This window comes from Amblyomma maculatum, chromosome 1, assembly GCF_055883805.1.
Source record: "Amblyomma maculatum isolate TAMU_Amacu chromosome 1, ASM5588380v1, whole genome shotgun sequence".
NCBI lineage: Eukaryota > Metazoa > Arthropoda > Arachnida > Ixodida > Ixodidae > Amblyomma > Amblyomma maculatum.
Window position 1 is genome coordinate 475971231 of NC_139344.1, and position 139189 is coordinate 476110419.

Here is a 139189-nt window from a genome sequence, read left to right on the forward strand (position 1 = left end):
TTGCTCCTCTACCTGAACTAGCGCCAGGCGACCAGCAGTTCGCGATTTGTGCAATGTCCCAAGCAAGTCAACATCATTTCTTGCTTCAGCAGACTCGTGTGCTCCCCAGTTTCCATGGCAGTACTGGGGAAGATGTCGACTACTGGATCGACCAGTTCGAGCGAGTGGCGCAATTCAATCAGTGGAGCCCTGCTCAGAAGCTGCGCTTTGTCTATTTCGCACTTGAGGACTGTGCTAAAACGTGGTATGAGACCATGTTCGCCGAAGACGTGACCCGTCTTCACCGGCGGGCTGATCCCGACATGTCGGAATCAGCGAAGTTGCGCCGCCTGATGCAGGGCGTAAAGGAACCCCTCTTCGCTGGTCTGGTTTGCAGTCCAAATCAAACCATCACGGACTTCATCAATGAAGCTACCCTCATTGAGCGAACCCTGCAGCAACGATACCGGTGCACGGAGTCTGCCTGTGGTCAGCCCTCGAGCAGTGTGGCCACATTGTACGGGTGCACTGAGCATCACTCTCTGCGAGAGCTGATCCGCGAGGTAGTTCGCGAGGACCTCCTTAAGTTTAATCTTGGATCGCCTAATTCGACTGTCGCTGCTGTCACCGAAGCCGTGCGTGAAGAAATCCGTCAAATATTTTCACCACCTGAGTCGCTGTCGGAGCCACGTTCTATGAACTACGCAGCGGCTCTTCATTGGCCTGCAGTGCCTCCTTCACAAGAGCTTATTTTCGAATCACAGCCGCCGCCCGCTCTGCAGCAACCGTTCTACCAACCATCCTACCAGCCGCCATCCCAGCAGAGCCCCGTTATGCAGCCGCCTGCGACTCAGCCACTATTCTACCAGCCTTCCTACCAGCCGCCATCCCTGCAGAGCCCTGTCATTCAGCCACAGGTTCGGAAGGCAGACGTCTGGCGCACTCATCGCCAACGGCCCCTGCGCTACCACTGCGGAGAACCCGGCCCCTTCTACCGCCGTTGCCCATACCGGGAACTCGGTCTTCGGGGTTTTTCTAGTGATTCCCCGCGTCCCCGGGTCGGCGAACTCCCTCCAGAAATCGAAGGATACCTAGCAACCAATGCAACTTCTTCGAGCTACCGTACACAGTCGTCTTCTCTAGCACGCTACTCGTCACCCAGCCGCCGTGGGTTTACTGATGCACCGAGGCGGTGGTCGCCAAGCCCACGCCGGGGAAAATGAAGGCGGCGACCTCAGGGGGGGGGGGGCAAGTTGCTGATGAACGGAATTCATGTAACGAAGACCCCCCTCCCCCGTGACGACTTAGCCCGATGCTGTGACTGCGATGCCGCCGCCGCCGCATGAACCCGAAACTCCTAGTAAGGCGGAAACCTGGGCGAGTTGGAACGCATTTGAAATCATATTTTCTAGCGCTTCTTTAACACACAAGGGACATTAGACGAAGGAGGAAAACATAAGAACAGGAGCATCCGTCCTGTTCTTATGTGTTCCTTCTTCGTCTAAGGTCCCTTGTGTGTTAAAGAAGCGCTAGAAAATATGATTCCGAAACTCCTAATCACCCTCAAGCCAATCACGTTGTTAGCGCCGACCTTCCCATTCTCGTCGACGGACACCAAGTGACCGCTTTGTTAGACACCGGAGCTGACTTCTCGATAATAAGCAAGAATTTCGCAGATTGGTTCTCCGAGGTGAAAACTGATAGACTGGGGCCGCAAATTCTTACTGCTGGCGGGCACCTTACGACACCGATCGGACGGTGCATTGCCCGAGTAACCATCGCCGATTCAGCCTTTGTAGCCGTTTTGGTTATCCTGCCGCACTGCTGCAAAGACCTCATACTCGGCATGTACTTTTTACGTGAGCATGGGGCCATTACTAGTGTTCCTCGCCATACCGTCACGTTTTTGACGCCTGCAACGATGACCGGTGACTCCGAACGACGCCACGCACCTTTACGCATCGTTGACGCGGATGTATCCATGCCGCGACGTTCGTCTGCTCTCGTCACAGTCAGGTGCGACGACCAGTCCTGTGCTGCCGGCGTTGCCGAACAGAACACAGAACTTCTGTTATATCGTGAAGACTGTGTTGCACGCGGTATAGTTCGTCCGACTAATGGTCTAGCGCACGCGCTGATTACGACCTTCGGAACGAACGCCAACGCATCGCTAAAGGCACCACGGTAGTCAACTTTGAAGGTATCGCAGAAGCAGCTCATGACTGCTTTGTTCTTGAGACCAAAACGTCTGCCAGCCAAACACCCAACTTCGACCTTGATGTGAATTCCGCTCTATTGGCGGCTGAGAAGGACAGACTCGTCGGGCTACTCTTTTAGTTTCAAGACTGTTTCGTCCTCCTCCGTGGTTACGCAGACACCCCTGACCAAGCACCGCATAATAACCGACGACCGCACCCGACCACTCCGACAGAATCCCTACCGAGTGTCACAGCGGGAACGCGAAGTCATTGCTCAACAGGTAGACGAGATGTTAAATGACGGTGTCATACAGCCATCGTGGAGTCCCTGGGCTTCACCTATTGTCCTCGTTAAGAACAAAGACAGAAGTTTAAGGTTCTGTGTGGACTAGCGTAAGCTCAATCAGGTCACAAAAAAAGACATCTACCCGCTACCACGCATTGATGACTCCTTGGACCGGCTGAGCCACGCGCGCTACTTTTCATCGCTTGATCTTAAGAGCGGCTACCGGCAGACCGAATTCGATGAACGTGATTACGAGAAGACAGCATTTGCCACGCCCGATGTACTTTATGAATTCAAAGTCCTACCTTTCGGATTGTGCTCCGCTCCAGCGACATTTCAGAGAATGATGGACGCAGTTCTATCTGGTCTTAGATGGCAGATGTGTTCTAGTCTACCTGGGCGACGTTGTTTTGTTTTCGCCAACGTTTGAGGAACACCTCCAACGTCTCTCCGCTGTGCTGCGGACTATCAGATCTGCCTGCCGCACGTTAAAACCGACGACTTTGGCTATGAAGAGCTCCTGTTCTTGGGTAAAGTTGTCAGCCATCAAGTAGTTCGTCCCGATCCCGCTAAAACATCAGCCGTCACCAAATTCCCTACTCCATGTATCAAGAAGACAGTTCGCCGTTTCTTGGGCCTCTGCGCCTACTACCGCAGGTTTATTGAAAACTTTTCGCGCATTGCCGCTCCGTTGACACGTCTTACCCGGGATGATTTCACCTTAACCTGGACGGACGATTAACAAAAGGAATTCGACGAGTTACGGCAGCGCTTGCAGACGACACCTGTGCTTGCCCATTTCGATTAGAGTGCCGAGACTCTTGTCCACACAGATGTCAGCAAGGTGGGTCTAGGCGCTGTACTCGCTCTGTGGCAAGACTGTGCCGAGCGAGGTATCGCATACGCCAGCCGGTCTTTGTCCCGTGGCGAATAGAACTATTCCACCACCGAAAAAGAATGTCTGGCTGTTGTATGGGCGGTGATGAAATCTCGACACCATCTTTATGGCCGGCATTTTCGGGTAGTGAGCGACCATCACTCTCTGTGCTGGTTACCGAACTTGCAAGATCCCTCCGGACGCCTTGCATGATGTAATCTACGGCTACAGTAGTTCTACCCATCGTGTATAAGTCTGGACGTCCGCACAACGACGCCGACTGCTTGTCCCGTTCACCTGTCGAGGCTGCGCGGGAAGACGAAGAACCAGACTTCCCCCTTATCGCAGCCGTCGACGCGCTCACTGTTTCGTAGCAGCAACGTGACGACCCGGCTTTGGCACCACTGATCGATTTTCTGGAGAAGTTCCCCGTCTCTTCGCCAGAACGCATTCGTCATTTTGCATGCGAAACAATGCTTTTTACAAGATCAATTTCGCTCCGACGGGAAGAGATTATCTCCTCGTCGTACCAGAGTCTCTTCGCGAAGAAGTCTTGCAGGCATGTCATGATGAGCCCAACTTTGGTCCGAATTAAGACGAGTTATTACTGGCGAAACCTTGCGGCCACAGTACGACATTACGTGCGAACATGCCATGAATGCTAGTGACGGAAAACACCGCCTGTGAAACCGGCAGGTTTACTGCATCCTATTCAAGTGCCACGATGCCCATTTGAACAAGTTGGCATAGACCTATTGGGTCCTTTTCCAAATTTTGATTCGGGCCACAGGTGGATAATTGTCGCTACAGATTACCTCACCTTTTACGCTGAAACGAAGGCCCTCCAGCGCGGTACGGCAATCGAAGCAGCGAAATTTTTCATCGAACGCATCGTCCTGAGACACGGCGCCCCGACAGTTATAATAACGGACCGAGGCACTGCTTTCACTGCCAAGCTACTGGAATCTGTCATGCAGCTGAGCGGCACTACCCATCGCAGGTCAACCGCCTACCATTCACAAACTAATGGCTTAACAGAACGTCTGAACCAAACTCTCGCCGACATGATGTCCATGTACGTGGATGTTGAACATCGGTCCTGGGATGACGTCCTGCCGTCCATCACGATTGCGTATACGACGGTGCCGCAGGAAACAACACAAATGACGCCGTTCTTCCTATTGTATGGCCGCGAAGTTTCGACAACGCTGGAAGCCATGTTACCGCATGACGGACGTGACCTCAAAGTTGGCGCCGAGGAATTTACGCAACGCGCAGAAATGCGACAGCTGGCGAGGGCACGCATCCGGAAGCAGCAAGGTCGAGACGCCCAGCGTTACGATCACCGCCACCGTGTAGTGACTTTCCAACCGGGCGGCAGAGTGTGGCAATGGACTCCGATTGGACCTCGTTGACTATCCGAGAAACTTCTGAAGCAGTACTTTGGCCCATACAAAGTGCTTCGTAAGCTAAGTGACGTCAGGTACGAAGTGCTTCCAGACTACTTTTCTACTACTTGTCGCCAGCAGAAACCGCAGGTTGTTCACGTCGTGCGCATGAAGCCGAATTTTTGGCGAGAAACTTAGCGCACCGCCTACCGCATGTTTCTTACTTCTTAATTTTTTTTTCTCTCTGCTTTTAACGTCATCAAGTTGATGTTCATTTTTTTATAGAGGGGGGTAAGGCAGCGTTTGCAACAGCAGCCGCTAGGCGGCTGCTCATCGCGAGTCTCGTGCACGGACTTGAAAAGTGGCCTCGTGGCGTTCGATTAGAAGAGGCTGAAGTTTGCTGCTGTCTCTCGGTGCTCTGGATCTGCTCTCCTGTGCCTGTTACATCAGCCCCTCATTAAAAACCAACCTTCTGGTTTCGGGCCTAAACGGCTACGTGACAATATGTTTTTTTCCTGCGAAACTTGCTTGCATTTCGAACAGTTTAGCTCAGCACGCTGAACAAAGTAGCATGTGAAGGCACCAAGGCACGCCGTTGCGCCAACATGGCGTGTTCGCCGGCCGGTGCGGCCAGGCCTGACGCGGTTCGCCGAATGGCCAGTTTTGCCTAGTGTCGCGTTTAACAGGGCAACCGCAAGGTGAGAAATGTTTCATTACTGTCACACTGCGCAGCATTTCAGGCGGTTTAGCTCAGCCCGGCGGTCTTCGCTTCACAAAGTCCCGTATGAAGGGCAAGCCAACATGATGTGCTCGCCGGCCGCGGGGAGGCCAGGCCACATCTCCCCCGCCTGGCGCGGTTTTGCGTGGTGTCGCGTTGCATGTAACGGACAACGTTAAATTGAGAAATGTTTTATTGCGCTGCTAGTTTCAATGCTTCAGCTGCTCAGCGCTTTTGAGCAACATTGTTAGTTTAGTAGCTGTTATTTCACTCACTGTAGAAATGCATTTTCAGGTAGGTTCGGGTAGCCTGCATTTCCTAACCCGGACATTGCAAGAGTAACTTCTGTAGCAATTTTACGAATGACAGCTTTCCTGTTCTGGAGCATAACCGCTGCTCACCAAGCTTTAGTACGCACACACATGCACAGATGTCTGCGCGGTGCAGTGGCCTTACAGTTCATTGCAACCTTCTGCATCATGTTCATTCATTTTCCAACAGAGCTGCATGAACCCATGGGCTACAGCTGAAGCACGGTAGATGTGACGAGTGAACGGTGTGGCATTGCCCCAAGCATCAGTACCCCTCTCTGCCCTGAACAATATAAGTTACTCTTGCTCAGGTAGCCGCGACTGTGATTGTGCACTTCATTTATAATGCTTGTTTTGTTACATATCATTTGCATAATTCAGAAATCAATGTCATGCTATTTTTTGTCTCTACCTCAGTGCTGTTTCTCGCCTTTTGTATTTTTTTCTGTACTTTGTACATCACCTACTGAGTGCCAAGTTTTATCCATTTCTCCGTCTACATCTGTTGCATCTCTTATATGTTTGATATCAGCCCATAAATGTTCATTTCACAAAGCACTAGGCATCTTTTCTGCAATACTGATTTGAAAAAGCTGTGGCGCATGTATATTGACGGCCAGTTTAGAGCACTGGGAATTTATTTCACGTTGTTATGCATGCTGAAAATAAATTGAAGCACTATAGCAGACCACGTAAAACCAAAATAATGCGCCAAAAAGGCAGGGCGCAGCGCATGCTAGCATTCAAGTCGCGCCCCTTTCATCAAGACCGGAAGTAGTTCCCGTTGACCGCTTGGTGCGCTACAGTCTAATGGGCCGCTGGGCCCTACGAGAGTTTTCCGCTATTTACCAATCTTTCTCTATGCTGCACGCACCAACCACCTTACCGATCATACGTGAATGACCGTCCGCTTTAAAATTAAAGCTCGGTACGACGCTTGCCACGGAAAGTTCATTCTTCCTAAGTAGAGTAAATATGTTGTTTATGTACCACTATCAGGCAGACATGACCGTGCGGTTTGTTCCATGACGCTGATGCCGAGCCTCGTCGAAGATTGCAATATAGTGAATGAAACCCGAAAGGTTTCACGTATAGTAAGCGTCTGCAGGAGCACACGGTGACCCATCTACGCGTGGCACAATGAAAGCGGCGCGATGCGCTTCATCGCGATAAGCTCTTATTTCCCAATGGCCACGAATCAGAGGGGCTTATCAGCCAAACAGTTTTGTTTGTTTTGTTGACTGCACACCGAGGTTCTATAGTCTATACTCGGGGACAACTTTCTGTGGCAATGTGGTGGAAGCTTCGAAGCCGAAACGCACCAGATCACTCCCCACAATCATATAGTGCCTCCAGAAATTTCGCAGTGGATGCTCTGGAATGGTAAACCATTACGAAACTATTAAGCTTATTATTGTATCAGGCTTAAACTACAGTACTAGCCAGTACAGCGGGAGTTTAATAAACAGCGTTCATGTCGATGGCTGCGCGGCCTGTCGACAATCTTGTAAAGCGCAAGGGCGTAGGCGGAGCCGGGTGGGAGGCGTCGGCCTCTTTTCTCCGCCCATTTCTGCGCACGTTCGTATCGCTCGTCTGCTTTTGAGAGCTTACGTCGTGCACGTTGCCGAAACCACAGCCGAAGCCAGGTACTTGGAACTACATGGTGTAGTAATACAGTTAGGAGAGCCCCGCCATCGTAGCTTTGGCTCCATTGCCACAGAAAGTTGTCCCCGAGTATAGAAGGCCACGTATAATTGAGATCAGTAGCGAGTGAAGAACACACAACGTTTGTGCCGCCACGACACCCTGCAGAGGGACTATAGGTTAGTGTTGGTTGCGCGTTGTTTGAAATCATGACGGCTCGTCAAAAACAGATATTGTTATTTCCCTAACTCGCTCCAAACAAGCTACGTCACACACATTCATGATATGCTTTGAATGTTATGTTGACCTTTTATTTTCTTGTTTTAGAAACTTTTTCGCAACAGCAGCCCTATACCAAGCGCAGTCTCTGCTGTTAGCTAAAAACTAGAGGCGGCAGAACGCAAATACGACGGTTCTATTCTGGCCGCAGTGGCAGCTTTTCGATAGAGGTCCTGGATTCCATGGGCTGCACGAAGTCAGTCAAAGAACGCCTCATGGTTCAAATTTCTGGAGATGTCCACACTGGTAACCCTGATAGCCTGTGTCGCGTTGCTGTGTTAATCCCTGTAAGACAAAAAGAACACAGAATTGTGCTGATATATTGCCTGTACTATTGACCCATTATACTCTGATTAATATACATTTGGATCGGTAGGAATAAAGTTGTACCCTGTTGTAATCCCAATATATTTTTGCATTCGTTATGTAGCAGTCACGTGCAGCTCATCACCACAGCATATACCTCCTGCTAACTCCTGATATTAGTCTATAGATAATATTATTTCTGTATATTTGGTTGTGGATTTTTACATTTTTCACAGCTGTGTTTTATATCTCGTTAACGTCCGTCATTCGTTCAAGAATGGCTAGTCAAACTGTGGCAAAAATGTAAGTAGGCAGCACTGAATGACAATGCATGTGGCTTCAGACTCTCCGTCAAACTGGTGATCAATGCAAGATTGCCCTTGGTATGGTGTATTTTAAGAGGACGCTCGCTCTTGAAGACGCATGGAACTTTAAGAGGTGAAAGAAGTTATTTTTAAGTGACAGTTTATACAACTTGTTCGGCTGAAAAGCCGTTGGCAATTCAGTTGTCCGCAACGCTTGCCAGAAATAACTGATGGTGAGTAAAAAAATCATATCGTAGTAATTCGTGGTCGTAGTGAATAATGGTTGATTGTTGTGTCATAGGTGGTGACGATTTAATAAAATCAATATATTGAATTGGATAATTAAGGAAATGAAAAAGTTATCAAATTGTAAACGGATGTTTAATGCGTCAAAATGCCCAAAATGAAAAGCCAACGCTTGATGACGCTAATGAAAAACATTTAGACTGCCTGATTGATGAATTAAACAATTAAAATTGTTAAAAAATTGCGAAACGAGGTATTAAAAGGTGTCAAAATTCTCGCAATGAAAAGCCAATGCATGATGGTGATAATTAGGAAAATTTAGTGTGTAACTGCAAAGTTAACTAATTGAAATTATTCAAATATTACCTTGTCTCATAATGTCAGATTGCTCAGAATGGAAAGCCAATGTTTGCTGATGCTAGGTATCGGCGTGCAAAAAATTATTAAAAAACAAAAGCAAAAATTGAAAGGTGAAAACAGAAACATCGTCTGTGTGTTTGAAACTATCGCGTGCGTCTGCGTTTTGTATGTACCAACTTGCTGCTGGAAACTGTCGTACTTGTGGTAATCATAGTGCAAGACAAGTTATGAAACGAATTCATTCATACTCTAAAATAAAATATATTTAGGGAAAAGACTGTGGCGAGGATTGTTTCGCATAACTTAATGTTGAAATGTTGTAAAGGACAGAACTATGGCGGCTTATTTTCACTGAAACTTTGTTTTACCAGCATCTAACATATTGTCATGTGCTTCGGGGCGTCAGAAAAGAAGAAGAAACGAGCCACAGTGGTGTGTCTGTCTGTCTGTCTGTCTGTCTGTCTGTCTGTCTATCTATCTATCTATCTATCTATCTATCTATCTATCTATCTATCTATCTATCTATCTATCTATCTATCTATCTATCTATCTATCTATCTATCTATCTATCTATCTATCTATCTATCTATCTATCTATCTATCTATCTATCTATCTATCTATCTATCTATCTATCTATCTATCTATCTATCTATCTATCTATCTATCTATCTATCTATCTATCTATCTATCTATCTATCTATCTATCTATCTATCTATCTATCTATCTATCTATCTATCTATCTATCTATCTATCTATCTATCTATCTATCTATCTATCTATCTATCTATCTATCTATCTATCTATCTATCTATCTATCTATCTATCTATCTATCTATCTATCTATCTATCTATCTATCTATCTATCTATCTATCTATCTATCTATCTATCTATCTATCTATCTATCTATCTATCTGTCTGTCTGTCTGTCTGTCTGTCTGTCTGTCTGTCTGTCTGTCTGTCTGTCTGTCTGTCTGTCTGTCTGTCTGTCTGTCTGTCTGTCTGTCTGTCTGTCTGTCTGTCTGTCTGTCTGTCTATCTATCTATCTATCTATCTATCTATCTATCTATCTATCTATCTATCTATCTATCTATCTATCTATCTATCTATCTATCTATCTATCTATCTATCTATCTATCTATCTATCTATCTATCTATCTATCTATCTATCTATCTGTCTGTCTGTCTGTCTGTCTGTCTGTCTGTCTGTCTGTCTGTCTGTCTGTCTGTCTGTCTGTCTGTCTGTCTGTCTGTCTGTCTGTCTCTCTGTCTGTCTGTCTGTCTATCTCTCTGTCTCTCTGTCTGTCTGTCTGTCTGTCTGTCTGTCTGTCTGTCCGTCCGTCCGTCCGTCCGTCTGTCTGTCTGTCTGTCTGTCTGTCTGTCTGTCTGTCTGTCTGTCTGTCTGTCTGTCTGTCCGTCCGTCCGTCCGTCCGTCCGTCCGTCCGTCTGTCTGTCTGTCTGTCTGTCTGTCTGTCTGTCTGTCTGTCTGTCTGTCTGTCTGTCTGTCTGTCTGTCTGTCTGTCTGTCTGTCTGTCTGTCTGTCAGGAACATAATAGCCGCCTAGCCATCGTTCTTGATTTCATTGAGAGAGCAGGCCTCGTCCACAACTATACGAAGTGCCACTTTTGCGGACGCCAAACAATTGCTCTCGGTCGATAATTGGTCACTTGGTCGATAAGGATGATGTTCGGCCGGATCCTCAGAAGACTGCGGCTGTAACCAGCTTTACAACACCGAAATCAGTGAAGCAGCTTCGGAGCTTTTTAGGACTGTGTTCCTATTTTCGTCGTTTTGTGCCCAGATTCGCTGACATCGCATACCCGCTCACGTGCCTTTTGCACAAAGATGCACCGTTCAATTAGGACTACTGACTGCGACTCTGCCTTCCCCCCCCCCCCCCTTGAAGTTCACACCGATGCTAGTGGCGTGGGCTTGGCGCAGTGCTCATCCAGCGTCATGGCACTGATCAGCACGTGATAGCTTAGGCTAGTCGTTCGTGGAGGAAGGCGGAGCGTAACTACACCGTTACTGAACAAGAGTGCCTCGAAGTGGTTTTTGCGGTGCAACGATATCGTTCCTACCAATACGGCAATGCTTTTACCATCGTCTCTGACCACCATTCGCTCGGTTGGCTCTTAAATCTTCGGGACCCATGCGACCGGCTCGTTCGATGGGCATTGCGGTTGGAAGAGTTTAACTTCACTGTGGCATAAAAAAGCGGCCGTCAGCATGCTGACGCTGACTGTCTATAACGCTTGCCGCTTTCGTCAACTGGCAGTGATAATGACAACTTTGATGAGTACCTGGTGCCTATCTCGGCAACGTTTCCTGACCCTCAACTTTTCCAGACAGAACAACGCAACGATGAGACTTTGGCACTGCTCTTCTCTGCCGCTCAAGGTTCAAGAGATGCCCGTTTCTACGTTCGTGCCGGCCTGCTTTACAAGAAGAATTTCAACCTCGGAGGTGCACGCTTTCTTCTCGTCGTGCCGGAAAACCTCCGTATTCTCGTTCTTGAAATGATGCACGACGATACCACGTTGGGCCACTTGGGTGTCGCCCGGACCCTTCATTGCACACAGGAACGCTTTTACTGGCTGAAAACGCGTCAAGCCATTCAGCGCTATGTGGCTAGTTGTATCAAGTTCCAGCAGTACAAGCTCCCTACTTCCCGTCCACCGGGACCGCTGTACCCTATTGCGCCTCTGACCGCACCCTTTGAGCAGGTGGGCATCGACCCCTTGGGTCCTTTTCCGCAATCTTCGAACGGCAACCGGTGGATAGTGGTATGTGTTGACCATCCCACTCGATATTCAGAAACAGCCGCAATACCCTCAGCCACTGCTTACGAAGCATCCCTATTTCTCCTGCTATTTCTCGTCCTGTGCCATGGCCCTTCTCGAATTCCGATCATTGACCGTGGGCGCCAAATTACAGCTGAAGTTATCGAAGAACTCCTTCGTCGATGCACCTGCGATTACCATCATACAACGCCGTATCACCCGCAATCGCCGCAATCGAATGGACTTGTTGAACGGACCAACCGCACTCTGACCACTATGTTGGCGATGTACGTGGACTCTGATCACGAGAACTAGGATGACATCCTCCCTTTCATTAGATACGCGTATGGCACTGCACAGCATGAGGCGACTGGCTACAGTCCGTTTTACCTCCTGTATGCTCGAGTTCCCCGCAGCTGTCTTGATACCATCCTTCCTTTCTCCCTCCACAACGAGCCTTCTATCGCCACCACTTTGTGTCGAGCCGAAGAAGCTCGCCGCGTTGCCCGCCTCCGCATCCTGGACTCACAGGAACGTTCGAAGGAGCGTTATGACAACCGGCGCCCACATGTCTCTTATGTGCCCGGTGATTTAGTGTTGCTGTGGACGACGCTGCGCAAGCGTGGTTTAGCCCAGAAGCCGCTGTTTCGCTATAGCGGAACTTCTGTCGTTTTGGAGCGCCTGGGTGACGTGTACTATGTATATTTCACGCCGCACCGCACTTTATCTTACGCACGGTGAAGAATCGGATTACCTGAAAAAGAAAATAAAAAGGCAATAGCAGCAGGTAATTGTACAATGGTTTCGAAGTGTGTAAAACAAAGAAAAGCCAAATATATATTCCGTATTTGAAGGCTCTACCAGGCGTTGAGAGATTGATTGTAATGGTCAAACAAGGAAGCGTATAAGACACCACTAAGGTCCTTGCTATGTGCGTAGATTTGCTACAATTTAATTTTCATTCCTAATTTCCTCTTTGTAAGCTTTCATGGACGCTTGTGTATCACAGGGTACTTATGCTTGAATTTTTTTCTTCTGATGTTGCCGCTATTTTATTTTCAAAGTCATGAAACCACGGGTTCTCGGTAATCAGAAATCCATCCCCAAGAAAGCATCCTTTTATTTTTATTGTGGAAGCAATACTACTCTAGGTTTAGAGCATTCAGCGTAGCGCGGCCGGTAGCCACGTCTTATCCACGTGACGCTGTGATGTCACACCCCACGTGACACAAGGTGAGAGCTGGGCTACCAACTCAAGCGGTCGGCAGGAGCTGCCAACTTGGGTCTCTCGTTTCACACGGGACGGTTATGTCAGCATCAGCCTGCTAGGACCCTGGCATTCACGTTACCCCTATAGGCATCTAAGGCACGTTCATACGGCAGGGGGCGTAGCCATACAGAACTTGTCATCACAGTGGGAAATATTTAACGACTATAGTCCAAGACTACAAAATACTTTGCATTAAAAATGGCGGTAATCTTTTCGCCGTAATATAGCGTCCTCCAAGTGGAAGCATCACATCTTTTTTTTGAATTCTTTGATCATTTTGTCTCATACGCAAGTGAGAAAAAATACATATTAACTATTGGGGGTGATTTCAATATCGATCTAAAGAAAGCATCCCTCCAAGGAACAAAGTTACTCTCAAAACTTGAGTGCAATGGTTTTTACAATGATATTTCCGAACCAACACGCATCACTGCATCATCATCCTTACTTGACTTGTTCATTATAAATTCAGCTAATGAAAATATACCATCAGGGACACTAAGCTGCGATATAAGTGATCATCTCCCAATATTTTTGTTCTTACAGAACAAAACCACTCAGCATAAAAATATACGAAAAAATGCGTCGCTTTATGTCTACTGAAACACTAGAAAATTTCAGGGAAACAATTATCCAAACTAACTGGGCGGATATCTTTCACATTTCAGACTCGAACACCGCATACGATAAATTTATATCCAGGTTTCAAGCATTGTATTTTGGTTCCTTTCCTTTTAGAAGCCTTAATCAACCCGAAAAAGCTGAAAAACCACGCATTACCCGGGATTTAATTAGAAAATAAACGAGAAGAATAAGATGTACCAAGAATTTCTTAAAGCATGCGATTAGAATAAGTGGCTACAGTACAAAGCATTTCGGAATAAACTGAATAGCGAGAAAGAGAAATCTAAGAGAGATTATTATCACCGTATTTTTCACGCGGATTGTCTACAAAGGAGTGATACAGTACGGGAGAAATTCAACGAAATTCTAAATGCAAGAAATACTACCACCCTCATTGATAACCTCGTCAGAGACGGCAAAGTCACGCAAGGCTTGGAGCTAGCAGACCGTTTTAACGGCTTTTTCAGTGAAATAGGAAACGGCCCGTGCCATAATGAATCCATTGCTCACGTTCCAATCACGCCTAATAGCATGTTCCTTCAACATACCTGTCCTACCGAAATACGTTTTTTCTTTCACATCTTTAAAAATTTTCGTAGCACAGACGCAGACGGCCTAGAATTCAGGCCTATTAAGCATGTGATCGATCTTATTTCACCATTGCTAACCCACATATATAATGTTGCCCTATCGACTGGTGCTTTTCCAAAGAATATGCAGTTAGCATGTGTTATACTAATATACAAGGATGGCGACAAAAACAACTGAAGTAACTACCGTCCAATATCTATTCTACCAATATTTTCTAAAGGGCTGGAAGAAAGTATTAGTAAGCGAATTGAAACGTTTTCCCCAAAACACGTGTTAATAACTGAATATCACTACGGCTTTAGGAAAAGACGGTCAACTGAAGGAGCATTGCTTACCCAAAAGGAAATTATTTTAGAGAATATAGAAAAGAAACTGATGACTTTAGGAATCAACTTAGATTTCAGTAGGGCCTTTTATCGCGTTAATCACGACCTGTTAATACATAAATTACAACAATATGGTTTCCGCGGAACGTGCTCGCAACTCATCCGATCATATTTATCCTCACGCTCTCAATACGTCGAGAATAATGAACACAAATCCCATATAAGGTCCATAAAATCTGGGGTACCACAAGGTAGCATTCTGGGTCCGGTACTTTTTAAATTTTATAATAATGATTTGGTGCTAATTGATAAATCATGTCGCTCTGTTATCTATGCGGATGACTGTAATATACTTTTACGGGAAGCGATCTGGAGTGTATTTTAATCCATGCAAGCTCCGTTCTTTTTAAAGTACAAGAATGGGCCCAGAATAATAACTTATTATTAAATGAGTCAAAAACAAAATGCGTTCTCTTTCGTGCACTAGGTAAATCAGTTGAAGTGCCTGATAAAAGTATTGTTGGTCCATATGTTATTGATGCAGCGAAATCTGTGAAAACACTTGGCGTTGTTTTTTCTGAATACATGCTTTGGAACACACACATTGACCATGTTTGCTCCAAAGTGCGAAAACTGGTAGGTATCCTGAATAGAAATCGCCATTTATTTCCAGCAAAAATTAAGCTATTGTATAACACCTTGTTCGAGTCCCATCTTAGCTACTGCACCCTGGTATTGGAGAAACGACTTCCCAAAATTTCAACAGACTAATCTTGTTGCAAAACAAAAAGCCGTTCGAGCAATAGAAAACGTACCGTTTTATGATCATATTGAAGTTCTTTTCCAGAAAAATAAAATAGTAAAAGCTGACATTATTTACAAACCCAAACTCATAAGAAATTACTGGAAATTAAGTCGATAGGGCTACATTATATATGTGGGTTACAAGGAAAGCTCGATTCTTTTCTCACACTAGCCAATCTGCAGAAACAGCATTACCCTCACCGCCATCAATTGCCATGGAAAATTTCTTTCTCGCGAACTGTGGCCGTCAACGAATTGCTCAAACACTTCCAAACACACTAAACGACTTCACAAAGAAAAATATACCCGTAATGAAACTGCGCAAAAAGCATATCTTATAAATATTTCTGTAAACAGCTTGCCTCAAAGATTAAAAATGTATTTCTATCCTGTATTTTTTTTTTCTCATTTTGAATCAGCCTATAATATTTATTTTACTGATTGTATATTATTCAATGTGTAGTTTTGCATACAGTTATATATATTTGTATTTTGCATCCGTATATGACAGTAATGATTTTTAATCTCTGCAATCATTGAAGAAAATGATGTACCAAACGTCGCTGTTGCCTGGATGGCCAGAGCATTGTCAAGCTGCTGCTCTGCAGCTTTTTCTCTGGTCCCCCTTTTTCGCCATGTATCCCTTCCTTGGTGAAATTAAAATGTGCGTGAAAAAAAATACGTAGCGCGTTCACACGAGGGACGCGTCTACTCTGGATCTGTACCTCAATGTTTGTGTGGTAGATCCCACCTTTCGGCGGCAGGATAAAGAGCTCCGATTTCTCTGGAGAACATTCGAGACCGATGGCATGTGGGATAGTGGCTATGGTGTCCGCTGCGAAGTGTAGGAAAAGAGAGGGCTCACGCACAGGCTCGAGGTTTCGTCGACCGGGCAGTCAGCGCGCCCTCCGACTCGAATTTGAAGAGGGACTGGTTAATATTGCTACGCGCTACGCCATTACCCGCGCCATCCCGACTAGCTGCGCTACAGAGGTCAATGATTTCCTCCTCCACGACGTGATACTACACCACGATGCCCCTCTTGAACTACTCACGGATCGTGGTCGCTGCTTCCTCTCCAGAGTAGTTGACGAGCTACTTCGTCTGTGTACCGTCCGCCACAAATTTACCACCGCCTATCATCCTCAGACCAACGGCCTGACAGAACGCCTCAACCGTAGCTCTCAGATATGTTATCCATGTATGTTTTGGTGACCATGGGAAGTAGAATAAGAATAAGAATAATGTTTATTTAACACCTTGAGGATGTTGGGTGCGCCGGCAAAAAACCAGTAGAAAGGCTTAACGAGGCCGACGCACCCTACAGAGGCATTGCAGTGGTACATAGCATAATATCACTTTTACAAAGAAGAACAAACATAAAACAACCGATTTTTCATATCTATACATTTGTTCAGACTGTTTATTTAATTGATGCGGGAGAGTGTAGCTCAGCATTTGGTAACCATAATTCGTTCGGATCTTAGGTACAAGCCATTCGGGTGTCGTTCGTGTAGCGCATATTGACTCTTTGCGTCGCAATCCTGACAGTTTTATCATCAGGCAGTTGTTATCGTGAACACCGATTGCATACCGCCGCAAGAGTAAAGTTTCGTATAATTGTGGCAAGCGGATAATTCGAAGTTCATTGAAAATTGGTTCAGTATGTCCAAGTCGGGGATCATTCATGACATTTCGAACGGCTTTCTTTTGAAGGAGGTATAAGCGGTTAATATTAGTGCATGTTGGGGTACGCCACACCAAAAAGCAATACTTAACAACATAAGAAAACAAAGAATTATACAATATTTCCTTAATACCCTTTGGCATAAAACATTTCAATCGACACAAGATACCGACAACCTTTAACAGCTTGTTCACCACCGTATCAACATGATCATTCCAACTCAAATTCTCGTTGAAAATAACGCCCAAGCTTTTTACCACCGAGACCATTTGGATGCGTGACGCACCGATCTTTAAAAAGTGTGGTGACATGTTTGTCAACTTGTTTCGAGGCCTGAACAGCACAGCTTTGGTTTTTTTCAGTGTTTATGTTTCCAGGAATCTTTTCACACCATTCTAGAAGCGACTGTAGGCATTTTGAGGCTTGTTTCTCAAGATCCACCAATTGGGTAGCTTTGAAAAATAAACTGGTGTCGTCAGCATAGATCACAAAAGTTGGTAGATTACTAATACGGACAACGTCATTGACGTAAACAAGAAACAGCAATGGTCCCACGATACTACCTTGCGGAACACCAGAAACCACGTGCTTGACATCTGATAAGTCATTTTTTTATTTTTACTTTTTGTGATCGAGAACTTAAATAGGACTGTAATATATGAAGATAGTTTGGTTTGTGGGGTTTAACGTCCCAGAGCGACTCAGGCTATGAAAGACGCCGTAGTGGAGGACTCCGGAAATTTCGACCGCCTGGGATTCTTTATCGTGCACCGACATAGCACAACACACGGGCGCCTTGCTTTTCGCCTCCATCGAAAAGCGGCCGCCGAAGCCCGAATTCGATCCCGCGCCCTTGGGAACAGCAGTCGAGCGCCGTAACCAATGCGCCACTCCGGCGGGGCGTAATATATGAAGAAACTGTCTGCAGAAACCGTAGTGTTCGAGTTTAGCCAACATTACTTTCTGATTGATGCGATCGAATGCTTTTGAAAAATCAACGAATATGCCAAGAGTTAGACGTTTGTGCTCAAAAGACTCTAAAATTTGCTCTTTTTGTGTTAGCAATGCAGATTCTTTTGAAAACTTCTTTCTAAAACCATGCTGACTCGGCGTTATTATGTTGTATTTGTCACAAAAACGTAATATTTGTGTGAACAAGATCTTTTCAAAACACTATGATAAGACAGGTAAAATAGATATGGGACGATAATTTGACAGATTATTCCGGTCTCCACCTTTGTGAAGGGCGGTGACTCTGGCAAATTGCATTCTTTTAGGGAATACTGCATGTTCAACACAGCCGTTAAAAATATATTCCAAAACTGGACTGATTACATCAGCTACATGTCTGACTGGGCAAGTTTTGAGGTCGTCGATATCAGGCGAATTGCTGTTTCGTAAAGCCAGGATACAAGTTTCGATTTCGTTAGCACTGGTTGGAGACAAGAATGCACTGGAAACAACCCGCGAGTCAAGGCACTTCACGTTATTAGAACTGCTATTCTCGGAAACTGCCTGAGACACAAAGTAATTATTGAACTCATCGGCCAGTTGTTTCCCACTCACTCTTTCATTGTTCACTAACATTTCAAGTGCACTAGTAGCAGTTGTACCTCGATTTAAAACTCGATTTATTTTTTGCCACACAAGCGCCTATGTCTCGCCTGCCCTTCTCTGTCCATTGTGAAGTTTGCGCTGTTTTGCTCTAAGATCGCTCCTTTTAATAAATCTTGGTTGAATAGTTTTCCCATGTATTCTTTTTTCGCCTGACCTTTTTTCATTCCGCCATTCCAAACATTAAGCTGAGTTAGGAGTGATTCAGTGCATTCACTTTCCTATAGCCTTCTAATTCTTTTCCTGATTTCTGTTATTTCTTGGTCACTTTTTCTACTCGTTCAAGCAAACCAGTCAACTGATCAGACATGAATTGCACAGCTTTTTCCACATCATCGACAGTACGTTTCAGTGGCATTAACACTTCCAGTTTTTTGTTCATGGCTAGCAGCATAGTGCTCTGTAATTTTGGTTCTGCATCTGCGCTCTCAAGCGGTTGCGTATTGGCTTTCGGCCCTCTGCATTCAGAACATCTCGAAGTTTTTCGATAGTCTTTTTTTACTTCAGTGTCGCTTCAGAAACGCCTGCACGTTTTCCTACGTGGAACACAGTGAGGCATATGCTGCAGGAAACGCCATTTCGATCTTCCACCACTGACTGGCATCCTGGACATTCAACATCATGAGGCAATGAAACACGCTTAGCAGCAGCAGCGGTCAAACAATTGACTAAGGTTAGGCATAAAAAAGGGGGAGCACCAACCTGCGACACTACATAAAATGGATCAGAAGTATGTCGTTGTGACCACTGCTGCCGCCAATGTGATCCTAGATGCCCCGGTGGCCGCTTTTTATCCTGGTTCAGTCGATGGTACCGCGGCCAAACAGATCACCGATCCCTGGTTCCGATGACGAGAAGTTTGGGCATGGTACGAGGACGGGCTCTTTTTCTTCGTTTTCTTTTGCAGTCGAAGTTATATCGTGTATCAGTGGAAATCTGCGACAGTACAGAAAATGTATCAGAAGTATGTCGTCGTGACCACTGCTGCCGTGACAGTAATCTACCGTTTAACATTTCCCTATAACGTTTCTCGTCATGATACCGCTGGCTACTCTCCCTTTTATCTGCTCTTTGGCCGACACCCATTACTCCCCTTTGATACATCGCTACCCACTACTGACGCCGCCACTAGTACTTACGCTCGTGATGCTATCATCATCATCATCATCAGCAGCCTGATTATACCCACTGCAGGGCGAAGGCCTCTCCCATATTTCTCCACTTAACCCGGTCCGGGGATTTATGGAGCTTAACATAGGAGGTTGCGGCCAATTACTGCACCAGGGTGGCCAACTCCTGTTCTGGTGAGGGAGTGCGTTGCCGGAGGTCTTCACCGGCATCAGGTCGCACCCCAAACCTGTTTATGCAATTCCATCAACACGCGGATTTTTTTTTTCTTCGATCCGGTGGAGAATTGCGCGGCACCGGGATTTGAACCCCGGTCCTCTTGCATGCGAGGCGGATGTTCTACCGCTACGTGCACCGCTGCACGTGATGCTATACCCCGCGCTAAAGATGCTTACCACATTGCTCGCGACAGGCTCTTTGCCTTTCAAGGCTCCCAGCAATCCCGTTATAACAGTCGCCATCGCGATGTGCGCTACGCCCCAGGCTCTCTGGTTCTGCTCTGGCTCCTAGTACTTATGCTCGTGATGCCATATCACGCGCTAAAGATGCTTGCCACATTTCTCGCGACATGCTCTTTGCCTTTCAAGGCTCCCAGCAATCCCGTTATAACTGTCGCCATCGCGATGTGCGCTACGCCCCAGGCTGTCTGGTTCTGCCCTGGCTCCCATCACGCCGAGTGGGCTTGAGCGAAAATCTTCTACCACACTACACAGGCCCCTACTGTATCTTGGACCTAGTCACCGACGTCTCATACGAAATCGAACCTTTGAACCCGACGTCTTCTTCACCACAAGCTTCCAAAATTGTGCATGTGACACGACTCAAGCCGTATTATTCACGCCCTGCTTCGTTTACCTAGAACGCACCGGGACTGTGCTTCTGCGGCGGGGGTAATGTTATATGGTGTACCATGCTGGCAGTCAGCAAATGAAGAAAGAAGTGTCTGGGCGTGTGGACGAAGACGGCGCTCTGTTTTGAGTTGTGCGGCTAAGCGGTGCCCATCAATTTCTGAGTGCTGTTACCCATCGGTGCGTGATTTCCACTCGTAACAATTTTTCATGATATCACCCACTAGTTCAGATTGGAAAGGAGCACATGTAACTCTCCTTACAAATCCTTAACGAAGGCGCAGGAAGTTACCTGGCGCCGACTACACACACGTTCCTTCGTAAATCCTGCGGTGCTTGCCCTCATGTATCCAGGCCAGTACAACTCAAACTGCAGTAGATACGGCGAAAGAGCGACATACGACCACAATTCCTGGAATTGCTGAAATGATCCGCCGCAGTACAGCTCCCTTCTGTCGAGTGGTGGGAAGCTGTGCTGGTCAGCTCGGACCCGAAGATCCAACTACGGGCAATTGAGCGGGCTCATGAAGTCGCCGCCAGCCAGGGACTAGCGGCCATCTAGTACATCTCTCCTTAGGCGTACTTGAGGGACAAAATAAACTTTTGCAATCCAATTATTGTGCGCTGACATCGCAGAGCACACGGACGCCTGTTCGTTTCGCCTCCATCGAATTGCAGCTGCTGGCAGTCACGATCGAACCCGGGCATCTGGCACTGTAGTGTTGTATTTTTGGTTTCGGTTCGAGTGTGTGATCGCCGGTCTCCAGAGGCACTAGTGTCGCTCAGTGTATATAAGTGACGGCATGCTGAAATCAAGGGGATTTTTTGGTTGCTTGGCAGTCCGTGTACATCTTCTGCACACGCCGCTACAACATTGGCGACGAGAATTTGCCGATTTCGGGGGGCGTGACTTTCGCCGCTTGCTCCCCGGCGCATTGAGTTTTTCGGAACTCGCGCCGCCGCCCCCGTTCCTGCCCGCGCCTGGCCGACCTGCTGTTGCGTGGCCGCATTGGTTCCGCATCTACGAGAACTACCTGCTTGCTTCGGGTGCCTCCGACTGCACGCCGGATCGTCGCAAGGCACTACTTCTTCACAGTCTCGGCCTAGATGGTCCGCGCATATTTTACACCCTCCCATTCTTGAACAGCGCCAGGCTGGGTGAGCAAATTACTGCTGATAATGGATCGGGCACATGCGACGCAAGGCCTGAATTATCGTCGTATGATATCGTAGTGGCCACTCCGCATGCTCATTTTTCGGCTGAAAGAGATCGTTTTAATAGGTGCATCCAACAAGTTGGTGAATCCGTGAATGAGTACATCGCGCATTAGGGGAGCTTTCTGCTACATGCTCGTTTCCTGTTGAGGAAGATTCGCTGCGTGGCCAGTTCGTTGCGGGTATTTCGTCTCGTAGCTTGCGCGAACGTCTTCTCCTTGAAGGGTCATCTCTCTCGTTCGCTAGAACGGTACTCCTGGCAAGACAGTTTGAGCAGGCGTACAATGATCTGCAAGAATTTTCTTCTGCAGATGTTGGACGTATAAATACTCGTGGAAATACGCCTACGCGCACACTATATTCCCACGAGCTCGAATCAGTCACAGAGCCGCCAATCGCATTGTTATCGCTGCGGTTCATCTCAGCACAATGCGGCATCATTTCGTTGTCCGGCCAAAAGCAAGCATTGTCACCGTTGCGATGTCATGCGTCACTTCCGCTCTGTTTGCAAGAAACGAGGTTCCGCTTCGGTTCGTGAGGAAGACAGCCAAAATTCTTCTAAGGAGGAAGTTTTGAGCATTCTAGCTTAGACGACGGCCGCTCGCGCCGTAGTTCACGTCACAGTTTCGATTGGCCGCGGGGACATAACTTTCCTTGTAGATTATGGGTCATCTGTTTCCATTGTTACACAGGAGCTTTTCAAGCAGCATTTTGAAGACTACGGGCTTTTTGCCCCAACAGTTCGGTTACTTGACTATTCAAAACAGTCAATTCCGGTTCGTGGCTGTTTCTTCGCTGATGTTACGTACAAAGCTGGCACAAGACTTCTTTTTTATGTGGTAGAACAAGGCACCTCACTCTTGGGTATCGCAGCCCTCAAGGCGCTCGGTCTGTAGATTTAGGGGTCATCCCTTCAATGCCTTGAAACGACGCTAACGTCTAATTCTAGAAGAGAACAGCGCTCAGACCCTAAAAAAGCCGTGCAGGACATTAACCTCCCAAAGGAATTACAAAGCTGACACAACAACACTTCTTTTTTATGTGGTAGAACTAGGCACCTCACTCTTGGGTATCGATTACATCAAGGCGCCTAGTCTGCAGATTGATGGGTCATCCCTTCAATGCCTTGAAACGACGTTAACCTCTTATTCTGGAAGGGAACAGCGCTCTTACCCTACAAAAGCCGTGCAGGACATCTACCTCTCAAAGGAATTACAAAGCTGGCACAACAACACTTCTTTTTTATGCGGTAGAACAAGGCACCTCACTCTTGGGTATTGGTTCTATTAAGGCACTCGGTCTGCAGATTGATGGGTCATCCCTTCAATGCCTTGAAACGACGCCAACGCCTTCTTCTGGAAGGAAACAGCGCTCTGACCCTACAAAAGCCGCGCAGGACATTAACCACCCAAAGGAATTACAGAGCTGGCACAACAACACTTCTTTTTTATGTGGTAGAACAAGGCAATCGATGCCATCAAGGCGCTCGGTCTGCAGATTGATGGGTCATCCCTTCAATGCCTTGAAACGACGCTAATGTCTAATTCTAGAAGGGAACAGCGCTCTGACCCTACAAAAGCCGTGCAGTACATTAACCTCCCGAAGGAATTAGTTGAAGAGTTTGGATCTCTTTTCGATCCAGGCCTTGGCCTCGCAAAAGGTTATGTGCACCACGTCAAAACGCGGTCCACAGTGCAGCCAGTCTAATCAAACCTTCGGCGCCTTCCGCTCTTACTGCGACCAATAGTCTCGGAAGAGCTCCGTCGGGTGGAAAATATGGACATGATAGAGAGGGTGGAGGCATCTGAAATATTGTCACCCATTGTGGTTGTTAAAAAGAAAGACGGAGGTATTCGCCTCTGTGTAGACCTTCGACAAGCAAACAAAGCTGTCGTAGCAGACAGCTTTCCCCTTCCTCATGCAGAAGAGCTATTGCATAGTCTAGTGGAGGCAACACATTTTTCTAAGCTACACCTCGCATCCGTTTACCACCAGGTCATGCTTCATCCTGCAAGTCTGGATTTGACCGCATTTCTAACTCACGAAGGCCTCTTTCGTTTTAAACGAGTGTGCTTCGGGCTGGCTTCCGCGCCCTCCATTTCAGAGTGTGATGTCCAATATCCTGCAGGGTTGTAAGGGCTTGCTTTTCTATATAGATGATATTATAGTCTTCGGGCGGGGCCGGAGAGCGCACACAGCTAACGTTGCAACAGTACATAAACGCATTAAAGAGGCAGGACTCAAGTTGAACAAGAACTGTATGTTCGATACGCAGGAACTTTAATTTTGGGTCACAGGATCACGGCAAGTGGTATTGTTCCACTGGAGGAAAAGGTTGTTTCCATCAAGGATACCCCGGCACCCACCGATGCGGTCAGCCTTCGATCGTTCCTTGGACTGGTCGAATACTACTCTAGGTTCGTTCCAAACTTTGCCGATATGCTTGAACCGATGCGTGTTCTTCGAATAGGACAACCATTTGTTTGGTCTGGGGTAGACTTCAGTTTTAGAAAGATCAAAGAGACACTTGTGTCCAGCACAGTCCTGTGGATGTTCAATGCATCCCTTCCCGTTGTTGTTTCCACTGATGCTTCTGACTGGGCTAGGAGTGGTTCGTCAACAGGTGAATGGAGAAAAACTGCACACTGTCGCCTTTGCTTCTCGAGCGCTTTCATCCGCAGAAAGGCGATATTCAGTAGAACGCGAAGAACTTGCGTGTGTTTGGGCGTGCGATGAGTGGGATGTTTACTTGTGAGGACGCCATTTTAGGTTGCTTACTGGCCACCAAGCCTTGGTCACATTGCTTTCTACTCAAGGGCCAGGAAGTCGTCTTTAGCGCATAGCACGGTGGGCGGAGCATCTACTGCAGTACAACTATACAGTAACGTACCGGAAGGGTTCGCAAAATCGAGTAGCAGACGTGCCTTCTCGTCTCCCTGCGTCCTCTCATCAGGAAGAAAAGACTTTACCAAGCGAAACTGTATCAGTCGCCCTTGTATCTTCTTGCATTGCCAGGGAAGAGTTTGAACAGGGCCAGTCGGAAGACTACGCTGTAACAAATCAAGGCCTACATCGAATCGTCGTGACCTGCGCACAAATCTCTGCCGGGTGAGCTTCAACCTTTCTTCAAACTTCGCGATGAACTTTCAGGGGTAGACAATATAATTTTGCGTGGCGAACGCCTCGTGGTTCCCACAGCACTTACACCGCGGATAATTAACGCTGCTCATGAGGCTCGCCCTGGCCAGCCATGGACAAGCAAATAGAGCTAGCTATCCAAACATGTAGTATATGCCAGGCAGCGGACAAAAGCACGAAGGTTATGGCTGCACCATTGACCCTGATTCCTTTAACAAAGGAACGGTGGCTAAAGTTGGGAATGAACATTTTTGGCCCATTCTGAGAGCGCCAGACAATTGCGGATATGCAATCACGCTGGTCGACTACTTTTCTAAGTGGCCTGAGGTATACTTTTGCAACCAAGCCCCAGCACGCACAGTCACAAGCTTCTTGCTGTCAGTGTTCGCACGTAAAAGTTACCCAGAAGAAATTGTTTGTGATAACGGCCCACAGTTTTCATCTCGAAAGTTCGAAGCTTTTCTGCAGGATTGCGGCATCCGCTTGCGGTATTCATCCGTATACTACCCCCAAGCAAACGGTCAAGTAGAACGGTTTAACAGAGTTTTTAAAACGTTTGTCCAAGTAGCTACACTCGAGCAGCGTCCCTTACGCCAAATGGTAACAGAATACTTGGGCGTTTACCGTTGCACACCGCATGCCACAACTGCAGTTGCCCCAGCACTTTTCCTGCACGGACGTCTCCAAGAAATCGGCTTGATGTGGTTGGGTACCCGTCAGCCATATTTTCGACGGAATCTAGTGCAGAGCTCTACCGCCTATGCGAGCGGGTGAAGCAAAAGCAACAATCCAGTAAACTCTACATAGACGCTCGCGGCGCCGCAAGGGAAACCAATGTGGATGTTGCCGACCTTGTCCGGGTGCGGAGACCTACAACTGCCTTTAAAGGGGACTTCGCTTTTAGCAGACCAAGAAAAGTGATAAGAAAGCAGAGGCAATCGTCTTTTCACCTTGATGATGGAAAAACGTAGAGCACTTCGAAATTTTCGAGGATTCCACGAGCTTCTGCATTCCTTTGTGAGTGGGGTGAAAGGAATGGTACAAATGATACCGCTACGCAAAGTAGCTCGCCGCCTACCATGGACGGACCCACTTCAGAAGCGCCATCCGGGACTTCAACTGTGGCTGCTGCTCAGCAGACGCCTATGCCACCAGTGACCTGCTGTGACCCGAATGAGACTTCGCCTGCCGCCAGTGGGCTCTCTAAAGCACAGGGACCACAGCGTAGGGTGCAGCCACCAAGAAACAAACGCCCCAGACCGCTAAGGACACTAAGTGCAGAAGGACTCCTTTTGCTGCAGTGCACCGGTGGCGTAGCGGCACAGCATCCGCCTCGCATGCAACAGGACCGGGGTTCAAATCCCGGTGCCACGCAATTCTCCACAGGATAAAAATATCCGCGTGTCGATGGCACTGCATAAACAGGTTTGGGGTGTGATCTGAGGCTGGTGAACACCTCCGGCAACGCACTCCATAACCAGAACAGGAATTGGCCACCCTGGTTCAGTACTTGGCCGCAACCTCCAATGATTAACTCCATAACACCCCGGCCCTCAGCCACCAGCGGCTGCGGAACAACTGACCACGGCGGCGGTCAGACCTGGGACGCAGCAGGGGGTGCTAGGAATTTAAGGCTCCGCTGGACAGGCTGCCATTGCAAACTGACCCTGGCAACGTTTAAAGCGAGAACCCTAGATAGTGAAGCTAGTTTAGCAGTGGCTGTTAGAGGAACTAGAGGGCATGAAATGGGATGTAATAGGGCTTAGGTTAGGAGGCCGAATGAGGCATATACTGTGCAGAAGGATGGGCATGTACTGTGTCATCGAGGTTTACCAGAGAGGCGAGAACTCGGAGTAGGTTTCCTTGTCAATAAGGATATAGCGGGCAATATAGTATTAATGAGAGGGTGGCAGGCATCGTAATGTAGGTTTAATAGGCGGTATAAACTGAAGGTTGTACAGGCCTATGCACCCACATAGAGATATGATGACCAGGCAGTTGAAAGCTTCTGCGAAGATGTAGAACCGGCAATGCGAAAAGTAAAGACGCAGTATACAGTACTAATGGACGATTTCAATGCCAAGATAGGGAAAAAGCAGGCAGGAGACCAGGAATATGGACTTGGATATAGGAATAGCAGAGGGGAGTTACTAATTGAGTTTGCAGAGCGCAATAACTTAAGAATCATGAATACCTTCTTCAGCAAATGGAAGAACCGGAAATGGACATGGAAAAGTCCTAACGGGGAGACTAAAAATGAAATCTACTTCGTACTGTGTTCCAACCCCGACATTATGCAAACTGTAGAGGTAATCGGGAAAGTGCGATGCAGTGACCACAGGATGGTGTGTTCCCGAATTAGCCTAAATCTGAAGAAGGAACGCAATAGAATAGCAAGAAAGACATTCATCAAGGAATTAACGGTGAGGGGGAAGGCAGAAGAGTTCAGGATCTCGCTACAGAATAGATATTCAGCTCTAACCGAGGATGGCGACATTACCCTAGAAGCAATGAACAGCCATTTCAGAGATATTATTAATGAGTGCGCTGTAGACGTAAACGGTAAGATATTTAGTGAGGATACCGGTAAGCTGTCTAAGGAGACAAAAGATTTGATTAAAAAACGCCTGAGTATGAAAGCTTCTAATCCAACAGACCAGATAGAATTGACCGAGATATCAAAGTTAACCAATAAGCGCAAGGTGAGCATGCTGTAAAGAATGGCGGAATCCTTAAAGCGGTAAAAAAGAAATTGGCCAGAGGAAAAAAACAGATATAAGCGATAAGGGACAAGGCGAGCAACGTCATCACGGATATGGACTATAAAGATCTTTACAGTACCCAAAATAGTCAGGACCGTAATGAGATTGGCGATAGGGAAAAACAGTCAGACGTTCCACCAATTACGAAGGACGAGGTCAAGAAAGCATTAGAAACTATGAAAAAGGGGAAATCAGCTCGAGAGGATCGGATAACTACTGACTTGTTAACGGCCGGGGGTGGGGGGGGGTGATATCGGGCTAGAAAAACTGGCCACCCTGTATACGCAGTGCCTGGTGTTTTCGACGGTACAGGAACCATGGAAGAATTCAGATATTATCCTCATTCTTAAAAAGGGGGACTGTAAGGACCCTAAAAATTACAGACTAATACGCTTACTATCTGTTACGTATAAGGTATTTACTATGGTAATCGCTAATAGAATCAGGACAACCTTAGACTGCAATCAAGCAAAGGATCAGGCAGATTTTCGGAAACGGTACTCTACTATCGACCATATGCATACCATAAACCAGGTAATAGAAAAATGCTCGGAATATAACCAGCCCTTATAGATAGCATTCATCGATTACGAAAAAGCATTTTACTCAGTTTAAACCTCGGCGGTGATGCAGGAATTGCGAAATCAGGGGGCAGACGAGCCGTACATGAAAGTGCTGGAAGATATATATAGTGGCCGCACAGCAACCATTGTTCTGCATAAAGAAAGTAATAAAATTCCCATAACAAAAGGTGTTAGGCAAGGAACACGATCTCAACAGTACAATTCAAAGCTTTCTTACAGGAAGTATTGAGAGACTTAGAATGGACGCAGTTAGGGATAAGGGTAGATAGAGAATACAACAGTAATATGCGATTTACTGATGACATTGCCTTGCTAAGTAATTCGGGGGATGAACTCCAAATAATGGTTGGTGACCTAGACAGGAAAAGTGGAAAGGTAGGCTTGAAAATCAATATGCAGAAGACTAAGGTAATGTTCAACAGCCTCGGGAACGAACAGCAGTTTACTTTAGGTAGTCAAGCACTGGAAGTAGTAGGATCATGAAAAGGAAATAACAAGAAGAATAAGATTGGAATGGAGCGAATTTGGTAAGCACTCGATGATTAGGACTAGCAGCTTACCGGTATCGCTCAAGAGGAATGTATACAACTGTTGCATCTTACCTGCACTTCCCGTATGTGGCTGAAACGTGGAGGCTAATCAAGAGGGTTCTACTTAAGTTGAGGACAACTCGGAGGGCTATGGAACGAAAAATGGTAGGGGTAACATTAAGAGATAAGAATTGTGTAGTGTGGGTCAGAGAAATAACTCAGGTTACCGACATTCTAGTGAAAATTAAGAAGAAATGGGCATGGGCAGGACATGTAGTGCGAAGAGATGATAACCGATGGTCGCTTAGGGTAACAAACTGGATTCCAAGGGAAGGAAAGCGTAGCAGGGGGCGGCAGAAAGTTAGGTGGGCGGATGAGATTAAGAAAATCGCAGGGGTCAAGTGGATGCAGCTAGCACAGAACCGGATTAATTGGAGAAATATGGGAGAGGCTTTCGCACTGCAGTGGGTATAGTCAGGCTGATGATGATGATGAACCTGTCAATCGCTTCATGAGTGTTGAGTTTGAGTTTGAAAGATACTGGCAATATTGGAAGTGTATTTTGCTTTTTTGTTTTGTTTTGTTTTGTATATGTTGTTACGGGGATGTACTTAATGTAACAGCACTGCGTTGGGCTGAACTTGACGCTGAGACTTCAGTAGCCGTGCAGTGTCCACACTGTCAGCGTCGTCCTCTTTTTCAATGTTTTGTCGTGCCCGTGTTCCTCGGTCGTCGTCTTCGTCAGTGAGCACATCACTTTGGTCCCGCGTTTCCAGGTAACACTACCCCCCTAGGCAAAAGGCAACGTCCCGGTGCGTATTAGGCACGCGATGTGGAGGGGGAGTAATATGGCTTTAGGCGGGCGACATGTACGATTTCGGAAGTGGGTGCAGCAGTCGGTGACTTTGGGTGGAGTGGTGAAATCTCATAGGTCACGTCGGTCACTGGGCGTAGTACACGGTAAGGACCTGTGTAGTGGGGCAGAAGTTTTTGACACAACCCCACATGACGGCACGGAAGCCAGAGCAACACCAGAGATCCGGGAGGATAGTGCACATCGCGGTGGTGAGCGTCGTAGCGGCGTTTTTGAGCTTCTTGAGAGATGGTGAGATGGACGAGCAATCTGGCGAGCAGCGTCGGGTCGGGCGATGGTATCGCGGGCATAGGTTGTGACGGGGCCAGCGGCGGGAAGCAAAGTGTCGAAGGGCAGTAAGGGGTCTCTTCCAAAGAGAAGATAGAATGGAGAGTACCCAGCAGTGTCATGACGCGAAGAGTTATATGCAAAGGTGACAAATGGCAGACCAATATCCCAGTCGCGATGACTGTCGGATACGTACATTGCGAGCATGTCGGTGAGTGTGCGGTTAATACGCTCCGTAAGGCCGTTCGTCTGAGGGTGATACCCAGTGGTGAACTTGTGCCGAACGGATCAAGAATGAAGTATTTCCTCAACAACTCGGGAAAGGAAACAGCGGCCACGGTCGGTAAGTAGTTGACGGGGAGCACCATGGTGTAGTATGACGTCGTACAAAAGGAAGTCAGCAACGTCTGTGGCGCAGCTGGTAGGAATGGCGCGAGTGATCACGTACCGCGTGGCATAATCGGTGGCCACAGCGATCCATTTGTTTCCTGACAAGGACTCGGGGAAGGGCCCTATGAGGTCAAGGCCAACACGAGAAAATGGCTCAGTCGGAATAGCAATCGGCTGCAGGTGTCCAGGTGGTAGCACAGGGGGTTTCTTCCGGCGTTGACAGAGGTCGCAAGCGGCTGCATAACGCTGGACAGAGCGGCAGAGTCCAGGCCAGAAGAAACGCCGGCGCATACGGTCGTATGTGCGTGAGAGGCCAAGATGACCAGCTGTAGGGGCGTCGTGCATTTGTTCGAGAACGGCAGAGCGTAGGTGTTGGGGAACGACCAGCAAGTGCTGAGCGCCATCAGGTCGCATGTTGCGGCTGTATGGCGTATTCCCATGAAGGAAGAACAGGGTGAGGGAAGAGTCACGGCTGTGTGTGCGGAGGCGGTCGATAAGAGAACTGAGGGTTGGGTCCAACCGCTGTTCGTCGGCTATGTGGGAAACGTCCGATTTAGAGAAGACACAGGGGTCCGACTCATGGTCAGTAGAGGAATGGGGATCGACGGGATAACGGGACAGACAGTCTGCATCCTGGTGAAGCCAACCGGATTTGTATACAACGGAAAAGGTATACTCCTGCAAGCGCAGTGCCCAGCGGCCGAGGCGGCGAGCAGGATCCTTGAGGGAAGAGAGCCAACATAAGGCGTGGTGATCGGTAATTACAGTGAAGGGTCGGCCAAACAAGTAGGGTCTGAGTTTTCCAACGGCCCAAACGAGAGCCAGGCACTCCCGTTCCGTAATAGAATAGTTCTGTTCTGCTGATGACAGGAGACGACTGGCGTAGGCAATCATGCAATGTTTGCCGCGTTGTCGCTGTGCAAGAATGGCACCAATCCCGTGGCCACTGGCGTCGGTGCGAAGTTCCGTCGGGGCAGATGGGTTGAAATGGGCCAACACAGGAGGATTGGTGAGAATAGCGATGAGGGTGGAGAATGCGTTAGCCTGCTCTGGTCCCCATGAGAAAGGAACGCCTTTCTTCAGCAGATTGGTGAGAGGACGAGCAACAGGGGCAAAATTTGGGACGAACCGGCGAAAATAAGAACATCACGGGGTGAACGGGGACATGGAAACGCACTGACAGCGCGAACTTTGTCGGGATCAGGTTGCACGCCGGTGGCATTCACCAAATGGCCAAGCACTTTAAGTTCGCGGCGACCAAAACTGCACTTCTTTGAGTTCAGTTGAAGTCCGGCACGGAGGAAAAGTGCCAAGATGGAAGAAAGGCGACGAAGATGGCTTTCGAACGAGGGCGAGAAGACAATCACGTCATCCAAGTAACATAGACAAGCCGTCCATTTGAAGCCGAGGAGTAAGGAGTCCATCATTCGTTCAAACGTAGCAGGGGCGTCGTTGCAAAGTCCAAAAGGCATAACCTTAAATTGGTAAAGTCCATCGGGTGTGACAAAAGCTGTCTTCTCGCGGTCTTGTTCGTCAACAGAGATCTGCCAGTAGCCGCTACGAAGGTCGATGGAGGAAAAGTAGCGAGCTCCATGTAAACAGTCCAAGGCATCGTCTATTCGTGGCAGCGGGTAAACATCTTTCCTTGCAATCTTGTTCAGATGTCGATATTCGACACAAGAGCGCCAACTGTTGTCTTTCTAACGAGCACGACAGGAGATGCCCAGGGGCTGTTCGAAGGTTCGATGATTTCGTTGTTCAACATCTTGTCGACCTCCTGCTGGATGACTTGGCGCTCAGAAAGGGACAAACGATAAGGCCTCCGATGTACAGGCTTTGCATCGCCGGTGTCGATGCGGTGAGTCACAACTGATGTTTGGCCCAGAGAACCGGCAGCAAAGTCAAAAATGTCGGAAAAGGATAACAAAAGGTTGTGCAGGTCCTGAGCGTGTTCGGGGCTGAGGTCAGAGGCAATCATTGCGGAAATAGGGTCGGTAATTGTGGTGGAGAGTACGGGTGTTGGAAGGACGCTTGAATGTGGGCCAGTATTTTAAGTTTGTATTAAATGCTAGGGCAAGCACGTTGTAGCTACTGTAAATATAATTCGGTAAACGAGCACTAACGTACTACCCCTACTAAATTACTAACCCATGTAGCCGTTTTTAAAAGGAAGGGAATATGTTGTATATTTGGTTTCGGTGCGAGTGTGTGATCGCCGACCGCCAGAGGCACTAGTGTCGTTCTGTGTATATAAGTGACGGCATGCTGAAATAAAGGGGATTTCTTCGTTGCTTGGCAGTCCGTGTACATTTTCGGCCCACGCCGCTACAACAAGTAGTAGGGCGTCTTTCCACTGCGCTACCGCGGCAGGGCACCCCTTTTTTAAGACGAAAGCCTTTAATGCTTCCTTTCCTCCTATAGCTGTCAATCATCCTGAGAGCCACTTTGGGCAGGTGAGAAACTTATCTTAGTTCTCCATGTCTACCATAACGCCAGGCGGTTGCCATGGAGACCGCCATTGCTATAGTAAATGGTAGATAGTTGACCGGCGTTCTACAATTGCTTTACAGAAAAGGAAAGGCGCGGTATCTGTCACTCGCGAAATCTCGCTGACACGTCTCGAGGACAAATCCCACCGACGAAATATTTTCTCAATGATCATAAAAATGCTTTCACCTGCGATGTCACCGCACGTTAGCGCACTCTGTAGCCCTCCACTACGGCTCCCCTTTCTCTCTTTCCACTTTCACTCCCACCTTCCTCCCTTCCCTTACGGCTCGGTTCAGGTGTCCACAGAGCAAGTGTGACAGATACTGCGCCTTTCCCTTCCTGTGAACCAACCAACCTTAAAATAAACAGCGGAATGAAAAGGCAGTGTTCCTGAGTTACCGTGGCTACTGTTACAGCTTTCGCTCACATCACTACGTTTAAGAAGGCTGATACCCCCATAAAATGCGTTGGATGATACGTCAGCTGTCAAGCCGAAAGAAAAACACAGGTTTTGTTCTGGCGCCTGTTGTCCGATATCTGTACCATAAAAAAATGCTTCTCACTGCTACACCGCCAAATATTTTCAGTTCGAATTTCGCACAGAAATAGCATTTCGTCCTCAGTATTTTATACCTAACTTGTGTGAGGCGCTTGCCTCATTCGATCAGAGGTCGGATGTTCGCATCGTGTGTAGCAGCCGCGAGGTAAAACAAGCAAGTATGCCTGCGATGGCGCCAGGGGGGGGGGGGGGGGGGGGGAAGGGGGGGGTTGGGCTTTCTCGTTTAGTTTGCAACACTGCTTCACAAATGCTGCGAAAGAAGATAGGTGGGCGGAGTTGTGTTGCGGAAGGTTTGAAGAGCTTTATCAACGACTTCGTCAAAACTAAACAGCATTTCGTCAAAGCTGGAATAAATTTGAAGAGGTTTTTGCATCGCAATAAATCCTTCAGCGAGGTGCTGCCACTTGTGTCATAGCCATGGTGCAAGATATATCGGTGGGGACACAACGGGCCGCGCCTGTTCCATATAAAGTCCCCTAGTTCGTCTAAGCTGTGCCAAATGGCAGTTAGCTTAGCGGCCTGTGACGTATTGGGGAACAATCCTTTCCTATGGGGAATACACGTTTTTTGAGGGCCATTTTCTCGTAAACTGTGGCCGATGATAAGAGAAAATTATTTTTGCCGCGTTGTTTTTATCTAGGTCCATTATTACGCAGCTTTGTGAATCTGTGGCTTCGTGAACGCCTAAATAAAGTCGCAGAAGGCGAAGAATGTTTCGCGCGGAATTTGAACCTGTGGCATGAATAAGCGGCGGCACTTTTACAACAAAGCATTAACCATCACTTGTTTCGTTTGTTCCTTGACTGTGCATCTTTGGTTCGCCCATCACTGTGCCCGCTCATCTTTTCGGCCTGTTGACGCGCACTCGTTTGATCCTTAGTTTCCTCTAACTGGGTTCTGCTAGCTCCCACTGAATCCCCCTCCCCTCCTCACTACATCTATACCATTACTTCTATTTTCCTTTCTCTCTTTCTTTTATCCTCAGGATACAGTACAGAGGTTAAGAGAATTTCACAACAATGAAAAAAAAAAAAACACAAAGTATTATTTATTCAATGCAAAACCATACAGGTAAAATTATGGTTGAATCTACATTAGAAATTGGCGAACAGTAATGTGCAGTGGTGCGCCAAAGCAGCATATAAATCAGTTCATGAACACAAATAGATTACTCAGTGTTGTATGAAACTTTTGGAGTTGGATGGGATGAATGATGCTAGTTAAAAATGCGGGCAAGAAATTCAATTATTTACAGGTTCTTAAAAAATATGATTGTGCACATGTCTCCGTATTGCGATGGCGCACTGAGACTTTGCGTGGTTACGACGATAAGAAATGAAATGTGATGATTGCTGCGCATACGGACCATGCAGAGGACCTAGCTCACTGAAACCAGCTTAGAGCATAAAGTTTTCATTGCCTAACTAGTTAATCGCTTTCTCGCCGTCGGCGTAGGCCGGAATGCTGTGCGCCGACGGCTTGTTATATTAACAGAGGAGCCAGCGGCTCCAGCCCGCCCGGTGAACTTGGCAGCGTGCCAACTCGCTTCGTCACTACCTGCGTGTTACAACCCGGACGAGATTTGTAAAGGGGGCATGGCGGGCGCCATTGGTTACGCGTCCCTGTGATCGTGCAGCCGTTCGTGCAGTCGGGATTCGTGCACATAATGATGGCAGATGCGCTTGCTTGAGACAAAAAAGCCTCAAATCACGGCAGCATTTGTTCCAGTTTTCGTGTGCGTAAATCGTCCGTACTTTTGTTCGCTTGCTTATTCCAATCTTCCACTCAGTCGTTTGCACGTTATTGATTTGTGCGGTATAGAAGCGGTACGGGGCGCTGTTGCATTTGCTTCATTAAGTGGTTACGAATACCCTACGAACTTTTATAGTCTTCTCCCATTCGCCCAATCGAACGCAGGATTCGCTTTCTTTGCTCTATTTATGCCATCCAAAGTGAGAAAACTGCTTCCCCGGCGCCTTCGATTGAATAACCACGACTTAACGGCTGAGTAATGTAGTAATCTCTCTCCCATATTTCAAAATAAAGTGAAACTTTAAATTTTTCTTCGCTTTGTTGTTAGGATTTCAATTACATTGATAATATTGACTAGTCAATAAATTATTCTGGATTTCACTTCTGCAGTGATGCAATCGGCACGACTTAATAAGTGTTACAGTGATGCTTCTGGTGACGACACAGAAACAGTGCGGGCCACGCAATCGGCTCACGCAGGAGAAACGCACCGTGCCATATGAGCAGGTTGCTATCGCAACAGCGCCGTCGATGTGTGTGTATTTTTCTTACAGCGATGATTCACCGCTACATCGACGCTGATCAGCGGCCCGGTTCGGAGGACTGTGGCTGGTACTTTATCTGGAAACTTGCGTCCAGTGCCTCGCCCGTGCTGTGTCTCCACTTAAATATTCTTACACCGTGGTCACAGCTAGGACCGCGGCTCGTCTTGTTTCGCCGTCGCTGCAAACGAGGCGAACAACCGCCTTATGCTGGTCTAATCTGACAAGTATCGCAAAAACATTTGGCATTAAAGCCTACTGAAGATGAAATGCTATTTGTGTGCAAAAACTGAGCTGCCAGAATTCAACGTTTTCGCTGGGAGAAGCGTTTCCACGCAATTCTACATCGCGCTGCAGGAATGTTGACATACTGAAAACCAAATGGCCTCACTATCAATGAAGCTGTCACCGCGTCTGCGTTTAAAAATGGTATGGAACAGCTTCAAGCGAAGGCTGGGAGCCGGCCTGGTTCAGCTCTGCTCAGCCGATGAGAGCGCGACGCCAGCGGGTACGCCTCATTTCGTCGCCGGCAATTATTATATATTGCGACAGATACAATACGCCAGACGCTTCGCGAGGTCATCGTGGCGATCCTGAGCCGTGGCACCATCGCTCCGCCAGCTGTGTGCATGCGCCGGCGAACGATTGGTCATCGTCAGTGGCGTAGCACTAATGACTTATGCCTAACTAGTCAGTAAATAGTCATCATCATCATCATCATCATCATCAGCCTGACTATACCCACTGCAGGGCGAAGGCCTCTCCCATATTTGCAGTTGGAGTTAAAGTTTATTTCTTTCTTTTACAAGAAAGGGGAAGCCAAGGCAAAAGGCCTGACTGGGCCTTGGCTCCCAAAACAGACAACAGCACACACCTCTAGTGTATATAAAATAAAATAAAATAAAAACATTATGCAACACTTACATACGGTATATAAAAGGTATCAATACATGCAGTATTCATTGGATATACAAATCAACAGATCACACTGTCAATAACATAAATATTTACACTAAAAGCAAAAAATATTTACACAAAAAAGATTACATATGAGAAAAATACAGTTACTACCACCATTGAAATAATAGGGGATATTCTATTAAATATTCTTTTACGTTCTTTTTAAATACCCTAGTAGGTGCCAATGAAAATTCCACATTTGGTGTGTTGTTGATCAGGGATGGCACCTGAAAAGTTAATTTCTGTTTTCCATAGTTGGTTCGAGTAATAGTTACAAGTTTTTTTCCTGTTCGCAGGTCGTACGTTACTGTAGATCTATCAGATAGAGTAGTATACAGCCTATTATGGTGAATGTACTGCAGAAGACGAAAGTAGTAAATCTGATTGGCGGCTAATATGGCATATTTTTAAAAAAGGGTTCTGTAGGCAAGTCGCGCGGTATACCGTAATAACCTTTAATAGCTCGAAGAGCTTTTTTTTGGAGAACAAGCAACTTATTAATATTTCTAGAAGTTGTGGTTCCCCATATGAGAATACAGTATGTTAGTTTGGAATAGAACAGAGCATAATAAATTGAAATTTTTAACCAAACGGGTACCAAATTAGAAATTCTGTAAAGACATCCTACAATTCTACTCAAGTATTTTACTAAATTTAAAATGTGCGCATCCCATGAAAGGTTTTCATTGAATCAAACGCCTAGAAACTTGTGATTCGTAACTTGCTTTATAACGTTGCTGTTATATTTAATTACTATACTACATTGAAGAGTGGCGTTGATTGGCCTAAATATCATCTAGATAGTCTTAATAAGATTCAAACCGAGTTTATTTGCCGTCAACCAAATCTCTAAATTGTTTAAATATTCATTGACCGTAATTTCTAATCTAGACAAGGCAGAGTCGTTAAAAAAAAATATTGGTATCATCCGCGTACATGATCAAATCAGGTGATTTAGGAATATTTCTGATATCATTAATATACCGCGTACATGATCAAATCAGGTGATTTAGGAATATTTGTGATATCCTTAATATACCGCGTCCATAATCAAATCAAGTGATTTAGGAATATTTGTGATATCATTAATATACACTATAAATAACAATGGTCCCAAAATTGATCCTTGGGGAACACCTTGCCGTATAACCATGTTAGTAGAGCAGCAGTTATTAACTCGTACAAACTGTAGCCTGTTCCATCGATAACTTCTTAATAAATCTAGTGGCACACCACGGACTCCATATTCAGCCAATTTACTTAATAAAATATCATGTTGTACACAATCAAATGCTTTTCGAAAATCCAGGAATAAACCAAGGGTATATTTCTCCAATTAACCCGGTTCTGCGCTAGCTGCATCCACTTGACCCCTGCGAACTTCTTAACCTCATCAGCCCACCTAACTTTCGGCCGCCCCGTGCTATGCTTTCCCTCCCTTGGAATCCAGTTTGTTACTCTAAGCGACCATCGGTTATCCTCTCTTCGAACTACATGTCCTACCCATGCTCATTTCTTCTTCTTAATTTCCACTAGAATGTCAGTCTCTTGAGGGTGGCTTTTTGGGCTTGTTGGTGCGTGAACATAGCGAGACTCTTTTCTCCGGCGGTGATACTGTCAGCACAAGTGATTTCCTATCTGTGGCGTATAAATGTGCTGCATGTCTGAAATAAAGATTGTTGGAAGTTAGCGCTCGTGTTGTTCGTTCTTCTCGTGTGTCCTGTCTGCTTTGCGCTACAGTCTCGCTACAGTCTCTTGAGTTATTTCTCTGACCCACTCTGCACGCTTCCTATCTCTTAATGTTACCCCTATCATTTTTCGTTCCTAGCCCTCTGAGTTGGTTAGCCTCCACGTTTCAGCACCATAGGTGAGTACAGGTAAGATGCAACTGTTGTATACTTTCCTCTTGAGCCATACCGGTAAGCTGCTATAGTCATAATCTGCGAGTGGTTGCCAAATGCGCTCCATCCCAATCTTATTCTTCTTGTTATTTCCTTTTCATCGTCCGGATCTGCGGTTACTACCTGTCCTAAGTAGACATATTCGCCTACTACTTCCAGTACTTCGCTACCTAATGTAAACTGCTGTTCCTTCCCGAGGCTGTTGAACATTACCTTAGTCTCCTGCATATTAATTTTCAAGCCTACCTTTCTACTTTTCCTTTCTAGGTCATCAATAATTATTTACAGTTCATCCCCAGAGTTGCTTAGCAAGGCAATGTCATCAGCAAATCGCAGATTACTCTACCCTTATCCCTAACTGCTCCTATTCCAAGCCTCTGAATACTTGCTCTAAGCAAGCTGTGAATAGTACTGGGGAGATTGTGTCTCCTTGCTTAACACCTTTCTTTATGGGAATTTTGTTACTTTCTTTATGCAGAGCTATGGTTGCTGTGCAGCCACTATATATATCTTCCAGCCCTTTCACGTACGCCTCGTCTACCCCCTGATTTCGCAATGCCTGCATCACCGCCGAGGTTTCAACTGAGTCAAATGCGTTTTCGTAATCAATGAATGCTATGTATAAGGGCTGGTTATATTCCGAGCATTTTTCTATCACCTGATTGATGGTATGGATATGATCGATAGTAGAGTACCGTTTCAAGCAGGGTTTCCCTGCTTGATCCTTTGCTTGATTGCAGTCTAAGGTTGTACTGATTCTATTAGCGATTACCTTAGTAAATACCTTATACGTAACAGACAATAAGCTGATTGGTCTGTAATTTCTAAGGTCCTTAGAGTCCCCTTTCTTATGAATGAGGATAATGTTTGCATTCTTCCGTGGTTCCGGTACCGACGATGACACCAGGCACTGCGTATACAGGGTGGCCAGTTTTTCTAGCACGATATCCCCCCCCCCCGTCCTTCAGCAAATCTGTAGTTATCTGATCCTCTCCAGCTGATTTCCCACTTTTCATAGTTTCTAGTGCTTTCTTGACGTCGTCCTTCGTCACTGGTGGAACGTCTGACTGTTCTTCCCTACCGCCAATCTCATTACGGTCCTGACTACTTTGGCTACTGTAGAGATCTGTATAGAACTCCTCGGCTACTTTGACTATCTTTTCCATATTAGTGATGACGTTGCCCGCCTTGTCCCTTATCGCATACATCTGCTTTTTGCCTATGCCCAATTTCTTCTTTACCGCTTTAAGGCTTCCCCCGTTCTTTACAGCATGCTCAATTTTCACCATGTTATACTTCCTTATATCGGCCACCTTGCGCTTATTGATTAGCTTTGATATCTCGGCCAATTCGATCTGGTCTGTTGGATTGGAAGCTTTCATACTCTGGCGTTTCTTAATCAAATCTTTCGTCTCCTTAGACAGCTTGCCGGTATCCTCTCTAACTATCCTACCGCCTACTTCTACCGCGCACTCAGTAATGATATCCCTGAAATTATTGTTCCTTGCCTGAAGGGTGATGTCGCCATCCTCAGTTAGAGCTGAATACCTATTCTGTAGCGAGATCCTGAACTCTTCTGCCCTCCCCCTCACCGCTAATTCGTTGATGGGTTTCTTTCTTACTAATCTGTTGCGTTCCTTCTTCAGATTTAGGCTAATTCGGGACCTCACCATCCTGTGGTCACTGCATCTCACTTTCCCGATTACCTCTACATCTTGCATATTGCCGGGGGTTGAACACGTTATGAAGTCGATTTAATTTTTAGTCTCCCCGTTCGGACTTTTCCATGTCCATTTCCGGTTCTTCCGTTTGCTGAAGAAGGTATTCATGATTCGTAAGTTATTGCGCTCTGCAAACTCAACTAGTAACTCCCCCCTTCTATTCCTAGAACCAATGCCATAGTCACCGACTGCCTTGTCTCCTGCCTGCTTTTTCCCTACCTTGGCATTGAAGTCGCCCATTAGTACAGTATACTGCGTCTTTACTTTTCGCATTGCCGATTCTACATCTTCGTAGAAGCTTTCAACTGCCTGGTCATCATAACTACATGTAGGTGCATAGGCCTGTACAACCTTCAGTTTATACCGCTTATTAAGTCTAATTATGATGCCTGCCACCCTCTCATTAATACTATAGAATTCATCGATATTACCCGCTATATACATATTGACAAGGAAACCTACTCCTAGTTCTCGCCTCTCCGGTAAGCCTCGATAACACAATACATGCCCATCCTTCAGTACAGTATATGCCTCATTCGGCCTCCTAACCTCACTAAGTCCTATGACATCCCATTTCATACCTTCTAGTTCCTGTAAGAGCACTGCTAAACTAGCTTCACTAGCTAGGGTTCTAGCATTAAACGTTGCCAGGGTCAGTTTCCAATGGCGGCCTGTCCAGCGGTCCTGACTACTTTGGCTACTGTACAGATCTGTATTGAACTCCTCGGCTACTTTGACTATCTTGTCCATATTCGTGGTCACGTTGCCCGCTTTGTCCCTTATCGCATACGTATGGTTTTTGCTTATGCCCAATTTCTTCTTTACCGCTTTAAGGCTTCCCCCGTTCTTCACAGCATGTTTAATTTGCTCCATGTTATACTTCCTTATATCGTCCACCTTGCGCTTATTGATTAGCTTTGATATCTCGGCCAATTCGATCTGGAATTATATGCGATTTGGATGCTGGAATAATAAAATGATAAAGCTGTGTCTCGTGACAAAGAGCGGCAGCACTGCCTGTTGCGCCTAACACATGCGTTTATTGTTAGCAGGATCAAGTATGCAACCCCGTTCGTCGGAAAAAACTACAGAAACTTTTCTGAGGTTACGACAGGATTTCTGTGCAGTTTTTGACGGGAAGCCTGTTGTGAGAAGAGAACATTCTGTAGTAATTAACATCAGAAATTTCTGTAGTTACAACAGCAACGTGCTACAGAACTACCGACAACAGAAATATACTACAGAACAACTACAGAACTACAGAAATATACTACAGAACTACAGAAAAATTTGATGGTTACGACAGAACTACAGGATATTTTGCATTTTTGACACAGTTTTGTCATTTTTTTCGGCTGGGAGGAACAAAAACTACATATTATGTTTAAGAGGGCATATAAAATCGCACTAGGCATTTCCACCAGCCTGTTGAAAACGGGGTCCATAACACGGGGCGTGGAATCACTACAGCGGTGTGAGGGAGGCGGAACTCTGGAGACGAAGTTCCACGAGGGCAGGAAGAAAGCTCCTGGCCAGCATAGGGGAAAACCAGAAGGCGCTGTTATACATGGTAGCAGAAATAGATCTTCAGGTTCGAAAAAGACTGAAGCCAGCTCCAAATCCGAAGAATATGTACCCGACACACAACAAGGAGCGCAGGGAACATAGAGTCAAAGTTATAAGAAAAAGACTACGAAGGGTTTACTCTACTCAAATTGCGTACTGCGATGCGGCCTGCGGTTTAGAGGTGGCGGCGGCAATATCAGTAATCGATGGAGACTACAGGACGATGGTCACCGGATCTCTCAACAGTAGAAACTCGTAAAGCACCAAAGCCAAATTCATAATTTGCGACAGCAAGAAGCAGTAAGAATCTTTAATATCGAAAGAAGCTGCTAAGATACTTGGACAATCGGTATTAGATAGACATCTCCACCATGCGGGTCCCGGCTCACGAGGATATTCCAGGCAATGAGCTGTTCACAGTCTCACCCGAGATATCTACACCCGTGCGGCCGTAGAATCACCCTTACCCGGGTCGATGGATCCTCTCATTACGTACACAGAAATCGCTGCTGCACACAGGAAGAAAAGACATATCTCCCACCTCCATATTTGTTTCTTACACCTAAGGAGTGCAGACTGGAGAAAATTACAAACAAATTCCTTCCGCCTTATCTTTACATGGAGGGAGAGGAACCTCCAAAGTTCTGCACCAAATGCGGGATAATAGTAAAGCAGGATCATCTCATTTAAGAATGGCCCGATTCTCCCGGGCATATTGATGGAATCAGAGAGAAAGAAACCTGGGATGCCCTCCTCCAGAGCCGGGCTCTGGAGCAGCAAGCTCGAGTAATCCGTCTGGCACGCTTTGCGAAAGATGTTTCACTGCGGGGCTCGCACTCCCTTGGTGGCCCCCTAGGGTCTTCCTGAAGCAAGGGGAGGGTCCTATATATCGACGGCAATAAAGCTATCTTGAACTTGACAAAGGCAATGAACAAATACAGAATCGATTCGTGCGTTGGAATCACAGTGATAAGAACAGCGGCTGTTGAAAAAGAACAAATCAAGACAGATTGTTCGCGGCAGTATGAACATCCCTAAACGCAAGCTGCTGTGGTCCGTACAGGAGCTTCAAATCGGTAGAGATAGCTCGAGGCCAGCAAGGCTCAGGTTTCCCCACTCGTTGTGTTGTTGTTTTTGTGGCGACTGTAGGAGGAAGGAAAAGAAAATGCACGGGCCTGCTACTGGCTCTGCAGCTGAGCCACCTCCGCTGCCTCGTGTGGAGAGAAGGGAAAATGCAGAATAAAAAGAAGACAGAGAGAGAGGCGCATGCCGCAACAGCCGTCGTCCACCACCGAAGGTGTGACGGCTGCAATGACGGCCTACAACAGGTACAACCGCCGGTGGCAGGCTAGCTTCCGCCACAAATGGCGAGGGCCTATCATTCCCAGCGCCGTATGGCCATGAGCAGCCACCCCCCCCCCCCTCCCCGCTCGTTTCTCCCTTCAAAACAATAAGTGACGAGCGTTCAACAATGCGTCGGTTCTTATAGTTTGCTGCCGTAGTCTTTCTTTGTAACGGCTCTAGGATAGAGGCTAGGATAGAGGCTTATTATTTCTACAACTTAGGTTTTGCTCGCTTCAACAACACTGCTAAGACATTCGTACGAAGAACTATTTTACTCGGTTGGTCCTGCCTTTTCGTAGGTTTCCGTGCTAGTAGTGTTGCTAACTTTAGCGCGCCGAACCCAAGGTGCTTTAGGAACAAGACAAGGAATAGTTGCATAAGACGGACCTTTGCGGAGAGACGAAATACTGCTTGCTCCAGGTCTAATTATTGCTGCTTTGTTTACTGGGTTTACTCAGTTTTTCTGTGTGGGTGAAAAGCCGAAATCAATTTAAATGTAATTGCATCACTCCCCAGAAACCAGTCTAATATCATTATTTCGAAGCAGTAATTAGTAATGTAGTTTATTTCATTGAAGCAGTAATTAATAATGTAGTTTATTTCATTTAAGCAGTAATTAATAATGTAGTTTATTTCATTTTCAAAACTTTGGCTGTGGCTTAGCTTTGGTAAAACCTAATGTGAAGCGAAAGCTAAAGCGCGATTACACACGCTAAAGCTCTTTATTCAGCAGGTTTTTCTTTGGTTATGCGGGGAACAGACCGGTGATCTGTAAAGAAGTTCGTTTGGTTTGAACTTGGCGTATTCCGATGTATTCCGAGTCCGTGGCGTGGCTGTATACTCTATATTGACGTCAGCGATAATTTGTCTCACCACACAGCTGCTCACGCATTAAGCTACTTTCGACATCAGTTGACAGTTTACCTTGACTTTGATCTTTGGTGGGAACATAGCTACCGAATTGGGTGTGGTTTAAGTTTCAACTTGACCTCGAATAAGTTCGAAGGTCATTGGAAGCACACGGTGACCTTGCATTTATTTCGCTTACCGTCGTTTTCATAAACAGACCTTGGCCTTCCCTTTCCAGGTCGTTGAGTTTGCGGCCCCTTACCGAGTTTCAAAGACCAATCTTCCCTTTAACCGTTCTCTTTAGCCACCATTTCATCACCGGAAAGGAAGCGTTCGCGAAGGCAGCCCTTGGCCTTTCTTTAGCAGCTCCTTATGCAAATTCCACATGGCAGCCGAGTATGACAACGGATTTTCGGAATTCGCCGAGTTTGTGGAGTTTATGGACGAAATTGAAAACAACAACGTGCCCCACCGCACGAAGCCGGTGCGGCGAATGTTGAGGGATGGCCTGAACCATATGAAGGTGTTTGACGATGACGAGTTCCTCGCGAGACACCGGTTTTCGAAGCCTGCCGTGCTGGAACTGCTGTTCATGCTGCCGCGGCACCGCTACGCTGATGGACGAGACAGCCCCGTGCAACCACTGCTCATCGCCCTCCGTTTTTACGGTGCCGGAACCTTCCAAGTCGTCACCGCTGACCTTGTCAACGTATCTCAGCCAGCGGTCTCCCGCGTGGTACCCACAGTGTCCACCGTCATTGCATCGACATTGTTCCCGGCACTAGTGAAGTTTCCGAAGGCTGACGACATGCACAAACAGATGTATGCTTTTTATAACATCGCGCAGTTTCCAGGCGTAACTGGGTGTATAGACTACGCACGTCCGTATAAAGAGCCCGGGAGGCGAGCACGCCAAGGTTTTCCGGAATCGGAAGGGGTGTTTCTCCTTCAATGTGCAGTAAGTATACTTCCAACCTGTGGCATTTCATTATCATTTTTACTATGCATGCTGGCATGCTTCTTTTTAATCGGGGTTTAGACGGGGGGAGGGGGGGGGTTTGATACTGAGACGAATGCAAACTAGATAAGGGACTGATAATGAGAAAACCAAATGATCCTTCTTGGTTGTTGCTCGCATAGTTCAATAGAAACAAAGGAATGCTGTGTTCATGTCACATATTTGCTCATTCCAGGCGTAAGAAACAAGAAAACTGCTACAGGATTTTATTGCAACCTCTTATGTTGATTTTATAATTTGGTAAAGATTACTGATTCATAATGCGACTTCCTTGTGTGGTATGTTTTGCAGCATTGCAGTAGTGATCACGAGAAATTGCTTTGTGTAAATAGTTTGCGGGGCATTTTTTTTTTCACATTTCATGCAGGCGATAACTGGACCCAAACTAGAATTTTTGAATGCTGTGTGAGGTTGGCCTGGGTCTGCCCATGACAGCAGAATCTTTGATAATAGCCACGCAAGATTCCTCGACGACGAACGTGTCATCTCAGGGATACTCCTTGGAGACATGAGATATGCGTGCCGCCCTTACCTCATGACACCTCTGAGGGAATCCGGACAACGAGGCAGCCCGGACTACCGCTAAGCTGAGACTACCTGGGAAAACTGTCACCTCACCATAACATAATAAATCCTATGAGCAATAGAATGCTTCTTTTTCATTTAGGTACAACAAGGCTCAGATCAGAACAAGGAACACCGTAGAATGGGCATTTGGCATCTGGAAGGGGAGGTTCCCGTGCCTTGACATGAAATTCCAAATAGACACCACAATTTCTGCGGTAGTTATTACAGCTTGTGCGGCCGCCGTCGTGGTGCAGAGGAAATACCTCCAGGCCTGTTGCATGCGAGCACCAGCAACATCCAACAGCCACAGCCACACCCACAATCGCAGCCACTTCCTGCGGACTCTCAAAGTGGTTCCAGAGCAAGAGGAAACATTTTTCGGCCCCATTTCACACAGAACTTAGCAGTCTGAACAAACAATTAAAAAAAACGCGAAATTTTATTTTCATTCTTTGTTTCCTTCCTTCAAAGCAGCAATTTGCAGCTGCAGTAGCTCTTGTTTGGCTTTTTCGGTCGCTTTTTCAGCTCATGCAACTCAACTGCATTCCTGATGTGAAGCTCATGTTCAGCTTTCATGTACTTCATTCTAAGGACATGCTCTGTCCTTTTCGTGTTGTTCTCGGCTGACACAGCATGCACCCGAGCAGTGAGCTCCTTGGCAAGAACAGCCTTTTGTGGAGCAGCTGGAGTCAGCGCCGTTGCCTTGCGTCGGCGGTTATCAGGCTGTTTAGAAACAGCAAGATTGCTTTGGGAGGAAAGCTGTTGTGATGCCCTTTCTCTGTCATTGTTGTCTTGTATGTCACGGCCGTCCTGGCCGACAGCTTCACAACTTTCATGTGGTTCACTCCTTGGCATTTCTTGACTCCATGTGAAGTCAAAATCTGTAAAATGGTTTTTGAAGTGTTTGTACATTAAACATGTTTCATTAAGCTCTCAATTGGTTTATTTTCTCATAACAATACAGTATCCCACTATCTTCATAGAAGTGTAGTGGTGTGCAGAGTATCATTATGCTGCAAGTAAGCCAGTTTAGCTTTATTGCAAAGAACGTTGCATTTAAATTATGTTGTCACTGGCACAGAAAACAGCAGTCATGTTCCCTTCAAGCTGGCAGTTGTACGTTTACAGACAACCACTTGGCAGTTTAATAAATAATTCTACCCGAATACAAACTGCAGAGGATTAAGAAAAGTAGTAGAGAATGACAAGATGGGAACAAGAACCGTCCTGTAGTATGTTTCTTTCTAACATCATGAGTATAGCTCCTTTTAGTACAAATTAAGCTAAATGCAGTAGTTTGCGTTATGAGTTAAACTCATATTTGCAATGCATGCAGCTAGTATCCATTATGTGCAACATTTTGTGATATACTGATTATTAAATATGCTCATCCAGCGCCCACTCAGGCCCACAATATCATCAGAGATATGTTGCATTCAGCAGGATGTGTTAGTTCTCAAGATATGTAATAGCGAAAACTGATATGGTTCATGCTATTCTGTTCTGTGTGCATCATTCGCATTCGTGTTGCTATGTGCCATTTTGTCCCTCATTCCTAAACAATGATACTGTATGGAAGCTCGTCTTATGAAAGATTTAGAGAAAAAGATATGTCTTTGCTGACATTCAAGTAGTTTTTCATATGCAGAGTTCATTTCCTCGTTAACCCTTGCAATTGCAAATATTTCAACTTAAAGGCCTATGCCCAAAATTAATGCATGGTGGCTATAAATTTGGTGCTGCTTATGCGGATAAACAAGCCTGCAGCTATTTCGGATAATAAAACGTTACTTTTGGATCCAAGAATATGAATCGTGCTTTGCCCCCCACGTATGTTGTTATTTCTATAGTATACGTTGGGGGGGGGGGGGGGGGGCCCGTTTCAAGCCTTCATCATAAGACCAACACCGATCTGTGACGTAAGCACGATGCGGTGGCGCTTCTATCGCCAGCGTAGGCGACTGAGGATGAAAATTAGGCTTAGCGCCCGTAGTAATACATGGAAGCGAAATATTCCAAAGGAGTTTGTAATTTCACGGGTCATCTGCGATGTCGTTATTCGGTACTGAGCAACCATGAACGCCCTGGAATAGATCGTGGAAGTGTAAAATCTCATTACCGAGGGGAAGTATTTTTAAAACATCGCGAAACGTATGGGGGTGCTAGTTGAGAGGGCGACCTTTAGAAATACATGTAAACACAGCTTACCGCAACATTTTGCTCGGTTCAGCAGCGTTCAACCCTTCTCATTTTTTGGTGACCGTCTTGTACGACGCCCCGACGTCATATTACATAACAGACTACAATCTCTTGCACGTAATGCAAGTCTGACGACTTGCGGAACCGCTCACAGCACGATAAACTAACCGCGCATGGTTACAGACGACCATGCACCATCCGCTGTCGCTAGCAGACGCTCCGGAGCTGGAGGCGGCCGCGGTGGGTATCGCCACCTACGCTGTCGTCTGCTGCAATGCACGAATCTCGTTCGGTTCATATTGTCGTATGGCGTTTGACAACTGCTTCTTAAATGTAATTCTGTCTAGGAAGTATCACTGGAGCGACAGCATTATGAAGCTTATTTACCCTATGCGGCAGCATATCAGACTGTAAGCAAAACTGCGCGATTCGCTACACCCAGCTTGCCTTTTGGCGGTCTTTGGATTCATAACACAGGTTATTCGGGGAGTTTTAAAAGTAGACTGCCTCCGTAATGACGCACCATGCTTTATCACACACTTCCTCAAAGCGCTGGTCAACGTTTAACGACCGGCCACCACTTCTGATGCTCTGCGAAATGAGAAAAATGTTACGGTAAGTGGTATTTACATGCATTTCTACGGGTTGCCCTCCCAACTCGCACACTAACATGTTTCGTGGTATTTTAAAAATGCTTTGCCTCGGTGTTGAAATTTCATATTTTGACGACCTGTTCTAAGATGTTCATAGTTGCTTTGTACCGAATAACGACATCACAGGTGCCCCGTGAAATGAGAAAACAACTTTGGAATATTTCGATTCCTTGTATTCCTATGGACACTAATCCTATTTTTCACCCCTAGTCGGCTGCGGCGCCGCGAGCCGACTTTGTTTGTAAACACGGTGTTGGTCTATACCCACTCCAGGGCGAAGGCCTCTCCCATATTTCTCCACTTCACCCGGTTCTGTGCTAGCTGCATCCACTTGACCCCTGCGAACTTCTTAACCTCATCCGCCCACCTAACTTTCTGCTGCCCCCTGCTACGCTTTCCTTCGCTTGGAATCCAGTTTGTTACCCTAAGCGATCATCGGTTATCCTCTCTTCGCACTACATGTCCTGCCCATGCCCATTCCTTCTTCTTGATTTCCACTAGGATGTCGGTAACTAGAGTTATATCTCTGACCCACTCTGCACACTTCCTGTCTCTGCCTTATACAACACAATAATGACAGATTTAACCAACATTATTCACATTCAGTTTTGTCTGAGCATTAATTAAAACCTGAAAGATTAAATATTACATATATACTTATGCCACAAATTGCTGTGTAGCTTCCTCTCAATTGTGCACGCAGAGGTATGTATTTGAAATTAGAGAAGCAAGAGACCACCATCTGCTGTCTGTGGCTGTCAGACTGCGTTGCCTTTAGCAGAGCAGCAACGGCCGGAGTGCAGGCAGAACTTGATCCACCGTTGTTGTAACGGCCGCTATCACTGTCAAAACCCTTGTCTCCGGGTGGGACGCTACATCTCCAACCCTGAGCAGTTCTTCGTCCAGTTGGCTCTCTGCTGGTGTGCCTCCTCCTAAGAACATGAAAGTCAGGTATAATACTACTAAAATATCTTAACATTTCGAGTGCCCACAAACGTTTATTTCCTAGCGCAAAACTTCCCTGTTTCGGTGCCCACACCCGTCCTGACCAATATGTTCTTCAGCGCGCCTGCGATGTTCATCCGACATCTTCTGGCTATGCGTCCGGGAGAAGCGGACCTCACTGTGTTTTTTTTTATTTACTGCCAATTTTGACGTTCAACAGAACAAGCAATAAGATTCTAGCTGCATTACCAGCGCTGTTTCGGGTGTTTATTTTGTTTGTTTCTGTGTGGGGGGCAGAGACTTCGTGTGCAGCGCGGTGACAGCGGGAAAACTGGATGGGCCCATGAGCGGTTTCATATATACAATTTATTGTGTGACTGTTATTATACATTTCCTTAAATTTAGTCAATGCGCCATCGAACCGCTGATTCTCAACGACATCGAGAATAACGAATAACACAACCGGGCTAATGTCACATGAAACACTGATATCATAAAAATCAGGAGCCCTGCTCAGTTAGTTCACTTCATTTTTTCTTCTTTACCGTTTCCTCACCATTCCTTTTACTTCTGCCGCACCAGTTCAGGTGCTTAAGATATAAGATTAAAAGGAATTAAAAAGCGCTGAATTTGTCACACTTGTTTCTGTAGACGCCTGACCCGCGCCGTGAAGGGAGGAAAACAAGATTGAAGGTGGAAAGAGCGAAAAAGGTGCCGTGGTGGAGGGCTACGGAGTAATTTCGACCACCTGGGGATCTCTTACATGCGCTGACATCGCACAGCACACGGACGCCTCTTCCTTTCTCCTTGATAGCCGCCATATTGTGGTTCTGTGTTCATGTCGCTAGCGCAGAAGTTGGTTTTCAAGCGTCCGTGGACATAGGTGTGCATATCACCAGGCGAACCTCTGAAATCTTCGTCTGCCGAATTTCGCAGCGCATCCAAGAGCAATAAAGGAAGTTTTAGTGCATTCCTTTTATTTCTTGTATACAAGGAAGACCAACGAGTTACAGCAGTGTCAAGTGGTATGCAAAACATAAAATACCGTCTGAACCAACAGCAACTTACATTTAACAAGGTTGCAGATAGCACGTCATCACGGAGACTTGCTGGTTGAGCACAGCAGTTAGCGCTCTCTGTGTAGCTAGAGATTGCAAGCCACAAATCGTTTCAGCTTACTGCTTTGCAAGCAGTAAGCTCCGGTAGCTGCGGGCACCGTCTGTCGCTGTAGAGCCACACCTTTATTGGCACAGTAATTAGATCAATAGTTGCAAACAGAATGCGTTCTCCTCCTGTCACCGCTCGCAGTCAGCATTAACATCCTGTTCCCCCTGTCGGCTGAGAGAGAAAACAAAACACGCAAAACTCGGAATGCGGGCTCTGAATTCTCCTTGGACGGTTCGGTCCCTATACTCCTTAGACTATTTGTACGTTTGACTCACCTGCACTTCCTGAACCGGTTCACCACTGGTTCACAGGAATGGTTCCGTATTTTTGCAGCACATATTCAGCGGTGAAGCAGTCCGATACGAGCGCCACACAGGAACGAATACCGAGCTGCGGTATTTCATTTTCTGTACTCCACTTTCTGTGCGTGGTAGCGTACTTGCTCGCCAGCGCGTAGGTCTTATTTGTATGAAGTTTCGCCACTGCAGTGTACAGGTACGGCCATAAATAAACGGAGCACGCTTTTCTGTTCAAATTAAAATCGCTTCTTCTGCACTGGAGATAACAAAACAAAGGGCACTGGTGTCTGCTACCGGTATGCGCATACCTCGACTGCCAGTTTCAATTATGAGGTGTGAAAATTTTGAGAAGGAAATAGAGTGCTCTGTTCACCTTTGTCCTCATCGGTCCATCTTGTTCTCCTACTGCCCAGAAATATTGGACTGTGGTAAACTATCAACTCTCGTCGACGTCGCCATGAAACGCGTGGACTCTGACAGCGACGACGAAGTATACGACATTGCTGCAGCTCTGACCAAGAAGCTGGTGAGAAGGGAAAGAAGTTGCATTCCACGGTATTACGAGGACGCTGTGGGCAGTTACTTTGAATTACAATTGTGATGTGCTTAGCCGACGACGAAGTGAAGTGTGCAGGAGCGAAACAGGGGAAGACGACGATGAAGGGAGAATAAAGCAGGGCGTTCGAACGAACGCCCTGCTTTCGTTCGGCGGATTCGGCTCTGGCGGCCCTCCTTCCCGAAGTGCTCTCCACCCTCCGGGAGGTAACCGCCACTTTCGCCGCAGTGCTTGGCCGAGTCTCGATGTCCTCTGGGTGCCCAGTACCACCGGTACCGCTTCCGGAGTTCCGTGGCTTCTCTGATGACGCCAAAGCATGGGTTGAACTTGTCGACGCTGCTGCCCGGCGTTCCGCCTGGTCCCCAGCCACCACGCTCGCCATCGCGGAAGACCATCTCCGTGGTGCCGCCCGCTCCTGGCACCAGTACGAAGGCCACCGCTACACCACTTGGTCGGCCTGGACCTCTGCCCTCCTAGCTGCGTTTACGCCTCTGGCCAGTGCACACGACGCCAAACTCACGACGATGAGAGCGCGGCGCCAAGCTCCAGGTGAAGACGTTGCCCTTTACATTTACGATAAGGTCCGTCTTCTTCAGGCCTGCAACATCGAGTGGCCCACGTCCGCAGCCAAACAATACATCGTCGACGGGCTTCACGATGCCACCCACGCATTGATTATGTCCACACTTGACACGGACAGCCTCTCCATGTTTGTCCACCGGGCGGCCACCTTGCATGACACCGCCAGTCGTCGCGGGGTCCTTGCTGCTGCCGGGATATCAGCAGCACTTCAGCATGCTGTCCCTCCATGCATGGCTTTATCCATCCAAAACGACGAAGTGCAGCTCCGCTCATGCCGGACCGCCTCTAGCCCATCTGTGGACAAGCATCCTGTAGGTGAGGATAATCGCATGCAACAACAGGAAAAGCTGCAGCACGAGAAGGAAGCCTCTGTTTCCCGATGGAGGATGAGTGGGACAGTGAAGTGGTTTGATGTGATCGGCGGCTACGGCTTCATCAACCGCGCTGACACTGGCGAGGACATTTTTGTCCACCGCACCGCCTTCCAACACTCGCGTAAACTTCGCCGCATCCGGAAAGGTCAGGAGGTTCAATACGAGGTGATTCCAGGAGAAAAAGGCCTTACTGCTGCCAACGTCAGTGTGCTAGACGTAAAGTCTCAGCATAAACGTCGCCAGTTCATTGGAAAAGAGCGAGACCGCGCCTACCGGTGTACGCAGCAAAGTTGTGCACGGCACGGTGCTTCCGGTGGAAGCGGTGGCAGCAGGAACAGGCATTTCGGTGCAGCTTTCTCCATTTCCGTCAACACTATGGATGCATCACGAGTGCAGTTACAGATCAGGAAAAACCATCGAATACCGCAAAAGGAGAGCAAGCCAGCACCAAGTAGCTGGCACCGGAGAAACTTTGAGGTACTTGACTGTAAACAAGGCCTTGGAGGAACGCCCAAGTGGCAACGACCCAAAGAATCTCTACTAGAGAGCAACTTGCCACTAACTGGACCAGACATGTGCAAATATTATCGATGCGAACATCTTCATGGCTCCGCAAAAGGACAGCCCGGAAAAAAAAACCCTCATGTGCAACAGATGCGACAGCAGCGATGTGGGGGTGATGCATTTATGGACCGCAGTCGTGGCCGAGTGTGATGTGCTTAGCCGACGACGAAGTGAAGTGTGCAGGAGCGAAACAGGGGAAGACGACGATGAAGGGAGAATAAAGCAGGGCGTTCGAACGAACGGCCGTGTTTCTGCTTGTTCAGTCTTTACACAATATAGGGCTGTTCCGGCCTTCACGCGACTACTTCTTAAGTATTGTAAACCGCTACGGAGAGTCTTCATTCTTCCCAGAAAGTCGCGGCGGGAGCCCTCGTATCAGTGCAGAGAAGACTTGCCAGGTCGCACTGAGTTACCTCAGACGCCAGTGCAACATGTAATCGCTGACCGGTTTGACGTATATGAGTTGTCAAGACATTCGTGCATCAAGCGGATGGTACATTTCTTACAAAGCATCAACGCTGAAGTTATAGTCTGGCCAAACCAGCTAGAAAACAGTCGGATCAAAGTTGGCTTTCTAATGAAATCTGCTGGGATAGGGTCACAGAGCACAATGGGTTTCGTGGATGAGTGCCACGTTGAGATAAACAAACCGGCAGAATCGGTGCAGTTCTTTTAATCGCAAGACGTTTCTCTCACTCATCCTGCAAGGAATATGCAATGACAGGAACAAGTGCATTGAAGTGCTGGTTGGATTGCCGAGTTCCGCACGTGATAGCGGAGTGTTTCGTGAAGGCCTGTTCTACCAAACAACAGCAGTAGCAGCAGCAAAATGCAGTGACGGGTATCTGCCGGGGGACCCCTACGCCCTTGGTTGCCCACCCCATACAGACACACCGGGCTGAACTTTCGCAGCAGAGTACGGCAATAGAAAACAGTTTTAGCTTTCTGAAGCAACGTTTCAGACGGTTATAACTAGTCGATGCTGCCACCATAAAGCAGTGCTGCTGTGTATTGCATAACATATGCAACTCAGAACGGGGCGTTTTCGATGAACTTGATGAAATTCCTTCATTTGAAGAGGTTGTGAATGACGCTGAAAGTGACACCATCGACCCAGCTTTGACTATGTGTGATGAAAGACTGCGTCAAGCCATTGCTCAGAAGCGGTGCCGAGTTTTGGGTTCTCCACTTTGACCATGTGGGATGAGTCATTGTGCAGTATCAGTGCTGTCTTGAGACCTACCTCACGCTGGAGGGTGAAAGCCAGCGGAAAGTAGTGGCTCATAAGTCGGGCCGATTTTGACGCTCATGTATAATGACTAGTGCTGCATGTCATGTGTGCTATTGAAAATATCTGAACTTTGAATTTCACGTTTCAATTATTTCTCTGAAATAACACACAATACGCAATATTTTGTATCCTTTATGATTATTTTTCGCCAGGTGCAGCGACCTTTTCAACAGCCTGTACAAGGCGGTCCAGAAGTGCTATTTTCTTTTCAAAGTGCTCCACTCTTTTCTCGCCTCCTTAAATTCATCGAAGAGCGCCTGGACAGAACTACCCCAACGCCGCCTTTTCGACGCACTCTGGTCTCGTCGTGGGGGTGGCTGCGGCAGCTGCAGATTCTCTTTTATGCTGGCAGGATCATCGGCAGGCTCCCTACAAGGTTAATAAATGAAACGATCAGCTTCTGAATAGCTGCACCTTGAGAATTTCCAGTAAAAAACTCACCTGCCACCTGCCTGGTGCGAGTAGTACAGTTGAAGTTGTGCGATGTTCTTTTTCGTGAACATCACTTAACTCCCTAAAAGAAAAGGCTGTATAAAAAGCTTGAGCAAATATACCATGCCGCAAGAAGGCTAGTACACTCACTCTTCACAGTTTCAGAAGGCCTGGGAATGGTCAGAGGAGGATTTTTTATTCTTGGTCCTTTTATTAGCCCTATCTTGAATTTTATACTTATTCTGCACTTGCAGAGCGGTCGTTCCAGTGCCGAACTCGGCCGATATCAAGTCGGCCAGCTTTCGGCATAAAGCCTGCTTTGTCCTAAAAAAAAAAAAAGACATGATGACTGGCAAAATGGCAAGCTAACACTCCTGTGTACATTTCACACCTAAATATTTTCAAGCTCCACTAAAAATTATACCGCCCATGCTGTCATTTTACACAAAACTGGGAATAATAAATGTATTTAAGAATACACCTCATGGTATTGTCATCGTAGAAGAACAAATGGTAGAGTAACTCCCATAGAAGCCTGCGTGTCGACTCTGAGCGAGGCTTTAGTTTCCCAGCGCCCCCTGCGAACTGTGATGCACAACAAACACGTGACGTTGCTTGTGACGTCACAGGGACGTACTTTTGGCGGGGAATTTGATTGTCTCTTTACTTATGAACGAAAAACAAGGTGTTAAGTTTGGGTCGCGTGCGCCTGGGTAGCGTACCGCTGCCAGCAGTTATTACGTGCGGCGCGCGTGCTCAGCCCACCGCTGACGTCAGTTGTTACGTGCGGCTCGCGGCCCCTCGGTAGCGTTGGCCTGGCGGCTCTGTGGACGGCGGACGTCATCAACGGTCCCAGCAAAGACGAGGCGTTTTCTAACGAAACAACCTTTACTAAATCATCAAGAAGTAGCGGGCAGAGAACCTGACCAGGAGAGAATACAGACACTTTCACACAGCTGGTGTCTAGCGTCGTAACAACGGCGCGTCAAAGTAGTCTCTATCTCAGCGGAGTCGGCCGCTGCTTTTATAGGTTTTCCAGTTCACAGGGAAAGGGTAAACCTTCACAGGAAAGAGACAGCCAAACACGTCTGGGCAAGATGGGATGACTCAATCGCAGGTGGTCCGAACACATCTCCTCCACCTCCAGCAGACGGGCGAGGGCGGCGCACTCTCTCACGAGCTCCAGGCTTGGCCGGCGTTTGCACACACACGCATGCACACACATTTGGCGTGTGGCAGGATCACGCTGAGACTTTTCCGCGGGAGGAAGCGTTGTGCGGCCGATGAACGGCGCCGAAATGGCTGATCCGCTCGCGGTTCTGCCTGTTGCTATGCGGTTGCCGCGTCAGCTGTCCCACTTGTCGGTGGCGAAAACGTAACAAAGACCAACAACGACGGAGGCAGAACGATGCTCGGATAAGGCAGAAAAATGGACACCGAAACTATTCAGCCAACTTTACTTGACATGGATTTCTACTGTCAAGTTTTAAGTTAACTGAAATGTTACGGCATCTTTAACCACCTTATCATAGCATCGTTCTGCCTCCGTCGTCGTTAGCTTAGTCTTTCGTCGCGCGTCATGTAAACGCATTATGGGGCTTATTTCTTCGGGCACGTTTGTGAACAAGGGCCTTCAAGTGAATGCGGCAAGCACATGGATAGAACCATATGGCTTGAGGCATTTCACTAAGGGCATAAATGAGTGAAGCTGTGCTGCATGGAAAGCCAGGCTTTATTAATTCACGATTACTTACATAGGGAAAGTGCGATGCAGTGACCACAGGATGGTGAGGTCCCGAATTAGCCTAAATCTGAAGAAGGAACGCAACAGATTAGTAAGAAAGAAACCCATCAACGAATTAGCGGTGAGGGGGAGGGCAGAAGAGTTCAGGATCTCGCTACAGAATAGGTTTTCAGCTCTAACTGAGGATGGCGACATTACCCTAGAGGCAAGGAACAATAATTTCAGAGATATCATTACTGAGTGCGCGGTAGACGTAGGCGGTAGGATAGTTAGAGAGGATACCAGCAAGCTGTCTAAAGAGACGAAAGATTTGATTAAGAAACGCCAGAGTATGAAAGCTTCCAATCCAACTGACCAGATCGAATTGGCCGAGATATCAAAGCTAATGAATAAGCGCAAGATGGCCGATATAAGGAAGTATAACATGGAGAAAATTGATCATGCTGTAAAGAACGGGGGAGGACTTAAAGCGGTAAAGAAGAAATTGGGCATATGCAAAAACCACATGTATGCGATAAGGGACAAGGCGGGCAACGTCATCACGAATATGGACAAGATAGTCAAAGTAGCCGAGGAGTTCTATACAGATCTCTACAGTAGCCAAAGTAGTCGGGACCGTAATGAGATTAGCGGTAGGGAAAAACAGCCAGACGTTCCACCAGTGACGAAGGACGAGGTCAAGAAAGCACTAGAAGCTATGAAAAGGGGAAATTCAGCTGGAGAGGATCAGATAACTACAGATTTGCTGAAGGACGGGGGGGATATCGTGCTAGAAAAACTGGCCACCCTGTATACGCAGTGCCTGGTGTCATCGACGGTACCGGAACCATGGAAGAATGCAAACATTATCCTCATTCACAAGAAAGGGGACCCTAAGGACCTTAAAAATTACAGACCAATCAGCTTACTGTCTGTTACGTATAAGGTATTTACTAAGGTAATCGCTAATAGAATCAGGACAACCTTAGACTGCAATCAAGCAAAAGATCAAGCAGGGTTTCGGAAACGGTACTCTACTATCGATCATATCCCTACCATCAATCAGGTGATAGAAAAATGCTCGGAATATAACCAGCCCTATACATAGCATTCATTGATTACGAAAAAGCATTTGACTCAGTTGAAACCTCGGCGGTGATGCAGGCATTGCGAAATCAGGGGGTAGACGAGCCGTACGTGAAAGTGTTGGAAGATATATATGGTAGCTGCACAGCAACCATAGTTCTGCATAAAGAAAGTAACAAAATTCCCATAAAGAAAGGTGTTAGGCAAGGAGACACAATCTCCCCAGTACTATTCACAGCTTGTTTAGAGGAAGTATTCAGAGACTTGGAATGGGAGCAGTTAGGGATAAGGGTAGATGGAGAATACCTCAGTAATCTGCGATTTGCTGATGACATTGCCTTGCTAAGCAACTCGGGGGATGAACTGCAAATAATGATTGATGACCTAGACAGGAAAAGTAGAAAGGTAGGCTTGAAAATCAATATGCAGAAGACTAAGGTAATGTCCAACATCCTCGGGAAGGAACAGCAGTTTACAATAGGTAGCAAAATACTGGAAGTAGTAGGCGAATATGTCTACTTAGGACAGATAGTAACCGCAGATCCGGACCATGAAAAGGAAATAACAAGAAGAATAAGATTGGGATGGAGCGCATTTGGCAAGCACTCGCAGATTATGACTAGCAGCTTACCGGTATCGCTCAAGAGGAAAGTATACAACAGTTGCATCTTGCCTGTACTCACCTATGGGGCTGAAACGTGGAGGCTAACCAAGAGACTTCTACTTAAGTTGAGGACAACCCAGAGGGCTATGGAACGAAAAATGGTAGGGGTAACATTAAGAGATAGAAAGCGTGTAGAGCGGGTCAGAGAAATAACTCAAGTTACCGACATTCTAGTGGAAATTAAGAAGAAGAAATGGACATGGGGAGGACATGTAGTGCGAAGAGAGGATAACCGATGGTCGCTGAGGGTAACAAACCAGATTCCAAGGGAAGGAAAGCGTAGCAGGGGGCGGCAGAAAGTTAGGTGGGCGGATGAGATTAAGAAGTTCGCAGGGGTCAAGTGGATGCAGCTAGCACAGAACCGGGTTAAGTGGAGAAATATGGGAGAGGCCTTCGCCCTGCAGTGGGTATAATCAGGCTGATGATGATGATGATGACTTACATAGACGCTTGCCTACAATGAAATCTTTAAGTGTAGGAAAGCGACCACCGCTCATTCGTCACGGTCTTCATGAAATCCTCGTGATAACAAAATGACCTGAGCGTATGTCTCCAAACGAGACGTGGTGAGATTATAAAAGGGTAAAAGATCTTGTTAACAAAGTACATATCAGTGTCAAAGAACAAAAAACTAACGAACGGAATAACTGACGTCAGCGCTAGAACACCAACCTGTAAAAGCTTAGGTAAGCAATTCAAATTGGGATTGCTAGCATTTAGAAGTTAATGCGTCTGAGAAGTGGAAATATCTACGATATAGCTTCGCTCCAATCAATCTCGCCCTGTTCACTATTCCATTATTTTACTCGCGCTTCATTTGCCACTGAGAGGAGTCAATGTTAGGTTACAAATTTACAACTTAAGCATTTAACATGTTCATGAGAAAGATCCCATTGACAATAGGAACATCACTGTGATAACAGCTAAAGCACGTTCAGCGAACGTTGGTGCGGTAATACGACGCAGTAAGCAAAACACGCAGCAAAGGGAGCGGATCGGAAGGCTTTGAGGAATGCGGCACGCGTCTTGGGGGCAATAAAATCTCACCTTCACCGTTCAATTAAATCATTCAGCGATACGCCGCTCATGCAGACGTGTATCCGTAAAACAAGCCACCACTTTTGCGACATGCCTGGGAGGCCGAGCCGAGCCGCCGAGCTGTGATGCAGCATTGTCCCATCGTCCGGAAATGCGCACATGCAGCGGCAATCAGTTTCTCATCGAGCACACATAGTCTTCGCCTTGCTTTAAAGCTCTACCACAACTAGCAGAATGAAATACTGTTTGGTACAGATAACCCACTGTACGCAGCACGCGCTGAACCGGGGCCGATGACGCACCCATTCCGCGGATGAAAAAAGGTTTGGTCTGAGCCATTTCTGAGCTTTGGGCAACTACGCAGCGGATAATAAATGGCCGAGAGAGGCCCATTAGAAACAAGTTAAAATATTATTAAAAACGTGACACGTTTTTTCTTACGCAAGAAACAAAAACTGCACTCATTCCTGAGCGTGAATATATGTTTACTTTCTAATTCTTCGGAGTTCTGGCAGATCTTATTTTCTGTGCGCTAGTAATTTGCCTCACAGTTCGCAGGAGCCCTCATCATCGAGTTGATGCCGCTGGCAGTAGGCAGCTGCACGCGTTTTCTTCCAAGTTGCGCGACCAGTTGTACATAGACCTTGGTATTGTCACGTAGTGGTGGCAAGGCCGTCGACACCAAAAGAAGACACAGGCTTGATGGTACTGAAATTAACTCTTTATTGGGCTGACTTGTGCCCGCAAAAGAACTAAGCCACTCGGCGGCGGCGATAGCAACAAACGTGCTCGTCGATCGTCGAACAAAAATGCCCGACGCACTCGTCAACGTTCAATATAAAGGCTGCTGGCAACAATCTAGATAGCGTCGCAAGTTGCTAGTAGCACAACCTGGAACATTAGAGAAACATACGCGAGTGATCGGAATCTTCGAGACAGAACCCCAGGTGGTCGAAATTTCCGGAGTCCTCCAATACGGCGTCTCTCATAGCCTGAGTCGCTTTGGGACGTTAAACCCAACAAACCAACCAACAAACCAGATCTCGGCGCATCGTTCGCGACAGAGAAAATAATGACACGTCGTATCGCGACAACGAGCATGAACAAACACGGGATACAGAATTGATAAGCGCGCCAGAATAACAATGATAAGGCCGCACGCCAGAGGCTGTCAAACAGGAACAAATAAAGATTTAAACAGTTCGCGATGTATGCATGTATGCATACATGCATACATACATGCATGCATACATACAAGCACGCACACACACACAGGACATAAATGCCTGAAATGATGCATAACACGCTGCAAAGTGTTCATGCAGCTTGACTTGCCGAAAGCCACCCTTCCTTCGGACATTCTCTTTCAGGGTTTTATACTGGCTAATCAGGAACCGGGTCTTCGACCTTGTCCAAAGGTCTGGTTCGGGGAAGCCCGGACGCTGATTGGGCATAATAGAGGCCGGTGATTGGGCTCGCAAAGGGGTGGTTGGTTGGTTTGTGGGGGTTTAACGTCCCAAAGCAACTCTGGCTATGAGACGCCGTAGTAGAGGACTCCGGAAATTTCGACCACCTGGGGTTCTTTAACGTGCATTGACATCGCACAGCACACGGGTGCCTTGCTTTTCGCCTCGATCGAAAAGCGGCCGCCGAGGCCGGGATTCGATCCCGCGCCCTTGGGAACAGTAGCCGAGCGCCGTAACCACTGCGCCGCCCCGGCGGGTGCTCGCAAAGCGGTGTCGACAGCACGGGGGGAGATGGGCCACTTGAGGAAAAGTCACATGGGCAGCCGTCTGCCTTTCATATCACGCAGGCGACCTCCGCATCTGTGCACAAAAGAAAACAGGAACGTTCGTAAGACTTCGACGTTTATGATTCCGTGCTAACATTGGGGCAAAGCTAAGCACATCTCGCATGATATCAAATTCTACCTACTCAGAATATAAACAACCACTCGGTACCGCTGCTTTTTTTCATACTTCGCGATTCTGACTGCACACACAGCGGCCTCCAGCCAATTTTTCTTCCTTAATGCCACTAACGCTCGCCAGGAATCTACTCGTGTTGTTTCCGCACAAGCGCAATAAAGCTTCCCTGTAGAAATAAAATTATTGACAAGCACTTTTTCACAATTTAGCGTGGAATACTGAAAAGAGACATCTGAAGTTGAAATTCCCTACTGAAAAAATTCATCTACGCATGTGTAGGTGCGCAAAACACCGTCACGCACGTGTTTTGCGTACTTACCTGGCATCCTGTATACAAAACTGTCACTCTGATGAGCGCGGGCATCGTTTTCGCTAAATACGGGTGTCAGGGCTGCAAAATGACCGTTGACAAAAACGTTCAACGTTTCGCCCATGTCGTCTGCTGCTGCCGCCATCGCGCAAAGCCGGGGGCAGGTGGACCTGAACTCATGACACCTCTAACCAGGGGAGGGGGGAGGGGAGGCAGAGAAAATTCCTGAACCAACGCAGCACTTTTGTTGCACTGCTTGAAAAGAATGCAGTGGCGCAAAAGAATGCAGTGAAAAGAGTGCAGATGGCGCTAGGCTGCAGCCTTGAAAAGAATGCTAGTATGCCGCACCTCGTGAACCGGTAGGAGGCGTAGGTGAATCGAACCTACCTTATACTTACTGCTTTCTTACTCTGAAAGCTGCTCCGGATCACTGTTTGGAATTCACCATAAGGCGCCAGCAAACGAAGGGAACCTGTAACCGCCGAAAGGGCTTAGAATCCCACTTGGGTTTAAGTTTCGTTTTGGTTTTACGCCGGTTTGGTTTGGTTTATGGGGTTTAACATCCCAAAAGCAGCTCAGGCGATGAGAGACGCCGTGGTGGAGGTCTCCGGAAATTTCCACCACCTGGGGTTCTTTAACGTGCACTGACATTGCACAGCGCACGGGCGCCTTGCTTTTCGCCCCCAACGAAAAGCAGCCGCCGAGGCCGGGCTTCGATCCCGCATCCTTTGTCACAGCAGTCAAGCGCCGTAACCACTGTGCCACCCCGAAAATGGCTAAAAAAAAGGTTCCGCTTTATATGCGGTCTCAAGTTCGGCTTCATGTTCGGCCAGCTCATTAAAGCGAACGTTCGCCGGGACTTGCCGAATGTAGCACCTAACGGCATATCGTTCTTGATAGCGCAGCTGGAAGTTCGAGTATTTTCAAAACGACTTCAGGAAAAATATTCTAAAAATATTTCATGAGCATAATGAGCAGACATTTTGACTGCTTTTTCTATATCCTGAGTGTAAAGTTCACGCTTTTCTGGGCTTTTTAATAGTCTGAAGCAACGAGCCCTGCTCGAAGTTTATTTCTAAATTACCGTTCTCCAAGAACTTGTTCACTTGTGAGTGGCCACGCATCTGCGTCATACTGCCACGCAGGACGCAGCGCTGTCAAAAATTCTGGCGTCATGCAGGTGGTATTTTTATAGGATGTAATATTTGCGCGGACCATTTGCCCTCGCGGATGCAAACAGCGGCTGCTATCACTTCGCAACTGAAGTTGGAGGGTGTGAATTTGGGGCATTGGCAGCAATTTTTTTTTAATATTAAGGTCTATTTGCACGCACATCGTGTCTACCTAGACAAAAACGCTGACCCTTACCCCTCGAGAGAACCGGCTTGCAGCGTGTCTCTCTCGGAACAGGCGTCATTTTCACTCAAGCGCGTAGCCGTCACTTGGCGAGAATCCTCGCAGTTATGTGGACGGAAAATCGAATCTCTACCGAGGTATCCCAAGTTCTCTGATTCGCCATTTGCCCAGCCGCCTTCAACTCGGCACCGGCGTTTTGCGTGTCGCGTCAGAAATCTATGGCATACCTTCTGCAACGTGTGATGCTGCGGATACATATATGGTGATGCTGATAGATGACGCGATGAAGCTGCCACTATTAATGAAGGGTAGACAAATGGGCAAGTTGGTATTGGTTTATATTGGAAAAATACAGCGCTAAAGGAAACAACACGGAAAGGACAGACGTGCGCTGTCCGTCTGCCCTTCTCCTTTTCGTGCTGTGTCCTTTTGCGCTGTACCTTTCCAATGTGAACTCTTGCTGAATATCGGTAGTCGCACTGCACATGTTTGGTTTGCGCGTCTCCTCACTCCGATCACTTCTGCACGCAGGCGGCATGCCTGGCTTGCCAATAACAGCAAGCCCACGAGAGGCTCCCCCACTCTCCCGGATTCGGCGAAGCTCAAGTAAGTATAACTTATACGCCGCTGTCATATCAGCTGGTCGCAGCACGCACAATGGTGAGCGCCACGACTTCCACGGACATAGACTGACTGTCGGGATAAGCGCGGTTTAAAACCTTGTAACGAAACACTGTTTCGTATAAGCATGGATAGAATTATGTATATTGTGAGCGCGGTGCCAGAACCTTCACTTCTTTCACCTGTACATACGCAGCATCGTCATCATTCACCGGTGTTCGGGAGTTCACGCGCAGAGTTCCAGGTTCTGGCTGGAATAAAGGCGTTTGCTTGAAAAAGAAAAACATTTTTTCGAGCGCTGGCTCACAATATAAATATGGATGGAATATAGACCGTTTTCGCGGCGAGGAGGAAAATATCCTCGAACCGGAACGCGCTGCGCGGCTCCTCCTGTCTGGTATATGGATGGAATATAGACCGTTTTCGCGGCGAGGAAAATATCCTCGAACCGGAACGCGCTGCGCGGCTCCTCCTGTCTGGTATGTGGGGATGCGGGGATAGCAGCGGGGGTGGCAGGGCATTCTACGGAGAAAGGGCACACGTTGCAGTCTTTTGCACACAGAGTGCCTTGAATAGCCGCAAAGTATCTAAGCCGATTAGCTGCTGTGAGCGATGTGCTTTTTTTCCCTGTTCTTTCTTCTTTCGCCCCTTTCTTTCCTTCATTTCCCTGATCGTTTCATTTCCGCCGGCCGCAGTTTAGCTCGTTTAGCTGCTAAGAGCTGCAGCGGTTAACGCAATCTTTTTTTTTTACTCAGTTGTTTGCATTAACAAAAAAATAACAACCAAAAGGAGATGATTAACAGAAGATAAAAGATTAACAGCGGTGGTATGCGCGTGTGTTGCTCTACACTGTTTCACTTGCAACTCAATCAATTGGGCGAAGACGAGCAGCTTCTGAATTTCAAGCCCCAACCACAAATGTTTCGCTTTGGCAGCCTTTCGTGCGAGTTCCGAACACTCTGTTTGTGGAGTAGGGATCGGAAAAACTGAATACCTGTGCAACAACGGCAGACTTTGGGCAACAAGCGGATGATATTCCTAGCGGCAAATATTTACGATGCTGCCAGGTAAGGAACTATTTCGATTCAGTCACCTGAGGTTAATGCAAGTATGAAAGAACCTGTCCCACTTGAAGACAACGATATACTAATAAATTGGTTGTCAACTTATTTAGTGAAACAGCACTAAAATATTTTTTTTAAACACGCATCTCGTAAGAATTTGCTGCCGATAATAAATGGGAATATGATCATAGGAATAGCAGCGATTGCTTGCAGTAAGCAAACCTTGCGACGAAAAATGGACTATATAATTGTTGACAAAAGCAACTTTCGATGAGGTCATTATGGGACATAATTTAAGGTCCCTATTCCATAGGTATCATTTGTCCATTTTATCTTGTATTTTAATGTCAGCATGACGGCAACGTCAGACAAACGCAACTAACGCCCCGTCAGAGAAATTGCAGGATAGCAGCTCCCGCCGTTGACAAGTCATCGTCTCTCCCCGCACATATCGGCAAACGGGTGGTTGAGTCATGTAGGCAATGCTGAAATCCGATTGCCTGGTAGTGGACTCTTGAACACCCTGCCTGATTGTCACCCAACAGAAGTAGCCAGGGTAGAGTAAATGGATCCGAAATGGATAATGGATACTTGAGAATAGAACCCCAGTGGAGGTGTGGGAACTTCCGCAGTAGCAGCTCAAGCAGTGAACAGTATATGAAGGATCGGTTGACCCAACAAATCTAGCGCGATTAGCATTGCTCCTAAACGTGACATGAAACGGCTACATTCGCTTTCTTTCTTTCCTCAAATGGTAACGGTAAGCCGTCTCTAGAAATAATTTAAGAATAAAAAGTAGATTGAAAGCTGCCATCACTGCCAGTGGTGCGCCGCCGCCTCTCTGTGCCACATAAAAGTTACACACTAATTGTAATCAGGCTTGTAGCCTTCAGCTGACCTGATCAAGAGCATAATTTTTGTCATTTCTGACCAAATGGTTTCGCTGCTACTGAAAACGTTTTTTTCTTTCAACTAGGTACTTTCAGGAAGCAAAAATTTGAACACGAAAGCTCCAAAATGCCGATTTCCGCTACTTGTCGCCTGTTCCGCGGATGGGACCCCACATACCAGCATGGCGGTTGTTCACAACTCGGCCGCTAGATGGCGCCACATACACAAAATGGCAGCGCCCAGGATAAAACGGTCTATAAGAGCTGTGGCAGTGTACACTGTCAGCAACACGTGCGCATGAGACGCCCAGGGCGCATGCCTCAGCCCAAGAGTTGCAGGTGTAAATACTTGCACATTTCGCAGTTCCTGGCCGAGAAGGTGGTGAAGGGTGGCAGTTCCTGGCCCTACGGGGCTGGGACGGTAGGTTTTTTTCTTTCAACTAGGTACTAGTTAGGTACTAGGTACTAGGGTGCTAGCCAGCCACCGAATCGTATCTGTTGTACGCCGTCATTGCACCCGCCACTGCTTCGGCGGTGGACGACGGCTGTTGTAGCAGCGCGCGTACTTCTATCCCTCTTTATTTTCTTTCTTCTTCATTTTATCTTCTGTCCGCGCGAGGCAGTGGAGGTGGCTGAGCTACAGAGGAAGCAGCAGGCCAGTGCATTTCCTTTTCCTTCTTCCTGCAGTCACAACAACAGTTCCTGGCCCTACGGGGCTGGGACGGTAGGCCAACGCTGCTTGCAGGGGCTAGCCAGCCACCGAATTTTATCTGTTGTAGGCCGTCTTTGCACCCGCCACTGCTTTGGTGGTGAACGACGGCTGTTGTTGCGGCGCGCGTCTTTCTCTCTCTGTTCGAGGTGGCTCAGCTACAGAGCCTTTTCCTTCTTCCTACAGCCACAACAGCAACAACAATAAAGCGCTTGTCCTCTTTCCACATGCTTGCGTGTTACATGGTGTCAGAAGTGGGCCCGTGTCGACAGCTTAGCCTTGCAGGTTGAATTCACCCCAGCAGCTTCCACGAAACATGGCATCACCGATACTTCCCCCGCCGAAGCCACTGGATACGACGGGAGGCGCCTTTCACAGCTGGACCGTCTGGAAGAAAGAGTTCGGGCTGCATGCAACAGAAACGAAGCTGAAAGAGCAACCAAAGGAGGTTCAAGCTGCCACTTTCCTTGTGGCAGTCGGTGAAGAATCCAGACGACTGTTCTACACTTACACGTTTGAGACTGACGACGACAAGCGCGACAGGAAGATTCTCGCGCGAAACTTAGAGGACCACTTCAAGCCAACAACCAACCTGACATTCAACGAATTTCGCTTTTGCTCTAGGAATCAACAAGAGGGTGCGTCGTTTAACTATTGGCTTACAGATCTTCGGACGCTTGCACACGAATGCGAGTTTGGCGCTTTAGAAGAGAGAATGCTGCGCAGCAGAATTATTCTTGGAATCAGGGACAAAGTTTTGCAGCAGAGGCTCGTGCTGGAAAATCCGTCTTAAAGCAAAGTTGTCGAAATCTGCCGTGCTAGCGAACAAGACAAAGAGCGTTTTAATAAAATACAAGACGTATGTCCTGCTAGAATAGATGCCGTGAAATCAAAAGCAAACGCTTGCTTTAGATGTTGGTTCGATAAACACAAGAGTGGAAACTGTCCCGCCCTGGGTAAGCAATGCCACAAATGCGGACGCCGCAACCATTTTACTTGCACATCTCAACGGCCCCTGTTACGAACGCGCAACAAAGAACGCAGCATACAAGAAGTACAGGCGCCCAAATCTTTAACTGGCGTGCGCGAGCGGCGACTTTTCTGTGCGTCAGCGCCATATGACGGAGCGAAGTTGGAAACAGGATGAGGCTAAGCGCATGCTCACAAAGCACGCTCAGCTGGACGCGTCGTCTGCCAGGCTGTTCCTTCTTAAGGACGTCACCCCTCCTTATCGCATTTCGACGAGCAGCCAGCGCGAGTAGGCGATTGGTTTTGCTCGTATTTTACGTTCCGAAGAACAGCGTCGCAGCAACCAAGAGAGGAAAGAAAAATGTCTGCTCATCGAAACGCGATAAGGAGGGGTGACGTCCTTAAGAAGGAACAGCCTGGCAGACGACGCGCCCAGCTGAGCGTGCTTTGTGAGCATGCGCTTAGCCTCATCCTGTTTCCAACTTCGCTCCGTCATAGGGCGCTGACGCACAGAAAAGTCGCCGCTCGCGCACGCCAGTTAAAGCTTTGGGCGCCTGTGCAGATAATAAGACGAAGAGCTATTTCTTCAAACGCTCGAAATAAACGCTCTAGATCAGGATGATCGCTGGTCGTCTGGAGTCGTTATCGTAAGCATTTACGTAAGGTGTAAGATTGACACGGGTGCAAACTGTTGTGTAATGGCCGAGGCGATGCTGAGACGCATGACAAGCCAGTCCGCAGAGCCATGCTCAGCTACACTGCGCACGTTCTTCGGCCACAAGTGAATTGCATCAAAAAAACTTAAGCTGCCCATTAGCCACAAAGCGCAGTGCACGGAAGCAGAATTTTTTATTGTCAAGCCCGAGGTACCAGTGACACTGAGTGGCTGCGTTGCTGAGCGTCTTGGCCTGATAAGCCGCATAAGATGTGCTTGGGACTGGATTAGTTGAAACATCTTCTCTTTGGAGGAAGTTGGAGATCTTCTTCGCACCGGCTGAAGAATATTGGGCAGAGGTTTGATGTGAAGGTTGTTTTTCCAGCTCCTTTAAAGTTTAAAGGCATCTGCAAAAAAGTCAACCAGGAAGAATCTGCAGATGAGAAAAGTGCGTGCGGCGTTAAGCATGTTTCGCCTTTTGTTCCATGCTCTAAGGGGCTAGTTTACAAAATTCCCCTCTCTTGCGGCAAGTGTTACGTGGGGCAAACTTGGCGATGCCTCAATGAAAGGCTTTTGGAGCACAGGAGGAAATGTCTTTCCTTGCAGGGTGCAGAAAACTTGTCGAACCATTGCATGAAACACGAGTGCAGCCCATATTTCCTAACACGGTTATTTTGGCGCGGGCAACAGAAAAAAAAGCGTGAGGTAATTGAGGCCTTTCGGAAGGTTTCAGGCCAAGAAGGCGATTACGTTAGCGCCCCTTCCGTATCCCTTTCCCGCCGAAAAATATATATTTTGAGAATAAACAAAAGACTTGCATGAGGATTACCTGCACGTGTCTGTTAGATGCGTGAGGGGGGGGGGGGTGAGTGCGATTTCATCCTGGCTTAGATAAGGTGTTTATTTTTCATATTATCATTTTCATGGTTTCATTCCTTAGTTGTTCTTGCTGTTGCGGTGCACTGTTATGATTTATGTGTATTCACGATACTCAGACTACGTCGCGTGCTTGTGTTTTCTTTTCCTATTCTAAGAAATAAATCTTCAGTTAGTACGTTGCGGTAACCTTTCCGTGTACAGCTAAGCAGCGCAGCATTTATGAGAAGCCGCATAGGTTCGATAGATGTGGCCGACTTCAATGGTATTCGGGAATTTTAAGACGTCTTTCGAGGCCTAGGAGAACTTAAGGGTGTGGCGAGTACCACATCAAGCTGAAGCCTGGTTCCCAAGGCACCGTTAAACCAGCAAGAAGAGTCGCGCATGCCCTTCAAGACCGTGTGAAAGCAGAGCTCCAAAAAATAGAAAGCGACGGAGTCATCGCAAAGGTAACTGAACCAACTTCTTAGTCAAGCCACATGGTGGCGGTGGTCAAAAAGGAAAAAGGGCGCATATGCTTAGACCCATCAGATTTGAACAAGGTGATTCTCAGGGAGCATTACTATATGAATACATTAGAATATTAGAAGACATAGTACCGCGCCTGTCTGGAGCGAGTATGCTTCTACCTTAGATGCGTCATCCGGATTCTGTCAAGTAAAGTTAGACAAACCGAGCTCACTTTTATGTACAATGAGCAGATATAGGTTTCAGAGGATGCCGTTCGGCATAGCATCGGCTCCTGGAGTTTTTCAATGAGCAATGCACGGAGTAGTAGAGGGGCTTGCTGGTGTAGCCGTGGTTATGGACGTGACGACGTTTTAGTCTGAGGAAAATCTCGCGAGGCGCATGATAGCAACCTCACAAAGTTGCTGACGCGTTGCAGAGAACACAACTTGAAAGTTAACCGAAAGAAGTGTCGCTTCATGCAGCCGCTAGTACGCTACATGGGTGATGTCCTCAGCAAAGAAGGACTCACCCTGTACCCTGAACGCATAGACGACATCCTACAAGTTACAGCACCAAACAATTGTAAGCAGCTGCAAGTGTTTCTCGGCATGGTGAACTTCGTGGCGCGTTTCATCCCAAATATGTCCTCCCTCTCTGATCCCCTTAATAATTTTGAAAGAAAGACATAGCATGGGTTTGGTCAGACCTACAAGAGAGACGTGCCAGTCTCAAGTAAGCACAAGTCCTGGCATACTTTCAGCAAGGCCAAGCCGTTGTACTATCAGTTGATGCTAGCCAGAATGGTGTAGGGGCACTACTTTTGCAAAATGTACAGCCTGTCGCTTGCTCATCTCGTTCGCTAACCGCAGCCCAACAACTCTACGCTCAAATCGAAAAATAGACATAGGCAATAGCCCATGGCTGTACAAAAGTTTAAGATTACACATTTGGACAGCCAGAAGTAACGGTCGAATCACATCACTGACCACTAAAAATGATATTCAAGAAGCGTTTGTGTGAGTGCCCGATGCGCCTCCAACGCATGAGGCTAGCACTTCAAAAGTTCCCAATCATCGTTAAGTATAAGCTGGGCAAAGAACTTATCGTTGCTGACACTCTCTTACCTTTTCCGAGAAAAGTAGAACTCCGAGACGAAACTGAGCAGTTTGGCGTTGATGTCGTTTCTGTTACAGACAAGCAGCTGCGAAGCATCCGGGAGGAAACCGGAAAAGACGCAGTTATGTAGCAGTTGCTTTGTTACTCCAGCACAGAATGCCCGACACGAGACTACAAGCATCGGATACCCTGTGACCGTTTTGGCCCTACCGCGACGAACTGCATGTCGAGGACGGCCTGCTGCTTCGGAGCAACAAGCTGGTCATCCCGTCAGCTAAGCGCCTGGACGTCCTCCACTTACTGCACGCGGCACACGGGCGAGAAGAGGAAATGAAGGCAGGTGATGTTCTGGCCCAATGTGAATTCTAACATCCGGGCACTAGCGAATTCTTCCTCCACATGCCAAAAATACAAACAGAAATGCAAAGCTTTCAATGCTCATTCATCCGGTGCCCAGTTTACCCTGGCAGTCTGTTGGTATGGACCAGTTCTACTACGGACGCAACGAGCACTTGATTCTAGTAGATATTTACTCTTTTTCGAGATCCGAAAGCTGCACCAAGCAACAGCGCAAACGATTGTCCAAGCATGCATGGAAAGTTTTGCAACACACGGAATGCCTGTCAACGTCTGCAATGATAACGGGCCCCCGTTCTTGAGTGCGAAGTTCAGGTCGTTCACCTCTCATTTCCACATTAGCCATGTCATTTCCAGCCCTTACTATCCACGTGGCAACAGCATGGCAGAGCGTGCAGTTCAAGAGGCAAAAAAGATGCTTAAAAAAGCTCGTTTGGCACCTTTGAATGCTGCAGCCCCTCCTAGAATGGAGAAATTCGCCAAGAGACGATCTTCTGCAGTCCCCGCCTTCTGCAACGAGGATGCCAGCACTGGAATGCCATCTCGAGGCAAACACTGTTCCCACCGAACCCGTGCAAAGCCTTCTACAAGCCATTAGAAGCAGGCAACAGAAGTACTGCAACAGGTCTGCCAGACATCTCCCAGATCTACGCACAGGGTGTCTGTATCCATCTGCGATACTTTGCAGAGAAGCCTGGTCGCCAGCAGGGGGGGTAGGCAAGTCAAACATGTCGCGATCGTACATAATGGATGCTGGCAGTGGACAACTGCGTCGCATAATAGAGCATCTAAGAACTAGAAAAGCAGAAATGCAAGGCCACAACGGTTTCCTTTGCCGGAACGCCAAACATAACTTCTGTGAAAGGAAGATGTGGCAGTGTACACCGTCAACAACACGTGCGCACGAGACGACCAGTGCGCATGTCTCATCCCAAGAGTTTCCGGTATAAATACTGGCACATTTCGCAATAAAGCGGCTTTCCTCTTTCCCGCATGCTTGCGTATTACAAAAGCGTCTTTGAAACGGGATGATATCAGTTATCATCATTATCTGCTTTTTATATATATTTTATTGGATTTAAAATAGGTCATCTATGTCGTGATTTTATTACCGAAATCGGCTCCAGGAAACGACGGAGTAACGTGGCAGGAGCTCAGAAATCTTAGCGACGAAGCCCAAGATCAGCTCTTAACTATCATAAACGATTCATGGGAATCAGGAGTGGTGCCAGATGCACTAAAGCTATCATTGATATATCCCATACCGAAATCAGGGAAGGACCACACAAAACCAGAGAACCTACGGCCAATAGCTCTCACATCCACTATCTGCAAATTGATTGAGCTAATGATAGCCGCAAGAATACAGCATTATATCGAATACGTACAGCCTGGGTTGCATCCAGCCCAGGCTGGATTCCGTCCGAATATGGGCACGCATGATTGCCTTTGGCTGCTCCGCAGGGTAATCAACCGCAGGTCTCGCAAACAGACACCAGATTACATCCTCGCGGTTGATATGCGCAAAGCATTCGACAATGTAAACCAACAGGTAATCCTACAAGAATTAGCAAAAAGATATCCCAGCCAAAAAGCATACAACTGGATATGCAGCTTCCTTCAAAGTAGACCTATTAGGCTTCATGGCAAAGCTTCGGGATGGAGCCCCAGAACCTATTACTTGGATAGGGGCGTGCCCCAGGGCTCTATCCTCGGGCCTTTGCTTTTTAACTTGGCCATGACCCGCGTAGCAGAAGCGCTCGAGCGAGACACTTCGGCCCGCTTCACCATCTACGCAGATGATGTCACCATATGGACAGAGGCAGTGGATTACCCAAATGAAGAAGTCATGCAGACGGAGCTCCAAGCAGCAATCTTCAGCCTCACTGACAGCTTGGAAGCATTGGGGCTACAGCTCTCACCTGAAAAGACACAACTCATAAGCATAGACGGCAAGAATTCTACAAACACCAAAAAGCAGATTACACTGCATCTTGGACAACACAACATCACGTCTGCAAATGGGCAGACAAAAATCTTGGGGGGCACAGATTTCTAGTTGCAACAGTCCACGTAAATGGATTCGTACATTGCAACGTAACTGGACCCCGATGTTGCATATGATTCGCCGGATTTCAAACAAATACGGTGGAGCCCGGCAAAAATCGTGCCAAACACTGTCTAGAGCGGTTGCTGTAGGCAGGATTTTGTACGGGGCACCTGTCTATGAGTTTTCTAATCGCGATGTTAAAGACATCGAAAAGCTACACAGGGCCACTCTTCGCACCATTACTGGGCTTCCTAAGCACACGAGAAATGAAGAGCTGCTTAAAATGGTCAGCATACCACCCATACAAGACATTATAAGAGAAGCAAAAATAAGAATGCGATCCCGACTGGAAAACACGACCCAAGGGCAGCAGATCATGGCATGGGACAACCGAATCAACATTGCTCCGAGGCCCCTGGGGACAGACACTTCGGCCCCGTGGGAGGCGCCGGTAATCGCACCAAGGCCACAACGACCTATTAGTAGACGGAATGTGGTAGCTAGGCAACTTTTAGCACAGAGAACTGCCCTCACAAGACCACTCAATACAATAGACATCTACACTGACGCTGCAATTAGAAATGAAAGGGTGAGTGTGGCATGGGTGTGTGTGCCAGCGCCTCAGCACAACGGACAGCACACGTGCCACCTACCTGGAGGAACAATTTTACACTCCGAGATGCTTGCCATATGGGGAGCCATCAATACCATTACGACCGCTGCAGCCAGAAAAGATAACTTCAATGGTTATCGAATTTTAACCAAATCATATGCAGCGATTGCAGAGCTGACGGCACCAACTACAGACGACGCAGTGGCCAAGGACATCAGAAAGAGGCTGAAGGGAATGCGGGAAGTTGGAATAGAAATTCAAATTATATGGACACTGGGACATACTGGCACGGACGGGGGAAACGCAGCCGCGCAAGCGGCCGCCGCGCAAGCGGGTGGGCTTGCTGAAACGTACAATGCCCCACACCCCAACTCCATGCCTACACCGACAGACTTAAATCCTTACCAAACAATGCTCACTAAAGGCTCCTCTGGCAGATCGATGATGCACTATGTACGCACAAAAATAAAACACGACAGTAAGCTTAGATTACATGAAGCGACACCAACGCCGGTGTTTGAGGACACGAAAGGGCTCACTCGACCACAAGAAATATTTCTCAACAAAGTAATAACAAACGCTGCTTACACACCGCACATACTTGACAAGTGGTTTCTCCGAAGACACGAAACACTCAAACACAACATATGCACGCACTGTCAGGAACAGTGTACAGCAGACCTAGAACATCTTATATGGCAATGTCCATCGTTTTCACAAGGAAGAAACAAAATTACGCAAATTCCACACGACGACATGCCCACATTAGCAGGTCAGGTTATATCAAGCACCGAAATACAACACTCCATTGCTACATACGGCAGTGAGAGCGGCCTGCTTCGAGTAGTGTGAGAGAGGTCGACTCACAGCGCGAAGATCGGCCGCATGGCAAGCAACAAGCAACAGCTTGAAGAACCGTTAAGACGAAGAAGTTACACTCCCATCCCTCCCAACTCCCCAAGAACCCAAACAGCGGCCGAGAGCCATCCCTTCCTTTCAATAAAGTCTTCATTCATTCATTCATTTACTGAATTTTTATTTATACACTTCTAACCCTATAACTCCTGCTTTTCAACAACCAATTCGCTTTTTGCCAAGTTCCACCGCAGATTATTTCAGCTGAGCATTGGACTGTCTAGAGCCTACGGTCCCACGGAGAGTGACTGCATCGAAATCCGGATGAGATGCTGAATTGGTAGAAACAAGCAACAATTGAGCATATTGTGCTATTCATCCGGATGTCGATGCATGCACCGTCGCTCTACCTGGGGTCGTAGGCTTTAGAGACTCCAATGCTCAGGTGAAGGAATCTGTGGGGGAAGTTGGCAAAAAGCAAATTGGTATCACGAGTATATTATTTAGCGCAAATCGACAGGACGAACAAGGGGGCTACTTTTAACTGATCTATTGAAACACAGCGAGGCACATACATGTACAACGGGCCTGTGCAGCCGCAACCCAGCAAACGAACTTGCAAAGTCGCCTATATTCAGTGCAGACGCTTCCAATCTGTGCAGACGCGATAGGAAGTTCATCTCGGCATTATACAAAACAACTGAGGTTTTACTTACACAATTGTGACCCTCTGAGCTTCTTTATCCACTAGTGTAAATAAAAAGTTCTACTCTCTCTACAGGTTTACCATCAAGGAGGCTATTAGTATAACCTTCTTGTTCACTATACACCGCACGCATATTCTTCGATAAATTTATTTGTGTACCTGCGTGTTCTAAGACTCTAGTTGCAAAGCGTGGTACTGCCTTTAAATTATGATTCATTCCTGATCTTCGTTTTCCAATTTCGATATATATCGGCACTCTGCTTTTTCTTCATTGAATTTATCCAATTATTACCTTCTGAATTTTTTCCTGTCGCTTGAAGCTATTTTTGCCCAGTCTTTCTCTGCCGCGTATTTACTGCATGGTTACTGGTTAGTTCCTTACCTATTTTTCTCTGTTGTCAGTCAGCGCTTTCTAGGTATGCATTTTAATACTCTAGCGTTCTAGCTGTCATGGTCTAATTTCCTCACGCGTTTCTTATTTGATATTTTATGATGAGCTCCCAGTGCCTCGAAAGATGGCCAGTCATATCTGTTGTTGTTTTGGCCAGTGCGCAAGGTTCTAATTCTCCAACAGCTCGCTGATATATTTCTAGTATCGACTGTAAATCTGCCGGGAATGAGGCGCAAAACCCCGGATGTAAACCCTCACACCATTACACCTATTTCAAATAAACTTCAGTACCTGATTTCTCTCTTCCACATTCCTCATCTTACCGGCATTTTTCCTCTAAAATATTGTTCGCATTTTTCCGTGTATGTGAGCCCTTCTTTTGCCCATATGCCGAGATATATTACCATGCCAATGTGGATATTTCATCGCCTTTACTTTAATCACCTGATCAGTTCAATCGTTATATATCATCAGTGCCGAGTTAATTGCGCTAAAGCTGAAGCCTAGAACGTCCCCTTCGTCTCCACAAGAATTACACAGAGCTGGCAAATCTTTCTAGCTTATGGTAAAATATGCTCCGCAGGGAGCCGCTCCACTATGCCCTCTCCGCCTAATTTAAACGGCATATTAAGGCCTATATCTATTATATAAAGCATCAACAGCAGTGGTGATAGTGGACAACCTTGTCTTAATTATTTGCATACCTCGACAGTTTCTGTACCTCTTATCTCTTGCCATGTAATTTCAACCTAATTGTTTCGGTTTATTTCTGTAGTAAATAAATTAGTTATCTCATGACCGACACCTTCATCCATAAGTTTCTTCCATGTGAGCTCCATGTTTGCGTTGCCTTGTACCCCTTCCATACACAACGAGGCTAAATATAAAGAAAAAAAAATGTAGCGCACCAAGGGTGGAGAAAGAAGACACACACAGCGCTAACTTCCAACTAATATTTATTCAAGGAAGGAAGAATGATTTTTATACCACCGCATATCGCGTGAGCCTGAATAACATGCGTTAGCAAGATGTATCAGCTAGACACACAATCTCTTTTGGCAACAACGCCACTGAAGGGCTACTTATACATTCATCTTTCAAAAGAGGAATCCATTGAGCTTCAACTATTCCTCAAATAAATATTAGTTGGAAGTTAGCGCTCTGTGTGTTTCTTTCTCCATCTTTGTCTTGGTGAGCTACATTTTGTTCCCTTTAATCATGTACCAAGAAGCCCTATCATCTACCCTTCTAAATATAAGGGTTTGTTTTCGGCCCTACTTATTCCGGCCCATTAGGTAAGCACGGATAGGCTATCATCTAAGAGTCCACCATTTCTAAACGCGTTGTGAAGTCCTCCGAGAATCTTATTCTGTGGACCCATAATTAGCCTCGTTTTTTTTTTTTTTTACTTTCCCCGCCTGCATTACCAGCCAGTATATGACAAATGATACGTAATCAGCCTGCAGGTCTTAATGTGCATCATCTATCGTTTCCTGCTAAAATCCAAAGTTAATTTTCGGCGCCGCGAGCTATCGCGAATGTGCTTATTCGTAATGTTTCCATTTTTTCACAATCTTTTCTTGCTTTTCGGACAGTGTTCATTATTCAGCTTTATTAGAATTTCGTTTATCCTTAAGAATGTACATTTAGGAATATTTTTTCCGCATTTTCCAGTTTAGATTGTAGAGTTCTAAGCAGCTTTCTATCTGGCTGCTCTGTTTTGAATCCTGATATGCGGAGATTACCCTATCGTCACTCCTAAATGACTCAAGTATAATTGATGCAATGTAGTTCACAGCATCGTGTCCTACTGAACAATCTGTCTCGGCACCTTGAACTCATTCCTGCTCTCCTTGATTTTTTTTCACCTGTACCCCTTATACGATACCAGAGTTTTATTAATCCAACCTTAATTTTGTTAGTCCAAATTTAATTGCATCGTAAATTTAAGCCATCGAATGATCGGCGGACTGTTTTATTTTGCTCAGGTCGAGGGCATGTAATTGAGGTTTTTTTTTCTAGACACAATTCCCATTTTATTTTATTTCCTCCTGGGTCACAAACCTCCTCCTTTACGGTCAACAGAGGCGCGGGATCCCCTTTACGGTTACCCTTCGTCCCTCTATGAGGTTTCAGAGCACAGTCAAAAATTAGGCCGGTCAACCCGTGAAGTAGGTGTGCCGGTGTGTGACTGGGGAATAAGTTCAAGAAAGTTACTTTCTTTTACAAACAATTTATTTATTTATTTTACATACCCTCAATCGCCGAAGCATTGAAGATGAGAGTGGAATACAGTGATGGAAATAAAATGAATACGCGGTGACATTTGCTAGAACAGTGAACACTTGATGCAGATCACAGTAGACAAATCAGTCTTAATGACCAAATTACAAGAATATTTAACACAAAAAAGGGTTAAAAAATACGTACTTATAGCAACAAACTCCGAGTATATAAAAAAAACTAAAAGGCGCAGTTTGGAAACGCTATTTACACGCACAAAATACAAAATGGTACATAGCTAATGCAAAAAAGTGTCGAATAGAAACCCAACTACATAAGCAGATCGTTATATGGAATAGCAGAACACGTAAGTAAGACCAAAACGTCATCACTTAGATCGAAAATTAAACGCACAGAAAAAGGCACTTCCGCTGTTAGTACGCGTCATCGAAAAACACAAAAGCTAATAATGCCTTCCTCTAAAGGACGTAATGATTGAGGCACGCGATATCAGCCGGTAGGTGGTTCCAGTTGTTACATGCATGTGGCAAAAATGAGTAAGAGAATCTGTACTAGTTGCGAAGAATATATCCTACTTTGTGTCAGTGGTCTACCCGTGATGAGCGATAACAGGGTTCTGGAATGAGCTGCGTTCTTGAAGATGAATGATGGTATATTTTGTAAAAGAGAGAAACGAAAAAAATTTCTACGCAGATACAGACAGGGTACTGAAAGATTGGACTTCATGCTTGCTACGCTTGATGTGCGATAGTAGTTGGACAGAATAAATCGATCTGCATTGTTCTGCACAAGTGCGCTTGGTTAGGGTCCCATATGGAAGCAGCATATTCGAGTTTGGAGCGCACGAGTGTCTTATAAAGAAGCGTGTTTAGTGAAACTGAGGCCCTACTGGAATTATGTCGTAGATATCCCGAGCATGCGGTTAGAGTTGCAAATTATTGAATCAATGTGCGATTGCCACGACAGCATTGAGGTTATGATTAGTCCTATGTACAGATACGATTATATGGCTTCCAGTTCCTTATTATTCAGGTGGTACTTTGGTGGAATCGTGCCGCGACGGGAAAAGCGCATTATCTTTCATTTGTTAGCGAAAGCTCCATATTCCATGTCTTTGCCCCGGTTAACAACGCTGTTAATGTCCGACTGCAAAATGGTCGCGTCGTTTTCATTGGCAATTTCGCGATAAACAACGCAGTCGTCCGCGTAAAGAGGCATCGAAGATGTCACATGATTAGGGAAGTCATTCACGAATATCAGGAAGAGCAATGGACCTAAGACGGAACCCAGAGGAACACCAGACGTTACTTTTATTAGGTTTGAGTCATAGCCTTCATGTGGTACGTATTGGCAGCGGTTAGAAAGAAAGCACTCAAACCAAGTATGAAATTTAGCCTCTAAATTTAAAAGAGACAGCTTATACATTAATAACGAAAGGTTAACATTATTAAATGCTTTGGGAAAGTGAGGAAAAGCGACGTCAATGTCAGAGTGTTTACCGAGAATTGCATGCAAACGATGAAGCGTAAAGAATAGTAAGTGCGTTTTGCAGGAATATGAACGTATGAAGCCGTGTTGCGCGCTTTGCAAAAATGAGTTCCCTTCTAAAAAGTTAAAGATATGCGAATACAGCACGTGTTCCAACATTTTACACGGAATGCTTGTTAATGAAATGGGTCTGTAGTTTAGAGGTGAATGCATGTTACCTGATTTGTACAACGAAACCACCTTCCTGGTCTTCCATTGCTGTGGTAGTGCACCGCATTCAAGAGATTGCTAAAAGATTTTTGCCAAAAATATAGATGACCACATGGTTGTTTTCTTTAGAAATTTTGAATTTGTTATCAGGCCCAGAAGATGAGATTTTAAAAAAATCAATTATTCCCACGACGCCCCCAGGATTCATGGTCAATGGTAACATTGGAGAACACTCGAAAGCTGAAAATGTATCCGAAACGCATTCTACAGCCATGGGCGAAAATACATTAGAGAATACAGTTTTCAGAACAGAGGGAGATTCAGCAGGGGAAATTGGCTCTCTAGAATCATTGTGCAGAGAAATTGTTCTATCATCTTTAAGTTTATAGTAGACCAGAACTTTGAATTCTTTATTAACATATTTGGCAACGTGGTATTAAAGAAGTGTTCCTTGGCATTCAAGATCGCTTCGGCGTGCTCCTTCGAAACTGAGAAGTAGGCCTCCCACCGTTCAGGCATGTTTCCATTTTCAGCGAGACGAAAAAGTCGCTTTTTTGGTTAGAAATGCGGGGGAGAGTTCTGGTGCACCATGAGGTTCTAATATTGCTCCTAATACGCCTCAGGGGAATGAACATGTTGCTGAGCTCAGCAACCTTGGCCGCAAACAAGTCCCAATCTTGTTGTGCAGAACACAGTTCAAAATATTGCAAATATGTGTCCAGTAGTGACAAAGATTCACATTAATAGCGTGAAAATCAGCTTTACTCTAGTCACGAATCTGCTTGGCTTTTACAGGTAAGCACGGAAAGGAAATTTTTAGATCAAAGTGAAGCAAATCGCGGCTTCTTATGTTGGGCAAATGAGTGATAGAAGAAAACAATTCTGCGTGAGTCGTCAGTATTAGATCTAGAGTGTTAGCGGACTGTGACTCCCACCTGATTGGCTCTTTGACAAGCTGGGTGAAATGAAAGCTTACGCACAGGCGAATAAAATTCTCACTGGGCCGAGAACGGAGAAACGATAGGATAAGGCCCATCTCAGGAAATTTTAGGAAAGTTAAGGTCCCCTAACAAGAATATAGGCAAGACAGGGTAGCGAGCCACTATGATACTGAAGACATCATGTACTTCGTCGATAAACGCGGCTCCGGTGTTTGGGGGCCGATAACAGACGCCTAGCATTATTCTGCTACTTTTGAGAGTGATACCAATCCATAAGGCTTCCAAGCTAGAAGTCACAACTATACAGAAAGAAGAGATTGATCTTGATAAAGCGATCAGTGTTCCCTCACCGTGCCGGCTTTTTCTGTGGTAATGATATATATAACATTTTTTTACAACGTATAACATTTCACTACTGTGGATTTTCGCATTCAGCCCGGTTTCCATTAAAATTATTATATCTGCCTCTGTAAGAAACAAATAAGTTAAATTGATCTCGTTTATTTGTGACACTTCGTTCATTGGAATATATTGTTACGTGCTGTGTACGCACGGAAGTTTTATTTCGAGGGATCGCTCCAAACAGGACTGCGGCGAAGCGTACAAACATCCCTCTGCCCTTTTTCTTCTTTCTTCACTGATCTAACCGACCATTCTTCTTCATCTTCCGTCGACGTTCTGCGAAGGCGCGTGATATTTTCCTTCTCGCAGACGAAGCCCGTCGGGCGAGTTACATAAAACCTCTGGAATGAAATCGCTTGAAGCGCGCTACATGCACCACCTGAGACTGCCGTGGCCGTTGACCATTCGCTGTTATGCGTGCTATAACGTAATTAAGGTCACTGATGCGCTATAACAAAACAAACGGTCCGGTGTAGCGTGACAGCAGTTTTTGACTAAGACCACGCTTACGGAGAGGTGTCCGCAACCACACATAGGCACCAGGAACATAAGAAACTTGTTGGTGTCGGGCGTCGTAGCAGTTATGTATGTATGTATGTATGTATGTATGTATGTATGTATGTATGTATGTATGTATGTATGTATGTATGTATGTATGTATGTATGTATGTATGTATGTATGTATGTATGTATGTATGTATGTATGTATGTATGTATGTATGTATGTATGTGTTGAAGGCCTCGCCTTCAAAAAAACGGATCCGCGAGCCATGGTGTCGCCCGGCGAGTGACAAATCCAGTCTCTTAAAAACACCGGTTTATTCCGGATAAACAAAAAAAGCAAAACAAAGAAACATAAGGCGCTACTGCGCTGAGAACAGGCTGTTCATGCGCGCGACAATAGAACAACAACGGAAAGCGGGAAGAATGTCAGGGCCTTACCGCGGCGAAGCAAAACACACTGCGGAGCGAATAAAACGAGCAATAGGGCCAAAACGTTAACGGCGGAACAAGAAACATTGCTCCTCGAGGGACAGCAACTCACACGAATATGCCTAGGCTGTTCCTGCAGGCATTGCTTCCATCTTCGTGTCGGCAATCTTCTTTAAGTCGTCCGTGCACACCTTGCTTGCCCATGACGCACGCCGGCTGCGCCAAGCCGGCCTCTCCGCCGGGGCAAAAAAAGGCCCCGCGCCTTGCTTCCGACGCACTTATCTACCCTCGTCTGTCGCCGCTAACATCACGCCCCCCCTCCCCCCCCCAAGATTATCTGGTTGATCATGCGCACTCGCACTGCCCGTGCAAACATAATGCAAATAGGAAGAAGTGCATGAGGTTTAAAACACTTGAAGGGGCTGACACTCCCCCCCCCCCCTCCTCTCAAGACGGGACACCTCCCGAGATGTAGAACGAAACAAAGAAGGGCACTGGGAGGAGTACAAAAACAAGGCTGGTGCTGACGAGCTGCCCGCTTGAAGGCATCCGCTGGATTGGTGGCACTCATCAGACGATGGTCCACGTGGTTCACATCTTGTAGACCGGAGTGCCTGTACGTACTTTCTGGCCGCTCGTTGTACTTTCTCAGGTCGGCGACGTTGACTGGTCCGATCTCCCGGCCACCCTGCACATGACGAAGCATGTAAGCGAGCCGCGCAAGACGCTTTATTACTACAAAAGGACCAGTCCACTGAGGAGCGAGAGAGACGGCAAATCCTCTTTCGCTGGGGTGAAGAACAGCAACAAGCTTTTAATGAACTGCGGAGGTGTCTACAGACACCACCTGTCCTGGCGCACTTTGATGACGACGCCCCTACACTGCTTCATACAGATGCCAGCAACATGGGCTTAGGTGCTGTGTTGGTGCAGCGCCAGGATGGTGTGGCAAAAGTAATTGCTTACGCTAGCAGGACCCTATCTAAAGCAGAAACGAACTACTCGGCAACCAAAAAAGAATGCCTTGCAGTGGTATGGGCGGTTATGAAGTTCCGCCCTTATTTGTACGCTCGCCCCTTTCAAGTCGTAAGCGACCATCACTCTCTCTGTTGGCTGACGAACTTAAAGGATCCTTCAGGGAGACTCGCGCGTTGGAGTCTTCGATTACAAGAATTCGACATGGCAGTTTTATACAAATCTGGAAAGAAGCACACAGATGCAGATTGCCTTTCGTGAGCGCCGGTCGAACCTTCCACTATGACAGATGAAAACACTGCGTTTTTCAGTGTCAAAGGTGACGGAACGCTTTCCCAACAGCAACGAGAGGACCAGGAATTGCTCCCTCTTATTGATTCCTTGGAGAAGCCAACTACGGTTGTGCCGAAGATTTTCGCCCGAGTAATCGCTTCATTCCTTATTCGCAATAACGTACTTTACAGGAAGAACTTCCGTCCTGGGGGAAACAGTCATCTGCTCGTCGTCCCATCGGCTCTCCGCACTGAAGTTTTGCAAGCGTGCCACGACGAGCCAACCGCCGGTCACCTAGGCTACACCCGCACGTTGGCTAGAGTACAGCACGTATACCACTGGCCAAAACTGCCGGCGACAGTGAAACCCTATGTACGTACGTGCATAGACTGCCAGCGCCGTAAATCACCCCCTGTAAATCCAGCCGGCCTACTCCACCCTCTTGAAGTGCCAACGACACCTTTGAAGCAAATTGGCATGGACCTCCTGGGACCATTTCCGACGTCTACAGCCGGGAATAAATGGATAATTGTCGCCACCGATTATCTGAACCGCTACGCGGAGACCAACCCTTACGGAAATGCCATATCTGGACTTATAAAAAAAAATCCAGACCAGGTATATCAGGAATTGGGCAGATATGGTATATTAGGACAGATCTGGGCCAGATAAGGCATATCTGCCCAATTCCTGATTTCGAGTACCAGATAAGGCATATCTCGTCAGATATGCCTTATCTACCCAATTCCTGATTTAAAGATCTAGCCCGCATGGCAGGTAGGTTTTGAACTATAGATCTATATATATCTGCATATCAACATAACACTTTATTACAACACACACAAAGCAATTTCAATATTCCAGCTAAATGCACGCTTAATCAAGTTTGCCAAGGGAAACCTGAATTTCCCCTTTTATTTAAAACCTTACAGGAAAATAGCTTTCAAACCACAGGTTTTCTGTTTTCCCTGCCTATATGGAATCGCTCAAAGACGGTCCTGAATTACGTGTGTATACCGGGGGTCAAAGACATGCTCATCGGTTAGTAAATATTGAGATTCTACTCATTTACGCGCGATACTATAACAAACTAATGCAATATCTGAACAGAATAATGTCTACACGAGAAGCTAAAGTGAAATACATTAACCTATTAAAGTAGATATTACATTTTTATTATGCTCTTTTACACACAGAGTTTTAACCAGTAAATGCTTTTAGTTTGAGCTGGTTTACTTGCGAAGCTAAATAAAATAAACGGCTATTAATCGAACTAGACTATTAAAACGAAATTTAAAGGTTTGTCGACACCCGGAAAAGGCACCGCTAAACCGTAGGGCGATAAAACACACACTGTTGGGACTGCTGATAATACCTGAACCTTTTCAAAGTACATATAGGCCGTCAGGAAGTACTGGTGTTACCTTAAGGAGAGACTGCAGTGCAAAATAAGCGAACGCGCCTAACTCGTGGTTGCTTTTCAAATGAGGAGAGAAAACAAAACAAAAAGCATGTCCGATGGCATTTGTCATGACAGCGACAACTCTGCCCCTAAACCAAATCAAGCATGAAGCTACTTCGGTAGTGCAAATAATAATAATAATAATAATAAACAACGAAGGACCCGCCACTCACTGAAATTTGTCAAAATTGCTAGAGCGAAAGACAAATTAGCAACGAAATGTGCGGAAAAATATCACATACTGGCAATTACCATCCAATTTACTGATTGGAAAAATTATTTTCCTTCAAAACAATAAAGTGAACAATATCCTGAGGCTGGCAAGTGCTAGTTCCCGACCAGAAGTCTCACGCTCACGGTTTTGGTGATCGGGCTTGAAGATGAGGCGGCACGATGAGGGTGCGATCCGACACAACGGTGAAGATTTGGCCGGGCCACCTAGCGCAGAATCCCCGAAAAGCTCAATCAACCATCAGGTTCGCTGCCAAGTCTGGGGAGTCAGCCTCCACCCGCAGTGGGACACAGTAATTTCCTCTGTGCCGACGGTCAGACTGAAGCTCTTGTAGGTTTGCTGTCGCATTTTTGTTACATGCACACAGCTAATAGCGAACAGGCGCTGCACACACACCAGCATACACAACTTGCAGCACGCCCGCCAGCCGCACCGAACTCCGATGTCTGCCACCGAAAAGGAACGAGATACCAAGTGCTTAGGCGCACGGAGTTTAAAGGGGGAGGGGAAAGAAGCAAGCACACACAACGGAGAGCGCGAGGCCTACGCGGTATAGAGCGTGGCAGCGAGGAGGAGAGATGAAATGCGAGCCAGCGACGCAGGGGCATCGCTGAGAGGGAAGAGGGGAACGCGGGAGAGGAGGAGTCACTGTCTAGCCACTGCGGCCCTCGACAAACAACCGCCAGCTGTCTCTGAGGGTGAGTCACCGTCTGACAGCGCTGAGGGGGCCGTATACTGAACTGCCATCATTTTCTTGATATTTTGAATCGCTCAACTTAACCGACCATGCTTTTGTGCACTGGACTGCGGCCGCATTTTAAATGAAAATGCGAGTTAGTAGGCGGAAAGAGGAGCATATAGCTATAACCCAGCGCCCTCCTGGATTAAGGAACACATGGTATAATAATTATAGTGCAGCGATATCCGCAGAATATTTGAAATATGAGTCGTAGCTATTTTCTAAATTGGATACAATTAACACGCAGGCCATGCTGAGTGTAGAAAAATTGAAGCTCGACCACATGATGCCAATATTGGATATTTGCAGAAGGTAGACGAAGGCCATATATTGCTAATATACAATAACTATGGCGCCTACATAATTAAGGCCCCGATGAGGTTATATAAAGTCCTGTTGATGCCAGGCATATATGGCCCTGGTCTGTCTATATAAGGTCATGACGATGCCATATATGCCCTTTATCAGGCCACATAAGGTCGCGAGGATACCATATATGCCCCTGATCAAGCCATATAAAGTCCCGTTAGCCGTTCAGATATGGATTATATGTTGCATGATATGGCCAAATCTGAGCCATATAAGGGCAACATTTTGCACATATATGACCTTATCTGGCCCAGATAAGGACTTATTTGCTGCCTTATATATTTGTATCTGGCAGCATATGTTCCATATCTGAAGCACATATGGGATTTCCGTAAGGGAAGGCTCTGCCAAGGGGTACCGTTGCCGAAGCAGCTCGGTTCTTCGTTGAGAACATTGTCCTGGGGCATGGCGCTCCGGCACTTATTATAACTGACCGAGGAACTGCATTTACGGCCGAACTTTTGGAGGCCGTACTTCACCTTAGTCACCGTAAAACTACAGCCTATCATCCTCAAACCAATGGGTTGAGACAACGCCTCAATAAGACCCTCGCAGACATGCTTTGCATGTATGTCGACGTGAACCATAAGAATTGGGACGAAATACTTACCTACGTCACGTTCGCCTACAATACGGCACGCCAAGACACCACTCGCATGACACAATTCAGCCTCCTTCACGGGCAACCAGTAACAACTATGCTGGATGAAATGTTGCTCCCCAATGCCGACACCGGTGATCTCGATCAGGACGCAGAGAAATTCGCTCAGCGTGCAGAGGAAGCTCGCCAACTAGCGCGTGTGCGGATCAAAATTCAGCAGGAGCATGATTCACGACGCTACAATCATAGACACCGACATGTAATGTACGAACCTGGCGACAAAGTGTGGGTCTGGATGCATATTCGCCGCCGTGGACTTTCCGAAAAACTATTGCGGCGATACTGCGGACCCTATGTTGTTCAGCGACGTTTAACCGACGTCACTTATGAGGTGGGGCCAGACGGGGTGTCGACGTCAAAGCGACGCCAGAACCAAGCAGACTTCGTCCACGCCGTACTATGAAGGCGTATCACTCGGGCGGACCTCTTGTTCTCATCAGGACGATGCTTCCTTAGGAGGGGGTAAATGCCGCATAAAAGAGGACGCCAAAGATGACGACTGGGAACAAAAAAGCACGAGCCTGGAAGAAGAAAGGGGAAGCTTGAGCGCAAGACTCGTTCCAGTCGACTATTAAAACCTTCTTATCTTAGGCCCTCCTTGGCGTTCTTTCGAGACGTGACAATATATATATATATATATATATATATATATATATATATATATATATATATATATATATATATATATATATATATATATATTGTAAGAATGGGGGGTTTATTCAGCAGATCAACAGGACTTGATCAGCAGGACTGAGCAGATCAGAGGCGAACACAGCGGCAGCGAACACAGTCAGATCCAGCACGCGCAGCGATCACGATGCCACTGACTGGCATGTTCCTTGTGCCCTTCTTCCTCTTCACAATTACCCGCGGGACGAAGAGGAGACATCCTGGCGACTTACGGTGTGAGCAAGACGGCAGGGTCGTAATAGGGTTTGAGGCGCTGGACGTGAACAATCTCGCGTGCGCGCCGGCGTAGATCATGGGACGGCATAACAGGTTCCACCACATAATTAACCGGAGAGGTGCGCTCCAGAACACAGTATGGGCCATGGTATTTATCAAGAAGTTTTGAAGACAGTCCAGGGGCATTGGAAGGTATCCATAGCCACATAAGAACGCCAGGCGAGAAGTGCGGTGCGAGTGTTGGCTGTCATGGTTGGATTTATGGCGGTACTGGGTGTTAGCCGTTAATGCGCGGGCGATTTGTCGACAGTCTTCCGCATGCTGGGCTGCTTGAGACGCACGTGTATACTCTGATATGTCTGGCTCATACGGGAGTATGGTGTCGATTGTAGCAGAGGGGTGACGGCCGTAGAGAAGCAAAAAAGGAGAGAAGCCAGTAGTAGACTGCGTTGCGGTATTGTATGCGTACGTGACATACGGAAGGACGAGGTCCCAGTTTGAGTGGTTGGAGGAGACGTGCATAGAGAGCATGTCGCCAAGGGTACGATTGAAACGCTCAGTGAGGCCATTAGTCTGGGGATGATAGGCGGAGGTGGTTCTATGAATAATACTGCCCTTGGTGAGCAAGGCTTTCACAACGTCACTCAAGAAAACGCGTCCTCTGTCGCTGAGCAGCTCTCGAGGTACGCCATGTCGAAGAACAAATCGCTGCAAATTGAAGGAAGCTACTTCTGACGCTGTGGCGGATGGAAGTGCGGCGGTTTCTGCATACCTCGTCAGATGATCAACGGCTACGATAGCCCAGCGGTTGCCGGCCGCAGTGTAGGGAAGCTGCCCGTACAAATCAATGCCGACGCGGTCGAAAGGACGTGGTGGGCTGGGTAACGGCAGCAACTCTCCAGCAGAACGTTGAGGAGATGGCTAGCGACGTTGACAGGTGAGGCATGACCGAACGTACTTGAGTACAAAGGTGTACATGCCCCGCCAGTAGCAACGCAGCCGGAGACGAGTGTATGTCTTGAAGACGCCCGCGTGACCGGATTGTGGGTCAGCGTGGAAATAGTCACAAATTTGCGAACGTAGCCTCCGGGGAATAACTAGCAACCACTTGCGGCCATCTGCACAGTAGTTGCGGCTGTAGAGGAGGTTATCACGAATGGCGAAGTGGGAAGCATGGCGGCGCAGAGCACGCGATGGAGAAGCAGCTGTAGGATTGGAGATAAAATCGAGGATAGAGTTTATCCAAGGATCTTGCCGCTGCGCTGACGGCATGTCATTGATGTGAAGCGATGGCGGGGAATCGTCGGAAGGGGAAAGGCTCGCGACCTCAGCTGTAAGGGGGCAGCGGGAAAGTGCATCGGCATCGTGATGTTTGCGGCCAGAGCGGTAAACAACGCAGACATCATATTCCTGAAGGTAAAGAGCCCATCTTGCCAGTCTGCCGGACGGGTCTTTCAGTGAGGAAAGCCAGCAAAGCGCATGGTGGTTCGTCACTACGTCAAAAGGGCGACCATAGAGGTAAGGGCGGAATTTAGTAAGAGCCCAAATAATCGCTAAGCATTCGTTTTCAGTGACAGAGTAATTGGATTCAGCATTCGTGAGTGTACGGCTAGCATAGGCGACCACGTATTCTGTATAACCAGCTTTGCGCTGAGCGAGCACAGCCCCGAGACCAATACCACTGGCGTCTGTGTGGACCTCAGTAGGCGCTGTGGGGTCGAAGTGACGTAGGACAGGCGGTGCCATGAGGATGTGTCGTAAAGCATTGAAGGCATCGTCGCACGCTGCTGACCAAGACGAAAGGTCGGAACTGCCGGACAGAAGTTCTGTCAAGGGAGCAGCAATGGAAGCAATATTCCTAATAAAGCGGCGAAAGTAAGAGCCCGAGGAAGCAACATAAATCTTTGATGGAAGTCGGTTTGGGAAAGGCTGTTACGCCACGAAGTTTGGCAGGGTCTGGAGATACACCTTCTTTGGAAACAACGTGGCCGAGAATGGTGAGCTGGCGGGCGGCAAAACGACATTTTTTTTCAAATTCAGCTGCAGTCCGGCATCAGATAGGCAGGTCAAAACGTGCTTCAGACGGTAGAGGTGTGTGTCAAAGTCACGAGAAAAGACGACAATGTCATCGAGGTAGCAGAGGCATGTCTTCCACTTTAGGTCACGCAAAATGGTGTCCATCATCCGCTTAAATGTTGCCGGAGCATTACAAAGGCCAAACGGCATAACTGTGAATTCGTACAAGCCGTCGGGAGTTACAAAGGTAGTTTTGGGGCGATCAGCCGCTTCCAAGGGGACTTGCCAGTACCCGGAACGTAAATCTAGGGAAGAAAAGAGTTCGGCGCCTTGCAAACAACCAGGGCGTCGTCGATGCGTGGGAGAGGATAGACGTCCTTTCGCGTAATCTTATTAAGGCGGCGATAATCGACACAGAAGCGGATGGAACCATCCTTCTTTTTTACAAGGACAACAGGTGAGGCCCAAGGGCTGCTTGAGGGCTGAATCACGCCATTCTGGATCATTAGGTCGACTTGCTCTTCAATAGCCTGGCGTTCGGTTGCAGACACACGATAGGGGCGCTGTCGTAGTGGTGCGTGGATGCCGGTGTCGATGCGATGAGTGACTGTAGAAGCTTGACCCAAAGAACGTTGGTGAGAGTCGAAGGAGGAGCGAAAGTGATGTAGTAGGTTCAAAAGCTGAGTGCGCTGCTCTGGAGGAAGATCGGCATCGATGGAACGGAGGAACAAGTCTGCAGAGGGGGGAGCGGGCGCAGGTGAAGGGGGGCTGAGCGCAGTCACGGCACAGTGCGGCGCGTCATCAGGTTCCTCAGAGATCAGATGAGATGCGATTGGCTAGATATTTTCGAGGCATTCGCCATGGCTCAAAGCAGTAGGGGAGTTAAATGGGTTAGAGACCCATAACATGGAAAGGCCAGCGGAAATAGCGAGCACTGCGTAGGGCAATGGAAGGCACTTGCGGCGCAGGAAAGTATGGGCTGGTGTGAAGAGAACGGTGTCATCGCTAATAGTATCTTCGGCGATGAGGGCTTTAGCACCGGAATTTGATTGATCAGCGTCTGGTAAGGCATCGGGCGCAGTCGAGAACCCCACTTCAGCTCGAGCACAATCGATAATAGTAGCATGACGCGACAGGAAATCCCAGCCTAAAATTACAGCGTGCGAGCAACTTGGCAGCACGACGAACTCAATCGTATAAAGGGAGTTCTGGATAACTACTCGAGCGGTGCACGCCGCTAAAGGCTTGATATGCTGAACGCTGGCCGTTCGCAACGAAAGTCCCGCAATTGGCGTCTTCACTTTCTTTAAAGTGCGACATAGTTTTGCGTCCATTACCGAAATCGCAGTACCAGTGTCAATTAGAGCCATGACAGGAATACCCTCGACGAAAACTTCAATTAGGTTTGTCGGCGACAGATGAGGACTTGGGTAGTTCGACTGGGTCGCAGTTCTCGCTTCAGGAACTGCGGCCTCTAGTTTTCCTCATGTGAAGCGTTCTGTCGACGTCGCATCGGAAAGATAGAGCGGCGTCGCGGCGACGGTGAGCGGCGGTCGGACATGGCTGAGCGGTCTGGAGAGAACTGAGAGCTGGCTGGAGGCTCAGTAGGCGCGGAATACTGAGGCGTCGGAGACCAGTATGCAGAACCATGAGTAGGTGGTGCCGACACCGGGAGACGGTTGCGGCAATGACGAGAAATGTGTCCAGCAAGCCCGCAAGTGTAACAGATTGGCCGGTTATCCGTCGTGTGCCAGGGATTATGTGGTCTTGGAGCCGGTCGCATAACCTGCGCAGGTTCTCGCGCAGGCGCAGGAGGCGGCTGAACGTAGGCAGGTGGTGGTGGAGCATATGTAGGTGGCGGTCGGGCCGCAACAGCCGCATATGTTAACGGCGCTGTAACAGGCATGGGTTGAGGGGCTGGAGGAAGAGATTCAGCTACCTGTTCTTGAATAATGTGGCGCAAACTGGGAGCTAGGTGTGAGGAAGGTTCTTGATGGCAGGATATAAGGGAGAGCTGTCGAGCAACTTCTTCCCGAATGAAGCTCTTAATTTGTGGCAGGAGCGCAGAATGTTCGTCTGCATTTGTAAGGCCAGCATGGGACTCAGAGTGCATGGTCTTCGCGCGAGTTATGGCCCTTTGTTTCCGCAGTTCATCATAACTTTGACACAGTGTGACCACTTCCGCGACGGTGCGGATATCTCGAGCCGACAGCATCTGAAAGGCATCGTCATCGATGCCTTGCAGAATGTGCTTGATCTTCTCGGCCTCTGACATGTGTGGGTTAACGCGCTTGCACAAGTCGACGACGTCCTCGATATAGCTCGTGAAATTTTCGCCAACTTACTGAGACTGCGTACGCAAGCGCTGTTCAGCGCGGAGTTTCTTCCCAGCTGGTCTGCCGAAAACTTCACAGAAGCTACCTTTAAACGCGGACCATGATGGAATGTCCGCTTCATGGTTTGGAAACCATAGGTTTGCTACGCCGGTGAGATAGAAAATGACGCTGCTTAACTTTGTTTCCGCGTCCCATTTGTTGTAAACGCTCGCTCGTTAATAGGATGTGAGCCAGTCCTCGACATCGTGGTCGTCAGTGCCGTTGAAGATGGCGGGGTCTCGCTGGCGGAGGGAACCGGGACAGATGATGGCCGAGCCAACTTGTACGGCTTGGTGGTTGACGTCCTCAGGCATCGCAGGAGGTGGTAATGTACTGCTGCGGAGTTCCAGGGCGAGAGGATAGACCTTGACCGGCAGCTCCACCAAATGTAAGAATGGGGGGTTTATTCAGCAGATCAACAGGACTTGATCAGCAGGACTGAGCAGATCAGCGGCGAACACAGCGGTAGCGAACACAGTCAGATCCAGGACGCGCAGCGATCACGATGCCACTGGCTGGCATGTTCCTTGTGCACTTCGTCCTCTTCAAAATATATATATATCTGTATATATATATTGTCACGTAGATAAACGCACACAGAGAGTGGATGTATTAACAAATATTTACAAAGGAGTAGCTGACCACAGACGAACAACTTCAGGCCAGCGGCGCCGAGTAGGAACCACCCACACTTCGTCGTATAAGGTATTTACTAAGGTAATCGCTAATTGTATTAGGACAACCTTAGACTGCAATCAAGCAAAGAATCAAGTAGGTTTTCGGAAACGGTACTCGACTATCGATCATATCCATACCATCAATCAGGTGATAGAAAAATGCTCGGGATATAACCAGCCCTTATACATATCATTCATTGATTACGAAAAAGCATTTGATTCAGTCGAAACCTCGGCGGTGATGCAGACATTGCGAAATCATGGGGTAGAAGAGCCGTACGTGAAAGTGCTGGAAGATATATATAGTGGCTGCACAGCAACCATAGTTCTGCATAAAGAAAGTAGCAAAATTCCCATAAAGAAAGGTGTTAGGCAAGGAGACACGATCTCCCCAGTACTATTCACAGCTTGCTTAGAGGAAATATTCAGAGATTTGGAATGGGAGCAGTTAGGGATAAGGGTAGATGGAGAATACCTCAGTAATCTGCGATTTGCTGATGACATTGCCTTGCTAAGCAACTCGGGAGATGAACTGCAAATAATGATTGGTGACCTAGACAAAAAGGGTAGAAAGGTAGGCTTGAAAGTCAATATGCAGAAGACTAAGGTAATGTTCAGCAGCCTCGGGAAGGAACAGCTGTTTACATTAGGCAGCAAAGTACTGGAAGTTGTAGGCGAATATGTCTACTTAGGACAGGTAGTAACCGCAGATCCGGACCATGAAAAGGAAATAAGAAGAATAAGACTGGGATGGAGCGCATTTGGCGAGCACTCACAGAATATGACTAGCAGCTTACCGGTATCGCCTAAGAGGAAAGTATATGACAGTTGCATCTTACCTGTACTCACCTATGGGGAAAATGGTAGGGGTAACATTAAGAGATAGGAAGCGTGCAGAGTGGGTCAGTGAAATAACTCAAGTTACCGACATTCTAGTGGAAATTAAGAAGCAGAAATGGGCATAATCAGGACATGTAGTGCGAAGAGAGGATAACCTATGGTAGCTTAGGGTAACAAACTGGATTTCAAGGGAAGAAAAGCGTAGCAAGGAGCGGCAGGAAGTTAGGTGGGCGGATGAGGCTAAGAAGTTCGCAGGCGTCAAGTGGATGCAGCTAGCACAAAACCGGGTTAAGTGGAGAAATATGGGCGAGGCCTTCGCCCTGCAGTGGGTATAGTCATGCTGCTGCTGATGATGATATCGTAGTGTTTGGCGTTACGTTGCCAGCTGGACTCTAGGCGATCGCTTCGCTTTGCCTAGAGCCCGCATTACTTAAGTCTTGCGCTCACATGGCTGAGGCTAGCTTTAACAATCAGATCGAAAGGCTTCGAATGGCTGGTTTCCCGTGTTCTGTTCTTTGCTGCCTAGGAGAGACCCTCCTACAAAAAACTAAAAGAAAGAAGGAAAAAAATCCCATGCAGAGCCGGGATCAAGGCGACCACTTGTGGTCCCCTATATTCACCAAGTGGCGCACAAATTGAAGAAGGTTGCTGGCCGGTATGACGTACCTGTCGTTTTCTCCGCGCTCAAAAAGCTGCTCGGATTATGTTCTCAAATCGGGCAGAAGAAAGCCCTGTGAGAAAAGAGGCACGGCAAGCATTTCAGTCCTTGTGCCGTCGAAGTGGTGTACGAATTCCCACTGACGTGAGGAGGGGTCTATATAGGCCAGACAGGTCGCTGCATTTAGTATAGAGCACGGGAGCTTGAGAAATTGTTAGAAAACGGAGGCGGGTCGAACTTGTCTATCCATTGTAAGGATTGCAATTGTGAGTCAATGCTTAACTTTATAAGCGTTCTGGGCAGGAGTCGCAATGAAATTGCACGTGAAATTCTTGAAACCTTTATAATCAAAAAGAAGGAAGGGAAGCACTTGTGTTAATGACTCTTCTGTATCCATCCGTAGAAACGAAGTTTCCTTTCTTGATAATGCTTTGTGACTTTATATACTGTGCGACTTTTAAGCCCTGAATGGCGGGTTGTTAATTTCTTCGTTCATTTGACTCTGCCTTTGCTGCGAGCGTCCTTTGTTGTGGTTGTTTTAGGTTTGACTACTTTTGCTTTTTTTGTTTGACTCTGCTTTTGCTACAATCGTTTGTTGGTTTAGGTTTTTTATTTTTCCGACTGCTTTTGCTTCTTTTTTGACCATGCCTTTGCTACGGTTGTTTTTTATTTTGTTGTGGTTTAATATTTTCTGATGACTTTTGCTCGATTTGTTTCACTCTGCTTGAGCTGCAATTCTTGGTTCGTTTAGGTTTCTGACTACTTTTGCTTCTTTTGTTTGACTTTGCTTTTGATACGATTGTCTTTTGTTGGTTTAGGTTTTTTTAGGTTTCTGAATACCTTGGCTTCAATTTTTTTTTACTATGCTTTCGCTACAAATATTTTCTCGTTTTAGTTTTAGTTTTTATTGTCCGGATTTGTTTGCTTCTCATATCTTACTCTGCTGTGGCTACGAATGGTCCACACGGCTTTTGCTAAATATGACCTGCCTTCCGTTTCAAAACTTTTTTTCTGTTTCTGTTAGTTTATCTGCTGGGGTTAGAGGTATCTTGTCTGGTATCCTGATGTTGCCTCCTGGCTTCCAGGTGTTCTGTTTGCAGCGATTATTTGGCGGTGAGTCTCATGCTTGAGCTATACGTATAACTATGCCACCTTTCCGTTTAATAAATTGCTGGTAGTGTGCGCATGTGGTGACCCTTTCTTGTCTGTGTTCGTTGCACCGCCGTTCATTTTCATCATGCACCAACTCGCCCTTTGGGCTGTTATTCTCAAGTCTTGAGGTAGACGCCTTGACGTGTAGACAGCGGTGTAAGAATACTCTTGAAGGCGCAATGTCCAACGACCATGCCGGCCTATAAGGTTCTTCATTGAATAAAGCCAACTAAGAGCGTGGTGGTCAGTCACAACCGAAAAAGGACGGCCAATCAGTTAGGGTCGAAATTTAGACACTGCCTGACAAGGGCTAGGCACTCGCGCTTTGAATTGGAGTAATTGCGCTCGGCAGTGGAAAGAGGACGGCTGCTGTATGCCATTACACGGTCTTGACCTTGGTGACGCTGGGCATATTTGCTGGCATCTGCGAGAACTTCTGTTGGCGCCGACGGGTCGAAATGGGCCAATGCAGGAGGGGAGGTGAGCAAGTGAATCAGTGAAGAAAATAAGTTTTCCTGAGCAGGGCGCCAGGTAAAAAGGGGTGTCTTTCGTAAGGAGGTCGGTGACGGGACGGGCGATGGCAACAAACGTTTTGATCAAATGTCGGAAATGACAGCATAAGCCGACAAATCTTCGCATATCCGCAGACGATCGAGGTAGAGGGACGCCCTTGACAGCTTGAAGATTAGCAGGATCTGGGCGGACACCAGAAGCATTGAAGAGATGCCCAACGATTGTGCGTTGGCGGCATCCGAATTGGCATTTCAACAAGTTGAGCTGCAACACGGCTCTACGGAAGACGGATAGAATACTCGTCAGTCTTTCGAGGTGTGCGGAAAATATGGAGGAAAAAACTACAACGTCGTCTAGGTAACACAGGCATGTAGTCCATTTAAAGCCTCAAAGCAAGGAGTCCATCATTCGCTCGAAAGTAGCTGGCGCGTTGCAGAGTCCGAACGGCATGACTTTAAACTGGTATAATTTGAAGCGGTCTTTTCACGGTCTTTGTCATCGACAGCAATTTGCCAATACCCAGATCAAACATCGATGGAAGAGAAAAAGTTGGCTCCGTGAAGGCAATCCAAAGTGTCCTCGATTCTTGGGAGAGGATACACGTCCTTTTTTGTAATACTATTGAGGTGCCGATAATCAACGCAGAAGCGCCAACTCCCCTCCTTCTTTTTAACGAGGACAACGGGTGAGGCACATGGGCTCGACGAAGGCTCTATGATGTCTTTAGTGTGCATCTTGTCCACCTCCAGCTGAATGATGTTGCGCTCTGTACTGCACACTCTATACGGATGTCTGTAATGGGAGTGGCGTCACCGGTGTTTATGCGATGCATACCCACTGAGGTGCGAGCCGAAGGACGGTTATCGAAGTCAAAGATGTCGCGAAAAGAGGAAAGAAGACCCTTGGGATCATGAGTTTGTGCTGGTAAAAAGTCAGGAGCAGTCATCTTTGTGTATTCGTCACATGGTTTGACGTCTGACACGTGGCGGTTCACCGAGGGGGTACACAACCTGTAACAGCTTATACAACGCATTCGGAAGCAGGGCACAGCGTGGGGGAAAGCGTCTAAACGGGCGATGCAAATTTGAGGACCGGAAGGGACAATGGATTGGCAGACATAGTGACCACTGTATGCGCAATGGCAGCGTTTCGTGCGAGAGGTACATCAAGAGCTAGAGCAATGATGTGCTGGCCATCAGGGACTGGTGGGACGGACAAGAACGGTACATAGGTGACGGCTTCGCGGTTTAGGCGGAGAAAATGGACAGTGCATAGGCGGTGCACAACTGGGTCCGGCAGCTCCTCCGTAAAAGGTAAGTCGAGCTGAACAACACTTCTGGCACAATCAATGTGGGCAGAATGTTGAGAGAGAAAGTCAAGGTCGAGGATTAGTTCATGAAGGCAGTGTTCCCAGGAGAATTCCCATAAGCCGTGGTTTAATAAAGCACTTAAGCGTTTAGAAAACAAGAAGAAGCGCCTTTACCGTTCAGTCAGGTTTCACGATAGGAATTGCGCATGGGCAAAATATCACGAAGCCGAAAAATTATCTCTCCGCTATTCGTTACGCTAAACACACGTTCTTTTACTCAGACTTACCCAATCTGTTACAAAGTAACCCGAGAAAACTTTGGCAAGTCATAAACCCCTATCATGCAACTGAGATAACGCTCTGAGATTAGTCAGGTGCAGTCTTCATTGAAGCCGAGTGTGCCACCATTTTCAATGCTGCCTTCGCACCTGTATTTACTAACGAGACTAAAATGCCTTTTTCGATGCTACATTCACAAACAGGTTGTACCATGCCACCAGCCATTTTCTTGTCATCAGGTTTTTCGTCCTTAATAAAAACTGAAACTTTCCTCTTCATCCGGCATTGAAAATAATAACTCGATGCTCCTAAAGAATACCAAGGATATTTCTGCCAAATTTTTATGCTTACTTTTCTCGCAGTCACTCTCATCGGGACGAATACCAGACGACTGGAAAAGTGGTAAGGTCGTTCCAGTCTTCAAATCAGGCGAAAAAAAATTCACCGCTAAATTACCGACCCATTTTTCTTACACGCGTACCCTGCACACTCATGGAACACGTCATTGACACAAACATCATGAGCTTCCTCGACTCTAGCAACTTTTTTAATCCGTCACAACACGGTTTTAGAAAAGGCCACTCATGTGAAACACAGCTTGCTATTTTTCTTCCTGATTTGCATAAAAGCTTGACACTAACCTGCAGACCGATGCCATCTTCCTAGACTATGCAAAAGCGTTCTACAAACGATTACTACTAAAACTGTCATACTTGAACTTGCCTACCGATATTTTAAAATGGATAGAAGAATTTCTCACTAATCACACGCAGTTTGTCTGTATTAAAAATCACAATTCTAACCCCATTTCTGTAACATCTGGTGTCCCTCAAGGCTCTGTACTCGGCCCCCTTCTTTTTTTAATTTATAATTATGACTTACCAGACAACCTCAATTCTAAGATTCGCATGTTTACAGATGACTGCGTCATTTACCGCTCAGTTACTACTATTATTGACCAAACTTCTCTCCAGGACGACCTTAACCGCATTCAGGAATGGTGTGACGTTTGGTTAATGGAACTTAACCCACATAAATGTAAACGCATGTCTTTACACCGCCGCCATAATCCGCTTGTTTTCACATACATAATTATTAACGTCCCTGTACAGTCTTGTCTGTCATATAAGTATTTAGGTGTCACCTTGTGGTAACGGCTTGTCCTGGAGTGCACACATCACTAATATTATCTCAACTGCTAATAGAACACTAGGTTTCTTACGACGTCATCTCCGCCATGCTCCCGATCATGTAAAACTGCTAGCATACAAAACACTTGTCAGATCAAAATTAGAATATACCTTACCTATTTGAAGCCCGCATCATGCTTACTTTATCAACACACTTGAAGCAGTACAAAACAGAGCAGCCAGGTTCATTCATTTTTCATAATCCTATATCACTGTGTGTCAGGGTTGCAAGATAAATCAGGTTTATCACTCCTCTCAGTTCGTCGTCGCATCGCCAGCCTTTGCTTATTCTACAAATGTTAAGTTCACTTTCCTGTGCGCCCTACATCTTCCCGCCACTCATTTTTCCCCGGTACCATTGTTCACTGGAATGACCTTCCCAGAGATATTGCAGTCATCATGTGCTCCGCGATCTTCGCTGACAATCTTTATGCTCATTTTTTACCGTGTTAACACTTGCCGCCTACGAATAATGTACCCACCCCTTATGTAATATGCCCCTCACCGGGCCTTTAAGGAAAATAAATGAAATGAAATGAATGAAAAGACAGTGAAGAGAATAGATATATGACGGCCGGCGATTGACACACGAGCTGTACACACTCCAACGAGAGAAAATTAAGTGCCACCATCAGCGACACAGACAACAGCTGAGGGGGCAAGAGTGAGCACTTTCCTTAGGTGATGAGGAGATGGGCATTCATAACGGAGACGTTAGGGGCCGTGTCGATTAGAGCTGTAACAGGGATCCCGTCCACGTCGACGGTAAGCATGTTCCGTCGGGCCAGGAGAATTGGATGGTTGTCGTGTTGTGTCGTCAGAGCAGCATCACCTCCAGAGCTGCAGCCATCAGCTTTCCGAACGACTTTGAGCATACGGGTCAGGAGATGACGGGCGGCGAGATCGGGGCGACAGAAAACGACAGCGGTAGGGTGGCGACGAACAGTTGGTGGGCAGAATCTGTGCGTCGGAGCTTGAGAATTGCTGTTCAGAGGGCGATGAAGAGCGGAGGGAAGAGCGGGTAGCGACGATAGGTTGATGGTGGACGAATTCGGCAGTATCAAGAGATGTAACCGAGGAGTTAAAGAAGGTAAGCTTGTTATCAGGTGTTCTCCACTCATATTGGTAGCGGCTGCAGCGAGGGTAGTACGGATGTCCAAACCAATTAACGGGGACACACGGTGAGCATCTGGGGAGCTAATGAAGCATATAGGTTGGATCCCTAGATTGGCGAATTCTTGCCGGTCAACAGCCTGTATAAGGGATACCGTAGAGCCACTGTCCGGTACCGATAGTAGGAAAACTGTGTGACCCTGTCATTTCAGGCTGTAGGATGTTGGCAGAGGGCAAGGTGGGGTCGAGTCCACGCAGGACGACGTCGCAACCGTGTTCCACAACCTCGTGAACTCAGAGGAAAGACGGCGGCTTTTCGCTTATTCAACCCGGCGGCATTCCTTTAGTATCGCGTCAATCATTCCGCAGTACTTGTACACAAGCAAGTTGAAGGCGTCATCTGCTGTTCCCTTTATTACATCACCAACATTGCGGAGTCAACTTTCATGCAGAGGGACAAAATTTTGTGAATGTATGCCGCATACGACTCTGTGGGCGATGGTTTTCGGCATGCGAGCTCGTTCTGCGCGGCCAGGTGATGTTCGATTGGCTTACCAAACAAGTCAGAACGTTTCCGCTTGCAGAGGTCCCAACTGGTTAGTTGCTCCTCGCGGGTCTCGAGCCAGACCTTTGCAGTGCCCGTCAAGTAGAAAATGGCGTTAGCCAACTTCATGGTCGGAAATAGAAGAGATATCTGGCTGAATTGGTACGGTGACATGATGAAAAAACGGCGCTACAGTACCTCCGTCCACGTCTGTAGCGCTGTTTTTTCATCATGTCATGATCGGGTCCCACCTTTTGTGCGCGCTCACGCGCTCGTGCATAGGGAGCCAGTTCTCCATGTCAGCACCGTCCACTCAAGTGGAGGTTCCAGGATCACGCTGGTAGGCATTAATAAAAGCCGGGGTGAGGGGCGCCGATGATGCCTCCTCGTCACTGGGCATGGCTACAGAGCCGGAAGGTCGAAGGCCGTTCCGGAGTTCTGAGCTTGCGCCCCGCACCTCCAACCAATAATGTAACCTAGATAGATGCACACAGAGAGTGGACGTATTAACAAATATTTACAAAGGGGTAGGTGACCACAGGCAAACAATCTCAAGCCAGCGGCACCCAACACGAACCACCCACACTTCACCGTCGTCACGTTCCCCAAATTCTACAAGCGAGCACAGCACTTTGTCCTCGTCGTCCCATTACTATATATATATATATATATATATATATATATATATATATATATATATATATTGTAGGGGTGTGTTTATTCAGTTGACGCAGATGGATCCAGCTGCTCGGGATGAACTCGCAGCAGGGCGTAAGGCGTAGCGATTCACACAGACAACGACCAAATTCTTCGTCCTCGAGCGCGCCAGCACTGGATGCATGGCAGTGGCTATGAAGACGAAGATTACCACACTACGATATATATATATATATATATATATATATATATATATATATATATATATATATATGAAGGAAAGAAGCCAACAGTCGGCGAGGCCAAGGAAAGCGTTGGGGATGGTATGTTATATATATATATATATATTGCCACGAAGCCTTCAAAACTGCATATGTTGTTTTTTAACAGCCGCCGGCATGCGCGCTTATCACTGTGATCCTGACACGCGTATCAATTCTGTATCCCCTGTTTGTTCATACTCGTTCATAGGTTCTGTGTGTGCGTCATAGGGTTCATTAGAAATTATTCTTACAGCTTTTTTCTGTAGTCGATAGACTTTGGACAGGTTTGTGTAGGTCGTTGTTCCCCATACCAATTAACCATACGATAGCGTGGACATGAAAAGGGAGTTGTATAAGAGCAATTTAATGTGCTTTGGCTAAAAATAACGAAAGCGTGCAAGAATACCTACTATTCGCGAAAGTTTAGAGTGAACAAGGTCAGCATGTGCGCTCTACTGCATATTTCCTTGAAAAAGAACAGCTAACGTTTTTACAAGTGGTACCAAATCTATGACGGAAAGACCTAGTCGAAGGACAATATTGGAATTAACTGGCTTATTTTTAGGGCGAACGAGAACTGATTTTGTCTTCGAGACGTTTATAGTTAAAGAATTAATTTGACTCCAAGTGTTTAGTACATCAAGCACTTCATTCGCATTTTTAACAAGCAGGGGTAAACGGTGATGTGAGAAAAATAAGCTTGTATCATCTGCATAAATAACAAAGTGTTAAAATCCATGTTAACAAGGTCGGTAATACAGAGGTTGAAAAGCAGCGGCAGGAGAATACTTCCCTGCGGTACGCCGTGTATTAATGGTTTGAAACTGGAGCAAGATTTATTTATGTGCACCCTTTGTTGGCGGCGTTGTAGGTAGGACTTAATGAGGGATGGAAAACAGCCTCTGAAACCGTAATATTTCAAATTTTTTTAATAGCGTGGTGTGATTTATTTTGTCAAATGCTTTTGAATAGTCTACAAATATTCCAAGTGTATAAAATTCAGGCTCAAAAACATTCAGAATGATTTCGTTTTGCGCAAACAAGGCGCTTTTTGTGGATCGTTTTTTTGTAAACCCAAATTGATATTGTATCATGATTTGATGTTTGGTTAGGAATGAGCTCATTCGAACGTGTATTAGTTTTTCAACGACTTTGGAGAAAACAGAGAGTATTGAAATAGGCCTCTAGTTAGACATGTTGCATTTCTCACCACCTTTAAAAATGGTAGTAATTTTAGCCACTTGGAGCCGGCGAGGAAATTGACCGCATGAAAATATTTGATTAATGATGTACTCTAAAACTGGAGCTATAATAATAGCAACATACTTAAGTGGCAGAATCTGTAAGCCATCTATATCAGTATAAGTAGAATTGTTTAGAGACATGATTGTAGACACGACCTCATTTGCAGTTACTGGAGATAAAAATGCACTCTCTTGTGTTCGTTGTGTGCATAAAATCTGTACAGCTGGGGTCATGATGGCTATTTCCCACTGATGTGAAAAAATCATTAAAAGCTACAGATAAATTTTCTCCGGCAAGAGTTGTACCATTTACAGTTATCTCGCTGGGGTTATCATTCGCACCAGGTTGGCGGTTTAGGAGCGTATTTATTTTTTCCAAATGAATTCTGGAGTTTGCTTGGTGTCCTGGATGAAAAGGTTTTGAAAGTACTCTTTTTTAGTTTTCCGTAAAAGCCTGTTTCTTCTCTTCCGGTGTTTTTGAATTCATCTAAATCGGTTTTGTTTCTGTATTTCAAAAACTTTTGATAAAGAACCTTTTTCAGCTTTATAGCTTTGATACATTCTGCAGTAATCCAAGGTTTTCGTTCTTTGCGTGGCCGTTTGTGGGTTCTGAAGGGAAAGCAATCATTGTAGACGTTTATAAATTTGTGTATGAAGGTGTTGTAAACTTCCTCCGCATCAGTGCTCGAAAGAACGCTCTCCCAGGACATCTTAGAAAGTAAATTATAAAAAAAACCTCCACGGTGCTTTCATTTATCTGCCGATATGTATTAATAGGCAGTTCCAAAGATTGTTCCAATTACCGCACGATCGCGCTTATTTCGCATGCTAGCAAGGTGATGCTAAAAATCCTCTAAGGTAGGCTGCAGCAGTATTTGAATCGGGAGCTTCCGGACGTGCAAGCTGGGTTTCGCAAGAGTAGACGAACTAGAGACCAGATTGCCAACCTTCGCTGGTATACGGAAAAAGCAAAAGAGTTCCAGAAATTCATCTACTTCTGCTCTATTGATTATGGGATGACTGCGTAGATCACAGCAGATTGTGGCAAGCTCTCCAAGAGATGGGAGTTCCAATTCACCTCATCTGTATCCTCAGGAACCTCTTTGGAGGGCAACAGGCCGCACTCAGAACTGTGCATGGTCTTACTGATTGGTTTCCGATTGAGAAAAGAGTGATACAAGGCTGCATACTGTCGCCCTGCCAATTTAACCTATATGCTGAGTGCATCATGAGGAAGGCCGGTCAGGACGAGTCTTCAGCTGAAGTGAAGATTGCTGGGAAGCGTATCAACAACCTTAGATATGCGGATGATACCACTTTAATGGCAGAAAGTGAAGTGGAATTCAAAAGACTTCTGATATGCGTACAAGAAGAGAGTGAGAGGTTCGGGCTTAAACTGAACATTAAAAACACAAAGATCATGGCATCTTGCCCTATCAAGTCCTGGAGCATCAAGGGACAAGAAGTGGAAGCTGTGACAGATTTTCTCTTCTTGGGCTCCAAGATTACCCCGGAAGGAGACTGCAGCCATGAAATTACGAGACGCCTGCTTCTGGGAAAGAGAGCCATGGTTAGCCTTGACCACCTAGTAAAGAGCAGATACATTACATTGCCAACCAAGATCCGTATAACTCGTGCTATGGTCTTTCCAGTTGTGATGCATGGATGCGAGAGTTGGACTGTGAATAAGGCTGACCGCCGAAGAATTGACGCGTTTGAATTGTGGTGCTGGCGGAGACTGCTGAGATTTCCTTGGACTGCCAGAAGATCAAATCAGTCGATATTGTCGACCATAGACCCTGACTGCTCATTGGAGGGTTAATTCTAAAGTTAAAGCTCAGCTACATTGGTAATCTGATGAGAAGAGAGGAGTCGCTGGAGAAAGATTTGATGTTGGGAAAGGTTGAGGGTCGCCGGAGAAGGGGTAGGCAGCGAACGCGATGGTTAGATGGCATCCTTGAGGCGCTGCAGACGAAGTTATGTGATGTTAGGAAGATAGTGAGGGACTGGAAAGCGTGGCGTGACATGGTTTATAGGGTTACGAAGAGTCGGACACGACTGAACGACTGAACTAAACTGATTTATTAACACTCCGCTTCGCATCTTTTGATTGGAACTTTTTATGACTAAGCACTAAATATATAGGTAAGTGGTCACTAATATGTATTTGAAGAAGTCCTGAACTGATATGCACATTTAGAGTGTTTGTGATAAAAACGTCTATGAGTGTGGTTGTACCATGCTGTATACGCGTTGGTTGCTCTATGCGATTAGTGAAAGCATTAGTTTCTAAAGGGCACCACAATTCTTCACTTTGTGGGGACGAAGGCAGAAGGTCAATGTTCAAGTCACCGCCGAGAATTAGTTTGCAGTCGTTTTCGTTAACCCAACTTAGAAATGCGTCAAAAAAACGAAAAAAAAAGCACTATTTCTACCTTTAGGCCTTGTCTTCTTTTAGTATCAACGACCTTGTCACCACTACGTGAAATATATTTGTTTATATGCATATGGAAACAAATATGCATATAAAAACAAATATACAATTATAAATATATATGTATATTTTTAAAACTATTTGTTGTTTTTAGCAGCCGCCGGCATGCGACCTTGTCACTGATTCGGGAACGCATATCAGTGCTGTATTCTATGTTAATGCTCGATGTCACGAAACGTACATTTATCAGTTTCTTTGTCGAGCAAGATGCGCCGTGATCTGTCTCAAAGATTCCGATCACTCGCGTATATTTCTACAATGTTCCAGGATGTGCTAGTAACAGTTCCCGACGTTATCTAGATGGTTCGGAGCAGCCTTTACATTGAGCGTTGACGAGTGCGACGGGCATCTTTAGTTCGACGATCGACGAGCATGTTTGTTGCTATCGCCGCCACCGGTGTTGCTTAGTTCTTTCGCGGTCGCAAGTCATCCCAATAAAGGGCTTCTTCCCTGCACTCCAAGATTCTCTCTCTCTCTCTATATATATATATATATATATGTATATATATATATATATGTATATATATATATATATATATATATATATATATATATATATATATATATATATATATATATATATATATATATATATATATATATATATATATATATAGTTACGAAGGGGGTAAGACGTCGGAGCGCTGAACTACAAGACGATAGGGTAGGGAGCTCAGCTGGTCAACGGCAGCGCGTCCGGCACGAGAGTCCTTTTTCAACGTCTTTCTCCTTCACTTGTCTTCTAAACTTCATCTTCTTCCGTACTGTTACATTTTCCCCCTTTGCAGACGAAGCCCCACGGGCGAGGTAGTTATTCGTTTCCACGAGAGTGACACGGCTTCATCCGGGCGACATGGGCAACTTCAGTTCTGACTGAACGACGACCACTTGCTGTCATACGTGCTATTTGGTAGTTCATTTCACTGACGCGTTCAAGCACAACGTAAGGGCCAGCGTAATGCGCCAACATTTTCTGCGCTAAACCACGCTTTCGGAGAGGTCGCCAAAGGCACACTAAATCTCCAGGGGCGTAAGACACATGGTTATGCCGGCTGTCGTACCGAGCTTTTGAACGCTCTTGAGAAGCGAGAATTCGCAAACGGGCGAGACGGCGAGCTTCTTCGGCTCGACAAAGAGTTTCCGCAATGCACGGTTCATCATGGACGGAGTAAGGAAGGATGGTATCTAGACAATACCGAGGAGGACGGGCATATAGCAGGAAGAACGGGCTGCAGCCAGTAGTCTCATGGGTTGCGGTGTTGAATGCAAACGTTATAAATGGCAGTATAGTATCCCAATTCTTGTGGTCAGATGCGATGTACATAGATAGCATGTTTGTGAGTGTGCTGTTTGTGCGCTCCGTCAAGCCGTTGGTTTGAGGGTGATATGGTGTGGAATGCCTAAAATGCGACGCACACAAATGAAGAAGCTCTTCCACAACATCTGCCATAAACTGGCGACCTCGGTCACTGATGATCACTCGCGGAGGTCCATGGCGGAGGATCACAGAACGGAGCAAGAACAGGGACACGTGGTGAGCGGTGGCTGAAGGAAGAGCTGCCGTTTCGCTGTAGCGGGTGAGGTAGTCGGCACAAACCACGATCCAACGATTTCCGTCGGATGACTTCGGGAAGGGACGCATAAGGTCGATTCCGATTTTCTCAAATGCGCCACGTGGTGGAGTCACAGGATGCAGCAGGCCCTGTGGCGTGGACGTAGGGCGTTTGTGTCGTTGGCACTCAGTGCAGCTCGCCACATATCGCTCAGTTGTCTGGCGCATCTTTGGCCAATAAAACCGGTCGCGGGCACGATGGAGCGTTCTTGCAGAACCCAGGTGACCGGAAGTGGGGTCGTCGTGCATGACGCGTAAGATGCACGAGCGGTAGCTCTCGGGAACCACAAGCAGAAAATTCGAACGATGCTTGAGTAAGCCTTTTTGTACAAAAGGCCATCACGGAGACAAAATGGGCTGGAAGCAGTGGAATCCCGCGCCTCCGCAAGCAGGGGCTCGAGGCTTATGTCGGTCTCTTGCGCAGTCCGCAGAGCCGAGGCGTCGGGAAACTCGGGCACGACGGAGGCGATGTACTGATCGAAATCACCAGAGTCACATTCGGTCGTAAGAAGAGGAAGGCGTGAAAGACAGTCTGCATCGGCGTGTTTGCGGCCACTCTTGTACGAAACAGTGAAGTCGTACTCCTGCAGACGAAGTGCCCAGCGTGCCAGACGACCAGATGGATCACGAAGGTTGACAAGCCAACACAGGGCATGATGGTCCGTCACAACCGTGAAATGGCGTCCATATAGGTAGCACCTAAACCGCTGAACAGCGAAAACTACAGCGAGACACTCCTGCTCCGTAACAGTGTAGTTACGCTCAGGTTTGCTGAGGGAACGGCTTGCATACGCAATTACATGCTCGCCTGTTGTCGAACGTTGCACAAGCACAGCGCCAACACCAGTCCCACTTGCATCAGTGTGGACTTCAGTCGGAGCGGAGGGGTTGAAGTGCCGTAGTATGGGATGTGACGTTAGCAGAAACTTTAGTTGGAGGAAAGACGCGTCGCAATCTGAGGTCCAGTCGAAAGGGACGTCCTTTTGTAGAAGGGATGTCAGAGGGTAGGCGACGTCGGCAAACCTTGGAATGAATCGTCGAAAGTAGGAACACAGGCCCAGAAAACTGCGGAGCTCCTTTTGAGTCTGTGGTCGTTGGAACGCTGCAACTGCTGCATTCTTCTGTGGATCTGGCCGAACTCCATCGCGGTCGACGAGATGCCCGAGTACCAGCGCTTGACGTTCACCAAAACGGCACTTTTTAGAATTCAGGACAAAGCCAGCCTTCTGTAGGCAATCTAACACAACAGCGAGTCGCGTGTTATGTTCAGTAAAAGTCCGGCCAAAAATAACAACGTCGTCTAAATAGCACATGCAGATTTCCCACTTGAGGCCACGAAGTATTGTGTCCATAAATCTTTCAAATGTGGCCGGCGCATTACATAGGCCGAAGGGCATCACGTTGAATTCAAATAGGCTGTCCGGGGTAACAAATGCAGTTTTTTCCTTGTCAGCAGGATCCATCGGAATCTGCCAATAACCCGATCGCAAATCAACTGAAGAGAAATAAGACGCGGAAAAAAGGCAATCTATGGCATCGTCGATGCGTGGTAGAGGATACACATCCTTTTTAGTGATGGAGTTGAGGCGACGATAGTCAATGCAGAACCTCCATGTTCCGTCTTTTTTCTTCACCAATATCACGGGAGCAGCCCAAGGACTGGAGGATTCCTGTATTACGCCCCTGTTCAACATGTCTTGGACTTGCTCGGTGATGATCTTACGCTCTGATGGTGACACACGGTACGGCTTTTGATCACGTTGAATTCAAATAGGCCGTCCGGGGTAACAAATGCAGTTTTTTCCTTGTCAGCAGGATCCATCGGAATCTGCCAATAACCCGATCGCAAATCAACTGAAGAGAAATAAGGGAAAAAAGGCAATCTATGGCATCGTCGATGCGTGGTAGAGGATACACATCCTTTTTAGTGATGGAGCTGAGGCGACGATAGTCAATGCAGAACCTCCATGTTCCGTCTTTTTTCTTCACCAATATCACGGGAGCAGCCCAAGGACTGGAGGATTCCTGTATTACGCCCCTGTTCAACATGTCTTGGACTTGCTCGGTGATGATCTTACGCTCTGATGGTGACACACGGTACGGCTTTTGACGGATCGGATGGGCAGATCCCGTGTCAATCCTGTGGCGTGCGCGCGACAGCGGAAAACGTTGCGAGCCGCTGGACTGCGTGAAATCAAAGACGGATAGGTGCTGGGACAAGAGGTTCTTCAATATCTGTCGTTGTGAGGTGTTCAACGATGCGCTGATCATCGGAAGAAGCTTTTCGTCAGCAGGTGAGTTAGTAGCGGGGTTGTCTAGGGAAGGAGTAACGACAGCTACACAATTCGGGAGAGTTGCGCTACATGAAGCTAGTTTGGAACCCGCTGGAAAAACAACTGGTTCCGATGAGCAATTTATAGTCCACAGTCCGGTACGGCCCTCTTTCACGCGAACCAAACAATGCGGCACTAACGCATTTTTCTTTACGCACTGTAAATTAAGAGGCGCCACAGTAGCCTCAAAAGAGTCGTTAATAGCACGGGAGCAGGACACCTGGACACACACTGCTGAATGTGGCGGTATGACGACTTCATCACACACACACAAAACGTCTTCATAATTTGATGTCTCTTCCAAACGTTCACGAGGAAGAGACCCACTAACACTTAGCTCTCCCGTTCGACAGTCAACTGTAGTGCCGCACATACGCAGGAAGTAAATTCCCAAGATTACGTCATGTGTAGATCGGGGCAGTACTGCAAACTCCGCCGGAAACACTGTGCCCCCCAAGGAAACTTTAACGCTGCATACCCCAACCGGATACAATAACTCTCCACTTACTCCATAAAAATTTGAAGTGTTGTCCCAAACAAACATAACTTTGTTCTTCAAAAGGTTCTTAAAATTTAAACTCATTACTGAAACTGTAGCACCAGTGTCTACCAACGCCATCGTTGGCAAACCATCAACAATCACATTGACCTTGTTCTTTAACATGAACACAGACGGAGGAATAATAGGTAGCAGCGCACATTGTCCAGCGACCTCACCTCCATTGGCCGCGCTGGCTAGTTTTCCTGCGTTGGTGGTGGAGATCGGCGCCGTGGAGACGGGGAGCGGCGCACACGAAATGACGGAGGTGGTGTCACACTACGGTCAGACGCTGGCGAATGGCTGCGGTGCCCTTCGTTTTGAAAACGGCCCCTCCGGGAAGGATGTTCTGGCCGATAGTTGTCGATGTAGGGCTGGACGATGCGTCGGTTCGGTGCCGTCGGGGGATTCCGAAACGATGTGCGCCGATTACAGTAGCGGGAAATGTGACCCGCGGCACCACACCGGTAGCACACCGGAAGAGGTCGCTGAAAAAGTGGCGTGTCAGCTGGTTCCTGCATGGTAGGCCGCGACGAATATCCGGATGGTGGTTCCGGAACGATGTAGTTGTCCGGCGGTCGGCGCGATGTACGACTGGAGTAAGAGCGAGGATCTGTACGCTGATGGCAAGAGAATTGTTGGAAATTCTCTTCAGGCCTTGGTCGCGGAGTGTATAGGTTTTCGCGGCAGACAAAGTCGGTGACATTCGCGGACATCGGCGGGCACGCACCCCCACAAGTTGGACGAGCATATACGTACCCTCCGAAGCCATTGGGCCGGACAAGCTGCTCACGTCCTGACATCTCATCTCGAACAATTTCACGGATGGCGCACAGGAGGCTTTGAGATGGCGACTCTTCAATGCTAGCCACTGTAGTCACATTTGCAAGCCGTCCAAATTTCGGTGTAATGCGGCGAGTCTTTAGGGCCTCGAATGTTCGGCAGTGCCGGATAACGTCAGAGACCGAACTCAAGTTTTCCTTGGCAATTAGGAAGTGGTAGACATCTTCCGCAATGCCCTTGAGCAGATGGCCTACCTTATCATCTTCAGTCATCCTGCTGTCGACGGTCTTGCACAACTTGAGTATGGCCTCTATGTAGGTGGTGCAGGTTTCTCCGGCTGCCTGGGCCCTCTGAGCAAGTGTCTGCTCTAGCTGTTTCTTCTTTGCAGCTAGGTCACCGAAACATTCCTTGATGGCTTCGACAAAGCTTTCCCAAGTTGTCAGGGAGTCCTCGTGGTTCTCATACCACATCAAGGTGGTTTGCGTCAAAAAAAAAGACTACATTGGCTAGTTTAGCCACTGAATCCCAGTGGTTATAGCGGCTCACACGTTCATAATGAGTGAGCCAGTCATCAACATCTTCCCCTGCTTAGCCGGCAAAGGAACGAGGCTCGCGAAATGGTAGCGTCGCATTCGTGGTGGTCGGCGGCGCATCGCGAGACGAGGGTAGAGGGTCCCGTGTTGATGTTCGGGGCTGCTCGGTAGTCTGCTGCATTCTTGTTGAAAAGGGTGGGAGACCAGCGAGGCGACGGCTCCGACGAAGCTCCAGCGATTGAGGATGCGTCTTGAGGGTAGTCGTACCCAGCACCTGACCACCAATTTGTTACGAAGGGGGTAAGACGTCGGAGCGCTGAACTACAAGACGATAGGGTAGGGAGCTCAGCTGGTCAACGGCAGCGCGTCCGGCACGAGAGTCCTTTTTCAACGTCTTTCTCCTTCACTTGTCTTCAAAACTTCATCTTCTTCCGTACTGTAAATATCATCTTCCGTATTTATAATATATCTTCATCTTCTTCCGTATTTATAAATATATATAAATATATATATATTTATATATATATATATGTATATATATATATATATATATATATATATATATATATATATATATATATATATATATATATATATATATATATTTATATATATATATATATGTATATATATATATATATATATATATATATATATATATATATATATATATATATATATATATATATATATATTTATATATATATATATATATATATTGTGAAAGAAGGCTAGGTTGAGACGTCAAGGTCGTGACGGCAAGGCCAGCGATGCCTTGTCTAGCGTTTTAATCCGATGACAAAAACCCAGGCGCGTGCCGGAGCCGGCGCCACGGGACGATGATGATGGTATGTACAAATGAAAGAGGAAGATCATGGAATGAACAAATTAAAGAACATCCACGGAAGGCTCACACAATCTGCCCGGGGGGTTGGAAGCGGCCAGCCTGGCCGCTCCTAACTAAGCGATGCATCGCGGCGCACAAACGGTTTCAAGCGAGACACATGAACAATTTCAGTTCCACGGTGGCGTCGATCAGCTGGGGGATCAAGAAGCATCACTTTGTAGTTCACTGGGGAAGTTTGGCTCATGACCTCATAGGGACCTACGCAGCGGTGGTGGAATTTGTCACTAAGGCCAGGGGTGCGCAATGGTGTATAAAGCAGTACTTCGTCGCCAGGACGAAAAGAGACCACTCGATGTGTAGAATCATAGCGAGTCTTGCGGTCTTCCTGGCACGCTGCCGTGTTGAGGCGGGCAAGATGACGGCATCTGGCCACAGGAGATAAAAAATGGGTAGGTACTGATGTGGAGTAGTCGGGCGTAGAAAGAACCCCAGGTGGTCGAAATTTCCGGAGTCCTCCACTACGGCGTCTCTCATAGCCTGAGTTGCTTTGGGACGTTAAACCCCACAAACCAACCAACCAGATGAAGGAAGCGTCGAGAATTGTAGTGGGAGGACGGCCATAAACGAGGAAAAATGGAGAATAACCGGTAGTCCATTGTGCTGCTGTGTTATAGGCGAATGTGACGAATGGTAGAATAGTGTCCCAATTTCGATGATCTGGTGTGGTGTACATGGATATCACGTCTGACAAGGTGCGATGAAATCGCTCAGTTGTTTAGTCTGGGGATGATAGCTTGAGGTTGTCTTATGAAGGGTGGATGACGCGTGAAGAACTTCGGCAACGACTTTCGATAACAAGGCTGTACCGCGGTCACTTAGGAGCACCCTAGGAGCGCCATGACGCAATACAATTGATCGCAAAAAGAAATTTCCTACTTCTTCAGCGGAACCAGTCGGTACAAGTGCTGTCTCAGCGTAGCGTGTGAGGTGGTCGACAGCTGTTATAATCCAATGGTTACCCCCATCGGAGAGAGGTAGGGGACCATATAAGTCGATGCCGACTACGTCGAATGGCGTGGCCGGACAAGGAAGAGGTTGTAGAGGGCCAGCGGGCGAAGAAGTCAGCCGTTTGCGACGTTGGTACAGAGGGCAGGATGTGACGTATTGGCAACGGTGGAAGATAAGCCAGGCCAAAAGAATCGTTTTCTCACGCGGTCGTAGGTTTTGTCAAAACCAAGGTGACCTGCAGTAGCGTCATCGTGGAGAGCCGCCAGTATACGTGGGCGAAGCACACGCGGCACGATTGGGATCCAGCGAGTTCCATCAGGGCGATACACGTAACGGAGTAGGATGCCATCTTCGAGCTTGAAATTGCGAAGCTGTCGGCGAAGCCTAGCATTGGGCGGGTCCGAAGCGCCGATAAGGCGGTCGATGATAGGACGGCAGTAGGCATCGGCTAATTGCTGTGAGCGGAGAGCGTACTTGTTCTCAGAGTCGTCAAAACAAACGGTTGTGATATACGTCGGGCAAAGAGATGGTCGGCTCTGGTCAGAGGTGGAAATGCATCGGGAAGAAAAACAGCAATTTGATTCCGAAAGGGGACAGCGAGAGAGAGCGTTGGCGTCTTGGTGTTGGCGACCAGATTTATAAGTGACGTCGAAATGGTATTCTTGTAGGCATAGAATCCAGCGGCCAAGTCGGCCTGTCAAATTTTTGAGTGAAGGCAACCAGCAAAGAGCATGGTGGTCGGTCACAACTGTGAAGTGCCGGCCGTATAGGTAAAGGCAAAAATATTGGACAGCCCAGACGAAGGCAAGACACTCCTGCTCGGTAATGATGTAGTTTTTCTCAGCTGGAGTCAGAGTCCGACTGGCAAAGGCAATCACTTTCTCACGCGATGTTGCATCACGCTGCAGAAGTACAGCGCCAAGACCGTGACCACTGGCATCGGTGTGCAGGATAGTTGGAGCGCTTTCACTGAAGTGGCCAAGAACAGGATCTGATGTGAGGGCGTGCTTTAGGTCATTAAAAGCAGTTTCGCACTGTTCCGTCCACACGAAAGGGCTGCGTGCTTTAAGTAACTCATGAAGTGGCGCAGCAATAGTTGCAAAATGCCTTATAAAACGCCGGAAATAAGAGGCGAGGCCGACGAAACGGCGCAAATCTGTAGTCCGTTGTGGACGAGCAAAGTTCAAGACCGCGATTATTTTTTCAGGATCTGGGCGAAGCCGTCATGGCTGACCAGATGTCCCAATATTTTAATTTCCTTCTGAGGAGCAAAGTGCACTTTTTGGTGTTGAGCTGAAGGCCTGCCGAAGCGAGACAGGTGAGGACTTCATTCAGGCGCGTGAGACGGTCATTAAAGGTTTCCGAAAAGGTAACAATATCGTCCAAGTAACACAAACAGGTTCTCCATTTTAGGCCACGAAGCAAAGTATCGATCATTCTTTCAAATGTCGCTGGTGCGTTACAAAGTCTGAAAGGCATAACATTAAATTCGTAAATGCCATCGGGTGTTGCGAAAGCGGTTTTTTCTTTGTCGTCCTCGTGCATAGGTATTTGCCAATAACCTGAGCGGGGGTCCAAGGTCGAGAAATATTCGGAGCCTTGGAGAGAGTCAAGGGCGTCATCAATTCGTGGCATCGGATATACATCTTTGCGGGTAATTTTGTTGAGTGCGCGGTAATCAACACAAAAGCGTACCGAGCCGTCCTTTTTTTTAACTAGCACTACTGGGGAGGACCATGGGCTTGTTGAGGGACGAATTATATTGCGATGGAGCATGTCATTTACATTTTCTTCAGTTACTTTTCGTTCAGAGAAGGAAACCCGATAAGGCCGTCGGCGAACGATAGAGTTACCTTCAGTTATGATGCAATGGTGCGCAACACTAGTCCGTCCCAGGGGTGTGGAAGTGGCATCAAAAATGGCTTGGTGGTGTCGAAGCAATGTCAGCAGTTCTTGGCATTGGTTCGGCGTGAGTTTAGGATTAATAGTATTTGCGAGAACAGAAAGTGAGACGTCTGACGAAACGCTTTGCTGAGGCGGAGGGGCGGTGAGCACCATCAGGGAAAAAGGTTGAACATCCACCATGCAATGCAGAGAAGTTCCTTTTGGGAGCACGAGGGATTCACGTGAAGTGTTAGTGGACAGTACTGTGGCTAAGCCGTTGTGGAACCGGACAAGACTTGACGGGAAAGCGATGCCGCGTGCAAGATGACTATATGATGGGGCTATGAGTACGTCCCCGTCAGTGATGTGGTTAGAAACAACAGTAACCAGTTTTTCGCACTGAGGAGGCAAAACAGTATCAGCGGCGGCAACGAGGGGATGATGTCGTTCAGAAAAGTCAGATGAAAAGTCCCTGTCTGTCATATGGATAACACGGTCACCACAAGAAATTAACGCTGAAGCGGTTGACCAAAAATCCCATCCAAAAATCATCAGGTTCGCACAAGGTGAGAGCACAGCAAACTGCACATGATGGCGGATGCCATCGATAACAACTCGTACGGTGCACTTCGCTGAAGGGCGCAAAGGGACGTCACTGGCTCCACGGAGTTCAGGCCCATCATATTGTGTTGTAACTTTCGCAAACGGTAGCACAAATCAGCGTGAATGACAGAAATTGCAGCCCCTGTATCAATCAAAGCTTCGACCGGTAAACCTTCAGCGATAACAGCAATCACATTATACGGGCGATCAGGAGGACTTTTAGTAAGTTCGCAGAGTGCAGTTTGACCTCCGGAAACTGCAACACTTAGTTTTCCGGATGGCGGACAGGGAGAATGGTTGCAGGGCGGAGAGGGGAAACTGAGCGGCGGTATAGAGATGTGGACCGGCGTTGGGGTACATGGTTCCCACGAGGCTCTGAGGAAGATCCTGGAGGTGGGGAGGATCGTCGAGGTGGGCTTGGAATAGACCGGCGTTGATAATATGAGGTTGAAGGCATGTCAGTTTCGAAGGTGTCGTAACCACGGTGCTCATTCTGAAGGCGGCGACGACAGAAGCGGGATATATGTCCTCTAATACCACAGTAATAGCAGACTGGTCGGGACGGACGCCAAGGTGCGTAATAAGGTGGTGTAGGTTGAGCCATCGCCAGTGCATTGAGGTGATTGTAAGTTGGTGCCGGTCGGGGCGGGGGAACCAAAGAAGGGGGGATGCAGCGACGTGCGCGTAGGTCGGCGCTGGACGGTTTGCAGAAGGTTCGGATGTCATGGGGTGGCTGATAGTTGATAACTCTTCTTTAATCATGTTGCGGAGAATGGCGTCGTTAGAAGGTGCGGAAGAATGATCGCACCCATGTTGACAAAAAGAATTGAGTGCTTGGAGCTCCTCGCGGATGATTGCTCGAATCATTGCCCGCATATCAAGGTCAGCAGAGGTCGGACCAGTTGCGAAGCTGGGCTGTAATCGAGAGGACTGCAGCTGGTCGAGGCGTTGACAGGTCGTTATAATTGAATCAACACTTGAAGGATTCTGGGCAACTAAGGTATGATAAGCCATAGAATTGATCCCTTTTAAGAAGTGGTGCACACGTTCAGGTTCTGTCATGGTGGGAGTAATGCGCCGACAAAGTGCAAGAACTGCCTCTATGTAAGACGTGCATGATTCATCAGGACCTTGAAGGCGGGAAGCGAGCTTGTTTCTCGCGATCTCAATCCGAACTGCCGGGTCGGCGAAGTATTGTCGGAACTGCTGCTTGAAAGTGGTCCAGTTAGTAGCGTGGGGTTCGCGATTAATGAACCATTTTCTGGCGACCTCAATGAGATAGAACGAACCGTTGAGGAATTTTAAAGCATCGTCCCACCGGTTACAGGCACTGCAGCGTTCATATGTGTCGAGCCAGTCACCGACGTCTTCGTCGCGACGACCAGCGAACAGCGGCGTGTCCCATTGACGTGGGGCCAGAGTCGGAGGCGTCGGTGCAGCCAAGGTAGAGGATCCGGCCTGGTCGGGATTGCTCTCGGGGCACATGATTATTGTGGAAGTTGCCAAACGGCGACCGGAACGTAGCTCCAGCGAGAGGCAGTGTCCAAGGCAGCAAGGGGATCGAATTTGACCTCCACCACTTGTGAAAGAAGGCTAGGTTGAGACGGCAAGGTCGTGACGGCAAGGCCAGCGATGCCTTATCTAGCGTTTTAATCCGATGACAAAAACCCAGGCGCGTGCCGGAGCCGGCGCCATGGGACGATGATGATGATATGTACAAATGAAAGAGGAAGATCATGGAATGAACAAATTAAAGAACATCCACGGAAGACTCACAATATATATATATATATATATATATATATATATATATATATATATATATATATATATATATGTATATATACATATATATATATATATATATATATATATATATATATATATATATATATATATATATATATATATATATATATATATATATATATATATAGGCTTGCGAAACTCGATGAAGTCGTGAGTTATGCTGTGTCGGGCCACCCACGATAGACAGGTCACGGCAGAGAGTTCTGACAAAATGTGATTTACTGCAGAATGTAATGGCAACCCACTCCAGTATTTCCTACCAAGAAACCCCTATGACCAGTCACAATAGCATTAATGATATGGCGCCGGAAGATGAGCCCCCCAGGTTGGAAGGCATCCAACATGTTACCGGGGATGCACAAAGAGCGATTCCTAGTAGCTCCAGGACGAATGAAGCGGCTGGGCTAAAGCCAAACGGACGCTCACTTGTGGATGTGTCAGGAAGCGACCGGAAAGTCCGATGTTCCAAGAAAATATATCACATAGCAGCATGGAATGTAAGATCTTTGACGCAAGGTAAACTGGATGTCGTCAAGCGAGAAATGGACAGATGGAACATTTATATCTTGGGTATCGGCGAGCTCAAGTGAACCGGAATGGTAGAATTTAATTGCGGGGACCTTTATGTCTTTTATTGTGGGCACGGATGCAGGAGAGGGAATGGGGTCGCTCTCATAGTAAATAGAATGGGCAAAGCAGTGTTAGGGCACAACCCCAAAAACGACCGAATGCTTTCACTTCAAATCGAAGGTCACCCTTTCAACATAACAGTTATCCAAGTCTATGCGCCAACCACTGCGGCTGAAGAAGCTGACGTTGACAGATTTTATGCTGACCTGCAATATCCTTTTCGACCGCACTCTATCATCAGACGTCCTTTTTCTCACAGGAGACTGGAATGCTAAGGTGGGGAGTGAAGAAATATCCAGAAATAAAGGCAAGTTCGGTCCTGGTGAGCCAAATGAAGCTGGGCAGAGGCTAGTAGAGTTTTGTAAAGAAAAGAACCTGACCATAGCGAATACTCATTTTCAACAGCACAAGAAACACATGTACACACGGACTTCACTGGATGGTCTGTACAGGAATCAGATTGATTATATCCTTTGCCGGCACAGATGGAGAAGCGCTATACAAGCAGTGAAAACAAGGCCTTGGGCCAATTGTGGCACCGATTATCAGTTTCTTGTTGCCAAATATATGCTGCGATTGAGGAAAATTCAGAAATCTAGAAGGCCTTTCAGGTATGATCTGGATCAAATTACATTAGAATATGCTATGGAAGTGAGGAATCGATTTCAAGAATTAGATTTAGAAGACAGAGAGCCTGAAGAGATGTGGACTGATTTTCGTGATATAATACAAGAAGTTGCTACTAAGGTAGTTCAAAAGCAAAAGAAATGCAAGAAAGCAAACTTGTTATCTGAAGAGGCTTTGCAAATTGCTGAGGAAAGGAGGGTGGCAAACGTTATCGATAAGCGATAAGAATGCCTTCCTGAATATACAGTGCCAAGCAGTTGAGGACAACAGCCATTTGAAGAACACAAGAGCTCTGCATAAGACAATCAAAGATATCAAAGGAAGCTTCTGTGCTAAGGTGGGCGTAATAAAAGACAAACGAGGCAGAGACCTCACTGAAGCCTCCGAGATAAAGAAGAGGTGGCAGGATTACACAGAAGAACTGTACAAGAAGGACCCTTATGTGTAAACCCAACATAAGACGGTTGGGATTACTGATCTCGAGCCGGGCATCCTGAAAAGTGAAGTTGAATAGGCCTTAGCCATCCTTGCTAAGAACAAAGCTATCGGAATTGATGGCATTCCAGCTGAGTTGCTTCAAAACCTCAACCATGACGACGCTGTTAACATTCTGTATATATTATGTCAGCAAATTTGAACAACCCTGCAGTGGCCACAGGATCGGAGGAGGTCAGTTTACATCCCCATTCCAAAGAAAGGCATTGCCAAAGGTTGTTCCAACTAACGCACGATCGCGCTTATTTCACATGCTAGCAAGGTGATGTTGAATATCCTCCAAGGTAGGCTGCAGCAGTATGTGGAACGGGAGCTTCCAGACGTCCAAGCTGGGTTTTGCAAGGGCAGAGGAACTAGAGACCAGATTGCCAACTTTCGACGGATCATGGAAAAAGCAAGAGAGTTCCAAAACCCATCTACTTCTGCTTTATTGACTATGCGAAAGCGTTTGACTGCGTAGATCACAGCAGATTGTGGCAAGCTCTTCAAGAGATGGGAATTCCAATTCACCTCATCTGTCTCCTCAGGAACCTGTATGAAGGGCAAGAGGCACAGTAGGAACAGGGCATGTCTGACTGATTTGTTTTCGATTGAGAAAGGAGTTAGGCAAGGCTGTATACTGTCGCCCTGCCTATTTAACCTATATGCTGAGTGCACCATAAAGAAGGCCGGTCTGGACTAGTCTTCAGCTTGAGTGAAGATTGCTTAGAAACGTATCAACAACCTTAGATATGCGGATGATACCACTTTATTGGCAAAAATTTGAAGTGGAACTCAAGAGACTTCTGATGCGCGTACAAGAAGAGGTCGAGAAGTTTGGGCCTAAACTGAACATTAAAAAGACAAAAATCATGGCGTCTTGCCCTATCAAGTCCTGGAGCATCAAGAGTCAAGAAGTGGAAGCTGTGACAGATTGTCTCCTCTTGGGCTCAAAGATTAACGCGGAAGGAGATTGCAGCCATGAAATTAGGAGACGCCTGCTTCTGGGAAAGAGAGCCATGGCTAGCCTTGACCGCCTAGTAAACAGCAGAGACATTACACTGCCAACCAAGATCTGTATAACTCGTGCTATGGTCTTTCCAGTTGTGATGTATGGATGTGAGAGTTGGACTGTGGAGAAGGCTGACCGCCGAAGAATTGACGCGTTTGTATTGTGGTGCTGGCGGAGACTCTTGAGAGTTCCTGCGACGGCCAGAAGATCAAATCAGTCGATATTGTCGACCATAAACCCTGACTGCTCATTGGAGGGTCAAATTTCAAGGTAAATCCCAGCTACTTTGGTCATCTGATGAGAAGAGAGGAGTCGCTGGAGAAAGATTTGATGTTGGGAAAGGTTGAGGGTCACCGGAGACGGGGGAGGCAGCGAACGCGATATTTAGATGGCATTCTGGAGGAGCTGCAGATGAAGGTGTCCGATGTTAGGAGGATAGTGAGAGACCGGAAAGTGTGACGTCATATGGTCCATAGGGACACAAATGGTCGGACACGACTGAACGACTGAACTGAACTGAATGTATAGAGAATATTGTCACCACCACGTGACAATATATGTGTGTGTGTGTGTGTGTGTGTGTGGCTTGGAACACCTAGACCTAGAAGTCAGGAAATTGTTCCTGATTCATAAATTTAAAGCTGCCTCGTCAGGCAATAATGACAGCATTGGAAAATCAACCTGCCTGTCGCAATTCGCCCCGTTGGACGATCTTGCAATTTTCACTGGACTCGTGACTGCTGTCCTTATTTTAAACCACGTATACGTTCAAACATGGCGCTTTTTGCTACCTGGGTTTTTAATTGCATTGCCTAATGTCCCAGTAATCTCTGAATCATTTTTATCACTCCTATGCATTATTCTCGTATATTATATATTTTTTCTCTTATTAACCACCGTGTGCTCTTTATCGTATTGTGCTATGCTTGCATTTCGCCGCTTGCAGTTCGCCTTCACTGGTTACTTTTTTTAATGCCGCTGATTTGGAATCACGATACGTAATCACATCTTATTTACGCCATTGCTGTTTCATGTTACTGCTTCGCCACGTGCCTTTTTGGGACTACATATTTTTTATTTTGTTCTTGTTATTTTAATGCCGTGCTGACATCACGGACCTATATATATGACGCTGCCAAGCATTCGCGCTTTTTTCTGGCGAAAGCCGGTTCCGCGGCCGAAGCATCAGTAAATTGTTCCAAGCCACAAACGTCTTCTTATATTTTGTGCGGATATTTGTAACCGAGCCATAGGAAGTTTTTTTCTCTGTTGCTAGAGGTTATGCAGAAGTGACAAATTACTTCATACTGTTTCCAAGTTTTTTTGGAGTCGACGTTTCGGCAGGAGTCCTGCCTTCCTCAAGACTGAGGGTACATGGCTCTTGTATGTCTTCTTATAGGGTTGGTAAGAGGTGATACAAACAGAATATGGGCACCTACAGGTGAACCAGCTGCGCACGCACAACACAGACATACACACACACGCGCGGAGAGCAGGGTAGGCACAAAGGGTTCTCCACCCAAGGTGCCGGCCGGGAGTCAGCTGTATACAATACAGGCAGCTGCAAAACAACCTCGGGAGAAAAAGAAAGACAAAAAAAAGAGATAGGGGTTAGTGTTTGCTACAGGTGGTTCCCTCCATGGTGGCATCCCGTGTCACTTCCCCTGATGACCTGGTTGTGACGACCATGCCCTCGATCTCATTGAGATGCTGCTGCCACGCCCTGCTGCCTACACTGGCCTGGCCATTTCAGCATCTCAATGAGATCGAGGGCGTGGTCGTCACAACCAGTTCATCAAGGGAAGTGACACGGGATGCCACCATGGAGGGAACCCCTTCGGCAGCACTGCCACCGACTGAGACGCATAGCCAAGCACCTCCAGCTACACCCATGGATGTTACAGCGGAGTGCACCCCTACAACTAAGAAGACAGCTCCAATCAACATAGCAAAAATTAACCAGCAAGCCCCTTCCAAAGAAAATGACCGTGTGGAGAGCACCCGTACCCAGAAACAAAGTGCTGCAAGCGGGCCACCTAAGAGAAGGAGAGCCACTGCAGAGACACGGCCCCCAACACGAAGGACCATGTGAACTCTGAAGCCGAGGGCCAGATTCTGAGCACACGTGTGTCGCGCTACGTTTTGAGAAAGCGCTGTGGTTCGGCACAACGCATCCTTCATGACTGACCTCCAGGCCGCGTGAGTACGCCGGCTCTCTTCTTCTCACATTGTCAACAGCCTTCCTCTGATAACTCCAAATTTTTAAAGTTAAGAAAAATTGTACATAAACGAATTAGACATGAATTTCATATCCGTAGCCTTAAGAATTATCTCTAGTTGAAAATCCCACCAAAGGGTTTGCAGGTATCCCAGGCACCCTGAATTGGAACCATGTATTGAAATCTGCATCTTTACATCTCCTTAAAGTCACCATTTTCCATTGTGAGAAGGTGTTGGTATCCCTGAGAACAGGGAGAGTCGTGCTCGGAGAAAAATTGCCCTTTCCACGCTCCAGGCCACCGAACTCATGCTGTTTGAGGAAAAAAGAGCTACCGAGATAGCCGAAATCAAACGAAAAAAAATTTATCCGAAACAGTGTTCCCCACATTATGATCACAAACCTAACAATGCCGAAAACAAGCTCGAAAACAGAAGCAGTTACGCATGATTACCCTCTGGTTGAAAGCTCAGACTTTGACCCCGAGGACAGTATTATAAACCTTTCATCCACCCCCCTTATGGCAGAGGAACGATCTGTACTCTCACGAGGACTTACATTTTGCCCTACTAGGCCAACATTTAACGAATGTCCGGCATTGAACGACCTTGACAACTTTGCGCGAACTCTGAGACTCAGGGAATATTTTTTCGAAGGGACACAGAGCACGGCACATGGCAGAGAATTTAACCTTAAAAATCACCAATGCACTCCGAATACGGGGAGAGACAAACATTTGGACATGTACATTAGTGCCGTCCAGAACGACATAATCAGAGCTTATACGGACTAGAGACCAGGGAATCAAAACCTTTCCAAAAAGGAACGTGATGCATTGAAGGCGCTCAGTAAACGGAAAGATGTGGTCATCAAACCGGCAGATAAAGAAGGTGGCATAGTGGTCATGGTCAAGGACAAGTATATTGAGGAAGGCATTAGACAACTCTCTAAAGGCCGGAATACATGCGGCGTTTTTTTCCACGATTTTCGCGCGTCGAAAACTGCCGCGCCGACGCGACGCCCAGCTCGAGATACATGGAACGACGAAGCGGCGCGAGCGCCGCCGCGGATCCCTCGATGCGAAAGCAAATGCAGCAGCGAGCGGAAATAACCGCAGAGCGAGGTACGTGAGAAAAGCGACGCTGTCCCTTGTGGTAAAATCCCGAAAGTGCTCATTCTAATGCTACTGTGCTAAATGTAGAAAGCATACATAGGTGCGCAAGGATTTGGCTTGCTCGAATGAACGAAGCTACTTCGGAATGCCCGCTCGGATACCAGCGGCACGGTTTTCTTTTTTATTTTTACAAATTTCACTCCAGGGAGCAAACAAACACACAGCGATCCGAGAGTAGGTCGTATACTCACAAAAAAGCGACATTCCGTGCTTGATTAAGCGTTTATTTTTACGATAATCACATTTCTGCGACCAAACTGCCCCATACCTCGTCAGCCATGGCGGCCATGTTGACAGCGGCCGCTCAAACCGGAAATTCCAGCTTTCCGCGCTCCTATTGGCTCGCGTCGACAGTCGTTTCCGGTTCGAGAGGACGCCGCGCCGCCCGCGCGTCAAATATCTGGCTGGGCCAGATCGGTGGCGGCGCGCGTTTTTTCTGACGCGGAGCGTCGAGTGCGCGCCGTCGGGCGTAAAACGCCGGTTTGACGCGGCAAAAACGCTCCATGTATTCCGGCCTTAACACTAACTTCTATAAACACCTAAAAGCGGACTCCACTCTAGAGCATCAAAACTTCATAACAGGGATTCTAAATGAGCTCGCAAAAGGGGGGGATACCTCCCTGCGATTATGCAAAGCCTTGACCGCCTCACACCCGTCGCCGGGCCGATTCTAAATGCTTCCGAAAAATCATAAAAGGGGTAACCCTGGCCGCCCTATAGTATCCGGCATCGGCACAATCACAGAACCATTCTCCAGTTACATTGACACATCATTTGGACAATACCTGAAACACGCCCATCCCACATACAGATCAATTAAGGGGAAATGAGGGCGCTCGTTATAATACATGAAGGAAAGGAGCCAACAGTCGGCGAGGCCAAGGAAAGCGTTGGGGATGGTACTTTATGTATTTTTTAGTGCTTACTTGGATAATCACAGAAATTAGTAATGTAATCTGTTTAGGGGTAAGATATATTAACACAAAGTAGAAGAAAAAACAACGTGCCGACGGTGAAAAACGAACCCACGACCTACGAATATCGCGTGCGGTGCTCTTCCAACTGAGCTACATCGGCCGCTGTCCCCCCTGGTACTTGCTTGGGTATTTATCTTGTCTGTATACGAACCTTGAGAGTGTTCACCAGCGCCACCCTCAACCATAGCGGCGGACGTGGAACATTACTACGTCCACGCTTCATTAAAAAAAATATATACTTGTCCGTATCGAGCATGTCATGCTTGGATAAGGACATCATCCATCGCGGTCTTCGGCGCTTGAGATCCTTTGACATGCAATGTCTCAAACGAAGTGGCACTGTCGTTACCGCCGTGTCAAAGCAAAACAGCTCGTTGCCGTCAATAAAAGTCAATGCAAACGCTCAGAAAAAGGATATTCCCGTTTCTGTTTGGAATACCGCAGCTACTAAAACATATGCCACCGCAGACTGCTTCATATAGCAGAATGCAGTTTGAACAGACCACTCTATGTCTGCTATGAAGTCTGTATGCACGATAGAGTTGTGTGAGTTTTTTGTTCGTTTTTTTCCTTTTAAACCTTTGTCGCGGTGTCTCAATGGTAAGGGCGCTCGACTGCTGATTTCGAGAACGGGGAATTCAATTACAACCGATTCGAAAGGCGTTCCTCCGCTGTGGGATTTGACTGCACAATAAACAATCCCACGCGGTAAATGTGGTGCTAATAATGAAAAAAAAAAAAAAAACGACACCAAAACAAGCCTCTGCCATCATCTGTCATAGCCGATGCCGCATTCATGCGTTAAACCCGGGCCAATATGCATTTCTTTTCTTTTGTTGTTGAAGGCTTCTGTGCATCCGTAAATGTTTTAGTGAGCCCATTTTGCTTTAGAGAGATGCTCGAATGTTTGGGAAACATATTCCCTGCACCTAATTGTTACCCTAAATATTACATAATACACCTAGATCAATGTACTTTACTGGTAGCCTATTATAATCATTATAAAACTTTTCGTCCAAGTGCTGTCTTCCGACAAGGCTCGTCATTTCTGACAAGGGGAGTAAAACAGCTTCATGCGGGCTTAAATATCAGTGTTTAGTAAAAAGAGTTTCAGTCACTGACCAAGTCAATATGAAAAAAGAAGACGTTTCGGAACCCCTACGGGTTCCTTGATCACGTGATTGTGATCAAGGAACCAGTAGGGGTTCCGAAACGTCTTCTTTTTTCATATTGACTTGGTCAGTGACTGAAACTCTTTTTACTCAACTACCATGCCTGACCAAACGAACTTTCGTCGAACCCTTGACTATATCAGTGTTTAGTTCGGAAATAAATACATTTTTATAGTCGCATCATAAGATGACCTCCATTTCTTTCGGAATAGTTTCATATTCGGGATCTGTTTTGGAAGCAACCCTAATATTTTACTTCGCATAAGATTTAGTCACTGCTAAATAATTAGTGATAACGAAATTTTCAGCTTGTAAAATTGCTTCCCAGAACATGACAGTGCCCATGCGAAGTTTATAACGATGTCTTCGCAGCGAGCTTGCACTTTAATGTTACTGAAAATTATTCGCTGATAATTGTAAATTCTGTCAAGTGTGTAAAAGTTCTCTCACAGGGTGAAATTTATTCGCATTGCAAAACAAAATAATTATACTAATTTACCGTTATATATATCATCACACACATCAAAAATCCCTTATACTTTCTCGGTTTCAGGAAATCATTTACAGTTAGTGGCGCATGCATTAATACACTATCACATTCTATGACAGTGGCCGCAAAAAGCATCTCGGCAAATTCAATCCACTCAGCGCTGTACACGTGAACAATCAGCTTTCCTGTGCGGCGAGGTTTCCTGTACAGTGTCGGCGTGATCTCATTTTTGGGGAATACTTGTGCGTGGTTCTCTGGGCCAGAATTGATGTGCACTCAGTCTACAGCAACTCGCCATGCAGTGTGCTGCCAATGCTACATTTAACCTGCTTAATCCTCGAGTCAAGTACGATGTGATGAACCAGGCTGTCTCGATACAATCCAAATTACTGCAGGTCAGAGCACGAACTTTGTATCTGCGTGGGTTTGACACTAAAATCGCCGGTCTCACTCGCATGAGACACGTGCAAACTGTGTAAAAGTCGATAAGAAAAACAAAGCTGTCCTTAGGCGGGCCCAAGCATTAGGCGCGTGAGCGCGGTACAGCGCAAGAAACGTGCAAAGTAAATCTAGAAGACTGGTGGTTGCGTGCTTTGTTTTCCTAAAATCCGCTCTTCTTCTGCTGCATTGGCAAAATCCTTGTATATTTTTCTGCAATATTGCAGAAATACTGCAGAAGACACGTTTTCATCGCCAACAAACCCGCCGTAAACTCGGAAGCAGACCTACGCAGCATGCGTTTCTGCGAGCGCCGCCGGCTGCCGATCCACACTACTGGAGTGGCGGTGGCGCCACCTCTAGGTCGATCCCGCGGCGAATATATCTCCTAGAATGCGGTGTATGCCGCATGCAGTGTATTGGCCAGACAGCTACCCCTCTACGAATGCGGTTTAATAATCACCGTGCTCATGTCCGCTCTCTGCCCGACCTTCCTTTTCAAAACATATCAACCAGAAACAACACTCATTCCACTCAGTCAAACTAACAGTTCCTCAGGGGGATTCAATAATACTCGGGAACTAAAACATTGGGGCAATGTCTTCTATACTAGCTCTGCAAGTTGAATGCTGAGCTCATATATCAATCATTGTCCCTCAACAGTTTTCCTCGTTTGCCTGCGGTTTCTTTTCTTCTCTTCTTTGAGGCCCTTCATATCGCACTTCTCGCTAAAACCTCCTTCATGCTTGGTGCTCACATCTTGTAGCGAAAACCTCAAAGTATTTCACATTTCTACTGTCCCCCAGATTTTTTCATTTTTTTTTCCTTTTCTTCCAGTGAGGTTCATCTCTCATCGCAAGTTGCTTACCGCTCTAAGCAGGCTCGAACTTCGCTCGCCGCTGACAGGTTCTTCGCAATGTCCACCCTGTTTTTTTTTTGTCTTTTCATCCTGTTGGGGCAGCGGATCTGAGCAAGGGAGGGGAGGATAACAAATACAGCGAAAAGAGGAAAGGAAGAGGGAGAGAAAGAAAAAAAAGGGAAAGGAAAAAAGATCTTCAAAACGAACGCGTTGACCATTCCTAGTCGGCCACTTCTCGCAAAAACCTCCTTCACACTTGGCGCTCCTATCTTCTGTAGCAAACACCATCCCCCACTTTTTTTTTCTTCTTTTTTCTCCCCAGGTTGTTGCGCCACTGCCTTTAACGTACGTAAACGTGAAAGTTGCGCCACGCAATTTTCACGTACAGTGTCGCCGCCTCGCGGCCGCTTCCGGTACTGCCCTTGGGGGGATACTCGGAGAACGGCTCGTGCTTCTCCAGCTTGCTGCTGCGTCTCCCGCGGAACTTTCTGCGTGAAGCTCGGTCGAGCAGCGTTTGTAATGTGTAACTGCTTTTTGAGTTGGCTTTGGCTCGCAGCCATGATAACAGATGAATAATATAACTTCTACTTTGGTCTGTGGGGCACGCGGTACGATGGGAAAGCATAAAAGCAGTCGACTCTTCTATAAACTGATGTGTTGTGACTGTGCGGTCAAAGGCGGGATAAACTTGCACATGTAACCTCCAGATTATATGCCCAGAAAGGAGAGGATAATTAAGTTAATGTCTTCGTAATATCAAGACGGTTACCTTACCGTGAAAAGCATCGTGCTAATCCTGCTCGACGAAGAAACACCCCCTTAGTTGCACTACGTAACTGTCTTATTTCTGATGTTATGCATGAGTCTCGTTTTTTCTTGGCGCTCGAAACTGAGCAGAACCAAATTTCGAAAAAAAAAAAAAGACTGCGACTAAAGCTATGACGGTTTTCAGTGCGCATTTCTGATATGAGATGTTTGTCAGACGTAAGTTGCGAGCCATACGTGATGGTAACATTTTTGGTAACATGCTTCACAAATTAAGAACATTTGTTTCCTAACCGGTTGAGTGAATGCAGTGTTTTCAATCAGGAACTATCAGATGAACGTTAGACTAGGAGCTTGTATTTAACGTTACGCCGCATGCACTCGCAGTCCATATGCGGCTTGTTCTCGAAGCCGGAACTCTATCTGTCTTGGTTTAAGAACGTTTGTTTCCTACCCGGTTGAGTGAATGCAGTGTTTTCAATCAGCAACTATCAGATGAACGTTAGACTAGGAGCTTGTATTTAACGTTACTCCGCATGCACTCGCAGTCCATATGCGGCTTGTTCTCGAAGCCGGAACTCTATCTGTCTTGGTTTAAGAACGTTTGTTTCCTACCCGGTTGAGTGAATTCAGTGTTTTCAATCAGCAACTATCAGATGAACGTTAGACTAGGAGCTTGTATTTAACGTTACGCCGCATATACTCGCCGTCCATATGCGGCTTGTTCTCGAAACCGGAACTATCTGTCCTGTTGCTTGCCAAGTAACTGTTCTCGAAAAAATGTTTGTGTCAGCACTGGTCATCACTTGCGAAAGTCAATCCCTATCAGATGTACTGCAAAAAAAAAGAAAACAGGTTGGTTAAAGTGATCACAGTAGACTATCATTATTACTTTGTAGTGATGTTCTCTTGTGCCCAAACTAGGTATAGTAGGTACTTCGATGCGATGGCGCATATTATGAAGTGAAGAAAAAAATTAGGCCACGTAGAATGCGGGGTTGGCCGCTCGGCTAGCCTGTGCTCTGCGCGTGAATGCACAGCCCATTATGAAATGCTGCAGTTCGCGAGTGCCCGTGATCCCTGGATAAAAGTTGTAACTTTTATCTGCATTCATGTTTATTCTGTCTGCGTCGAACGTTTCTCCGTAGCATTAGAGTCTCCTGGGAACAAGTCGTGCTTACCGCACAACACAGTCAGCAGGATGTTTCACCTACCTCACCAGCCACATTCGAGGGATCTTTTGTATCGCACCCCTGCAACGCATGCGAACAAAGGGCTTGTACGCTGACTGACAATACCGTGCATACCTTCGCACTACAGAAATCTCGCGCGAGTATTTTAATGGAGCTTCAGAAAACACAGTCCAGCACAACGTACTTGAAAAATGACAGCCGGATCCCCTTAAAGGCAGCCATATTGGATTTCCAATGGCGCTGCCTATAGCCCGTGAAAGTTGCGAATACAGCTGACTCCCGGCTGGCGCTCGACTTCCGGCTCTCCATTGAACGGGCAGTGACATGCTTCGACACCCGAGATCCCTGTTGCCACGTTTTGCGTACATTGTAGGATGACGTCACGGTGCAGTGTCCTGGTGTGCGTGCAGAACGACCTATTTCTTAACTTTGTGGGCATGGCAGAGGGCCATATCTCACTGCTGCTTGAAAGGAATCTCATCGTTGCCTGAGGGGATGGCTGCACTACCGTTCTTCTCACCAACTTTGCGAACGAATCGGCACCTCGTCAAAGGCATTGTGATCTACCTCCTCTAAGGCGACGCAGAGTGCCCACATGTGTGCGCCGTGGAAGGAAGCCTTCAAGACGAACTAGACCGCGTCACGTTCTGCCACCGGTCGTAATAAACACTGAGGTATCGCTGGCTCACAAGGATCTTCTTTGGGCTGTTTCAAAAGATTTTACAGACTGCTTCGCTACGTCTTCCAAAGTGGGCCGAACTCCGGTCGCCACACACCGTATAATTACAGACGAGACCACGCGCCCCGTATGCCAACGTCTAACCGTGTTCGAGGGGGAGAAGATTGAATTGACTGCCTACGTGGCGACGCCGGAAGATTGCGGCAAGGGCGTGGTACATGACGTGCCACTTACTTATACTGACGAGATCATCATGGAGAGGCTGAGAATCCACGGCAACCCGCCAGTTTTGGGTGTACGGAGACTCGGCAAAAATTCCAGAACTGTACTAATTCTCTTTGAAGAGAGAGAAGTACCACGATGGGTTCGCCTGACTCCGATGGCGCAGCGGTGTCAACTTTACCGCAAAAAATATGAGGTTTGCAATGCCTGCGGAAGACTCGGTCACAGGGAGGACGTCTGTCCGGACCCGAGCAACCTCAAGTGCAGAAGCTGCGGAATGGAGAGGCCACCGCAAGGTCACCAATGCGAGACAAAATGCCAGCTATGCGGCAAGGGCCACCTGCTTGGTGACCGAAAATGTAAGGAAATGTTCAGGACTCCGTACGAGGTGAAGAAGAAGCAATGGGAGCGAAAAGTCAAGGATAAGCCAGGGCACGACGACAACAGAGGGCGACCGAAAGTCAAGCAAGAAGGAGGAGGAGACTTCCGCGTTAGAGAAGACTCCTTCCCAAGTTTGGAATCCACCGCTAACGAGACGCCACCGCAGCAGCGAGGGCGTTCCAGTTCTCGCTCCATGGGACGCTCCAGGTCTGGGTCCAGGAGACGGTCGAGTTCGAGGGACGCGGCCAACCCATGGACCAAGCGGAACGCCAGCGGAGACCAGAAAAATGTAAGCTTCAACAGCGGGGCCTCCCAGGCTAAACCTAGGAAAGATAAGAAAGGCGAGGAAGTCGAAATTCTTAAAAAAGAAATTGAGGAGCTTAAGGGGGTGATTAAAAAGCTAACGCAAAATCAAAATTCGAAACAGCATGCGGAAAAGCAAGGGCCTCCCTCTCCCGCGAAGCAGCTGCCACCTGCTCAGCCAGTCGCCCCGCCACGAGCGGCGCCACCGGCGAAAGGGGATGAGCAAATGGCGACTGAGGCGTCTCGCCCGCCCCCGGTGAAGCGCAAAATTAATGAAACCGACCCGTTTCAAGCCCTCGAAAATAGGCTTGACGAAAAATTGAATTCATTCATGAGCCAAATGATCCAATTCATGAACCAAATTCAGAGCCAGGTACAGGCACTTGCAGGGGAAGTGCAAAGAGTTCGAACTGAACTCGTAGCCGTCAACACGTGGCAGCAGAATGTCGAGCAAACGCTAACCCAGCTGCAAAATGGCCAGGCGCGTAAATTAAAACCAAATTTGGCAGTGGAACTGTCGCGGCTTCCAGCGCAAAAGAGCGCTACTGCAGCAATACCTTCCACTCATAACTGAGACCCCCCTCGCAATCGCCCTTCAGGAAACAGGGAAGGGACCCAAACTAATGGGATACCAGGTGTTCAACAGCGATAGAGGCGTGAAATCGACGGTGGCGACCTTTGTCAAGCGCAATGTAGCGGTGATAGAACACGATTTGAATTCGAGAGATATCGAGAACGTATTTCTCGAGATATTAACGGGACGAAAGAAGGATCCCAGTCTATTCCTTCTTAACCTTTATAGCTCACCCAAGCAAAAGAAAATTAGATTTAGGGCCCTTATGCGCAAAGCCATCAAGGCGGCCGGGAATAATCTCTTGCTGATTGTTGGTGACTTTAACGCCAGACATCAAGAATGGGGCTATGCTTTACAGGACACCAAAGGTAGGCAGCTATGGGAGGACACGCACGAGCTAGGTCTCACCCTCCATACGGATCCCGATCATCCAACGAGGACGGGTAACAGCGTATGTGCGGACACATCCCCAGACCTGACATTTTCAAAAAACTTACAGGGTTTAGACTGGCAAAATTCTGAGCAAAATTTTGGCAGTGACTATTTCATTATCGTTTCGGTCCTCAAAGAGGGCGTCAAGACGCGCAGGGCGTGCCAACCGGCCGTTACAGAATGGGATCAATTTAGAGAAATCAGGGCAACCGCGCAATTAGAACGAATTGAGAACATTGAGGAATGGACGGAGGCACTCAAACGCTACGTTGGTGAGGCGACAAAGACGCTGGTAGGAGAGGACGCTCCTGGTATAGCAGATAGCCGACTGCTCCACATGTGGGACGCTAAACAAAGCATGGAACGCAGGCTGAAGAAACAAAAGTGGAACAAGAATCTTAGAAGACGAATCGCGAGGCATAACAAGGAAATTGAAAGCTACGCGATCAAATTGTGCGAACAAAACTGGCTCAGCAGATGCGACGAAATGGAGGGAGGCATGAATCTCTCCAAAACGTGGGGCATGCTCCGGCATCTGCTGGACCCAACAAATTCAAAAACTCAATCGGGAATAAGATTGGCAAAAGTCAGGCACGCCTTTGAAGGTGACGATGCGGCGTTTATGAATAAGTTAGTAAAAACGTACGTTGCAGACAACCAGCGTTCCCCACTCCCGAGCTACGGTGGCACGCCCAATGAGGCGCTTGACGCCCCCATCACGGAGGCAGAGGTAAGGGCGGAAATTGTAAGACTAAAAACTAAATCAGCCCCGGGCCCCGATGGGATCACCAATAAAATGCTAAGGAATCTAGACGATGACTCTATTAGTCTACTAACGGAATTCATTGGAAAAGTTCGGGAAACGAGCCAGTTGCCAGATCAGTGGAAAACGGCAAACATAATACTAATACCCAAACCGGGAAAACCCCCGCAATTGGAAATTTGAGACCGATTTCCCTAACCTCATGCGTAGGGAAGTTGCTGGAGCACGTAATACAGACGAGATTAACGTGCTTCATGGAGCAAAACAACCTGTGGCCGCATGAAATGGTCGGTTTCCGACCACACTTATGCACGCAGGACGTAATGCTCCGACTAAAGCATGATATCATAGACTCGCGATCGAGAGACGCCAAAGTGATCCTGGGCCTAGACCTCACCAAGGCCTTCGACAATGTCAGGCACGAGGCTATTCTCGAAGGGCTCGAAGTGCTCGGAGTAGGGGAGAGAACGTACAACTACATAAAAGACTTCTTATCGGGCAGAAAAGCCTGCATGATATTTCAAAATTTAGAATCTCCTACGATAGAGTTAGGAAGCAAAGGCACACCGCAGGGCTCAGTGCTATCACCTTTTCTATTCAACGTGGCAATGAGAGGCCTCCCGGGTAAACTTAACCAAATCAAGGGGCTAAATTTTAGCATGTATGCGGACGATATTAACCTCTGGATTAACCATGGGAGCGATGCGAGTACGGAGGAACGCCTGCAAGCAGCGACCGACATCATTGTCGATTACGAGGCTAAAAGGGGACTTTCGTGCTCCCCGCATAAATCTGAGTTGTTCGTTTATAACCCAAAGTACCTCCGCTGCAAGAATAGCGGGGAGTTTCATATTCAGGTGGAGGGCAAACCGGTGCCAAAAGTAGATCAGATCAGGATTTTGGGGATGGTCATTCAATCCCACGGTCACAACGGAGAGGTCCTGAAAAAATTAGAAAGTTACGCGATGCAAACCCTCGGGCTCTTGAGGAGGGTCGCCACTAAAGGAAGAGGCCTCAAGGAGAGAAATTTGCTAAAACTAATCCAGGCATATGTAATAAGCAGAATCAGTTACGCCACGCCCTACCTGGACATCAAGGCCGGCGAAAAAGAGAAGTTAGACTGCCTGATTCGAAGATGCGTTAAGAAGGCGCTAGGACTTCCCATGGGTACCTCGAGCGAACGACTGCTTGAACTCGGGGTGCATAACACGTGGGCAGAATTGGCGGAGGCAGTGCGAGTCTCCCAATTAGAGAGACTAAGCATGACCGAGACGGGCAGGGTAATCCTTGCAAAAGTAGGCCTCAACCCAGACAGGGGAGTTCAAAAAAAAAAAGTCACAATTAATAGTGAAATCAGGAATGCCTTGGTAGTCCCCCCCCTTCCCTAGGAATATGCATCCAGAATTTAATGTCGAAAGAAGGGCCAAACGAGCTGAAGCTCTAGAGCGACGGTTCAAGAACATGGGAACAAAGGAAGTAGTCTATGTTGATGCGGCAAGTGGCAGAACAGGTGCGGCGGTAGCTTCGGTAGTCGATGGCCGAGGGGCACCGGTATCCGCGGCAGCCATCAGAGGCCGCAACATAGAGACTGCGGAGGAAGTTGCGATAGCGCTAGCTTGCGTAGGAACAGAAGCCAAGTTCATAATTAGCGACAGCAAAACTGCCATTCAAAATTTTGGGAAGGGGAGGATATCGCCGCAGGCGGCCAAAATCCTCACCCAAAGAACAATAAATAGGAAAATTCAGTTAATTTGGACACCCGCTCACGCTGCCGTCCCTGGTAACGAGGCGGCTCACGAGCTAGCCCGAGCTCTCTACTTCCGGGTAGCCGTCGAGCCCCCCGAACACTGGGCATACGACGAGCGTCTGCAAAATTATGGGGAAATCATCGACCATTATAAATTGGGACGTAGACTGGTACCCCCGCCAGATGTTAGACTAAATAATGGAGAAGCTGTCGCGTGGAGGCGGCTACAAACTAATACGTTCATGAACCCGGTCTGGGCGTTTCACGCGCTACCAGACTTTAGGGACAATGATCTCTGCAAACACTGTGGGGCGAGAGGGACCCTCGACCACATAATTTGGGAGTGCCCACAATCTCCAGGGATAGGGCAAAATATTACAAGTAGAGAAGCCTGGGATACCCTGCTGCGAAGCGCGGACCCTGCGATCCAGCACCGCACCGTCCATCTGGCGGAAGAGGCCGCAAGAAGCCAAGGGCTACCTGCCAGCCTCTAATCCGCGGGCGCACGACTCCCCGTTTCCGATGGAAATAAAAGTTGTACAACCAACCAACCAACTCCAACGGAACGAGCAGCTATTCAGAGACAGGTCAGAGACAGGTTACCTAAATGCTTGCCAGCGATGTCATTCAGCCGTCTACAAGCCCGTGGGCTTCACCGGTGGTTCTCATCAGAAAGAAGGGCAATACTCTGCCGTTCTGTGTCAATTACAGAAGACTTAATCTCGTCAAAAAAAAGGAGGTTTACCCCCTTCCCCGCAAAGAGGACATAATCGATCGACTGCGTGATGCCCGATACTTCTCGTTGCTAGACCTAAAAAGTGGGTACTGGCAAATAGAGGTGGATGAGAGTGACAGGAAAAAGATAGCCTCCGTAACACCCGATGGCTGGTATGAGTTTAAGATGCTACCGTTTGCACCGGCCACGTTCCAACGCATGATTGACACCGTTCGTCCGATTTGAAGTGGCAGTCGTGTCTGGTTTACTTGGACGATGTCGTCATAATTTTGGCTACCTTCTGCCAACACCTTGAACGGTTGCGCCTTGTGTTAACCTTGCGTTGCTCGTCAGTTCTGCTATTTCCTGTGCTCGCGTTGATGTTATGAGTAGTGTGTCCAACCATGAACTAGTGTCAGCTAATTTTCATCTCCATAAAAGGGCTGAACATAATTCACTTGTTACTGTTAAAGATTTTAAACGAGCATATGATGTAATCATTCTTGACTACCTAAAGACACAGTCCTAGGAAGTTGAGACCCATGAGGACGCAAATATCTTGTGGTCCAGGTTTATAACAATATGCTTCGACTGCATTGAATTTGTCCCGAGCAAGGTAAAAAAATGAAGATATGATCCATGGATTACAAGAGGCATTAGACACATGAAGCGGAAACGAAACCGACTCCGTCGACTGCCTTCTCATCCTTTAGCTGTCACCAGAAGCTTAAGAAATCAGCTCAGCAATAGGATCAAGCACGCTAAAGACAGCGTTTTTTAAGTTACCCCCAGAGACTGTGTCCAAAAGAAGCCAGCAAAATTTTGGAGACTAGAAGAGCACAAATTATATTTCTTTATGTGTTAAGGGCACAGAAGTTACAGATTCTAAATACGTAGTCAATGAATTTAACAGGTATTTCCACTCAATGCATTTCTGCACCGTCATGCCGAGTAAGTATCGCCCTACTTGGACGTAATTTCTACTGCTTCACTGTCGCGCTCAGCACTGCCTACCGATTGGAAAAATGCGCGCGTTGTAACTATTTTCAAATCCGGTGATGGTTCAATTGTATCCAACTGCCGCCCCATATCCTTAACTTCAGTTAGTTCCAAGCTACTGGGACGTATAATCTGTAGGGAACTGGTTATATAGTTAGAAAAAAAACGCCTATTTTCAATGCTCAGCGTGGATTTGGGCATGGGCGGTCCACTGTAACACAGTTAATTACTACCTACCACGACGTTTTTGTTGCAATTAACGACAGAGGCCAAATTGATGCAGTGTTTTTAGACTTTGCCAAGGCGATTGATAAAGGGTCACACAAAAAACTTACACAAAAGCTTTATAATTTTGGAATAAACAGAATGCTTATAGGTTTTATAAAAGCGTACCTTGATAACCGTACACAGTATGTTAATATTAATAATATCACTTCAGACATCCTTCCAGGGACATCTGGTGTGCCCCAGGGGTCTGTCCTGAGCCCGTCTTGTTCCCTGTTTATATCAATGATATTTTACCGAGATAGATCCTGGCATTGTAGTAAAACATTTTGCAGACACTGTGTTGTGTACACAACAGTCAGGTCACCACAGGATCAAGAACTCCTTAACAAGAATCTTAGCAATATTCACAGGTGGTGCAAAAAGTGGCAAATCGCTCTGGATATATAAAAAAATGTTCTATTCTTCGCGTCTAAAATAAGAAGCAATCATTACATCGCATATAATATTGGCGGGGAAGTAATTAACGAAGTACCAGCTGTAAAACACTTGTGTCACAATAGCATCAACATTAACTTGGAACGAGCATATTGACAACAGATGCTTACCGCACGTAAGGCCTTATGGGTAATTTGAAGAAAATTGGCGACGGCCCCGACACAGGTGAAGCGTACTGCATAGAAGTAGACCGATGTATGAGTATTTGTCACGTCTATGGGACCACAACAAATATAGACAAAAAGGTGCAAAGAATGGCCGTCCATTTTATTTGCAACCGCTACAGACGAAGAGACAGCGAAACAGAAATGATTAATCTCCCGGACCTTCACACCCTCCGATCTAGACGAACGGAATGCAGTCTCCAGTTCTTATACCTTCTATGCAGCGATTAGACACAGATTAACAAGGCTCGCTACCTGACACCACGACAAACTTTTACGGAAAAAAACAGGCTTCTCTCGATTCCTTTAAATATTTCTCTTTCCCCAAGACACTGTCCGATTGGAATAGGCTCTCTCAGAATGTTGTGGATTGTAATGTGAAGGGGAATTTCTTGCCTCTTTGAAAAGTATGCATGTTTAACTTGTGTTGTTTGCCTTCATATTGTATTTTTGGTTTGTACAAGTTTATTCCCCACTCCTGCTTGGACTCCAGAAGGAGTCTGCAGTATTCTTAAATAAATAAATAAATAAAACCTTTACGAGACGCCAACCTGACAATCAAACCGGAGAAATGTCACTTAGGTTTTGAGGACCTGCTCTTCATTGGTAGCGTGGTGACCGCAAAAGGTGTTCGTCTGGAACCTCAAAAGACCGCTGCCGTTTCTGGTTTTACGCGAACGACAAGCAAGTAAGCTGTTCGACGGTTCTTGGGTTCGTGCTCGTATTGCAGACTTCTCGCACATCACAGAATCATTGACCACACTGACTCGAGAAGGTACGCCGTTCCTGTGGGAAAGTGAACAAGAGGCCTCGAGCTTCGCAGCCGCCTACAGAATCCCCCGATACTCGGTCATTTTGATGAAAACGCCGCAACTGATCTCCGCACTGTTGCTAGCAGCGTTGAAGTTGGTGAGGTAGCAAAACGGTGCAGAACGGGTCATCGCTTACGCGAGCGGAACAATAACCAGCTCCAAAACCAGCTATTCAACAAATGAGAAAAAATGTGTGGCGGTAATATGGGCCCTCACCAAGTTCCGACCATACCTCTACGGCCGACCTTTCCGCGTTATCAGCGAGCACCGCTCATTATGCTCCCCGGCGAGCCTCAAAGACCCATCAGGACGATTGGCCAGATGAAGCCTTAAATTACAAGAATATAACGTTACATTCGTATAAGAATCAGGACGTATCAGGATGCTGATTGTTTGTCGCGTTCGCCCATCGCTATATGTCCAGAAGAAACCGCCTACGATTTTTTCTTTCTGGGGGCTATTAGTACGTCCCGAATGGCAAAACTTCAGAGGATGGACCCAGAGTTAGCGCCACTCGTCGACTACTGTTTGTATCAATATCATTAAACTTCAAGCTATAGAGCCCTTTTTAAACGCATTCGCGCTGCCGTTATGGCTGTCAATATTTGACAGCAAGCAAAACAAAGTAGACTTTCGATGTCTTCGAAACCTGCCATGCCCTCTGAATGGCCACTGATTCCAAGTGCACGTGATAATAAGCTGATAGAGTTAGCGAGCCCGATTCCGGCCGGCTTTTGGTGTTCTATGGTGCCAGCTGTCGTGTGGTGTCTGAAGGCAGAAGCTTCTCATCGAAACTCCGACGGCTTCCGCTCGACGACTGGGTGCGCTGGCTACGCGCTGTTCCTCGCACACAATCGGGTATTTATATTCGCATTATATGTTGCGACACATTGATGGTTTATTTGTTTCTCAAAATTGCGATATTTCAATGGGGCTCACAGGGTGGCACTTCTGAGTAACTGATTCATTATTAAACACAACTACAGCATAAACGAAAAGATGAAGGGAAGGCAGCGCGCACGCTTGTCTTTCTTCTTACGTCGCCGTTTAGCTTCCGCTGCTTTCGTGGCCCGCAGGAAGACCGCTCTTTCATGGGATGCGCATTGGACCATGTTTAATTCGGAGATAAAGGTGTGTGTCTATTTCTCTACGAGCGCCACTGCAACCAATACGTATCTCACTCTCCCTGAGTTTGTCACCAAAGTCCATCGTAGGAGGCTGTAAGTGGGGCCGCAAGGAAGGCAGGGCTTTAGTAATGGCAGAAATTTCGTTTGACGACGACTGCTTTTGCATTCTAATGACTGAAAGTCGGGGTAGCTTTGAACTCTGTTGCTTCTTGCACCTCAGAGGCAGCAGCAAAAACTGATAAAATACATTTGGCCTCTACAGAAATTAGACGTGGTTAACGGTTAAGAATATCATGCTCAATATCTTTATGGGTATACGTTGCTTCCAACGCTAGTGCAACTTCCGTTGTTAATGACAGATTACGCCCGTTAGTTAGAGAGGCCGAGACTCGGAATTAGAAATCAATGACCAGGGCTTTCATCCTGTGGTCTAAATTGTGGTGTGGTGTTCGCGGTTAGTATACGTCCTTCTAGCCGTGGTGAGTTTTGAAGTCCTGGCTTCACTACAGCGGTGGCGTCGCGGTAGAAACTCCGCCTCGCATGCAAGAGGACCGGGGTTCAAATTCCGCTGCAGCGCAATTCTCCACCGGATTAAAAAAAAAAGAATCGGCGTATCGATGGAATTCCATAAGCAGGTTTGGGGAGCGACCTGATGCTGGTGAACACCTCCAGCAACGCACTCCCTCACCAGAACAGGAGATGTCCACCCTAGTGCAGTAATTGGCCGCAACCTCTCACGATTAGTTCTATAAAACCCCGGCCTTCAGTCACCAGCGGCTGCGGAACAACTGACCACGGCGGCGGTCAGACCTATGACGCAGCGGGGGGTGCTAAGAATCCCTGCCTCCGCTGGACAGACCGGCATTGGAAACTGACCCTGGCAACGTTTAACGCCAGAACCCTAGCTAGTGAAGCTAGTTTAGCAGTGTTGTTAGAGGAACTGGAGGGTATGAAAGGGGATGTCATAAGGCTTTGTGAGGTTAGGAGGCCGAATGAGGCATATACTGTACTGAAGGATGGGCATATACTGTGTTATCAAGGCTTACCGGAGAGGCGACAACTAGGAGTAGGTTTCCTTGTCAATAAGTATATAGTGGGTAATATAGATCAATTCCATAGTATTAATGACAGGATGGCAGGCATCGTAATTAGACTTAATAAGCGGTATAAACTAAAGGTTGTACAGGCCTATGCACCTACATGTAGTTATGATGACCAGGCAGTTGAAAGCTTCTACGAAGATGTAGAATCGGCAATTCGAAAAGCAAAGACGCAGTATACTGTACTAATTGGCGACTTCAGTGCCAAGGTAGGGAA

General features: G+C 47.0%; 1 pseudogene; it reads right to left on the reverse strand.

The window, feature by feature from the left end:
• Positions 1-46066: 46066 nt before the first annotated feature.
• On the reverse strand, positions 46067-91633 carry LOC146210029 (uncharacterized; annotated as a pseudogene).
• Positions 91634-139189: the final 47556 nt, after the last annotated feature.